At 39.0% G+C, this 144,179-nt stretch overlaps 8 protein-coding genes across 11 annotated transcripts; 4 read left to right on the forward strand and 4 right to left on the reverse strand.

Moving 5' to 3' along the window:
- The first annotated feature begins 4,568 nt into the window (after positions 1-4,568).
- On the forward strand, positions 4,569-21,904 carry LOC124112787 (WD repeat-containing protein 70-like). 2 transcript variants are annotated; one of them, XM_046472931.2, is made up of 17 exons: positions 4,569-4,696; positions 5,395-5,465; positions 5,925-6,014; positions 6,849-7,171; positions 7,822-7,881; positions 8,346-8,479; positions 9,126-9,279; positions 10,052-10,128; positions 10,797-10,977; positions 11,683-11,782; positions 14,492-14,576; positions 15,120-15,258; positions 16,292-16,392; positions 17,189-17,268; positions 18,986-19,102; positions 19,833-20,001; positions 20,742-21,904. In XM_046472931.2, exons 2-17 carry the CDS (start codon positions 5,453-5,455, stop codon positions 20,827-20,829), a joined length of 1,911 nt encoding a protein of 636 aa, XP_046328887.2. In that variant the 5' UTR covers positions 4,569-4,696; positions 5,395-5,452; the 3' UTR covers positions 20,830-21,904. The 2 variants fall into 2 exon arrangements, with proteins under 2 accessions (XP_046328887.2, XP_046328886.2); XM_046472930.2 differs by having other exon boundaries at positions 4,586-4,747.
- A 1,178-nt stretch (positions 21,905-23,082) lies between these two features.
- Positions 23,083-26,209, reverse strand: LOC124112788 (alpha-1,3/1,6-mannosyltransferase ALG2-like). The gene is made up of 3 exons (XM_046472932.2): positions 25,560-26,209; positions 24,787-24,987; positions 23,083-23,667 (listed from the first exon to the last, which is right to left on the reverse strand). Exons 1-3 carry the CDS (start codon positions 26,053-26,055, stop codon positions 23,156-23,158), a joined length of 1,209 nt encoding a protein of 402 aa, XP_046328888.2. The 5' UTR covers positions 26,056-26,209; the 3' UTR covers positions 23,083-23,155.
- A 6,319-nt stretch (positions 26,210-32,528) lies between these two features.
- LOC124112790 (NADH-cytochrome b5 reductase-like) lies at positions 32,529-38,218 on the reverse strand. Of its 2 annotated transcripts, XM_046472934.2 has the most exons (7): positions 38,101-38,217; positions 36,473-37,103; positions 35,408-35,550; positions 34,635-34,722; positions 34,432-34,536; positions 33,159-33,362; positions 32,531-32,933 (listed from the first exon to the last, which is right to left on the reverse strand). In XM_046472934.2, exons 2-7 carry the CDS (start codon positions 36,668-36,670, stop codon positions 32,730-32,732), a joined length of 942 nt encoding a protein of 313 aa, XP_046328890.2. In that variant the 5' UTR covers positions 36,671-37,103; positions 38,101-38,217; the 3' UTR covers positions 32,531-32,729. The 2 variants fall into 2 exon arrangements, with proteins under 2 accessions (XP_046328891.2, XP_046328890.2); XM_046472935.2 differs by lacking the exon at positions 34,432-34,536 and having other exon boundaries at positions 32,529-32,933; positions 38,101-38,218.
- A 17-nt stretch (positions 38,219-38,235) lies between these two features.
- On the forward strand, positions 38,236-52,985 carry LOC124112789 (probable proline--tRNA ligase, mitochondrial). The gene is made up of 13 exons (XM_048399533.1): positions 38,236-38,581; positions 39,448-39,625; positions 40,131-40,204; positions 44,821-44,901; positions 45,410-45,482; positions 46,036-46,143; positions 46,561-46,654; positions 46,937-46,968; positions 47,743-47,825; positions 48,437-48,516; positions 49,487-49,622; positions 50,326-50,505; positions 51,385-52,985. Exons 1-13 carry the CDS (start codon positions 38,414-38,416, stop codon positions 51,502-51,504), a joined length of 1,407 nt encoding a protein of 468 aa, XP_048255490.1. The 5' UTR covers positions 38,236-38,413; the 3' UTR covers positions 51,505-52,985.
- A 2,654-nt stretch (positions 52,986-55,639) lies between these two features.
- On the reverse strand, positions 55,640-66,424 carry LOC124112792 (NAD kinase 2, mitochondrial-like). Its single transcript, XM_046472936.2, has 9 exons — positions 66,050-66,424; positions 64,978-65,066; positions 63,987-64,157; positions 62,429-62,518; positions 61,894-62,127; positions 60,217-60,368; positions 59,529-59,669; positions 57,731-57,770; positions 55,640-57,214 (listed from the first exon to the last, which is right to left on the reverse strand). Exons 1-9 carry the CDS (start codon positions 66,296-66,298, stop codon positions 57,073-57,075), a joined length of 1,308 nt encoding a protein of 435 aa, XP_046328892.1. The 5' UTR covers positions 66,299-66,424; the 3' UTR covers positions 55,640-57,072.
- A 1,448-nt stretch (positions 66,425-67,872) lies between these two features.
- On the forward strand, positions 67,873-86,271 carry LOC124112793 (zinc transporter 7-like). Its single transcript, XM_046472937.2, has 11 exons — positions 67,873-68,031; positions 72,218-72,319; positions 73,080-73,193; positions 74,381-74,468; positions 74,844-74,964; positions 75,378-75,428; positions 75,976-76,176; positions 77,543-77,678; positions 78,340-78,430; positions 79,448-79,597; positions 79,847-86,271. The coding sequence occupies exons 1-11, from the start codon at positions 67,955-67,957 to the stop codon at positions 79,892-79,894; spliced, it is 1,179 nt and encodes a 392-aa protein (XP_046328893.1). The 5' UTR covers positions 67,873-67,954; the 3' UTR covers positions 79,895-86,271.
- Positions 86,272-92,959: 6,688 nt separating this feature from the next.
- LOC124112795 (solute carrier family 17 member 9-like) lies at positions 92,960-132,140 on the reverse strand. Its single transcript, XM_046472939.2, has 11 exons — positions 132,060-132,140; positions 130,723-130,849; positions 126,224-126,443; positions 122,244-122,343; positions 112,757-112,830; positions 110,886-111,051; positions 105,168-105,264; positions 99,221-99,308; positions 97,825-98,031; positions 96,032-96,061; positions 92,960-95,070 (listed from the first exon to the last, which is right to left on the reverse strand). The coding sequence occupies exons 2-11, from the start codon at positions 130,801-130,803 to the stop codon at positions 94,931-94,933; spliced, it is 1,203 nt and encodes a 400-aa protein (XP_046328895.1). The 5' UTR covers positions 130,804-130,849; positions 132,060-132,140; the 3' UTR covers positions 92,960-94,930.
- Positions 132,141-132,366: 226 nt separating this feature from the next.
- Positions 132,367-143,015, forward strand: LOC124112796 (protein LTV1 homolog). 2 transcript variants are annotated; one of them, XM_048399535.1, is made up of 12 exons: positions 132,367-132,475; positions 133,225-133,359; positions 133,980-134,135; positions 134,967-135,072; positions 136,158-136,308; positions 137,090-137,273; positions 137,573-137,700; positions 138,612-138,733; positions 140,690-140,748; positions 141,449-141,643; positions 142,617-142,723; positions 142,851-143,015. In XM_048399535.1, exons 1-12 carry the CDS (start codon positions 132,473-132,475, stop codon positions 142,855-142,857), a joined length of 1,353 nt encoding a protein of 450 aa, XP_048255492.1. In that variant the 5' UTR covers positions 132,367-132,472; the 3' UTR covers positions 142,858-143,015. The 2 variants fall into 2 exon arrangements, with proteins under 2 accessions (XP_048255492.1, XP_048255491.1); XM_048399534.1 differs by having other exon boundaries at positions 142,617-143,015.
- The last annotated feature ends 1,164 nt before the right edge of the window (positions 143,016-144,179 follow it).

Consider the following 144,179-nt stretch of genomic DNA (forward strand, 5'->3'; position numbering starts at 1 on the left):
ACCTAGAAACATAATCGGGGCGAACCGGGATTCGAACCCATAGTAGTAGAAGTAGTAGTAGTAGAAGTAGTAGTAGTAGTAGAATTTCAGCTAGTAGTAGCAGCAGTAGTAGTAGTAGAAGTAGTAGTAGTACTAGTAGTAGTAGAAGAAGTAGTAGTAGTTGTTGTAGTAGTAGTAGAATTTCAGCTAGTAGTAGCAGCAGCAGCAGCAGTAGTAGTAGTAGTAGTAGTAGTAGTAATAATAGTAGTAGTAGTAGTGGTAGTAGTAGTAATAGTAGTAGAAGTAGTAGTCCTAGAAGTAGAAGTAGTAGTTGTTGTAGTTTTTGTAGTAGTAGTAGTAGTAGTAGTAGTAGTGGTAGTAGTAGTAGTACTAAGGTAGTTCAGCTATCGGGACGTGGTGGGAAAGCAAAAGTGATTCTAGCCCAAGACGTTTACCATTTTGGTGTAATTCACAAGCTCTGATATTGTGATCATAATCGAACAAACGATTATTCCTGGCAAGGTTAGGGACACAACTCTCTACGTCGATTTGCAGAGATAGGTCATTCCAACTTCAGATGGGTTATCCGAATAAAGCGAGTGAGTATTGTTTTACACCGCTTTCGGCAATGTTCCATCAACATCACAAAGGGGGACACCAGAAATGAACTTCACACAGTGTACCCATCTGGGGAATAGGACTCCAAAAAAAGAAGTGACTAAACAAATGTTAATATTGGTTACCTTAAATGTTTAGGATGGAAAGACGTACCCTCTTCTCCCTTGTACATCTCGTAGTTCTCCAGCAGTGATCTTTAATGTTGGTTGTAGAGTAAGGGTTTGAATAACTCGGTGCCCACAGTACACAGTTACTTCAATAAATAATAACAAATGTAAATTTACGCTTATATATTCACCAAAAGCGACGTTAGTCAAAATTAATATATTCGTGGAGTGACGATTTATTCTGTCGACACATAACTTTTCAACCAGTTTTGGCTATAAATTCGGTGACGTCGAGCACAATGGATGACTTTATTTACATGGCGTTGATATGACGTCATGTTGACGTGCAGCTTCCAAACAACGAACACAGGGGAACAATATGTGTGATCTAGCCAATCAGCATGAAGTAAAAACAATAATGTTCAAAGGGAATTACTTAAAATACATTGCACCCCTATAAAGTGTATTATACGAGCATGTGCGTCATAATGATTTTACGAGTGAGTGAGTATGGTTTTACGCCGCTTTTAGCAATTTTCCAGCCATATCACGGCGGGTAACACCAGAAATGGGCTTCACACATCATAGCAATGTCGGGAATCGAACCCGGCCTTCGGCGTGACGAGCGAACGCTTTAACCACTAGGCTACCCGACCAAAAGGAGTCAGAATTCTTGTATTTCCTGAGCGAGAGCGAGGATAATTCTTACACGAGTTTCGTAAAATCAGTATGACACACATGCGAGTGTAATACTGTCTATATTATCCTTGATTTCTTAATCCATTTAAGCTCCCCTTGGAGTGCAACGATCACGTTCGCCGTCTAAGATAACCACAATTGTCGAGTGACGTCAACAGCTATGACGTCTTTGCTAGTGTGACGTCATTTCGACATTACGTCACAATAAGATTCGAATGTCGTCCTGATGACGTAATCAATACAGTGGTGCGCTAATATTTGCACTAGTGCACATACGATTTTTTCTTTACTCGGTTATTTCTAACCATATGGTAATAAAAATAGAACACTAAACGAGATCCCGTGTAATATCAATTTTATGAAACGAGTGAATAGTTCTGGTATCTGACGAGCGAAAGCGAATGAATAGATCTGGTATCTGACGAGCGAAAGCGAATGAATAGATCTGGTATCTGACGAGCGAAAGCGGGTGGATAGTTCTGGTATCTGACGTGCGAAAGCGAATGAATAGATCTGGTATCTGGCGAGCGAAAGCGTGTGAATAGTTCTGGTATCTGACGAGCGAAAGCGAGTGAATAGATCTGGTATCTGACGAGCGAAAGCGTGTGATTAGCTCTGGTATCTGACAAGCGAAAGCGGGTAAATAGTTCTGATATCTGACGAGCGAAAGCGAGTGAATAGTTCTGGTATCTGACGAGCGAAAGCGAGTAAATTGTTTTGGTATCTGAAGAGCGAAAGCGAGTGAATAGTTCTGGTATCTGACGAGCGAAAGCGAGTAAGTTACCAGAACTCTTCACGAGTTTCATGTGACTGGTATTACACGGGATCGAGTTAAATTTTATTTATTACTTGCGTTTATAAAAAAAAAAGTTCACTGTCGTTTGCAGACATCTACGCGATCCACAGCTTACTCTAAGCGGGTTTAACAGAATAATACTTCAAACACGTCTATAGTTGATACTTTGGAAGTCGGGGGTCCGTTCCACAAAGATATCGTAGCGCTAAAGTTATCGCAAGTCCTATATTTTAACATAGATTTACGACTGTCGTTGCCCTGCACCACAAAGTTTACGATCACGTCGCAATGTCCTATGATGTAACTTGTGGAATTCGTTTGCAAGATTCGCCGGTAAAACAATGCCATGTGACGTCAGCCTAGCAACAGGGTTGCTGGGGTGATCGAGTGTGCATACTCTCCTTTCAGTGATCTATCATCTCTACACGCAATGTCATTGAAAAAGTCCAGGGATGCTGAGGTTTTTCAATATTTGTTAGTGAAACTTGTTCCCGCAGTACATAAGCAATGTGTAATACAGCTGTATGTTTATAAAACAGGTGACCTCTCTTCACGGGCGAGTAATAAATCATAATATTACCTCTGTGGGTAAATAAGTATCTCATCAGTATGAGATAAACCCGTAGCGCTAAGATCGCGTTGTAAATTGAGATCATGGGCGCTGTTCCACAAAATTATCTTATTGCTTCAACTATCGTTAGTCAAAGTGACAGCCTTCGTGGTCTGGGTGCCGTTGTGCAAAGCGTTCTTAGCGCTTAGGTGATCGTAACTCACATACATTAACACAGACTTACGACAGCTGTAATGCAAAGGTTGTTTTGTACAGCGGGCACCCTGGTACATAGGACACATTTACGATAAGCAGTCTTCATATACCAACACCATACAACGTATTCATTTAAAAACACCAACCACAAAGTCACCTAGTAACTGTTCTCAGCCTAAAGGTGTATACAGGTGACCATCTCATCTGAGGATCCACAACTTTCTGTGCAGTGTTGTGTCACTCAGAAACCCATCGTGGGATCCAAACCCGGAGTCGCCCTGATTATGTGTGTTTTGGGGTTTGTCTACACCCTACCCGTCCGTGCTCGTGCAGTACTGCGGTTTCCCACCCACATCAACCTCACATATGCCATGATAACTTAAATACTGTTGAAAACAGCGTCAAACTAAACTCACTCAGTCACCCAACCTAGGGGCGGTCGGGTAGCCTAGTAGTTAAAGCGTTCGCACGCCATGCCGAAGACCCGGGTTCGATTCCCGACATGGGTACAATGTGTGAAGCCCATTTCTGGTGTCCCCTGCCGTGATATTGCTGGAATATTGCTAAAAGCGGCGTAAAACCTCACTCAGTCACCCAACCTAAAGTATTTACTATCAGTTATAATAGTTCTAAGTAACTATTTGACGAGTGTGTACTCAAGAATCCCTCTTAAAACAACCACTGTCTTCCTGCCTGTCATATCGCACGTTTTTGCACATTATAGATTTGTATGTTTCCATAAACCAAGTATTATTTTTTTTCATATTTCTACTTGCCCTAACTATCTCAAGTGCATCATAAGGGTTGTGGTATCTGCACCGTGACGTCATAGCAGTGTCCAAAAAGACATTCATGCAAACAATTCTTTGTTTTACTTTAAAAATATAAACAAAACGTTCAGTGAGTGAGTTTGGTTTAACGTGGCTTTGAACAGTATTCCAGTTATATCACGGCGTCTCAGCTTAATGAGGGAGGATAGCACAGAGTGATGCAGGTCTCAGACGCCACAGAACCACTTTGGTGAAACCCACAAGCAGGAGTATGGTGCTGACAAACCTAAAAACATAATTGGGGCGAACCGGGATTCGAACCCACGATCATAGGTTTCTGGCATACCCAAGGGATCCAAAACGTATGGGATCAAAAACTTACAAAGATAAAATCAACTGATCCTAAACCATCTAATACTCTATATTACCCACCACTAAAACACTTACTTATGTTCCTCCTTCTTTTCATTCATTTTTCTGTTAAGATTTAAGTCTTATCTCACGTAGAAACCATTAAGTGTTTTCTAATAATGGGCTCTCTGGGTGCGAAATCTGTTCTCCTTGAAGCGCTTCTTAAATCTCAAAAGTAAGTGAGAGTGTGTGTGTGGTTTAGGAAGCAACACAAATCACCGGGGTAAATTTGTTTCTGATACAAGACTGATGGGTTAATTGACTTAATTCTCATATATAAGCAGGATGTTTGTGAAAATATGTGTTAGTGAACGCCGCAACCTGCAACTCTACCAACAAATTTTTCATTACGGCGACTCTCGTGTTCATTTCGTAAAAATAATATTTAGTGGTATGTCAAAAACGTCATGTTAATATTTGCCTCCCTTTCCCTTCTTATTCCAGTTCCGGTTGTAAACAAGTGCACGTTTTTCAGATGAAACCATGTCAATAATGTTCCCGTGAATGCCATGGGAGGTTTCTGCTGCGTAGATTGATTTTCCTGTTCAAGGTCTGTTCTGTGATCGTTCTATTTCACGGATAGGTTTCTTCAAATCAGTATGTAAGTCCAGAGTCCATATCAGTAGCTATATGGTCACTGGTAAGTCGGGACATTTCAAAAACATAAAATTATCAAGTCGTACGATGGTGCTCACAGTTTTGACAACTGGTCTCTGTTGCTAGTCTCCAGAGCTCAGTACCGAGAACCTCTTCAAATTACTACGTAGAACCGGGATAGGAAAACATCTTTTAATAGACTGTGTTATTTGTTGTTAAAAGGGAGATAATGCAATGTGGGTTGTAGTCAATCTCAAGTCTTTATTCTTGTCTAAGGATTGACGTTGTAATTAATTAATGGTCGCGCGCAAATTAGACAGGTCTCTTTGAAGGATAGATCTACTCTAGTCTCAGTAATTGCAAGATTGGTATGCATTCTATTGAGAAAAACAAAGTGGGTTTTGAATGACAGATTTTGATCAAAGTCTGGATTCTGCCATGTTTGCTGATCTCGCATCTCCAATTTTTGTACGACATTTCATTTGTAGATCTCCCGTTTATGATTGTTTATATTACATCTGGTTCAAACTGCAATCAATCACTAACCTGGAACTGGATTTACCATGATTACATAGTGACTCATTATCGTTTGGATCTACTAACATTGCCTACACTTTCAAGCTAAAGTTGAAATGTTCATTTTCATTTCAGTGTTGCACATCATCCTTTGTATAGACTGTGAACCAGATAAAATAACTAAACAAGAACCATGGAGCCCTCAGGTACATTTCACAAAATGTGTTTACCAGTAAATCATTTGTACATATATTCAGGACCATCTCTGTGTTCTAGTGCATAGGGCATTTACCCGTCTACCATTTCACCTCACCTAATCATAATTAAGGTTGAAACTGTGATGTGTGCATATAAGTGGTATTGAAAGCTTTTAATCATCAGTCTTTTACACCCTGTGATGATGCCAGTTCCATTGCTTGTCATGGATTAGAGAGGATGGAGTTGTTACCATGGTAACAGTTTGTGACGTGGATGATGTTGAGTCATCATGCCTGATGTGCTAACTTATTGTATAATTGCTTATGCTATCACCCACTGGCTTGTCTATCAATGCCTATCTGAGTTAGCTTACAGTCTGACTTGATGAAGCTGAAATGTTGGTGTAAAACAACATAAAAACATTCATTCACTGATCCTATTCTCCTGTCTACATCATCTACATGCAGATACACAGAAGAAGGCACGGACATTTGACTTCATGGCCATGTTTGAACAAGCCCGCCAGACTGCTATAGAGAGAACACAGGTTAATGAGGGTAAGACCAGTTATAGACAAGGTTTGAGGAACCTGCCTCATGTTTCTAAATATACAAAATCACTCATTTAAAAATTGTTCTTTGGAGAAAGATATATCACCTATTTAACTTTAGTGATTAGTAACTAATTTGAATCACTTTCCAATTACTAGGGACTTGTGGGGAAGAAAGTAGGTCCCCAGCAACGTATGTTTGTCATACAAGACAAGTAAAAGGATGGAGTGGTCAGGCTCAGTGACTTGTTTGATCACAGGTCATCTCATCGTGGATCCATGTTCATGATGCCAATTTCTGGATTGTCTGTTCCAGGCTTGATTATTTACATACTTCCGTCATCTAGCTGGAATATTGCTGAATGCAGCATTAAACAACGAACAAACAATTGCAATTTGTTAGGGAATGAGATTTTGTCATATTTTAATACTCTACTGGTTTTTTTTAGAAAAAATAATCTCGGGCATTTCTCAGGCAGTTTTCAAAATAAAAATTGAGTAGCAAAAACTATAGACATGGAGCGTTTTCTAAACAATATGGTGTGGCAGGGTGATTTGAGAAAAGTTAAACACTCACGCTGCATGGATTGTTTCCTTGAATGAGATGTCAAAGAGTTACTTCCCTTCCCTGTATTGATTTAGCTGGTAGTCTTTGGGGGTTTATCATATGATGAAATTAATGACTGGATCATCTTACTCCTGAAAAATGCAATTGTCTCTATTTCTGAGCAGGTCCACATGCCGATACCCATCAGCATTCGCATCAGTCTCTCAAAGGATGAGACATGATAAGACAGCTGTTTAATCATATCGATACCATTTTCACTGATATTCCTTCCAGTTGTGACTGAAGAAACTGTAAAAGAAACTACAGAAAAACAAAAAACATCCAAGGATGATTCCAGTGACTCCAGTGACTCTGACAGTGACTCTGATAGCTCCTCCTCCTCCTCCTCTGACAGTGAGGGGAGTACAGACAAACTCAGACAGAAGTTGAAGGGAGGTAACTCTGATGATGATGTTATTGGGCCACCACTTCCACCTGGATTCGCTCAAGGTGGAGGCGAGGATTCAGAGATGGCTGGACCTTCAGTGTCAATGTCAAAGAGAGGAGAATCAGAGGATGAGGATGATGATGATGATGAGGAAGATGAAGAAGAAGAGGTATCTAATCTTACATGGATAGATTATGTTAATCAATTTGATTTCAACTGATAATTCTGATGGGAATTAGTGAAAAGTGCTGTGGATCTTAATATATATCACAAACATTTCAGATAAGACAAATGTAGATGAAAGGTAGCTGCGGTAACTATATCTTTGTGCTGCTCTCTATAAACTATTTTGATACTGACTTACAGGCTGTTCCATAGTGTTTTCCAAGTAGATCCCTATCCAAATTTGCATTACATTTTTATATGCTTCAGCAAAGGGTATGCATCCTGATCTGCTGTCAAATTCACTTCCTAGGACTCTTGCCTTCAAATATGAATGCTTGTATTTGAGATCGTGCAAATAATGTCAGTACATTCATACATGTATTTATCAAGTTGGGTACAGACCAGTAAATATTTTTATCCGCAATGGCCAAAAACCAATACCACATCATGATATGGTTACTGCAGCTAGGTAAAAGAAACCTAAGACCTAGAGTAAGTCTAGGTAAGGAGTCCACTTCGTAATGACAAATGAATTATTTTACTAGTTTGTCACCTGAAACCTGTAATGAGGTATTAACATGATAACACCTGTAGCATGGGGAGTGTTGTCTTTAACCATGTAATCAATAATGTGATGTTTTATTCCATTTGCAGTCACTTGACAAGAAAATTCCATCAAGTCATGAAGTTGTCCTCGATCATGGGGGCAAAACTGTAAGTTACCATGGTTACAGCTACTAAACATTACTGATTATTAGTTTAAGATAATGCTTTGTTTGTCCTTTTTGTAAACTGAAGCAAAATTGACCTTTTTTGAAGGTTTTGCTAGCCACAGCCTGGCATTTATTTCCAACTTCTCTCTTTAAAATTACCCAGCCTAGCTGTGAGCTAAAATCAAGAATAAACAGAGGAGAGTTTTGCATTCAACAGTGAAAACCTAGAATGCCAGCCTGTCATTTAAAAAATGGGTTTCTTTGGGGCAGTATGAAGATTGGTAGGTTAGCAGGTATATATTTATTTTTTTGTCATCCATGCCAATAACCGAAGAAGGACTGAGAGACAGACATGCATATTTGGGGTTGAATTTTAATAAAATATTAAATATTAAAAAATGGTTAAAAACAGGTGTTTTTGTTTGGACAGGTTGCAGTATACAAATGGTTTCATGTCTATTACAGGTGTCGGCGCTGGCATTAGACCCATCAGGGGCCCGTCTAGTTACCGGAGGGTTTGACTTTGATGTCCGATTCTGGGATTTTGCTGGAATGGATGGCTCATTACAGAGTTTCCGAAATTTACGCCCATGTGAATGGTAATGATGTCTGACTCTAATAACCAATGCTGAATTTTTGTTGTTGACAACCAGTGCTTGTATTTTTGTGTCACTAACCAGTAACAAATCAGGGCTATACTATTGTAATTCTTATAGAAGTTGTGTTTCTTTATGATTCAATTAACAATAAAATGCATACCAGTTAAAAGAAAGGCTTAAAAAAATAAAAGAATTGGTTCTCAGGCAATGACTTTTGAAAATATAGTGCGGCCGGCGAGCAGTGTTTTATGTTGTTGGCTTCTTCCAACTAGTATGTAACCAAATAAATAGTTGTGTACCATCAACCTGGGAAAGGGCCTCTCTACATAAACAAGCATATAAACTCCTTTTGCCATGACCATGACACCAGATGCGCAGTAAAGCAGTGAATATGTAAAGGGAAGTAACTGCGTGCTATATTTGATCACATTTTTTAAATATTAGGATTTTTTTTTATAAATGGAAATAAAAACGAAACATGGGGTAGACATTATGATGATAAGGGCAGTGCCTGAGAACCAAGACTATTATTTTTTTTAGCCTAATAATGCTGCCATATTGAAAATGTCGTGATGTACAGTGTGCATGTACAGTCACTCATAGGGTGGATGGTTGTCTGTACACAAACAACTGTGACATATTTCAGCCATCAGATCAAGTCCCTCTCGTACAGCACAACAGGAGATAAGATTCTTGTAGTTGCTGGCAATGCTCAGGCCAAGGTGATCGACCGTGACGGCTTCGAGGTGCTGGAGTGTGTGAAGGGAGACCAGTACATCGTAGACATGGCCAGCACAAAGGTACAGTGAGACAGACAGGGAGCCTGGGGCTGGGTTGTCTTCCAATCTCATTAGGGCAGTCGGGTAGCCTAGTGGTCAAAGCGTTCGCTCGTCACGCCGAAGACCCGGGTTCAATTCCCGACATGGGTACAGTATGTGAAGCCCATTTCTGGTGTCCCCCGCCGTGATATTGCTGGAATATTGCTAAAAGTGGCGTAAAACCATATTCACTCACTCACTCCAATCTCATTAAAATCAGATCTTAGTCCTTTCTCCTGGTAAGCAAAGATCTGAGGACATTCCACTACATGTCACGTCAGAACGACTTTTCACAGACTTTGATTGACCACTGAAATGAATAACAAGAAGTTGAAATTAGCCAGTCAGAAAGCAGCTTTCTCAAGTTGTAAGGCACTATTTCCAAACTGGCGATTTCCATTCCGGACAATGCTCTGATTGGTCGGATTAATGGTCTTTTTGATGTGACCCGTAATGGGATCTCTTCAGATCTTTGTGAGAACTAAAATCTGATTTTAATGAGATTGGGTAGTCATCTCAGGAACAGCAATTTACTGTGCAGAGTATTGCTTAAGCATTGCTAAAGCATTTAAGTATTACTCTTTAATTGCATTAAACAAATAAAGAAGTGAAATCATCAGTCATCTCAAACTGCGCTAATTGGAAAGAAATTGATGTCATTTATGTAAGTGTTTAGAAACCTCTTTTTTCATGTAAAGATGTAATTTTTCGGGAATGTATGTTTTGATTATTCCTGTTACCATGGTTACTGCAGGGACACACAGCCATGCTGAATAGTGGATGCTGGAATCCCAAGATCAAGGAGGAGTTTCTCACATGTTCAAATGATGGGTAAGGATGGTGAAACTACTTGTGGACATAAACACATGATAAAATAAGCACCTGTAGTTTCATTTGGATGCTTATGTTTTTATCTCAAGGAGACATTTAATACATTCATACTCATTGTATGTATGAAGGGCCATAGACGATCCAGTTATCTTACATCGCACAACTGTGCAGAGCTATCTCCTCTCTAGAATCTGCTGGTAATGGGTTTGATATGATTATGATTATTATTGTTAAAATGACTTTGTTGAGTTTGAACAGTATTCCAGGTATGTCACGGTGTGTCAGCTTAATGTGGGAGGAAATCCCAAAGTGATGCAGGTCTCAGACGTTTACCACTTTGGTGAAACTCCAAAGCAAGGGTATGGTGCTGACAAACCTAGAAACCTTAGCGGGGCGAAACAGGATTCAATCCACAATCATAGGTTTATGGCGTGCCCTACTAACACAACTCTGCCTGCTGAATTTCGGCATTCGGGACGACTGAGCCATTTGTGTCCCTTTTATTATTATGACTTCATTTGGCACCATACTCTTGTGGGTTTCACCAAAGTGGTTAATATCTGAGACCAGTGCTGCTTAGGGCCTCCTCTCTCATTGCTGACATTGTAGATAGAACTTAAACACCATTCAAATCAGTGACTTACTCCACTCCATTGTGACTTGTACAGTACGTTGAGGCTGTGGGATTGTAACCAGTCCAAGAGACACAAGGGTATCATCAAACCAAAGTGTAATTCCGGTCGTCGGACAATCCCTACCACCTGCACCTACAGTAACGACGGTATCTACATTGCAGCCGCATGTCAAGATGGCTCTATTCAGCTGTGGGACCACAGGAAACACACATTTGTACGTACATAACATACTGATTGAAGAGTCATTAGTATCATACATGCGGCTCAATATTTTACAGGTGCCATATCCACAGTTTCCTTAATCCACAGTTTCCATAATCCCCCCATCCGTTTCCTTAATCCTCCAGTTTCCATAATTCCACAGCTTCCTTATTCCCCCAGTTTCCTTAATCCCCCAGTTTCCATATTCCCCAAGTTTTCTCAATCCCCCAATTTCCATATTCCCCAAGTTTTCTCAATCCCCCAATTTCCATATTCCCCAAGTTTTCTCAATCCCCCAATTTCCATATTCCCCCATTTTCCATTATCCCACAGGTTGTTAGCTGCAATTACCGTATCCCCTCATTCGTTGATTAATATCACAATTACCGTATCCCCTCATTCGTTGATTAATATCACAATTACCGTATCCCCTCATTCGTTGATTAATATCACAATTACCGTATCCCCTCATTCGTTGATTAATATCACAATTACCGTATCCCCTCATTCGTTGATTAATATCACAGTTTTCCTACATATCACAACTGAAGCTACGGTTGATCAAATTCGAAAAGTCCAGGTTCCATACACTTCAATCTTATTAAGATCAGATCTTTTACTCTTTGTAGGATTTTGGATCTGTAACTTCATCTTTGTAGAAATTAAAATGATTGATTGCTAACTTTCTACATGTCTAATTCCACATTGCATTACACAGGTGAATGTCGCTCTCTACAACAGATCAGCCCACATGAATGGAAGCGATACTTCATGTCTGTGTTTTTCCTACGATGGGACTGTGTTGGCTTCAAGGGGAGGTAAGTGAGTCTGCAGGGTGTTTCTCTCACTGTGGCCTGTGTTGGCAAGTTCCTCACAGCTATAGCCTGCGGAGCTCTCAATACTATCGCTGCCACCAGTCACAGCTCCCCAGCTATGCATGGAGTTTAACTCGCAACCGACTGACTGTTATGTTTTCATACAAGCGATGACTGTTGTGACACCGAATACTCTTCCTTTAGTTAAATTATTTTCTTTATCAGTTTGAATTTCTATTTCATGTCAATTAACATGTAAATGGTAAGGTGAGATTGTAAGGGGGAAATTGGGTGCTTTTCCATTATCACATAAATTTTTGTCACTACATATTGGGTTAGAGGGCAAATTTCAAGATTTTTGTAATGGCCTTGCCACGCTGATAGTAGCGATGTTACCTAGTGTGTCACGAAGGTGTCACACACTGGAAAAGGAGCTTGCTGTGTTGGCTTCAAGGGGAAGTAAGTCAATCTGCAGGGTGTTTCTCTTACGATGGCCTGTGTTGGCTTCAAGGGGAGGCAAGTCAGTCTGCAGGGTGTTTCCTTTTACGATGGCCTGTGTTGGCTTCAAGGGGAGTAAGTCAGTCTGAAGGGTGTTTCCTTTTACGATGGCCTGTGTTGGCTTCAAGGGGAGGTAACTCAGTCTGCAGGGTGTTTCTCTTATGATTGCCCGTGATGGCTTCAAGGGGAGGTAAGTCAGCCTGCAGGGTGTTTCTCTTATGATGGCCCGTGATGGCTTCAAGGGGAGGTAAGTCAGTCTGCAGGGTGTTTCTCTTATGATTGCCCGTGATGGCTTCAAGGGGAGGTAAGTCAGTCTGCAGAGTGTTTCTCTTATGATGGCCTGTGTTGGCTTCAAGGGGAAGTTAAGTCAATCTGCAGGGTGTTTCCTTTTATGATGACCCATGTTGGCTTTAAAGGGGCACTGATCTAACGCAATTCCCCGGACTGGTTGTTGCCTTTGTTATTGTTTTTTCCCCCGTGAGTACCCTGATGATACGCAACGCAACTGAGCGTGACCAGAGACTGGGCTACCGTCTGCAAGGACAGCTAAATAAACTTTGAGGCTGGAGGCAATATTTGTTTTACGCATTTTTGCATAAACACTGATTAGTTAACTGTGATCTATACAGATTTCGACAAAGGGCGCATGTTAATTAATTTCTTCAGCCTAAACAAGCAGACAAAAAGAACAGCGGAGCTCATCGGATGTCGTCATTTGGAAATACTCCAGATGGTTATAGTTTTATACTAAAAAAGTATCCATGCAGTGAAAGCATTTTCGGATTTCGGCTTGCGTCGATAATACGATTACTACTCCCTTGTTGACATCCACGTTTTCTCGTATATCCCTTCACTTGTGTATTTGTCGTTATTCACTGGATGCTCAGTTAATGAATTTATTACAGGTACAATTAGTGGTAGCACCACTTAGATTACCTGACAAAGGTTCCCATTTGGCATTTATTGTGTCTGGGGTAATTATTCAATCTAAATCCAGGTTTGAAGTGAGGTGAAATGTGTGTTATGTAATATGCACGTGGCAGCCCAGCAAGAGATGAATGATCAGTTGATTTTTTTTTTTTTGAATCAACGGAACGTTCCTAGTCATCAAAGGATTAACAGAAAATACGTTGATTGATTAATCACTATTATCTTGCACAGTGGATATGTAAAGAGTGAGTGTTTACATGTCTAGGTTTACTAAAACAAAGGGAATACACTCATACCATGGCGTGAAGTGCCGATGTAAAAACAACATACTGTGTTCAAAGGGTTAACTTATAATGCGTTGATTGATTGATCATTGTTATCTATCTATTGATTAAGACGATCAAAAGGGCCTACGAACATCACAACAGATTATTATGTAGGATTAGAAGCCAAACAACATAGAAATGTACTTTTCTCAACGTAACATTTTCAGTCTCTTGGTGATGACATTAAACATCAAAATGTTTGGAATTCGTTATCATAATAATACAGATGGAAATGTTTTTCAGTCACTTTGTAAAATAACTGAATATTTAGACGTTTAATAAATTTGTTACACATTTGACAGTAAAAAAATATACACACTATAAAAAAAGCAATGCTCAGGTGAAATATGTACTTTGTGTTGCAAGTCAAAATAGTGTAAACGAAAATCGCAAAATTACCAAGCAAGTGACTTATCAAAACTTCGTCACCATTACCGATGCTACCCACAAAGATACCTACATTTCCTTATTATCTCGAAAACTGTATTTCATTTTGTTCATCAATGTGACCATACGCCCTTATTACTACCCATAAAAGCGACAAATGCGCTTACGAATGGCGCAGCAGAGGTCGCGAACTAGTCTAGATTTCTGCTATACATCCGGGTACTCACTGGGAAAAAACAATAACAAAGGCAAAACCAGTCCCGGGGAATTGCGTTAGATCAGTGCCCCTTTAAGGGGAGGTAAGTCAGTCTGCAGGGTGTTTCTCTTATGAATGCCCGTGATGGCTTCAAGGGGAGGTAAGTCAGCCTGCAGGGTGTTTCTCGTACGATGGCCCGTGATGGCTTCAAGGGGAGGTAAGTCAGTCTGCAGAGTTGAACATGTGACAAATAGGTCAGTCTATAAGACCTGCATCAGCTTTCCTCCCAAACTGAGTCAACATGCCATGAAATAACTAAAATTGTGTTCAAACCATGCAAAGCAAACTCCCTCACTCACTCCTGCTTGATGACAGGTGACGACACGCTGAAGCTGTGGGACATCAGAAAATTCAGGGATCCACTTGCAGTCGTCAAGGATCTCGAGAGCGTCTTCCCAATGTAAGTACTTGTTATACTAGGCTTAATGAAATAAAAGAATGGTTCTCAGGCAATGGTTTTTGAAAATATAGTGTGGGTGGGCGATGTCTTTTTTTTTTCTTGGGGTCGGGGGTTGGTTGGGGGGGTCAAACTCAGTATGTAACCAAATAAACAGTTGTGTAACCAAATTAAAAGTTGTGTACAATCAACCTGGGAAAGGGCCTTGTATTTCTTGATGAGTAAAATACTGGAATACAGTATTTGACTACTGTTGGACTTGGAATATTTAAGGATTTTTTTTTTTTAAATTAGAAAATGGAAATAAAAACGAAACGTGCGGCAGACTATGATGATGCGGGCAGGGCCTGAGAACAAAGATTATTATTTATTTTTAGCCATATAATCCTTACATGATGCATGAAACTAAATATAATGCATGACATTTCCATTTGTTTGTTTGTTTGTTGATTGTGAAAAGTAGCAATTCTGTACATTCTGTAAGAATAAATACCTGTAACTGTAAACAATGGTTCATTCATTCATTAATGCTACGATCTTCTACAGGACCGACTGTCTGTTCAGTCCTGATGACCAGATGGTGGTGACTGGGATATCAGTGAGGAAAGGTCAAGGTTCTGGGAAACTCATCTTCTTTGAGCGGAACACACTGAACCGTGTGACTGAGATGGAGATAGGCGATTCAGTAGGTGTTCATGATTTCCTACACGAACATATAGCCTTAGAAATCTTTTATTACACAATACATTTCTCTCATCTAATGTTTCATTTTTCTGATGATGTTTTTCACATGGACTGGAATTTCCACACTGCTAACCTGACAAATAACTATTTTTATTATCCGGATTGGTTTTGAAATTATATTCAGATATCGCACAGTCATGGCGCAGGACTAATGATTTCCATTTACAGGGCATCTAATAAACTACACCCTTGCTCACCAATGCAGGTATCTTATACATGCATATCCAATTTTCCTTGTATTTCATTGAACATGATGAACAACTTTAGCTAGGTCATTCTAAGACATGGACAAATTGACCTGATGTTTTGTTTTGTTGTGATAAATATACCCCTGTTATATATATGTCTTTTGTTGATAAACGATATAAATGTATTTGAAAAGTCTGTTCTTATTTATTTGAAACATATTTTCAGCTTAAGAAATCAATTAATGAAATTACTACTCTGTGTAGATGTATGTTCACATGATCCAAATATTCTGTCTTCAAAATGTACAATAGGCCATTTGGGCCAAATTGTCAGTCCTATACTGTCTTATACTAACTCCGAGTCAACCACTCCTTGTTTTATCCCCTCAATGCCAAGCTCCTTAACGTCTTTTGGTATGACATGGTCAGGGTATCAAACCACTGATTTTTCACTCTCCGTTCTCTATCCACTACACTGGACGCAATAACGTTCCTGATGAAGATATGTGGGCCTTAGCATGCTTAGGAAAATGTTCCAAACAAAAATGCCTTTAATCTGTTTGATTACAATTAATTAATTTCTCAGATGCAATTGTATCTCAATTGCATTTAAAGTGTCTCAAGTAAATCTTGTCCTGTAAGAAAAAGAAACCATATCAGATTTATTATGTTTCTAGGAGCTTCAAAGAAATCTTGATTTTTAAAAAAATACGATTTTTTGAAAATTTGCCTGTCAAAGGCACTTAGTTTTGAATCCTTAGTCAATCCCTGCTTTTCATAATGCAGAGTGTGGTACGAGCTCTGTGGCACCCGAAGCTGAATCAGATGGTGGTTGGATCAGGAGATGGCTTGGTTCGTGTCTACTACGACCCCAAGAAGAGTCACAGGTCAGTTCCAGCCCTGAAATGTTCCTTGTCACTATCGGACATTTGCTTGTAACAGACCTGCAGTCTACCGTGTCCAGTAATCGATTTGCTCCTTTTGAATATGAGTAAGCTTTGACTGCTGTCAGTTTGTCTGTTGTTTACAGTATTCTAAGTGCTAGACAAATTTCAGGCTTTTTAGCTCACCTAACTAAAAGTTAATGATAATTTTGTTACCTTTGGCCTAGCAGTGTACAAGCCTATTCAGTTTGTAAAATCATGTATGCCCCGCTAGTGACACAGGTAACTCGTTGTGATGTCTCTGTTATAGTGCTGATTCCAGGTGTTTTTCAATCCTTAAGCATGAAAAAGTCGATGCTCATGATATTGATCACTGGATTGTCTGGTCCAGACTTGATTATTTACAGACCACTGTCATATAGCTGGAATATTGCTGACAACAAACCAACCAACCAACAAACAATGGATCAGTGTGCACTTGAATTTCATTCTCAGCTCCTTGGGAGTATACAACCAAAGCTGCCTGGGAGGCACTAGGTTAACAGTCACATTACTGTCTCATCCTGCCTGGTACCCATTCAACATACAATAAGCCTTGGCATTAAATAATTTTGGCTGTTGCATTTATGTATTGCTACATTGTTAGAAGGTTAATACTAAATAACAGTCACATTAACATCTCATCCTTCCGGGTACCCATTCATCATACAGTTGGCCTTGGCATTTAATACTTTTGGTTGTTGTTTTCGTGTAATGGTACTCGGTTACTTTGTCACTACATGTGGTTTTTGTGCAACAGGGGTGCCATGTTGTGTGTTGTCAAGCAGAAGCGGAAAGCCAGACAGGTGCAGGTGATGGCATCACAGACCATCATCACACGTAAGTCTGGTTGAAGAAGGTGACTAGAGTACTCACGGAAATGAAAAAAACCTGTTTTTTCGATCTCAGATTTTAAATAAATGCAGTTAATATACAAAATATATAAATATTCAAACAACTCAAATACAGCGTATCAAAGGTTTTTATGTCTTTTTACACGTAAAAGTGTGTAAAATATGAACAAAACAGACTACCGTATTCGACGTAATAAGCGCCCTGCTCTAATAAGCGCCCACGGCGATATTTGTTAATATATTGGCTAGTGAACAATCTCAATTAGCACCCCTTCCAATTGATTAATGTACACAAGACTGATTTATTTGTGTATAATACGCACTCGTATGTTATATGTACCCTTAATTATGGGCAATTAAATTCTGGAAAAATATATTTGTCGTATATAAACATTTCAGGCTGTCGGCATAAACCACAAAATTTACGATCTTTCAACTCAAAATAATATTCTAATAAGAGCCCCCATTTCTAATTTTGAGAGCGCCCTGGGCGCTTATTACGTCGAATACGGTATTGTGAAACTGAGCATAACCAAGTGTTAGTAGATCAAGGTGAATGTCCATGACCTATGACACCTTGACAACAGGTGAAAACAGGTGCTTGAAACCCACTTGCTTGTGATTTGTCAGTGGTTAGTGATTTGTGAGTGGCATTGTGGGATAGTGAATCATCATCAAAATATCAGAACGTAAAAGTAACATATTCCCTTCTCAAACAACAACCTACATGTCATTATTATTATGTACATAAACATAGCTGTTATTTTTATTGTTGTTTTGATAACATTTTTTCCAGGCTAATTTGCATAATGCCTATAGCCTGTTTCTGCCATGTCAATTTGGACTTAGTTTTATTTTTGAATGTTGAAAGTGCCTACAAATTACCTCCTGTAAAGTACAATTTGTATTGAGCACTGAGATAAAACTAGCAAATCCAGACTAGTACTTTTTCAGTTGTTTTGTTATTTCGTATTTACATCTACGTAATGCTTTGTGTCGATTTTTAAATCCAGCAAAACAGGTTTTTTTCATTTCCCTGAGTACTTTAGTAGCTGGTATTGTAGCCAGTGAAACCTGGATGGTATTGGTTAACACTGAAACAGGTTATGATGGAATTAAGATGTCTTAGGTTAAGACGGGACAGGGAAAATATGCAAGACAGGCAGATGGTATTTGATGGGTAAACAATGTTCTATGACCATTTTAGAAATAGTTTTTTTTAAACACATTAAGAAAGATAAACAAGTTCTGACATAGTTTTAAATTGTGTGCAATAAGGTTTTTGAAATCCCGTTAGTCGCTTCTTATGACAAGCATAGTCGCCTTTTACGGCAAGCATGGGTTGCTGAAGACCTATTCTACCCCGGATCTTCATGGGTCTTCAGACATTTAGTTTGATATACATGTATTGCTGTTGGAATTTACATTGTTTTGTCGCCTAAGGTGACGCAATTTGCTGTGCACAGTTGCCTCCCTATGGCCTGCCAGAAACCTATGATTGTGGGTTTGAATTCAAGTTCACAATAATTATGTTTTTAGGTTTGTCAGCACCATACCTGTGCTGAAGTGGTAAATGTCTGACACTTGCATGACTTCAAGCTCTCCTCCCACATTAAACTTACATGCTGTGATATAACTGGAATACTGTTGAAAGCGGCGTCAAACACAACTAACTCTCTATTGTGATTTTTTCCATGTTCCAGCGTATGCACTGCCCATGTTCCGTCAAGGTAAACCCACCAGCACACGCAAACAGGAGGAGAAAGTCAGGAAGGACCCCATGAAGAGCAAGAGGCCAGATTTGCCTGTCAGTGGACCAGGTGAGTTAACCAGTTGTTTTAGGTAAGGAGAGCGTATTTGTGGACCAGGTGAGTTAACCAGTGGTTTTTAGGTAAGGAGAGCACATTTATGGACCAGGTGAGTTAACCAGTGGTTTTAGGTAAGGAGAGAGTATTTGTGGACCAGGTGAGTTAACAAGTATGGAGTGGACCAGCAATTTAGCTAATGTAAGCATTTTAGTGGATATGGCGAACGATTGAGATAAAGAGAGTATATTAGTGGACCAAATGTGAAAGCAAGCGTAGAAGAGGACCATGCGAGTTAACTAGCGAGATAAAGAGAACATATTAGCAGATCAGGTGATTTAATAACTGAGTTAAAGAGAGCATGGAAGATGACCAGGTGAGTGCATGTTTGTGGACCCACTGATCGGACGAATGTGGAAGTGAACCAGTTGAGTTACAGGAAATGTTAACTTAAAGTTAAAGTGAGTTAAAGAAAGCATGTTAGTGGACGAGACATGTGTGGACTAGGTTGGTTGAGGAGAGCAGGATAGTTGTCAGTTTGGGTTGGGGGCATGTCATAAGAAAATCAGGTAGATTGAGGTGCTGTTGGATAGATTATTGAACAAGGTGACATTTGGGTGGGTTTCAGTGATCCAGTGTCGGTTGGGGTCCTGGATGAGGCAAATGCATTATGTTGTCGTAGGTGAAGGAGTCAGTGCGTGGTATCATACATTTTCCAGTGACTCCCACCTATCATATATTACAGGTACCGGTGGTCGAGTTGGAGCAAAAGGAGCTACTCTATCTCAGTATGTGGTTCAAACTCTCATCAAGCGCAAGCCGGACAAGTATGAGAATGATCCTCGTGGCGCCATCTTGAGGCATGCAAAGGAGGCGGAGGAGCATCCCTACTGGGTGGATCCGGCATATAAGAAGTGAGTAGCTGTGCAACTGAGCTTGGTTGTAAAGACTGAGCAGATGAATAGCACTGATGAACTTTGTGGGTTTTTTTTCTATGAACTTTCGAAAGTAAATACATTCTTGGCCTTGTTATACCAAGGTTCCGTCCGTCAGTCTGTCCATCCAAAAACTTTGTCCGCGCGATTTCTCTTAAACTATTCAGTGGATTCATCTCAAACTTAGTACATATAATCTGTCATATGGAGGGGTGCAGTCAAAAGATTAAAATTGTTTTTATTAATTTTCCATTTTCTTAATGAATTTTTCAAACCCTAACCCTATCCATTATTTAATTTGAAACTACTGACACACTAGGCGGGTCGGGGGTATTAGTTAGCCATGCCCACTTTTGCCCTTGTTTCACAGTAATTTTACTGGTACGATCATAGCAAATCAGTGTATGGGAGTTACGGTCGACTTAGTGCCAAGACTGTTTTGTGGATTATAGCCCTGGTATTTCTAGATGTTGTTATTGGCAGACAATTGAAATTGCTGTACTGAATCAGGAAAATATATCTGCATTCAACTCACTGGCAATTTATTATTTTTTTTATCTAAAATGGTACAAATAGAAGAAACTATATAATCAAGTGCATAATATAATTTCATATCTACATGAAACTTTAGTTGACTACAAGCCCATTCTATGCAATTTGCTGTCAGTAATATTTGTATGAGATATTGATGTGTGTAAAATAGTGTTTCTTGTTTGCAGGACCCAGCCTAACAAGGTGTTCCAGGAACCTGAGACGGAGAAGAAAGATGACGATACCCCACATTGGAAGAAGCAGAAGATAAGCTAGAGAGCAGCCCCAACCTCAGCTGGAGGCCCTGTGTATCTCACACTGTTGTCAGGACGACTAGTGTGAGCATCCATCTGCACATTTTCCCGAGGCAAGAGAGTTAACTGTCTTTAAAAGTCCAATTTCCACCCTTGCCGAACTAGGCTGGAATTAATGGGCTTGATCGTTGCGCAACCAGTGGCTATTACCAGTTATGTCCCTTCTAAGCCTCTCCTATAGACCAATCAGATTCCACCTCTTGTATCACTTGCATTTGCTTCAAACAAAACAGTGGCTCCCAGTCAAGACGATCTGATCGATAATCAATGTCTTTATTGTGCTAAAACAAGTCTTGCATCGCGAAATGCATCAAATCATGTGAGCACCTTGATTAAAAACATGAAAAGATTTGGAAAATATCTGTTGACAACAATTTGGCAGTGCACATGCTTTGCAAATCCTGCAAATGACCGAAATCTTAACAACAGTTAACAAACCGGATTTCGATTTCGTTACGCGATTTTGATTGGACTATGCATAGACTTGTTAGCCCAGCCAAAATGAAACTCCATAATACCAGCCTAGATCAGCAAGGGTGGGAACTTGACTTTTATAGTCAGTTAACTCACTTGCCTCGGGAAGATGCCATCTGAATTGTGGATGAGACATTGTTGTCCTCATTCTGCACGGAGTGGAAATGAGCAGCTAGAAAGCACCAAACCACTTCCTGGTCAAGACATCTCTCAGACTGAAGTGACCTGCATCATCTACATCTGGAGGAGTGTATTTTAACCTGTGAATAAACAGCGAGTTCCTCATGAGCCAAATGATGAATCAGTCAATGAAGAATTTAGAAGAAAACGGTGGCAATTTAGATGAGAAAACACACGACAGTCTACAGATGGAGGGTGAATCAAACCCTGACAAAATTACCTTCCCTTGCAAAGTTTAAGCAGGAGTCATTCCCTTGGTCTGTTTAGCTGTCCTTCGTCAGGCAGTTAATATCCGACCTCGGGCTTCTCCAAATAATGCCTCCAATAATATGTTACCCTTAAAGGAACTACATGCCTCCATTGCTGTTGTTTTGTGTTCACTTGTCATGTCTTACTAAAGTTTGTTAGGGTACATCATGTTTCTGGTTTCAGGATGATATTGGCTGCATGACAATGTACATCGTGTAGTTGATATGTGTGATTGCAGCTACACCTAGGACATTATAAAGAATTGAGAGATAGTAGAAATAGGCAACATTCCTTTTGAAACTATTGATTAGTATTTTAAGATCAGATCCAGATATTCATCCATTGTATATAAATTCACAAGACACTTGTAAATATTGAATATGTAATAAATATTCATGATTCACTTAGTGTATTTAGTGGTGTGATGTTTTCCTTTTCAAAACAGTCCCTTCCACTTCATTGAAGATTTACCAGTGGTGCATAGTATGAGAAATGATTCACACCCCTGCAACCTATGCTTGTCGTAACCCGTGGGGATTCCGGGTTAGAATGGGTCCCCAGCAACCTATGCTTGTCGTAACCCGTGGGGAGTCCGGGTTAGAATGGGTCCCCAGCAACCTATGCTTGTCGTAACCCGTGGTGATTGCGGGTTAGAATGGGTCCCCAGCAACCTATGCTTGATGTAACCTGTGGTGATTGCGGGTTAGAATGGGTCCCCAGCAACCTATGCTTGATGTAACCTGTGGTGATTGCGGGTTAGAATGGGTCCCCAGCAACCTATGCTTGATGTAACCTGTGGTGATTCCGGGTTAGAATGGGTCCCCAGCAACCTATGCTTGATGTAACCTGTGGTAATTGCGGGTTAGAATGGGTCCCCAGCAACCTATGCTTGGTGCAACCTGTGGTGATTCCGGGTTAGAATGGGTCCCCAGCAACCTATGCTTGGTGCAACCTGTGGTGATTCCGGGTTAGAATGGGTCCCCAGCAACCTATGCTTGGTGCAACCTGTGGTGATTCCGGGTTAGAGTGCAGACAGAAGATGTGTCATGAAGCCATAACGATCATGATCATTGGTACCTGACATGGCCAAAGTGTAAACACTAAACTGTGGGTTATGGTGCTGTAATGCCCTAGATTCAAGGGGATGAGAAATACATACAAATAAAATAAGATCACCAAATCTTTCAACATTCCTGATATATTGTTTTCTTTGATAACCTGTAAACTGAACATCAACATTATCAAATGACCCTGAAGCATTTTGCAAATACAAATAATTATTCACTTACCTGAATAACAAAGAAACAGGTCATGATTTTCAGTGTTTATTTGGTTCTGTCACATAACTTACATTCAAGAAGGAAGGCACTCTTTCACGTATTGACTCAAGGCTTTCCTGAGAGAAGACCTGTAACAATACCATGTAATTTCTCAGTAAATTGTTCAAAGGAGAATTTTGCGAGCACTCTTTCTTTCCCAGCATTGCCCATTTTCCTACTGAGGCCAGAATCCTTCACAAACTTGTCCATTGCTTCACTAAAACTATCTGGAATAGGTTGACAAAGAAAGCCAGTTTTCTGGTCCTCGACCGTCTCTAGGGGCCCTCCACTCTTCACTGCAATCACCGGACACTTCATGTACATGGCTTCAATAGGTACAATACCAAAGTGTTCCTTGTCAGGTGTGTACAGGAGACATGAACAGTGAGTCAGCAGTGTTCTCTTCTGGGCGTCACTGAAAGAACGCAGGAATGTGATGTTGTCGGTCAGTTTCAGTTTCTCCGACAGCTGCCGAAGCTCCAGATAGTGTTCTACATTTTCAGTTACCCTTTCATCATACCCTCCTGCCATTATCAAGTGAATGTCTTTCACATCAGGGTGACGCTCAGTCAGCTGACCTGCACAAAACAAAGGACTTGATGATTAAATGCTGTACACTAATCTCTACTGAAAACTAAGGGACCGGTCATTTATTACAGAGGGGTGGGGGATTGGTCAGGGTTTCCTGACGCACTAAAGTACTTAAAATAATCACCCTCTCCCTAAGCTTGTCATATTTTTAGACGATTTACCCATGTCTTTGTACGTTTTGTTCATGACCCTCCCCAAAAAGACCCCCCCCCCAAGGCACTTTAATATATTTTATTAAATGTCCAATCATACACAACTCTCTCAGAATACCCTGTATGTGTATTCTTTTAATGACCCTCCCCTATAGACTGTCATAATAACTGGGATAATGTAGTAGCCATCCTCCTGATTTATTGTGACCCCATAATAAATGACTGGTCCCTAACTGTGAACATGTGAATGCAATGATTAAAAAAATCATGTAATAATGTCAAATTACTGTATATCCTGCTGTTCTTTATCATGAACATGAGGAGTGAGAAGAGATTTTTTTTGCAGAAGCTCGGTATCATGTCTTACCAGTGGCCAAATACTATCATTACAAAAGGACTGTCAATACTTAGCACCTGTTGTACCAAACAAGTCCTGTTCCAAAAGCAAATAAAGTGTTTCGATTTTCGATAGTCTACGCGAATAATGATTATCTTAACACCATGATCTGATTGTGGAACATATTCTTGATCTCCATTCATGATGAACATACTACACTACAACAACTAGAGGTGTCACAATATGCCGACCTCATGAATTGTTACAAATCATGACACGAGAGTATCTCAATACTTATTTGCATCTCACATGGCATGTTAATTTAAGATTGTTCTAATGGTAGCATCCAATCAGATTTGATCTTTTTTCGTGCTAGGTGCTAAGGGTAATTATCACAACTTGATATTGTGCAAGTTTATTAACATAAATAGTGCTTTTGAATTTGATAAACCAAGATCATTCATTTGAGAAGCATACATATATAAGTAAGGTGGATTAGATTTCATAGAGATGAGCTAGTGATGGAAATACCTTCCAAGTTGCTTCAGATGACTTGATGAAATTACAACAATTATTGAAGTCATGTTTCATGATGCTGCTATACATGCTATACTAACCAAAAGCTTCTATTGCTAAACCAAGATTCTTCTTCCTCTCATATCTGTTGATTGACAGAAATATCAACTTTTTGTTTTGGGGCATCAGCTCCTTGGTAGGTGGCTCCACCGGCTTGTTGAATGCAGTAAAGTCTGGGATAGGGTACAACACCTCTGGCTTCATGTGGCTCAGTGAGCTGAAAGTATCCCTGAACACGCCAGCTGTCAGAAAGAGAGTTGGAAATTAGTGTACATCTGTCAGTGACTGCATTCAGTCTGTTGCTTATTGATAATAACATCAGTTGATCCCTAGCCATCAACAATGTATTTTTGGACGGTCAAGTTAATGAGAATCTAAACAATAAGATTGCTAATCCAAAATGACATAAATATGTGTCTTAAACTGCAATATCAATTGAAGGATCTACTTTGAGAGCATGAGCTGTATATGACTCAATTACTGTAGTAAATATTTTCATTCAAATTTGCTCAGAAAATATAACCATTGCTAAAGTATTTTTCCTAGCTCTTGAAGACAAAATCATTTAAAGATATTTGTCTGCTGTATGTCATTTATACAGTAGTAATCATGGTGATACACATCATTGTCATGCTGTCTTGCCCTTACAATTTGCTTACAAAATAATATGTGGCGTACTTAAGCAAATGCTGAGGGATGCAACTCTGCACAATAATATGTGGTACGAAACACATGTTAGACGACAGGTCCACCCATGCTCCCACACACTTGGAAGTAACACCATAACACTTATCATCATCATGTCATACATTACCTGTGAATTTACTGTTGACGAGAACACAGTGCGCCATCCCCGTTGTCCTCTCCTCTAGCCAATCAATTGGTGTCCGATACAGCTTCTTCAGCAAACTCTTCCGCTGCGTCAGTAGCATGTCAGGGAAATGACAGTAGAAAAGAACTTTGGCACTGCTGAATCTTAACACTGGCATACATGCGGAAATTTGATCACAAAAAATGAGATCAAAAGTTAGAGAACTAAAAACAACCAGGTATATTGCCGCATAGATCATTCTGAGATAGGCACACAGGGCATAACACTTCCCAAATATACTCCGTGGAAGCCAGTCACCAGCAGTGATCACCTCAAAAGTTCCATCTTTAGTTTCTTGAAAGCAATGTCCTGGGTCATGATGTGCTGTAACAAATTTGACGTCCATACCTTTTGATTTCAGGGCCAGGGCAGCATCGATCACTGCTCTTTCGGCTCCCCCTATTCCCAGATCGGGATGGAGAAAAATTACTTTTGACATGCTTTGGGGTCTCCAGTATTTTATACACGATGTGAGATAGGTTAAAATCTAATATAATGGTGTATAGAGAGCATGTTGCGTCAGTTCACGTCGTCATCAGATTTACCGGAAGTTGACACCAAGTTGACCTCAAAACTACGAAGAGCTATTTTTTTTACCGTTTAACCATAATCAAAGTATGGATAAACGACTACTGCGGTTTGTTCATCATACCAAGCTGTCGTTTATGAGTTAATATAGTACGCGTGTGAAACCGATATGGTTATTTTTCTGAAACACACATTCAAGAACTTGGAGTGTGTGTAAATTGATGTATCTGTATAAACTGAATTGCTGTTCGGCCATTTGCGGGCCTGATGTTAGCTCACCTGAATAATGGAGTCTTAAAATTATTATAGAATATATAGAGACTGAAAGTTACGGGAGCTTATGTCGTGGCCCGTTGTTTGTTGTCCTTCCGTCGTAACGTTTTGCATTCTTTGCTCTGAAAGTACAAAGTCTGACGAAGCTGAAAGTTTGCACACATTGCTTCCCGGTCGTCCGACTCAAGGAATGTAGTTTGCCCTTGTACGAAGTTGAAATGTTAAATGTTTTGACAGAAACGAACTTGGTTCTTTTCTGAAATTGAATCCAATCAAGCAATCCTTTCAGTTTTTGACAATCCACATGGCATTAAATTCAATTGTCTCAAATATTTTCTGTGAATACAAAGGAAGTCCTTCCTTGATTGTGTTAAGGATTATGGGTAATCTTTGAGACACGGATTTGGTGATACATTTGCTTGGCCCAGCAATATATCTCTCTTTGTACGGATTTTTATGGAGCTGTGGAATCCAGTACAAAAGAGGAATGGACATGTCTTCGGGTTTCAGAGTCAAGCCAAAAGTTGTTAATACTTATGCATGATTTTGGCAGACAGAGGGCATACACTTTTATGCAATATATAGACGCGATTACTAAACACTGACTAGTTACCCTTGATTTATGAAGATTTCGATATTACAATGGGCGCATGTTAATGTATTTCTTCAACCTTAACAAACTCACAAAAAGAATGGGGGAGGCTCATCGAGTGCCGTTAGTTGGAGTTAGTAAGTAACAGAAATAGGCTTCACATCTTGTACCCAGGTGGAGAATCGAACCAGGGTCTTCGGCGCAATGAGCGAACGCTTTATCCTATGGGCTACCCCACCGACCCCCGTAGTTTGGAAAAACCCATGATAAAAAAGACTTGTCTTTCGTGAAAGCATCTTCAGATTTCTGATTGTGTATGTAATAAGATGACAGATTGATTTGGATCCCATTTCTGATATCATTTCTGTATTTTAGCTTGATATTTACATCTATCAGTCCATCTTCCCGAGGCAAAGGAGTTTCTGGACTTTTATAGTCAGTTATTTCTCTTGCCTCGGGACCATGCTCTATAATATCAAAAATATACGTTTGATTTATTTGAGACGTAAAAATGAAACCCAATTTTTCCATTGCATGGTTATTTTATACTATCGACTATCGGATGTAAATTTTAGAAAACCTACTCATTAAACTAAATGGGTATGATCTCTTATGTACATTTTAGTATAGTCTCTCAGATTACCTGACAAAGACTATGCAAAATAACTCAATAAGCACCTGTCGACTGTCCTGCTATGACCAACGTTTATCTCTGCGTGTTTTCTCCCATGTGTGTGTGTGTGTGTGTGTGTGTGTGTGTGTGTGTGTGTGTGTGTTATTCGAATGGTGGTGTTTAGGATAGCAATCGGTGGTTCTCATGTGTCATTTCTCATTTATTCAATCTATTAAGATTAAAGGCTAATCCAGGTCTCATTGCATTACAAGTTATGTAATAGGCACGAGGCAGTGCACCAAAAGAGGGATGATCAGTCGAGTTGCAAAATGCAAAGGATTAACCGATAATATGTTGATTGATTAATAATTGTTCTTACACAGGGGATTTGTTAATATAGTAAGTGTTAATATATGTATTTTTGCACACGAGATACACCCATCTGTGGGCGTGTAGTACCTATGCATTTGGTAAAGGATTAACAGATGATACGTTGATTGATCAGTGTTATCTAACTCAATTGATTTGTTTAACAAACCTGGAAATCGTGAAAATAGTTGAACGTCTTTATTTATATGCATGCACAACGTTTCAGGGCGTTCATTCACGTGGTGAAAGGGCATGAAGTAACCCTGAAACATTGTGTATCAATAATATGAAAAAGTTGTTATTCATAGTCATTCTCAATGTCAAGTGTGGTTCTATTTATTTGTTTATTAAATATATTCAGAACATCACATTTTGGAAATGATTTTCAAATCTTATTCATAAGAACACCATGGCGTAGATATCAGAATAATCTGGCTGAACGAAACTACACAACATTAATTTTGTGGACGAAGAGACCATAATTTGTACTTAATACACCACATTGCACAACGATCTTGGAGGAAGATACTACCCTTTCCTTCGACCCCCTTCTAGTTCCATCATTATGTTTTACACGTTATACAACACACTACACACCATTTAAGAAAGAAGCGACGTCGTTTTCTTTGTTGATATTCTCTAGTTCCAGGAATATATGTTCATATTTTATACAACACACTATAAAATTGTGGACGAAGATAATTTGTTATCACCTTTTTATAGGAATTTGTCGGTATACCCTTCTGGTTCCATGGATATGTTTTACACTTTGTACAAGACACTACAGATCATTTGCAATTGAAAAACAGTTTTTGCTTGAGACATTTCTTGGTATCCTGTTCTAGTTCAGTGACTATGTTGTACACTTTTTATAACACGCTACATCATTCGCGATTGAAGATTCCTCATTTCTTGATATATTTGTTGGTATCCTCTTCTAGTTCCATGAATATTTTTTATACTTTTTACAACACACTATACACACCATTTGAGAATGAAGCTACGATGTTTTCTTGGAAGATGTGTTGGTATTCTCTTCTAGTTCCAGGAATATATTTTTACATTGTACATCACACTTCACACCATTTAAGAATGAAGCGACGTCGTGTTTTTAGATTTGTTGGCATCTTCTTCAACTTCCAAGAATATATACTTTGTACAATATACAACACACTACAGAACAATTGTGGGAGCAGATACAACCTTTTCCTGGGTCATTTGAGGTATCCTCTTCCAGTTCATATGAATATATCTTTTACAATACACAACAGTATTTGCGGTTGGAGATACCGCTTTTTCCTAACACATTTTTTGGTATTTTTTGGTGAATGACCCTGGATATGAACCAGTGTGAAACCTTGCCATGTGGGCTGCCATTACCACTGTGTTACTACTGAGAAGGGGCATTTCATTGTCATGTATTGTAAATATTGAAAAGCCTATGGTGTATAATTACTTAAAATATTACTGTAATATGAAGACAAACTGGGTTCTTGTTCTTTCAAAGTGTTCCGTTTGCTTCACACAAAGTTCGACAGTTATTTGTAAAAAAGTTACATCAAGTTAAGCTAATGAATAAGTCTCTCGCTCTCGCTCTTTCTCCTTTGTACTTACTTGCGGCTAAATATAGAATACTAAACGAGCTACCGTGTAATACCAATTTTATGAAACGAGTGAATAGTTCAGGTATCTGACGAGCGAAAGCGAGTCAGATACCACAACTATTCACGAGTTTCATAAAATTGGTTTTACACGGGAGCGAGTTTAGTATTTTATTTATTACTTGACATGTATTACGTTTTTAGAATAATACTGTTGAGTATGATTAGGCTGACACCTACATGATCCACGGCATAACCCAATTGAGTTTAACAAATAATACTTCAAACACGTCAAAAGTTGAAACGTATGAATTTAATACCATACAACGGCCTATCTTTAGAACTAAGGCGTCCGTTCCACAAAATTATCGTTGCGCTAAGGTTATCGCAACTCACATACTTTAACTTAGACTAACGACTGTCGTTGCGCTACAATCATGACAATACGATCGCCTTGTGGTACGGGGCCTTGCACCTCAAAGTTTACCATGACGTAATTTTTGGAATTTTGTTGCAAGATCCATCGGCGAAACAATGCAATGTGACGTCAGCCTAGCAACAACGTTGCTGGGGTCATCGAGTGTGCACAAGCTCCTCTCAGTGATCTATCATCTCCACTCGCAATGTCGTTGAATAAGCCAAGGGATGTTAAGAGCTTTCAATATTTGTTCGTGAAACGTGTTCCGAGAGTACATAAGCACGCGTTTTGTATTACACAATGTGTAATACAGCTGTATGTTTATTAAACGGGTGATCTCTGCACGGGCAAGTAATAAATATAGAATTCTAAACGAGCTCCCGTGTAATACCAATTTTATGAAACGAGTGAATAGTTGTGGTATCTGACGAGCGAAAGCGAGTCAGATACCACAACTATTCACGAGTTTCATAAAATTGGTTTTACACGGGAGCGAGTTTAGTATTTTATTTATTACTTGCCATTTATAACGTTTTTAGAATTATACTGTTGAGTGTGAATAGGCTGACACCTACACGATCCATGGCATAATCCAATTGAGTTTAACACAATAATACTTCAAACACGTCAAAAGTTGAAACGTATGAATTTCATACCATACAACGGCCAACCTTAAGAATTCAGGCGTCCGTTCCACAAAATTATAGTAGCGTTAAGGTTATCGCAACTCACATACTTTTTACTTAGACCAACGACTGTCGTGCTACAGTACGATCGCCCTATTGTGGAACGGGGCCTTGCAGCTCAAAGTTTACAATGACGTCACAATACCCGATGACGTAATTTGTGGAATTTTGTTGCAAGATCCTTCGGCGAAACAATGCCATATGACGTCAGCCTAGCAACAAGGTTGCTGGGGTCATCGAGTGTGCATAAGCTCCTCTCAGTGATCTATCATCTCCACACGCAATGTCGTTGAATAAGCCAAGGGATGTTGAGAGCTTTCAATATTTGTTCGTGAAACGTGTTCGGAGAGTACATAAGCACGCGTTTTGGTATTACACAATGTGTAATACAGCTGTATGTTTATTAAACGGGTGATCTCTTCACGGGCAAGTAAATACAGAATACTAAACGAGCTCCCGTGTAATACCAATTTTATGAAACGAGTGAATAGTTGTGGTATCAGACGAGCGAAAGCATGGGTTGCTAAAGACCTATTCTAATCGGTATTCTTCAAGGGTCCTTTGCCATTCTCTTAGAAGTTTTAGTACACGCGTGTACCACCACGATCACCAACCCTTCATTGCGGCTTTTCGTAAATGACTGGCATAAAATAAAACATTTGGTAGATTGTTTACTGTTTACCTGAAGGATAAGTTGGATTGGGAGAAAAGAGGATCAAACTGTTCTGGTCCCTTAACTACACTCATCTCTGCCCCTCGGTGATTCCCAGGCAACCTGTGGTTGTCGAAAGAGTAGACTAAATGGATCTGGTGGCTAGGCTCAGGGATGAAGTTGATTGCCTGTCATTCTAGCCGGAACGTGTGGACCGTGGCTCATAATATCAATCACTGGTTTGTCTCGTCAAGTCTCGGTTGTTTACTCAACTCACGGGGCAGAAATGTGTCCTATAGCCATTGTGCTCTCCGCAGGTTCTCGGCTGACATATAAACAGCTGCATACTTAAGGCATTCCTCTCGCTGTAAACTAAACTTTCATCCACTTTGTCAACAAATACTCACGATCTTTGAGCATGTGTTTACATGTATTTAGATTTACACTGGTACCTAATTTGCTTCTGTTCTGTTTAGAATTCTATGTTTAATAAATAGGTAACTCATGAATTCATTATACAAAATAATTTATTCACAAGTTGCAAAAATAAATACTTGAAATGACAATTTATAACAATTATATATTATGTACGTCACACACCTTATCAACAAATTTTTAAGGTCTTCAAATAATGTGTGGCAACAGAAGAACTTCAAAGGACATCTGGCTATTCAGTGTCACTTAGGAGATAAACATACTGTGTTTTCAATGTAGAGCTAGGTTACCTGTAGATTTAACCCCGCTAAATTGAATTTGGAACCGAACGCGCAGTCACCATTATGACGTCATGCCGCTCATTGTGACGCAAAAGATATGACGTTACAGTCATATATAGAAAAGCGCCAAAATTCCAAGCTCTCTGTTGTCTCCAAAACGTAAATACATTCCCTTTGTTGATTTCTGTCGTGTTTTTCTGCACAAAATGTATTGCCACACATCCTTTGTATATTGTATTAACCGCATCTGTGCATTTTGTAACCTGTAATTGCAGTTACATGTATAATTATTTAAATACGCCTACCGACAATGACTGAAAATAGTACCATTCTACGAATATTAGCTTCCGCTGTGAAGCGGCCGTCAAACCAGCTGTTTCAATCAGAGGGGGTTTATTGTGATTTAATAGCCTCTGATTGACCAATCAGAATCGAGTAAATTCCAAATTCATGGTAGAATCTATATTAGCTCAGCTGGATCACATAAAGGGAGCAGTCTGAGTGGATATTATTTACAGGCTGCCTGGGGTAGACATGAATATATTAGAGTTCCTAATGCTAACTTGGTTACTAAGCTGTTTGTTAGTATGCAATATCAGTTGGAAAGAACATACACTGGAGAAACTAGTATTAACTAACACAATCTTAACTTAATAATTAACTTTTTAAAATCTGAAGTATTTGTCCTCAGACAGTCCCAAAGTGTTTAGATGGTCAATCATGTCTGCCTCAAATGTCTTAGTCCCACAGATTAGCACTAGAAGATTCTCCTTCCTGTCACCTAGCTCAGTGTCCAGAAGTGTGGCAGTCACTCTCCCAGCATGCACTTGGTCTCCATATCTATAACAACTGGACGATTCATCTGTTTCCTGAAAGGCACACGTGACACACTAATGTAAATTCTTATTGGCAAGTATACTACATAATATATATATTAACAAAATAAACGTATTCTATACCAAAATAAGAAAAAAACTTTAAAAAAACAGCACTCACAATCAGCAATATTCCAGCTATATTACAGAGGACTGTACATAATACAGTCAGCACCAGAAAAACTAGACCTAGGATAGCTAGCACAAGCTACTATTCACCTGACTGAGAGCGTATGTCACTGAGAAGTTCCAGAAGGAGGACCAAGTGTCTAGTTCAGCCTTCATCAAGATATCAGCGTAGGTGCGGCACCCATAGATCAGCCTCACTCTGGTCTCCTCATCCTCATCTCCCACAATTCCCTGTATGACCTGTGACATCGGGGCTATACCCGTGCCCGCTGCTAGAAGGTACAATGTTTGATACTGAAAAGACAGTAAAATTGAATTACATAAATAAACAACATAAACATGAAAAGGGAACAGGAAAAGAACAAACTTGATCAACATGGCAGTAAATTAATGGTGAGCAGTATTTCAGTCAAGTCACAGCATGTCAACTTAATGTGGGAGGAGAGCCGAAAGTCATGGAGGTCTCAGACAATTACCATTTTCTAAATCTCATTGAAATCAGATCTTAGTTCTCGCTACCGCTAAACAAAGATCCGAGGACATCCCATCACGGGTCATGTCAGAACGACCTTTCATCTGACCAATCAGAGCATCGCTTATCAGATCATGAAAGTGACAGTTGGAATGTGATTTTTGATCGTGCAACCTCGATAAAAAACACACACAGGGTATTCTGAACGATAGTTATGGGCTTTATGTCTATATTCATACAATCTAGACCATTTAATAGCCATTCCAGAATGTTCTTTTATTCAGTTTTTAATTTTGCAATCGAGTATATGTAAAAATATGTTTCGAAGCGTAGTCGCCTGTTTGAAACTTGTGCCGTAAAGCTGATTAAGCTGCCTTCTGATTGGCTATTGTCGACTTAGTCATTCCATTGGTCGGTCAAAGTTCGCGCAAGGTCTGTCTGACATGACCCGTAATGGGATATCCTCAGATGTTTGTTTAGCTGTAGCAAGAACTAAGATCTGATTTTAATGAGATTGCCATTTTCTTAAATCCAAGCAGGGCTGACAAACCTTGACACACAATCACAGTCAATAGTAGAGAAAGACTGAATAGATGTAGAATAAACAATACTACTACTAAATAGCAATAATGATTGTACATTATATCTAATTATTTTGTCATGCCAGCTCTCAGTAATCGTTAGTATGGTAAGTTTGTTCAATATTGTTTCCTCAAAGCCACAATTCAAGTTCGGTAGTATAATTCAAATTTGATTTTTGTAGTATTACCAACAACAGAAAAGAGAACAAAAATGTTTATGGGGTCTAACAATATTTGAAAATCACTGCAGAAATGACTTAAACATGTTGAAAGTGTTTTTGTAAAATGTAACTTTAAGAAACATACAAACCTGGTTCCGCTTGTAGGAGAAACTACCAAATGGACCTCGAATGTCAACATATTCTCCTTCCTTCCATCTTTTAACTATCTGGGACATCTGACCCTCAGGATACGTCTGCAGCAAGCATCATACATGTATGTCCATAATGGTATATTTTTGGGACAGTTTATTAACCATAATACAAGTGTACTTTAGATAGATCACATCCTCACCTTAATCAAAACATCAAAATAACCCTTGATCTCAACATCAGATATAGGTGTGTACTGTCGGGTTACAGGTGTGGAATCCAGATATCCCCTGGAAAAATATTAAGATGAGATTACTGATACTCTTAACACTTAGAAGTGAGTTTACACTTTAGAGCTCGTTTTACATTTTCCAATAACCTACTATCTTATTGCAATACAGGCTTAGGAAAAGGGCGCCATCGGCAGCCATTCAGTGGAAATGTGGATGGAGTGAGTGGGTGAGTGAATTACATCAGGATTAATGATCCTCACTGTTGGGGTACAATGACACACAATCAGCCTTGTGACACATTATAAACACTTGCTAAAAATAATAATTTGTTATTCTGTACGTGTAGAGATAAAAAATTCCTATATAGCCCTGTAAATAATCAACATAATGCTAAATATGAACAAGGCTGATCCATTCAATTATTAATATTGTCCATCTTCAACATGGTAACCATGGTAACCTTAACAAATGTAAACATTTCTTCGGCAGCGAATTTTTAACTTAAAATCGATATTCATAAATTTGTATTCATACAGCACTGACATTAAAAATCTATGGATACATATCAATATCGCAATATACGATGACATCCCTGAAAGACACTCAAGCATCAAGGCTTTCCTCCCAAATTAAGCTGACACGCCCTGATATAACTGGAAGACAGTTCAAGGCGGAGTTAAACCCAACTCACTCACTCACTCACTCCTACAGACCTATCCCGACATTGTTTGAGATGTCCTACCTGATAATGATATGTTGACCTATACACAGACCCAATGATTTTTCTCTCGGCAGCTTCATCCGGTATCTAGCAGAGTCCTTGGTTTCCATGGTGATAAATATGATTTTAACTCTTCTGTATCTGTCTTTGGATAACACTGGTTCCTGCAGAAAAAGGTATCAGTTTTCTATGATAAGTTATAATACCAAGGCCAGACAATTTGTTTTCTTGTTTGATGAACATGTCTACAAGAGAAATTTAACTGCCGTTTTCCCTTGAAAATATCTTCTTTTTTTACAAAACTTCTATTTCAAGAGCTTCTTGTGGAAATTCAACCATTAATAAACTCTCAAAAAATGTTTGAGTCATCATTATTTTTTTCTCATGCCTCTTAGCATATTGCCTGAGAAAATATGTTAATCAACAAATTGTACGGGTCTGGCCCAAATGTTTCATGATGAGTGAGTTTGGGCATAACTTTGTATACTATTTTAGTGTAAGAAACAATTGTGACAGTTGTGTTTGCAAATCATTTTGTGTCAACATCATGCAGGAAGAAAGCAGAAAGGGATGCAAGCCATGATATCATAATGGTGATTGATACCATCAACCAGTAGAACCCTCTTTGTTTGTTGTTTAAAGCCGCACTCAGCAATATTCCAGTATAAATCAATGAGCATGTTATGGTGACATCATAATTGGTGCAAATCTGAGATTTGAAATCACATCCATTGAGTTCTAAATAATTGAGTCTTGATGAGACAAACCAGTGGTTGATATTGTGAGCAACATACAACAAACTCAGGGTAAGATGACATGCAATCAAGTCACTGAGTCTGACCACCACATCCATCACCTCATTTGACATGCATACCGGAGGCCAATTCTAACCCAGAATCTGCATGGGTTGTGACATGAAATAATACTCCTGATGTTAACTTTTTAAGACATAAAATATTACCATAGATGTTAAGATGCTTAAGTATTTTATAGACAAAGAATATCAAATTTTGGTTTGGTTTCTCAACAAAGAAATTGTTTTTTAAACATCAAAGATTATACTTTGTAACTCTGTTTGCATAGTACCTCATCTGCCTCATCTTCCGAGTCAGACACATTTTCATGTTTGTTGTCTTTCTGCTGCAGTCGAAGGCATTCCTTTTCCCAGATCTTCACTTCTTCATCATAGATATCCAACACACATGGCACACACCCATTACCACAACAATCAGAGTCCAGGGGTTTGATAGGCTTCTCAGGCCAATCTGTACATTTAGCCATCATCAGCTTTCACACTAATAAGCAAACAAGATATTAAAGTGTCTGAATTCCCAGCTGTCACCAGGCAGAGACTTGTGAGTAGTATTTGTTCCAGAATAATCCATTTTATATTTTATGACTTTCATATGTTCATACTGTGATACAATAAAAAAAAAGACAAGTTGATCATGTTGATAGATTATGAGGCATTGTGAACAAATATTTCAGTCTTCTGTTTTTTTGACTGCGTGTGGTTTAGTACTTTCATAAGGCATTCCATACATAAGGCATGTCCACCATGAAAAGCCTTCTTTAACATGGCATTTGGAGGTGGAACTGGCATTTCTTGTATCGTAGTTATTGTTGTTGTCACTGATCCTGTCATTCATTCCATTATCTATTACTTCTTCCACAACCTGTTCTAACTTTCTCTTTACTTGCTTTGACTTAGTAAGCCCTGAAACATGAAAACAGTATCACAGGTTCTGCAGCTTTTGTTTTTTTCTCAAATAATGATAATTCGAGTTCTCAAATGGAAGAAAAACATGACATGATTCAAAGGGTTATAGCGAAAACGGCACCTCAGCAAGACGTCACCGATTGGCGAAAACGGCACCTCGACTCAACAAAAACGGCTACTGTGGCCTGGCGAAAACGGCACCTTATTTTTTCTTTTACCTTGTTCAAATAAGTGCTATTAAACTTATATGGTAACTTGCAAACACCAATAATTGTGAGATGCTAAAACAAGTGTACATTAGAAATTAGCCTCTACTCCAACTATAATCCAACTTAGCTTATACGCAACACAACTTATTGTGAAAACATGACATGCTTTGAAGAAAAATAATAGAAATTAAACTCAAGTCGTCTCTTACAAACACAAATAATTGTGAAATTGTGAAATAAAACAAGTAAGAAATTAAACCCCTAATCCAATTTACTCACCGACTGATTGGGAGGCGCAGTTAACTTAATGTGAATACACTATAAGCTTTGAAGTTTTAAGTACCTTTACTCAATTTAAACTGAAACTGTATTTCGAGGCCTAACATGGTGCTGTCAGATCACAATTATTCACAATGGCCTTTCGATGTGTTGCATGAGAGAAGAATGTCAGGAAACAACAACATGCTGTGATAACTGTGACCATGTAAATAAACCCTATATATTACTACAAAAATCGTTCATATCCTTATTGAAAATAGAGGTGCCGTTTTCGCCCGACACATAGTAGCCGTTTTCGCCAAATGCGGTGCCATTTTCGCCAGAGAAATCGGTGACGTTTTGCTGGGGTGCCGTTTTAGCCTGCACCCGATTCAAATCGTAGCAAGATTTGTAGCAAAATAACCAGCTGATGAGCGGATGTACTGAAGTTACAATGTACATTTTAAATACGTTTCCCTTTTCTCCAGAAGTAACAATGGCTGTTTATACTTCTAGATCATTCTTACCACTGCACATATGCTGACTTTCTTCATTCATCCTCAATTGATTTACATCGTTTTAATGACATAAAAGTGCATAACCTTCAGGCTGCCAGTTAGAGTTACCCCCCTTTAGACATCTTTTGTCCATGAAAGTAATAAAAGTGTCCACTTCCGTATTTAAGAAAATGCTAACATGTGCGATACCAAATACTGTTAATCTTGCAGAATAGTCAATGCATTTTTTGTGTTGTTATGTAGATAAACTCTGATGTTATTCTAGAAATTCTGCATTCTGCAGACTTTATCGTAACTGCTGTCGAGGACGAGGAGTGTAGAAATGGCTCATCTTAGTCGTGAACTCATTTTGTGTAAAATGATTTCGTCTGCTTCATCCATTAGACAGACCAGACGATGTCTCCACAATAGAAGATACGTCACAAAGATGTTCCAGAATTTTGGAAAAGTTCAGCCAGCTGTGACAGAGTTTACATGTTCAAGTCAGAAGGTTATTTTTTGTCTCAATGTTTCAGTAAAGACCCAAGACGACACATATCATTCATGATGTATTAATTAATACAGATAATTAAATTGATACATTTTACACATTTTGGTCATCCCTTCATACACTGTTCGAGAAAAAAATATGTTGAGAAGTAAAATGTTGTCTCTGCTCCATGTTAGTAATGGTAATAAATAAAAAAACAAATGACACCAGTTTAATTTCAAATAGTGAGATACTAGTACAATGAATGTGTGAGATAATCATATAAATTTATAATGCAATTGAAAGTTGCTATTCTGACATGGAGTCGACGACTTTTAAGAAAGTAAGTGATGAAAATGGGAAAAACCCTTAGCCTGCTGCATTAGCCCCACACTGCTTTTCCTATTATAATAATTTTGAGAAGCAGTAACTAGGCGCAGATGAATATCTACAGTTTGTTAAAAAGTCATTATGTCTATAATGTTTACAGCAAAAGCATGTGTTCAGTGCACAATTCGATGGAGAATACATAATGTCTGTACAACCACTACATCAATACACAAAATTTAACTCTATGGTTCTTTTGGTATGGTGAAATGTATGCATGTATATAACATAATGTGACATTATGATAATGTTTGTAATGTATGAACATTGTATGTGACAATCTGAAACACATGTGAATGTAAACAAATATCTGTTGACTGTGTACATATTGTTGGGGAAATAAAAACTTTAAAAAAAAAATTATACAAACTTAATAAATCCAGATTGCAAACGAAAATGTGTATTTAGGGAATCATAAGGATTATTCATTTATTGTGTGTAAATCGAGAAGGATTTTAATTCCATCATTAATGAAATTAATTTTATGTCTTCTGTTTCAGCTGATGTTGTACAATGAAGTCATACAATCATGTCATTCTGGTTCTTACCACATGCTTCCCCTGGGATTGAGAGCACTGGAGAAACTCATCAAGATCATAGACCAGGAGATGCAAGTTATTGGTGGTCAGAAGATTGCAATGCCAACCTTAGCCACTGCTGTAGTATGGAAGAAATCAGGTTGTTAAATGGTTAATGTCATCATGGTCATATATGTTTTGGGTACCAGACAATCAATACCCATAGAGATATGTACCCATAAAAAATGTCTAACCTCCACCTAAAATTCTTGCATGATCTGCACCTGATTTGGAGCATTCCTACTCTATGTGGCTGACAAATTTGGAGAACCCTAACACAAATCTGGAGGACCCGTACATACATTTGAAGGACCTGTACCCATTTAGTTTAATATTTGTTGCATTTGTTTTGAACGGTATTAAAGCTAGATGAGTCGGTATGAATGCACGAGTCCACCAAAATATACAAGGTATGGCTCTCTGTAGGTACTGTTTGTCCAGTTTTCTATGTTTTGATTTTTATTAATGTCAGTGCTTGGAATCTAAGCTTTTGTTACATTGAAGGAATGTGATGATCATCTTGTAGAAAGTTCAATAAACTTAATAAACAATCTGGTGATCAGTCAGTGATCTTTTAGCTATGATCTTTTTCATTTATCTCCCAGGTCGATGGAAAGAGGCTGGTGCCGAGTTATTCAAACTGAAAGATAGACACAGTATTGAATATTGCCTGGGCCCAGTAAGTATATACAATGTTTAGAAGTGTGTGTGGTATGTCGTCAAACAATGTTGTAATACTGTGATCTAGCACGTTGGGGACAAAGTTGAGTACTAGAGGGTGTGTATAATTAGCTTGATTATGTATGTGAGAGTTTGTATAAGAAGCTGATCATTATTAACAAATGTTTGTAAGACATGATGATCATATAATATTGATGAGTTAATCTGTACTAATGAACTGATTAATTGCAAGTGTTCAGAAACGTTTGTGTGAAGAAGAATCCATTAATTAATCAAATGTACATGAAATATAAGTACACTCATTGATATACAGTGAATCTGGTGTTCCATACTTCAAAGACTGATAATGATAAGCATTTTGATGACATGCTATTTCTGGAAAATATAGGTAAAATATTCTTATTAACAAATTATTATTAAAATGATTGATGTTGAATTCACACTGATTCCAAACACCACAACACAGTTACAGTCTGAGTCAATCTGAGTAAAGGGGTGATACTTTACATGGCAAGTGAAGTCAACATAGCAACTTTTCGATTTTAAATACTTTAGGGCATACTTAATCACAAATGCTTGACCAAAATTAAATTTGAAACTAAAAAATACTGTAAAAAAGACGATAAGATAAGATAACCCAAACAACAAATATCCTCCAGTAAGGGCATTCCCCTTCCTGGAGGTTAAGACGGGTTCCCGCTGCTTGATGCGCTGCACAATTTCAATGATCGGGTCGGCACCCAATCTGCCTGGTGGTTTATTAGGGGTCTTCCTACTTGTCTCACACCTATTTTCTTGGGTACAAATTCACCTGAGTGTGGTGATGGGTAAGACAAGTCATTGGTGAATATCTCAAGAAATATATCAAAAGGCTACAAATGGAATTACAGACACGAAACAGTTTTCCACTGAATCAAAGATTGTAGGACAAAAGCTCTCATTAACATAATCCCTTTGGGCAAAACCCCCTTGGCCAAAGACCCCTGGGACACTTAGGACAAAGGCCCTTATTTGACAAATGGGTCGAAAGCCCCTTCATGAGCTATCAGCTATTATTTATGATGATTTATTATGATGGATGGATTTGCCTGTCTCCCTACCAACGAGGCCAGCTTAGGCATGCAGTACCTTCAAGACAACACCCCAGCAGGCCTAGAACACCTACTTTGATTCTACAGTAGAACACGGATAGAGCGAACAAACGGATACAACAAACTGTTAAAAAAACTCAATTTATCTCCTATATGTTATATTATAATTTACGTACATAACGAACTCTCTACAGTGAACTAACGGATATAGCGAACTGATATCTGATCTCCGACAAGCCCATCTACCACTAATTAGTGACGCGTATAGCGAACTGAGAAATCTCACTCAGTGTCAAGTGTCACTGACAATTCAACCTTATTAAACTTGCATTATGTTAATCCTACATGTCCATGTAATTTGGACCAATCTTGTCTGTAAAACAAACATTGATCCTACAATTGGATCAAAATGTTTTAAAGTTGTATGATTGGGTACTTTTTAACTGAATCACCGGTAGATGCGGGAGGAAACGTGTATAAATGTGTATGTTTGTATTGTGTTTTGCTTTAGTAGAGATGACGGACGTTTCCGAGCGAAAACGTATATAACGAACAATGTATGTAACGAACTGGTTCCTCCGGTCCCTTGTTGTTCGATATATCCATGTTCTACTGTACTTATGTGTCAGAAGAATTCAACCACCTGCTGGGGGCACGGGTGGCCCAGTCCTCTAAGGCGCCGCGATTCGCTGTGCAGAGTTGCGTCCCTTGGGCACGCCAGAAACCTATGATTGTGGGTTCGAATCCCGGTTCGCCCCGATTATGTTTCTAGGTTTGTCAGCACCATAACCGTGCTCGTGGGTTTCACCGAAGTGGTAAACGTCTGAGACCTGCATCACTTCGGGCTTTCCTCCCACATTAAGCTGACACGCAGTGATATAACTGTAATACTGTTAAAAGTGGCGTTAAACCCAACTCACTCACTCACTCAACCACCTGCTGTAAACCTAGATGAGCCTCCACCACCCAATGAAAATGAGACGAGTAGCCCCTCTCTTTCTACCACCCATGTGGAATGTCCATGACGCCGCACTGAGATGTGACAGCAAGATGAACAACATCTGTTAGTCATGGAATTCTGACTTTAAGCAGCTAGTAGGTCACAAACATCCCTCTGTTTGGACTGCTATACAGGGGTTCCATCGAGATCAGGCAGTGGTAGCAACACTGCTTCAACAGCACGCCAGGAGCATAAGGCCAGCCAAGAGACTCAAGAAGTCAAGAGATGTCAGACAGCTCTGACTGCAGAACCTGTGTGTTGAGAGACGTGATTGAAAGATCAGTGTTGTAGAGTTTCTGCACAGTGTAGGACATAGCATTAGGTTAAATGAAGACATTCCAACTAAGACACTCCCAGTATAAGCTATTTGCTGTGGGGGGGCATGGGTAGCCCAGTCGTCTAAAGCGCCGCGATTCGCTGTGCAGAGTTGCGTCCCTTGGGCACACCAGAAACCTATGATTGTGGGTTAGAATCCCAGTTCGCCGCAATTATGTTTCCAGGTTTGCCAGCACCATACCCGTGCTCGTGGGTTTCACCGAAGTGGTAAACGTCTGAGACCTGCATCAGTTCGGGCTTTCCTCCCACATTAAGCTGACATGCCGTGATATTACTGGAATAATTTGAAAAGCGGCGTCAAACCCAACTCACTCACTCACTATGTGCTGTGTGTTAAAAGACACCCAGAATAACACGCTGTTGTGTGTAGTAAAATAATAAAATATTGAAAAAACACACATATCTTCTGTTTCTTTACTAATGGAACTTATAGGGGCTTTTGTCCTAGGGGGTTGGGGGTTATGTCCAGGGATCTTTTGTCCAAGGGGGTTTTCACCATGAGGGCTTTTGTCCATACACCGTGTCAATCGGCAGGTTGATTTACAGTTTACTCCCAATTCTAAGAGAGTGATCAGCACTTGGTCTTTGCCAAATAGATGTTCACAGACGTCAACTTTCATTCAACCAACCATCATTAACACCAAAGGAGACTTTGTCATGAAGCAGAATTATATGTTGCTGAACAGAGGAACGATGCCTCAAATCATCTTGAGGGCTGCATCCAACTATGTACAAATTCATTGAGAGAGGTTGAGCAGGATAATACTTTATCATCCAAAACTGGCTCCCACAGGAGATATCGCTTGGGTGAGATCAAGCGATATCTACAGTGTACATATCGCTGCAATGAAATTGCATCACAATGCTTTGAAGACCATTGTGACGTCATTGGTTACCATGATGTCAAAATCAAATGACATCACTAATGGCTCTGCTACTGAAGCTGTTAGCAGTACTTTTTACACTTAAGACACTGCTTATTACTCTCTACAAACTGAAAAAGTTGGAAGAATGATGTTGGATGATAAATAAAATCTCACCATCATGCCTTTTGATATCACATATCAACACGAGTTTATATATTTGATATCAAAAGACTTAAGGGTGAGATTCTCTATGCAATCACAATCCAGGTAGTTTGATACCACCCAAGTATTGAGTTTTATGCCCTTGAGAGAGAGAAGGGACAACTTCTTGCCAACCAGAATCCAGTGAATGATTATCACAATGCTGTTTCACATTTGGACTGTTAATTATGTAAAATATTAAATTGGCCAAATAAGACAATATTTAATACAGTGATCATTCAACAAATGTTTATTATATATTTTGACGTAAAAGGATGCTGGATGTATATGGATACTGTTTAAACAAACATGATGGAGATTATCCCTTGAGCAGCTAGTGGACAAGTAGGTAGTCACCGTTTATGGTACCCAAACAGGATGTGAGTCATAAAAAGCTCACTACAGACATTAATTGTTATTTTAATTATTCACAATGTCAGGATTATAGGTCGTTTTTAGATTGACCACTTCCTGATGTATCCATAAGCTGCCAAGCTTCACATTTGTCATGCATAGTGCCCTGTTGCACCGGTAGCCCTAGGCCATGCCCCAAGTAGTGTTGTTTGGGAATGTGTGATTTAAGCACTGTGATTTGAGTGTGTAATTTAAAGATTTTACTTGGACATTAAAATACTTTCTACGAATATCATGATATGTCTTCTCTCTGGAATTGACTTAATATATCTGGGACAATTGATATTCGCAACAAAATCGCAATCATATTTTTCATTTTACTTTCCCTTTTAATAATAGTAACTTAACTTCAAAAAGAAAGTTTGTCATGGCATGACAGATTGATTATAATAATATGAAAGAATCGGGTGGTCCTTTGTTTGAGTGGTATAGTTGTGTTTATTGCATGAGTGATTGATAAATGATCTTATCATCGGGGCGGTCGGGTAGCCCAGTGGTTAAAGCATTCGCTCGTCACGCCGAAGACCCGGGTTCGATTCCCGACATGGGTACAATGTGTGAAGCCCATTTCTGGCGTCCCCCGTCGTGATATTGCTGGAATATTGCTAAAAGCGGCGTAAAACCATACTCACTCACTCACTCTTATCATAGTATTTGATTTGTTTTGTTACTAATACATGTATATCCAATACGCTTTCAATTACAGACTCATGAGGAGCTGGTCACAGGTCTGTTTTCCTCCGTGTCCCCTGTGTCGTACAGACGATTACCGCTTTTACTGTATCAGGTAAACATTTAGCATGGTTCATGACAGACAGGACACTTTCATAAACAGGCTGCCCAAACAATTACTTGCTGTAACTCCAACCTAAACAATGATCTGGCAACAGTTGGCCCAGGAGTCTAAGGCAATTGTGACCTTTGGGATTGTCAGGATCAGATGATTTGGGGTTAGAACTCCAGATTTGCCGTGATTATTCTTCTTGGTGTGTCAGCACCATACCCATGTTAATGGCTTCCACAAAGTGCATCACTTTGGGCTTTCCTCCTGCATCAAGTTGACATAATATATATATATTTCCATTCCCCAGGTTGATGGTACACAACTTGTACACAACTGTTTATTTGGTTACATACTAGTTTGAACAAGCACCCCCCCCCCCCCCTCAAAAACAACAACAAAACCAACCAACCAACCAACAACAACAAAACCCACCTGCACTATTCTTTCAAAAATTATTGTCTGAGTACCAATTCTTTTACTTTTTTAAGCCTAACAATTTTCTCTTTTTTAGATTACAAGAAAGTTTCGAGATGAGATGGCTCCAAAGTATGGATTACTAAGAGGAAGAGAATTTGAAATGAAAGGTATTTGTACTGCTTCTGTCATTTATTCTTCATTTTGATTCCTAATATCTTATTTGGGGCAGTGGGGTAGCCTAGTGGTTAAAGTGTTTGCTCGTCACACTGAAGACCCGGGTTTGATTCCCGACATGGGTACAATGTGTGAAGCCCATTTCTGGTGTCCACATCATGCTTGACACACAGTAGTGGGCACAGATGGCCCTGTTATCTTTGGTGCTGCAATTCGCTGTAAACCTATGATAGTGGGTTCGAATCCCGGTTCGCCCTGATTATTTGTCTAGGTTTGTCAGCATCATAGTCATTGTTCTAGGGTTTCACCGAAGTGGTAAACATTTGAGACCTGTATCACTTCAGACTTTCCTCCCACATTAAGTCGACACGCTGTGATATAACTAGAATACTGTTCAATGCGGTGTTAAAAACAAATCACTCACTTGACACACGGGAAAGAGAAAAAAACAGAAATTAAATTATGAATAATTTGCTCACAACCAAATGACTTTTAGTGTCATAATTTTTATGACATTATTTTGCACTCAAACATGTTTTGTTTCAGATATGTACACCTTTGATGCTACAGAGGAATGTGCCAGGGAAACCTACTCCTCTGTGTGTCAGGCTTATTGTAAACTATTTGACAGGCTTGGCGTTAAATATGTCAAAGGTGAGGACATGTTTCATTCATTTGGGATTACTTTGAACTTTTTGAATGATGTTGACTTAATTATCATGCAAAAATATCAAAGAGGTGAACTAAAAATAAAAAAATAAAATAATAATAATAATAATAATAATAATAATAATAATAATAATTCATTTATATGGCGCTGAACTCCATGCATAAGCATGCTCTAAGCACGTAGACATTTATTACCCTGGTCAATGGATCAATGTGCACACAACAATCATTCTCAGCTCCCTGGGGAGTATGAAGCTAAGTTCATGATTTTCTTTCTTTTGTGTTTGAGATATTTTTGGCTTTTTCTACAGTTTTACAGTTTTGGGTTTGATGAAACTCCTTTCTGTAGTTGGTATACACTGGTAATGGTTGGTATCCATGACTCTTGTTGCTTCCTGACAGCTGCTGGAGACACTGGAAACATCGGGGGGACGATGTCACATGAGTTTCATCTGCCCGCAGAAGTAGGGGAGGACACACTACTTGTGTGTGACAGGTAAGATTCAGTGTGTGACAGGTAGGCTATATATAGTGTGTGTTCTTAACGTCACAAATTGTTTTGGGTTTTATTCTTTGCTTTGAAATTCACCAAAAGAGTATTATCTAACTGTTTTTTGGCGACATTATTGGGAATAAATAGATCCCAAATTTGTAATAATTGGTGAGGTTTTAGCAAAACCATAAGTCAAAATTCACAGATATTGGCACCTGAATAATGACCTCTCTGGACTACTGTGGATAAATTGTTTGAATTGTATTTTCAATTTTGTTTTTACAGATGTGGATTTTCTTCAAATATTGAACTCTTAGGTAAAGTATTATATGTTTGTATTGTTGTTTATATACATCAGCTACTGGGTGGTGGGGTAGCCTAGTGGTTAAAGCGTTGACCTGACACTCTGAAGCTCCAATCTTGATTCCCGACATGGGTGCAATGTGTGAAGCCCATTTCTGTTGTTCCCGCCATGATATTGCTGGAATATTGCTAAAAGCGGCGTTAAACCATACTCACTCACTCACTCACTCACTCTTGTCAGTTCAATAGCATTGGCATAGTGCTGACACCATGAAACAGGAGAGTTGGGTGCACAGCCAGTTTGAGTAGGCCACTGAGCCACCCTTCTCATCATCAATGTGTTTTGATATGTTTTTACCATTGGCCACGTTAACCATATAGGATTATTGTGATTATGCAATACAGTCGAGTCTCGTTAATCCGACACTCGTTAATCTGACAATCGGCTTTATCTGACACTAATGATTGGAACCGATTAAATCAGTGCTATTTAGACCCGTTAATCCGACAGTCTCGCACTCCATCTCCGACACAACTAATTTGCAACAAATAACCGAAATCACTCATTAATCAGTCTTGTTAATCCGACACAGTGATCAGCGTAGGTCATTTTGCCCGCGAGTACACAGCCCGTGTCAAACTTGCGAATCCATTCCAGACTATGTTTTTAACGAAAGTTGAAACTACTTTATTTCTTTTATCCGACATACTCGATAATCCGACATAATCATATGCAACCAACCATGTCGGATTAACGGGACTTGACTGTAGTTTGCTTATGTTTTCAGAGAATGATGCAAAGAGTGATTTCAAAAAATTCTGTCCCAACAAAGAGAATGACTGTGATATGAAGAAATCGCATGGCATAGAGGTGTGTACACGATGCATAGAGACTTGATTCATGCACAGGCATAGCATGTATCAGTTGATAGTTAACAAAATTCAAGCCTTGGTCTCGAAAATAAGTTTGTTTTTTCATCTTGAGGAGTCCATATGTGTCTTGCTTTATATATAACAAATGAATATAGTGAAATACACATGCATACTAGCGGACTGATGAAGATTTGGGTTAGAACAGGTCTTCAGCAACCATTGCTTGTTGAAAGAGGCGACTAACGGGATCGAGTGGTCAGGCTCGCTGCCATGTTTGGGGTAGTCAGCGATCCCAATTGCGTGGATCGATTCTCATGATGTCAATGATTGGATTGTCTGGTCCAGACTCGATTATTTACAGACCGCCGTCATATAGCTGGAATATTGCTGTGTGTGGCGTTAAACAACAAACAGCATACTACCGATATGGCTTCTGTCACAGTCTCACAGGTGTGTCTCAGAAACATGTTGAGCCATGTACTTTCAGGATGTTTTTGTTAAAGAAACAGTTATGACATATTTGTGTTTGGAATCGGTTTTGGTTGATTATCGAGACTGGTTATCCTCTGGAGTTTTATATTCATATTGTCTGTGTCTTTTCATTTGTAGGTAGGGCATGCCTTTCTCCTGGGAACCAAATACTCCTCTGTGTTTGGTGCAAACTGTCAGACCGAGATGGGCCAAGTGGAGTAGGTTATTAATAACACAGTAACGAGTACTGAAGTCATACAGGCGCTGTAGCCAATATATACAACTCAACTTTAGATAGGGATGGTCACATATGTATATATATTCTATTAGATATACACCTGACTACTCAAAAGAAGTTTCAGATTAACTGTAGCAATATGAGTAGCAGCTTTACACTTGAAGTATGATTGATCTTATAGACTAAGATGTTAGAGTTAATTACAAAATGTGTACATCAGGCTGATTTAGAAAAAGAAAACTTTAGGGTTGTGGGAGTTTTTCTGTTTGTTTGTTTGTTTGTTTGTTGTTTAATGCTGCTCTCAGCAATATTTAAGCTACATGACAGCAGCCTGAAAATAACTCTGGACTAGACAATCCAGTGATTGATATTGTGAAGAAAGAACCACATCATCGAGTACAGTGACACGCACTGAGCCAAGCGACATGGCCCTCACTAACTGATCCATTTTGTCGCATTGGTTGCTGGGGGCCTATTCATACCTGGAAGTCCCATGACAGGCGTTAGGGAAGTACTGCACTTTACCAAATGCTCTGTTTAGTATTTCAACTGGAACTGCATATCTCAAATGAGGTCTATGTTTTTTTGTAATTAATATTATTTATTTAATAGTTTCCGTTACAGAATTGATCAGGCATTGTGGGTAATGCCTGACCAGGGTATGACAAAGAAATTCAAAGACTTTGTTGAAACAGAGGCAGTATCTTCAACTAGGTTATATAGGGTATTGGTAATGATAACAAGACAATTTCTAAAGAATTATGGTAATTAGGACTCAGAACTTTATTAAAACATTGACAAACACACGCATTCACATTCATACCATGTTTGCGCAGATAAGTTTGAAATGAGTTCATCAGTTTTACTTGTGACCTTGAAATATGTCGGATAGATCAGGATGTCCAAGGTGACAGGTGACTGGGATGGATGTTTCTCTGCCGTTGTTTCAGACCAGCGCAGATGGGATGCTATGGGTTGGGAGTCACCAGAATCTTACAAGGCTGTGTAGAAGTGTTGTCATCCTCGAAACAGATTCACTGGCCTGGTCTTATAGCACCATACCAAGTCTGCATCATCCCACAAAAGGTAGACAATCCGAGATGAATGTGGGACATATATTACCGAGTGCCTCAAAAGAAATTGACAAGTTTTATAATGGGTCTGCTTTTGTATCTGGCTGTAGTCTTTTATCAGAACTTTAATATACATATATATATATATATACAAGGCATTTTTTCAGCTGCTGTTGGGGGTGTGGGTGTTGACATCCCGTTAGCATATATATCTTAGAAGGCATTTTTTCAGCTGCTGTTGGGGGTGTGGGTGTTGACATCCTGTTAGCATATATATCTTAGAAGGCATTTTTTCAGCTGCTGTTGGGGGCTTGGGTGTTGACATCCCGTTAGCATATATATCTTAGAAGGCATTTTTTCAGCTGCTGTTGGGGGTATGGGTGTTGACATCCCGTTAGCATATATATCTTAGGAGGCATTTTTTCAGCTGTTGTTGGGGGTGTGGGTGTTGACATCCCGTTAGAATATATATCTTAGAAGGCATTTTTTCAGCTGCTGTTGGGGGTATGGGTGTTGACATCCCGTTAGCATATATATCTTAGAAGGCATTTTTTCAGCTGCTGTTGGGGGTGTGGGTGTTGACATCCTGTTAGCATATATATCTTAGAAGGCATTTTTTCAGCTGCTGTTGGGGGTATGGGTGTTGACATCCCGTTAGGCCTGCCAGACACCTGATTGAGGGTTTATGATTGATGCTATGATGTACTTTCACTCAGGAAGGGTACGAGGCAGACACCTTCTTCAGACTCGCCAATGAATTGAGTGACCAACTCACCTCTATGGCCAACTTGTCAGGGGAGGTAGTCATAGATGACCGCACGCAGATGACCATAGGGAAACGCCTGTATGAGGCGCGGAGACTGGGCTACCCCTACATCGTGGTCATAGGGAGGAAGGTACGAACGTAGTGAATAACTCATGACACAAAACATGTCATGCTGTCATTGCCAAGTGCCCAGTGGAGATACGAGTTAGAAAAGGTCTTCAGCCACCCATGCTTGTTGTAAGAGGTGACGGGGGCATGGGTGGCCCAGTTGTCTAAGGCGCCGTGATTTGCTGTGCAGAGTTGCGTCCCTTGGGCACGCCAGAAACCTATGATTGTGGGTTCAAATCCCGGTTCGCCCCGATTATGTTTCTAGGTTTGTCAGCACCATACCCGTACTTGTGGGTTTCACCGAAGTGGTAAACGTCTGAGACCTGCATCACTTCGGGCTTTCCTCCCACATTAAGCTGACACGCTGCGATATAACTGTAATACTGTTAAAAGCAGCGTTAAACCCAACTCACTCACTGTAAAAGGTGACTGACGGGATTGGGTGGTCAGACTAGGCAACTTGGTAACTTGGTTGATGCATGTCATGGTATCCCACTTGTGTCACTGGATTGTCTGATCCAGACTCGATTATTTTCAGACCGGCGTCATATAGAAGGAATATTGCAGTCAGTGACAGGCAATCAGATAAATTTCTACATTATGGAATAAAATAATTAAAATCAATAATTTGTAAGCCCCCCCCCATATAGTTTCACTTTTTAGCAGCATGTTTCTTTTATTTTTTAATTTTACATCTTTCTGACTTCCATTCAAGAAGTGTTTGGTAACTCTATTTTCCTTTTTTTGGTAAGCCAAGTAAAAAACAAATAATGTCCTTATTCAACCAACTTCATGGAACCCCGAAACTTATTTATTAAACATGTTAAAGTAATGTTTTCCGACCATACCAACACACTCTAGTACAAGGCAGACTAAAGCAAATCCAACATTCTCCTTGCAGGCCCTGGAGGCTGAGGCTCAGTACGAAGTAATCCACACACAGGACACGGAGCCAGTCTTCCTGTCACGTGACCAGCTACAGCATCGTCTGGCATCAGCAGACACTGTCTCACTATCATGAAGTGCGTGACTCAGTAGTAGATATGCTATGATCCAATTGGCGAGAAGAGAAAAGTTATCATACTGTGCCTGCTCAGGTATTACCACAGTACAGGCAGGCAGTAGTAGCAGTCCTGCAAGACAAAGGAGCATTGTCTCAGCAAGTCTGTGATTCTGCAAATCCTGGCAGCAGTACAAAGTGGCGCAGGGGGGCCCCTGGCACTGTAATTAGAGATTATGTTTATGGCCAGAGCTTTAAGACAGAGCATTTCTATCTCTCCTTGGAGTTGAACAATTTATTTATTTTTCCACAATTTGTTTTGAGATCACACCTAGCATGTCCCACCAACAGTTTTTTAAAACAATGTTTTCACAGTAATTTTGGAACAATTTTTTTGGGGTAGGGTTGGGTGGTATATATAATCCTAAGCCCCCTTAGAATACGTTAGACTATCTTACTCCATTCAAGATCCAGGTTACAATGGGTCTTCAGCATACCATGCTTATTGTAAGAGGAAACTATGCTTGTCATATGCATCCAAGTTACGTAGATCGATGCTCATGATGTCAACCACTGGATTGTCTTGTGCAGGCACGATTATTTACAGACCGCCATCATAATGGAATATTGCTGGAATATTGCGGCATTAAACATCAAAGAAACGAAACAAACAAGCAAAGTATTCCTTAGACCCCTGACACCATCTCAGATCACTGGGTCACGTGAGGAGAGGATACAGTGTTGAGAAATGAACTCCCTTGTGGTGTGTCCATGAGTACAACAGAAGTCAGGCGGATGTTAGATTCATATTTATTCTGGAGTACGAGGTATTGTACAGCTGCTAACACTTATGTTCCAGAAGACGCTTGGTGGGGGTCAGTTACTCTATCTGATGTACTTTGTAAAAAACAGATTGTATTGAATATATATTTTACATAAATACGTTAGCACTTTCAATGCCAGTTGCTTCTCTACTGTCACAGAAACCATCAGAATATATTAGGAATAAAAAAATAAAAGAATGGGTTCTCAGGCAATGGCTTTTGAAAATATAGTGCGGGCGGGCAGTAGTCTTTTTTTTGGTTGTCGAAGCTAGTACATGTATGTAACCAAATTTTGTGGAATATTTAAAGATTTATTTTTTTTAAATGGAAATAAAAACAAATGTGCACAGACTTTATGATAGTGTGGGCACTGCCTGAGAACCAAGACTATTATTTTCTTTAGCCTTACCAAAGAATAATCCCACATCACGCAAGTCAAAATCTTGATTACTGAACACATAGCAAAACAATATTAACTAGGTTGTACTCCTTTCACAACCTATTAACACGATAATGGCACAGCAGCAGTAAGTAATTTGAGACATGAAATGCACGTGTAAAATAAATGAATTTCAGTCACAGTCTCGACCTCTGATTGCTCTACTGTTCTATCCAACACTTGTTCAATGGAATGCACTCATGCCGCATGATTTTTTCAATCTCATGAATATCAACACTTCAACACAGATCAAAACATTCCTAAAAAGCAAATAATACAAACCAGTGTATTTTCAATAAATATAAAGAGAAAATAATAAATTTGTATTAACATAATACTTGCTGTGTTAGGAAATAATGCATGGTGCATTTGGAAACAAATATGAAGGTTCAACAAAGCTCCTCCATCAGCTGAACACCTGACTTCAAGGACTAATACATTAACTAATTGTTTCAAGTGAAACTTAAATATCTTAGCATTACCTAACAACACAGTATCTAGGAATATATATAACTGAAGCTTGGTTTAAAAGATTCTTGAAATTTGAAACTTTCAGTGGCAATCTGGCTTGGAAATAGCACACACTCCCTTGAAACGAAGTCTTAGTTTTCAAGCACCAAGGACACATATATTACAAACATTGGGAAGGCTATTAGTTTTAATTCGATACTAAAGTGCTTGAACTTCAGACACAGTTTTGTGTCATTGAAAAGAACAAGAAATGTGTTAAAAACTCCAAAGACGAAAAAATATTAATTGGATGAACAAGGCACAAAATACGAAAAAAGGAGACTAGTTTCGTTCACATGATGAAATTACATAATGACTTTTGACAATGATTGTTGGCACAATGATTTGCAATAGGAAGTTGTAACTATGGTAACTGTTAGGTGCAACCATGATTGTTACTTTACTGCCCAACAAAGGACGAGGTATTAGTCTATATGATAATGCCCATGGCATATGCAATATTTAAGATATGAGGAAAACGTTTAAAAACCGTTATGAAAGTTATCAGATGTGTTCACACAACAATTGCATGTTTGGGATTTATACACCAGTAGTTGAACAGTTAAGGCTAAAATGGCTGATATTTACAGGTGTTCAGGAAGCATTTATCAGATATTTGAACACAGCTCACTGTCTCTGGAGATGAAGATTAAGACAGTTCAAACATATGGTCCAAACCTTGCAAGTTTAGGACAGAAACAAAAGCTTGTTGTCAGCCATTTCAACGTCTTGATAATTTTCATACCAGTATTACCAGTGATTACTAACTTTTCTGCAACTCTAAAATTTGACATTCCCTGTGGGTCAAAATGAGCCCTGATCCTACCATTGATCAATCTAGTTCCCCATTCGGTTTCGCTTAACCTTAGGCGTCTGTTTCAATATGAATAATGTTCACATTCTATTTTTGTTGGTTCCAAACAAGCCTGAAAATATTCTTTAGTACTGACATTGACTATTAACAACACAAGTTATTAACATGTTAAAGACTCTTAACAGTTATGGTTTAAATAAAATAAAGTTAAGTACCTCTTTAAAAAAAATAAAACATTCGATTCAAACAAATCATCATAAAATGTTCAAAACAAACGCCATAAAACAAGAGTTGAACGGTTGTTGATATGAAAAAGATTTCTACATGAAGTAAGTAGCAAGGGGAATAGTATGAGAGATGCATCACATATATATATGGAGTGAATTGGCAGTTTAGATATTCAGGTAGGAAGGAGGTACACATAGATGTGATATCAGATTGAAAGGAATCATATTTATATTGATATGTTGATATTATTAACACACCATTTAGCAACTCAATATTTGAAGCAGTGCACAGTTGTCAGTGAATGAACTTGTTTACATCACCTTTATGAAACAAATATAAATATTGACTGGATACAAATGATACCTCAACTTCTACTGGTGGACAAAGATTACTCTCACCAAGATTGTTATTCATGATAAATTTGATGATTAGAAGTATATGGCTTCAGTAACTTGTCAATCCTGGGTACACAACAGCTTGTCCCTTCGAAGTGTAATTTGTTATGCTGGTCGGGGTAAATGTGAAAGTCACAAAAGTGACAGTATCAGTGACAGAAATTAACAATATCCTGCGAGTTCTGATGACTTGACATTGTCAGGATTGTCATTATTTTGAACTCCTACCAGGTTCCTTATAAAATGGTTCTTAAAAGCCAAGATGTTTTTTGGCAAATAACCCAAGAATTTACCACTGCATTGTTCAGAACCCCAAATATGCTAGGAAACTGTTAAATATTAAATTAAGGCTTATTAAACTTCCAACAAAGACCAATATAGCAATGGAAGAACTCTTTGAATCGTCATTTAACCATCAAGAAGCATGTTATTTTTTATATTTGATTCCTACGACCTAACTAATCCTTCAATGAAACGATGCATTTATAAAAAATGGGTTCCGCAACCTAATGATGATTTTGACCAGGGCCTGCTTGCACAGATCTTCAGGTGAGCGGCTTCAGCAAAGGGGGCTTTGTGCAAGCAGGCCCAGCCTCTTTGGTTTACAACGAAATCCCTGAACAAGCCAATAAAGGCCTGGAGGCAGTTTTGTGCTGAGAAACCATGAATTATCATCAGAATGAATCTTGAATTTGAACCCATGACAAGACAAGCCTGGCGTGCCTATGGGGCACAACTCTACAGCACCTAGAGTAACTTAGGCTACTGGGTGGGTTTGTTGTTTTACGCCGCACTCAGCAATGTTACAGCTATATGACAGCGGTCTGTAAATAATCAAGTCTGGGCCAGACAGTGAGTGAGTATGGTTTTACGCCGCTTTTAGCAATATTCCAGCAATATCACGGCGGGGGACACCAGAAATGGGCTTCACACATTGTACCCATGTCGGGAATCGAACCCGGGTCTTCGGCGTGACGAGCGGACGCTTTAACCACTGGGCTACCCGACCGCCCCTCTGGGCCAGACAATCCAGTGATTGACATTATAGGCTACTGGGTCCAACATGTCTTACCAAAAAACAGAGGTAAATTATTCAATTGTAAAACATCATATATTTCTTTTAATGTATCACAAGTCATGGTGCCACCCATCATTTGATTTGACTCCAAATAATGCAAGAACCAGTGCCTGCTCCTTGCATACAGCAGTTGGTACAATCAGTAGACACTACCACGTACATGTACCTGAGGAAATACTGGTAATCCCATTCTTCATATGATCTACATTCACATGATTTTGACGAAAAATGGCACATACATTCAATATGAACTGACACTTTCAAAGTGCTGGTAGTTATGACCTGATATAAATAATGTTGCACCAGTGCGACTAATCTACTTCCTTTGGTCAAGCTTGTAAACATTAGCGGTAACAAACAAATCTGATTTAAGTGAGATTGGTGACTGATGGGGTAAAATCATGAAGACATGGACTATAAATTCAAGGTAAAGTTACCGGTATAATATTTGGCAATTTTCACATAAACAAACCACTTTGGCAATTGTTTTACCCACTCACCCCAACAATACAAAATACAGGTGCCAAATAGCTGGCATCAACATACATATACGAACATAAGGCTTAAAAAAATAAAAGAATTGGTTCTCAGGCAATGGCTTTTGAAAATATAGTGCGTGCGGGCAGTGTTTTTTTGTTTTTGGTTGTTCAAGCTAGTATGTAACCAAATTTTGAGGAATATTTAAAGATTTCTTTTGTTGAAAATGGAAAAAAACAACAACGTGCGGACTTTATGATGATGTGGGCAGTGCCTGAGAACCAAGACTATTATTTTTTTAAGCCTAATATAACCATTAACAAACACTGAAAATATGCTGTTGGTAAAAGTGCCTACATCATAATCTGCCCTAAACGTACATCTGTCAGTCCCCTACTACACTGCAATGGTACACAGCAAATATTACAGCCATTATCAGATCCACAGCAAACCTGATCATACAATAATATTCAAAAGAATAGAACACGTATTCTCGTGGCTGAAGGAAAAATCTTCATCAACTTTTATCTGGCTGTTATTCCAACAGGTCTTGCCACTGAGAATTCATTTGATTGTGAACTTTATCAGTTTATAGTTTGATGAAGGATACAAGCTTCTCACTCACAGATGTATGCATCTATTTCTGTAACCATGGTAACTTGCACATTTCTTCCAATCACACATCACAGGTGAATCTACAGCACACCAAACCTGATAGTATTCAATCCTCATTTGGGGTTGATGAAGAAAACAGGACCTATATTGGCATATTTCAAGGCTTGGAATAGACTGGATGCCTTTTCACAGAGGTCATAGAGGTCTGACTAGTCCACGTGAAACATGACTGTTCGCAGGGCATCATCATCACAGATCTCCAGTGTAGCGGTAGCGCCATCGTTAAACCGGAAGGATGAACCCCCATCAACCACCAGACAGGCATCCCACATCCGAGACCGAATTACAACTCTGACAAGGAAGAATGGATGAATGAATAAATATTGCCTTACGCCGTGACAGCTATATTACAGCTATTCGCGGCTGACAAGGAAGAGGATGGCATAAATTCATTCCTGCCAATTGATGTGGTAATTAAGTTATCAAGGCAAAATCTTGATTTGCAGACATAGATTTTTCTAATAACCAAGTTGTGCAATTGTGAGTTGGGTATAACATCATTTTTAACACAATTCCATTTATATCACAGCATGTCAGTTTGATGTGGAAAGAAAGCCTAAAGTGATGCAAGTAATTACCACTTTGGTCAAAACCCATGAGCTGACAAACCTAGAAACATAATCGGGGCGAACAGGGATTCGAACACACGTTCATAGGTTTCTGGTGCATTCAAGGGACGCAACTCTGCACAGCAACTAAGCCACTGGTGCCCTCCTCAATACATTGTCTAACTTGTATAATATATTTAATATACATATATGATGGTGAAATACTCTTTGATGATTAACTTCTCTTTAATATACATACTTGTCAGCAAATCCTCTTGGGTTATTTGTTTTAAATACATCTGAAAGTAGAGAAGAAGCAATGATAAACATGATGAATATAAAACACTACAAGCTTTTTGAGGGTCGCATTCAATGTCTATCACAGCTGGACACGACCATCAAGAAACCCTACACTTACCATGTTTACATTCAGGAAATAGTGCCATACTGTAGTTTCTGCCAAGATGATGCTTACAGTGCAAAGAAATGCATTTTGAGAGTATGTACCAATTGCATAGGTCAAATGAATATCAAAATTTAATATTTCCGCAAAAAGAAGAACATGTATATTGAGCCTGACCACTAACTACACATTAAACCAATATCCCTACATTTTTAACTAAAATGCCAGAGCAATGGCCATAAATAGTTTTTTCATTGAGGCTGCTATGGTGTCCATATTGAAAATCAGATGTACAAATTTGGGTGTCCACCTTGATGTGAACAAACATGTTCAATGGTCAAATTAAGGTAAAATATAAAATATTGCAAAAATGGGGAGTGTTTTGAGCCCAAATACTAACTGCACTTGTAACAATTTCATTACATTTTGAGTACTGGCCATAGACAGGATTTTCAATCTCATTAAAATCTGAACTAAGTTCTCGCTGCCGCTAAACAAAGATCTGAGGACATCCCATTACGGGTCACGTCAGAACGACCTTTTGCGAACTTTGACCGACCCTGAAACGACTAACAAGAAGTCGACATCAGCCAATTTAGAAAGCAGCTTTCTTGGACTTTACGGCACTCATTTCAACCAGGCAACTTCCATTTCAGACTACGCTTGAAAAATATGTTGACACAGTTCTTGATTAAAATTTTGAAAACTGAACAAATGAACATTCCGGAATGTCTAATATATGGCTGAGATTGTAACGCAGTGCTTCCCACGTCCTGTGCAACGCCGAGAGATAATTTTGACTTAATCAGTCGTACAGGCCGTAACTTTTGTTTGGAATACCCAGTGTGAACGTTTTCGGGGTTGCATGATTAGAAAACACATTCCGACTGTCACTTTCATGATCTGGTAAGCAACGATTTGATTGGTTGGATAAAAGGTCGTTCTGACGTGACCTGTAATGGGATGTCCTCAGATCTTTGTTGAGCGATAGATAAGATCTGATTTTAATGAGATTGCAGGTTTTCAATATGGCTGCATTGCCATGTAGGTACAAGCATGTGAAATGTCAGCTTCTTTGGTCAAGTGGTTTCTGAGAAGTTTACAGACTTTGCTACTGCCCGATAGCTAGTTTTGGCCAGGTGTGTTTCTGCACTAACTGTTGCTGTAGCTTTGCAACTGACATCAGTTCTAGAAAATTGAATTAAACTAAAAACATCCCCCGACCTACCGTATTCGACGTAATAAGCGCCCAGGGCACTCTCAAAATTAGAAATAGGGAGCTCTTATTAGGATATTATTTTGAGTTGAAAGATCGTAAATTTCGTGGTTTATGCTGACAGCCTGAAATGTTTATATACGACAGATATATTTTTCCAGGATTTAATTGCCCATAATTAAGGGTGCATATAATACACGAGTGCGTATTATACACAAATGAATAAGTCTTGTGTACATTAATCAATTGGAAGGGATGCTAACTGAGATTGTTCACTAGCCAATATATTTGCAAATATCGCCGTGGGTGCTTATTAGAGCTGGGCGCTTATTACGTCGAATACGGTAAATCTATTTGGACCATGTTACCTGACACACAAATATATTGAGGGGGCTATACAAACACTCTGCTGGTGAGAGAGCAGCAAGATGGAAGTACCGTTTACTACAGGGTCTCTGATGCTGTAAGCCATCCGCGGTTCACTTGGGTCAAAGGTGAGAGAAGAGTTGAATGAGTCCTTGATCTTCTCGAGGAGTGAGCTGTCGTCTACAGGGAACTTGTGTTCGGTGTATTTGTTGGCTAGAGAAACAAACGTACTGTCTCACATCACACATTGTTTATAAGTTTATAGTATGTCTAAAATTGCACATTGTACAAGAGTCAGACAAAACACTCATGATCACATGCTAACCATATTAGTCTAAAATATAGAAATCCTCTCAAGATATTGCTGGAATGGCTACAAGCAGCATAAAACCATATTCATTTACTCATGTAATATATGGATATTCAAATAATATTTGAAATATGCAAAGCCTTGAGAATATCTGAGAATTTTTAAATTTGGAGGTCATCTTACATGTTTGTTTGTTGTTTAACGCCTCAATGAACAATATTGCAGCTATATGACAGCAGTCTGTAAACAATCGAGTCTAGACCAGACAATCAAGTGATTGACATCATGAACATCGATCTATGCATTTTGGATATGATGACATGCATCAACCAAGTAAGCAAGCTTGAACACCTGATCCTGTTAGTCGCCTCTTATGACAAGCGTGGGTTGCTGAAGACAATTTCTAACCCAGGATTGTCATGGGTCTAGAGTTCATCTAGGGACACTGACCTATATCTAGTATCTCCTTGACCCCCTCCACGGGGAGATAGTTTATGTGGAAGAACCAGGAACTCGACCCAGTGCCCGTAGACACTGTGACTCCAGAACTCTTCTGCTTCTCTGAGATTCCCTTGCCCACAGACAGCTCGTAATAAGACACTCTGAAATAGACATGTCAAACATAATCACAAATTATTCTGTGAACAGTCAGTCCGAATATGAACATTGAACAATTTCCCACCATATCATTGTAGCTTGCAGAAAGTGTAACCAATACACTTCACTTAGAAATGCCAGTGTTGAAGACCTCCACACCGAACCTGCCTGAGAGATAGTAGAGAGTTGTTTGTGCTTATCTCTTAACAAGTTCATCTAATAAATGGTTTTAGTCTCCAACCACACAATTTCCATTGTCAATACTTCTGTCTTGTATACACTACATTCCTTTTTTTATCACCTTAAAGCCTAGCGCCAGGCAGGGTAACAACTAGTTTCATCTTTATACATCTTTTGGCATGATGCGGCCCGAGGATCGAGGCACCAACCTATCGCTCTCCGGTGTGACGCTGTATCCATTAAGCCCTGGAGTTGGTTATTTAAGCGGGAGGGAAGCCATCTTCCCGAGGCAAGAGAGTTAACTGGCTATAAAAGTCCAGTTTCCACGCTTGCCGAACTAGGCTGGAATTACTGGGCTCGATCGTAGCGCCACAAGTGGCTATTACCAGTTATGTCCCCTTGCTTTTGTTTCACACAAAATGGTGGCGCCCAGTCAGGACGATCTCATCAATAATCCAGATCTATATTGTGATCAAATGGGTCTTACATCGCGAAATGCATCAAATCACGAGAGCACCTTGATTAAAAACATGAAAAGATTTGGAAAATATCTGCTGACAATGAGTTGGCGGTGTACATGCTTTGCAAATCCTGCAATCAACCGAAACCTGCACGACAGTTTGCGAACCGGATTTCGATTTCGGTGCGCAATTTTGATTGGACTTTGCATAGACTCGTTAGTCCAGCCAAAATGTAACTCCATAATACCAGCCTAGTTTGGCAAGGGTGGAACTGGACTTTTATAGCCAGTTAACTCTCTTGCCTCGGGAAGATGGAGGGAAGCCAGCATCTTCACAAAATACTTCACATCGCTTAATAATGTCATGCATTGCCTCAATATCAGGCAATAGTAGTGTTTGCACACTGTTCATACACAGAGGAGGGTTAATTTGACGTTCATCTCCGTTTCATTAGCTAACCAACCAGACACATATCACTAATACATGACACAGCAGCAGTGTGTACTCATGGCTGATGGAACAACATGGTGTACACAAAACCAGAAAAGTACAACAATGGCAATCTGTGCCTGATGATGCTACAAACATAACATCATTACAATCTATATGTAATCCATCATCAATTTCTTGTTTTTCACCAATGACCAATCAATGCCTAAATTTACGAACTGAAGATTCCTCCTTGGGCCTGTGGTTAAGCCATGATGTTACAAACATCTCAGGCGCTCCAAGGAAGAAAAGGGTCCGGCATTTTGAGAGCTAATGTTTCATAATGTTCAATCTAAGATTGGTTGATCTCCTGAAAAAACATACTGATGTTTTGAAAGCTGAGAAATCATTACGTTTCAACACGGAAAGGATGTGAACATATTGGTATTTACAGACCCACCTTGCTGACAGTTTTTCTGCAATAAACACTTCATTGAGGGCAAGCACTGGCAGAACGCGCTGTGCTGGAATGTTTCTCACAGAACAAATAGGGTGCCGGACTTGTTCGTTCTCTTGAATGTGTTCCGTAAATCGATGTTCAACAAACTGCAGTTGTTGATCATGAAGCTCTATTGCTTCATCGTTGTTATGGCAACCTGACATGGTGATTCTTATTCTATGACGCCATTTCCACCTAAATAAGAAAAGTAAGTAGACGTCATATGTCAGTATCATGATGTTAGCACGTGTGCATATTCTTCATCACAGCAAATAATTAAAAAGAAATATTGTTAATACAATTGTTGTTCAACAAAAAGGAAAGTCAAATATTAAATGTCAAAAAAATTCTTTGAAGAGACAATACACTTAACACATGCTTAACTGGGGTAATTTTCTAATTTTTTCACGATCACTAAAACATACTTCCGATTAAGATATTTTCCTAGCAATTGATGTTGATTACGATGGAGTAACATGATAATAAGTTGCGATACCTGAAATTCCCATCCAGCAATCTCTTCAAAGCAGAATGGAAGTTCTTCCCACAGTAGCCAGTTTTAGGTAGACAAAGATGGCCTTCCGATCTGAACAGGTAGCATAACTATCTCAGCAAAGCATATAAAATGACACACTTTTTCTACAAGTCATTTCTTTTATTCTTGACAGATTTCATGAAACAAAGTGGGCAAGTGAATGTTGTTTTATGCCACAGCCATAATAAAGTGATATCTTATTCTTCGAAGGCTTTCATGATAATGGTTATCAATTCCAATTTCTTGAGCAACTACAACATGTACAACCTCCAGCTCCTGTCCCTCCATCATGAGTTCTATGTGTCAGTAGGATGTTACAAGGTGAATGGACTTCAAGATTGAAGGTCAAGGTGTGTTCACGATCCTGTACACACCGCTGTTGACACATGTGACAAATTCATCGTTACAAGTTCACAAGCTATAGAGACTACAGTTCAGTTGAATACATCTGTGTGGCACTAAGATCGACACTGTGTCAACCTTCGACTCTCAGTATGATAACTCAACGCTGGAATTGGGTCTACCTTCGACTCTCAGTATGATAACTCCACGCTGGAATTGGGTCTACCTTCGACTCTCAGTATGATAACTCAACGCTGGAATTGGGTCTACCTTCGACTCTCAGTATGATAACTCCACGCTGGAATTGGGTCAACCTTCAACTCTCAGTATGATAACTCAACGCTGGAATTGGATCTACCTTCGACTCTCAGTATGATAACTCCACGCTGGAATTGGGTCTACCTTCGACTCTCAGTATGATAACTCAACGCTGGAATTGGGTCAACCTTGGACTCTCAGTATGATAACTCCACGCTGGAATTGGGTCAACCTTCGACTCTCAGTATGATAACTCAACGCTGGAATTGGGTCAACCTTGGACTCTCAGTATGATAACTCAACGCTGGAATTGGGTCAACCTTCGACTCTCAGTATGATAACTCAACGCTGGAATTGGGTCAACCTTCGACACTCAGTATGATAACTCATCGCTGGAATTGGGTCAACCTTCGACTCTCAGTATGATAACTCAACGCTGGAATTGGGTCAACCTTCGACTCTCAGTATGATAACTCATACTCATGTCCCTATCAGAGACAAGGGTCGATTGACAAGTTCTGAGCCTCACATAGAAGCTGATCACCGTATGCTCAAGTTTTGTCCTTTTTTTCAAAGGTCACAGATCCCTGATTGTTTTAGTGACCTGTCAAGGCGAAACAATTTTCTCAATTTACTCAAATTGTAGCGCTTATATTGCACACCCCTAGACAGCAGCCTGTCAATAATTCAGTCTGGACCAGAAAATCAAGTGATCAGTATTGTGAACAAAGATCTACACCATCAGAGTACGATAAAACACAATCAACCAAGTTACTACGCCTGACCTCCAGATCCAATAAGTCGGCTCTTATGACTGGGGAGCAATTCTAACCTGGCACACACCCCCCCCCCCCCCCCCCCCCCCTCAGGGTTACAAGCCACCTGAGATAACAAGCACCACAATGATAACCCGTCTCACCTGTCTGGGTCTGTGTTGATCCCAATGACAGGTTTACTTTTGTCATTCACTTTACTGGCAGCCAACAGGAATGTCCCGTCTCCTCCCGCTGTGAATATGACATCGGCCCAGTCGATCAGCTTCGTATCAAACTGTAGTCGACTAACAATTCTGGTCTCTATGTTAGCTCCTCTGTAAAAAGAATTTCAGAAAGAGTGTGAGTGAATGTTGTTTTACGCAGCAGTCTGCAATATTCAAGCAGTGTTTTGGCAGACTACTAATCTGGTCTGGGTGTTTGACAGAATGATTAATGACGCACAAGCTCATGTCACACATTATGACCACCTGCTCCTCAGTAGTCAGCACTTGGAGAGAGGAAGGTTCACGGGTTGGTGGTTCGATCCCCAGCCACATCATACCATTAAAGATGGTACTTGTTGTTACCCTGTCTGGCCCTCAGCATTAAGGGGATAAAACCAGGATTAGTCAACCCAGAGTCCATATACTGTGTCTGTGTGTGGTATCCCTGTTAAACTGTGGAATAGTATCTCAGTGGGCAAGCACTATAAAACCGGCATTAGTCTGGACTAGTATAAGCAGCCACACACAGACAAGTGCATGCTTGTTGCTATTGAATGCAATAAATCTTTAATGTAATGTTAAACCCCATGTCACCTCGCCTGACGGAGACAACTCTATGACAGCATATAGAATACTGATAGTCTATTCTGATCTGAAGTCACCACAGGAATTTAGAAAGGTAAAACAGGGATTTATTATTGACTTAACTTTCAAATAGGATACATAGAATATTACAAACAATTATAATTATAACTGAAATATTTGCAAGATGGTAGAAATAAAGGTCCATTTAGAATCATAAATGAAAATGTGATATGTTTGTCAACAATAACATGAAATGTCTAATAACTGAATAATACTATGATAAAGAACCATGTTGGATATAACTTTATAATCATGATAATTATGGTCTGTGTAACCAAACACTTACTCTAAATTTTTCTTGATAACTTCCAGTCCTGCTAGATGTGTGTTATGTCGATCCAGAAGTCCTTGATAGTCTGAGTTTTTCGACTCGAGCTAAAATGTTCATAATAATTGAGCATATGTTAAGGCAAACATGGAAAATATTGCTATCAACACAGTTTCTGATAATGGCACTTAACATTATTAACAATGAGTATTAACAATAATGAGTAAATGTTGTATGAATTTGAAAATCTTAATGCATTTATCTGTCTCAAGGCTTTAATGTTTGTTTGTATGTTTGTTGTTTAACGCCCCACTCAGCAATATTCCAGCTATATGACGGCGGTCTGTAAATAATCGAGTCTGGACCAGACAATCCAGTAATTGACATCATGAGCATCGATCCACGCCATTGGGATATGTTGACATGCATTAACCAAGTCAAAGACTATGCTTGTCGAAAGAGGCGACTAACGGGATCAGGTGATCAGGCTCATGGACTTGGTTGATGCATGTCATTGATCCCAATTGCGTGGATCGATGCTCATGATATCAATCACTGGATTTTCATTGATCAAGCTAGTTATCAATCTTCTGTTCATATTCTCTGAAGTGATACAATGTTGTTTTTGACTGCGCTTAGCCGAATACTGGAAATATGTAATGTCAGCAACTGGTCAAGGAAAATGTAGGGAATTAACTCTCGACATTCAAGCATTGTGTAAGCTTGTTTCACAAACTACAGAAATCCTCTAATGAGCATCGGTGCATGTGTCATGCATCCTGACCACTGCCAGGAGAAAATCAGCAGGGCGACCCAATGCATTACACTCGTGATCATTAATGATAATCTACTACTGAGGCCTGTCCCTCGGTATAAGGTCTCTGCATGACACTAACATTAGCATGATTACTGTACTTGTAAACTTAGTTGCTAGCACATGATAGAATTTAGTTACTATTTATTCAAGTCCATTTTGGTCTTTAGGTGTATTTCTAATATCATATCACAAGGTGCAAATCAGCATATCACCTATGAAATAGAAACATGTCAGTTCAACCTGTCAGTTATCACAATTCACATGAATACTTACATATTTCTTCAGTTCCGTCTCTGACAAGCCGCTGCATCGTCTTTTCTCAAACTCATATCTGGTTATCCGTGTCAAGACTGCAGCCTTACGCGGAGTGAAAACGGGTCTGTCATCAGAACCGAGATCAGTGCTCAACGAACGTAAACAGAACAGTCTTGATGCCCACGCCTTCCCGGCTTCTGTCAGTCGCAAAGGCATCCGATGCATGTGGCAAAACAATCTCGTGACATGCAAACACTGAACGTTCATTGTAGAAAATATGCACTGTATTTGTTGAATGATGAAAGACTCTGATAGGCTTCAGTATTAGGGCGTATCATAACAACTTTATCGCTTTTCTACTTGAAGGTCTTGGCAGGTCCCCTGAATGGCGGCCATGATACTATAACACGCAAAGCTATCATTCTTTTGGTATTTTGTAATAACTAAACTCCTGAAATATTAAATTCCTCCGACTATTCATATATTACCTTTTATGATAATCCGAACCAAAAGAAAAATCTGCGGTACGATATATCCGAAACTTGGGCAACGTCAAACCATGAAAAGTATTAGGCTATTTACAACAGCAGTTGTTCCCCTTGCAATCAGCGGCAACTCCAAACAGCGCAATATCTCATGATTTAGTACACGCTAAAAGAATCATAACGTCGTAAGGAGTATGAGTTTATCCAAACGTATTAGTCAAAGATTATTCAGGTTGATATTACCTACTATTTTCGTTTCCACTTATTAAATATTATGAATGAACATGGCTCCTTAGCACACCGCGGAGGCTTTGAGGATTAGCTATTTAAAAGATACACATTAAAAAATTCAACGTGAAACGTGACAAATGTTTTGTTGTGTTTATTTCTTTCCCGTTAAACGTTTTTATTTAATAACTTAAGATGATTATCATTTAAACCAAAATTGTGAAATAAAAGCCGAATTCGTTTAACATACGATACACATACAACAACAGTGTTTCAGTGTTATGCGGGCATAACTTATAAGTTCAGTTGTCAGTCAGTGATAGTAGACTACTGGTGAAGTATTTTATTTGTAGATTCGTAATATTATGGAATGTTTCTTGGTTATTTATTTTATCAATATTTTAGACAATTCTGCTTATCGGGTGGTTTTAAAAATATGGACAAGAAGGGGAGTAAAAATATTTCACAGAGTATAGAAATCCTGATAAAATTACTTGAAATGACGCGTGTGTGTTGTTTGTTTATCAAATGGTAGTGTCGAAAGGCAATGCGCACGTACGTATTGTGTACTTATTAAGGAAATAATTTCATAAGGGAGCATTTCTTAGAACATTTTATTGTCCCCAGCTGTAGCAAACAAACTATTTTTTTTACTGAGAACCATCAAACTATCTATTCATTTTTACTATCAACACAAACATTTTGACTTTTTGGGTATTTCCCATAAAACAAACAAATAATGTTTTTTACCACTTAACAGCTAGACTATTCATTTTGGGGATAATTCTGAACAAACTATTCATTTACCCATGTATATTTAGATATCGTAATTACCGGGGTATTACCATGGATTATATAGGATGCGTACAAAACATCAAATAATAATAATAATAATAAAACAGCAACAAAACAATCCTAATCTATTAGCAGTGAATGTATCGTTCCAATATATTTGTGTAAGTACAAAATAATTATTTGGGAATATATTAGTGATTAATTCAGAGTATATATGTGCATTTACAGTTAGCTGGCCTAATACACACCAACGGCTGATTATCTAACAGAAGCTCGTAAGCTGCCATCTAATTAACGATGGGTGGCTAGGTTACTAGTATCTATAGTCCTTCAGCCACGACAGTAGTGGCGAATCATGTGGAGTTCACACTAGACTGTGTTGCCGGTAGATTACGACCGTTTTGTACGATTCAACATGTTGCCACTTCACGTAGATGACAAACAGTTCCGACCTGGTTGGAAACTAAAAGAATCTATCCTGGGATGGCTTCGGTGAGATTGATATTTATGGACCGTATGCTAAGACGTGGCATTGCTCTCAAGTATCTGTCAAATGATTGAACGAGTATTGCAGGAAGTGGGCCGTTTGAACTCCATTTGTTTTTCTTTTGCAAACTTCATATTTGATTTATTCCTCTTGGATTTCATTTTGCTCTAACTGTTATTGTTTTCAACATGTTCATGGTCAATTACGCTCAATGTTGAATCAGTTTACAGAGTAAACAAACATACTTATGGAAGTGTGAGGGTCCATATGTGTGTCCAGTGTTGGTTGATTGAAGCCAAGTTATGAAACATACTTTTACATAGTGTTTTCTGATATTAATATAAATATTTGTTATGTCAATTTTATAAATAGTTTAACATGTTACTGTTACTTCTGTATTTTTTACACTGTAAAACTTCATACGTTGTTTGTAAACACAATCTTTTCATACCTTGTTTGGTATACTGGTCATGAATTGTCACTCAAGTTTGAAGTTATTACTCCTAGTATATGCTTAATGATTCTTGTTTAATGTTCGCTACCTGAATATCTATTGAATGTCAATGCACATGATGCAGTTTGATGACATTTGATTAATCTACATGATCTATGCATTGGTTTACTGTTAACATGGTTAACATGTGCATCATGTGTTACTTTTAAAACTGAGAAATGTTAGAGAAATTTACTTAGTGAGAAGTGAAAAATTTGTATTATCCTTTAGCATGTTCAGACATATTGAACATGTCAAAGGGAAGACACTGACTGCTGATAATGCCTGAAACTCATTTGATCATTATGATAATTCAGTATTCATGTTTGGGTCCTGTGTTGAAAGTGTAATAGGATAACCCAAGCACACTCCTGAATCTATAGAAATTGTTGGTTTGGCATGACAAACCTAAATCATGTGTCAATCTCTGTGCTGGCTTCTTTCATGTCAATCTGACCATGCTGACAGCTGTCCATGTCAAACATCTTTGAAGTAGTCTACTACTAACTGACTGACTTGACTGATGATTTTCAATATATTCTACCATATTTATTCTGTAATAAGTACATTGGAAATAATACACATTGTTATGAGTAGCCTAGTTGTAAAGCATTTGTTAAGTATGCCAAAGACCTGGTTTCAAGTCTTTGCCTGGGTACAATATACATGTGAAGCAACTTCCTGGTGTTCCCTGCCATCCTATGGTTGGAATGGGAACTAGTCAACTTGTTCACACTCACAGAGAGATTCGTTCACAAATCTTAACTAACCCATTCTTAAAACAATTGTTGACCCTACACAGATTGGCTGACCCTTGCTGTGTGAATCTGTTAACATGCTGTGTGAGTCTCTGTTAACATGCTGTGTTAGTCTCTGTTAACATGCTGTGTGAGTCTCTGTTAACATGCTGTGTGAATCTCTGTTAACATGCTGTGTGAGTCCCTGTGAACATGCTGTGTGAGTCTCTGTTAACATGCTGTGTGAGTCTCTGTGAACATGCTCTGTGAGTCCCTGTGAACATGCTGTGTGAGTCCCTGTGAACATGCTGTGTGAATCTCTGTGAACATGCTCTGTGAATCTCTGTTAACATGCTGTGTGAATCTCTGTGAACATGCTATGTGAGTCCCTGTGAACATGCTGTGTGAGTCTCTGTGAACATGCTGTGTGAGTCTCTGTTAACATGCTGTGTGAGTCCCTGTGAACATGCTGTGTGAGTCTGTTAACATGCTGTGTGAGTCTCTGTGAACATGCTGTGTGAGTCTCTGTGAACATGCTGTGTGAGTCCCTGTGAACATGCTGTGTGAATCTCTGTGAACATGCTCTGTGAATCTCTGTGAACATGCTGTGTGAATCTCTGTTAACATGCTGTGTGAGTCCCTGTGAACATGCTGTGTGAGTCTGTTAACATGCTGTGTGAGTCTCTGTTAACATGCTGTGTGAGTCTCTGTTAACATGCTGTGTGAGTCTCTGTGAACATGCTGTGTGAGTCCCTGTGAACATGCTGTGTGAGTCTCTGTGAACATGCTGTGTGAGTTTCTGTTAACATGCTGTGTGAGTGTCTGTGAACATGCTCTGTGAGTCTCTGTTAACATGCTGTGTGAGTCCCTGTTAACATGCTGTGTGAATCTCTGTGAACATGCTGTGTGAATCTCTGTTAACATGCTGTGTGAGTCCCTGTGAACATGCTGTGTGAGTCTGTTAACATGCTGTGTGAGTCTCTGTTAACATGCTGTGTGAGTCTCTGTTAACATGCTGTGTGAGTCTCTGTTAACATGCTGTGTGAGTCCCTGTGAACATGCTGTGTGAGTCTCTGTGAACATGCTGTGTGAGTCCCTGTGAACATGCTGTGTGAGTCTCTGTTAACATGCTGTGTGAGTCCCTGTTAACATGCTGTGTGAATCTCTGTTAACATGCTGTGTGAGTCTCTGTTAACATGCTGTGTGAGTCTCTGTTAACATGCTGTGTGAGTCCCTGTGAACATGCTGTGTGAGTCTCTGTGAACATGCTATGTGAGTCTCTGTTAACATGCTGTGTGAGTCTCTGTGAACATGCTCTGTGAGTGTCTGTTAACATGCTGTGTGAGTCTCTGTGAACATGCTGTGTGAATGTCTGTTAACATGCTGTGTGAGCCTCTGTGAACATGCTCTGTGAGTTTCTGTTAACATGCTGTGTGAGTCTCTCTTCAAATGTTTTTAATTTGCTTTATTTCGTAAGTTTAGGCCATCAGTCCATAGTTACATTTGTATTACAATGGATGTGATGTACTCAGATGTTATTGTTCTGACAATAATCATGATAATGTACTACGAAGTGAGTGAGTGAGTGAGTATGGTTTTACGCCGCTTTAGCAATATTCCAACAATATCACGGCGGGGGACACCAGAAATGGGCTTCACACATTGTACCCATGTCGGGAATCGAACCCGGGTCTTCGGCGTGACGAGCGAACGCTTTAACCACTAGGCCACCCACTACTACGAAGTGACATCACTTGATACATATAGATAGCTAGGTGTTTAATTAATTTACAGTCAGTTGTAGGCATATTGATATTAAAGTTTTGTTTGGTCGGATATTCACAATATTTCTGTGGCAAGTGATCCACCTGTAACTTGTTATAACCAGGCAAACTAACAAAAAATGATGCTGTGTGAGTCTGTTAACGTGGTGTGTCAGTCTCTGTTAACATGCGTTATTCAACATGAGCAGTACACATGGTACATGTATTTCACTGACTGGAAGCCATCTGCAGTAACACAGCTGTTCAGCTGTTGGGACAGACTGGCATGCGGGAGACACATTGATTGTATTTGAGTCAATACTAATCAAGTTTACTGCAATAAACACCCTTATTTAATGAAACTAATCCATGGGTCATTGCAGACTAGTGGTTATTGTACAATAAATAGACTGTGTGGAAAATAAAGTAGTGTTTTAGTCACAACTAGCAGACGAGTCATGCTGGTGTCAGTGTCTGCATGGTCTAGCCCTGGTTCATATGTAACAGTTTGATACATACCTGTATAATTCAAGCCTGACTTGTGAATCTCAACCCTGAATCATTTGTTTTTAAATTTAAGAGAACGAAGATGGGATATTGTCGGGCAGAAATATATGGGTTAGAGGGTACTGTAAATGTTATTGTTACGCTTTTATAGCCACCTGGGAAATATTAAAGAATCTGTGTTAGTTGGTTGTTGGACAGTTTAGGGTATTATTCAGTCATGGTAATGTAACATATACATAGAGATATCTGGTTGTAAATCAATGTATTGTATCATGGGCCTCGGATCAGGATACAACACCGTATCATTACACCACTACTTACCAGATTGCATGTCGCCATGCCTCAGTGGTTATGGTGGTGAGAATTGTTGCTCATGTTTTCCCTCACCAGTTTGTCTAATCCAAACTCGATTATTGAAACAGCTGCAAACAGGAAAATTGCTGCACTGTTACGATGTTGTATCATTTGTTACCTTATCAGATTTACAGCGTTAGAAATTGGCGCTAGTCCTATAGTCCTTGCCAAACTGCCCAATAGTAAAGGTATCATAAGCACTAGAAGAAATTTGCCCTTTTCAAGGGTTTTGCTATATGTTATCATTATAAGGACAAGTGGACGAAAACTGTTAGTTTCTAACCCTGATTTATGATATGATGAATACAAAATGTTGACATTGAGTTCCCTGTTTCAGGTTGATATTCTCTGAGAAGACGTCTCGTCGATTGTTTGGATTCCTGGTACTTAATCTGTCCTTTGCATTTGTGGAACTTTTTTATGGAGTATGGACAAACAGGTATGGATAATAATTTCTACATGGATGTGTTTCTATCCATTGTCCACCATGGTGCCAATGTTTGAAATAAGTGCCTGTCCTAAAATAGGCCCGTTGCAGGTAGATCTCGTTTCAAATTTGTATGGCCTACAGTAAAGAAAAACACTGACCATGTTCACTCTGTACGGATAATACTTGAAAGAGGAAATGACGAATTCGTATAATGTTTACAACTGCTTCCAACTTCTGATATATAGATATTCCTGAACATTCACCATCCTCTGTTGGTTATGTCACGAAGAGAGAATGGAAAAGTGTGTATTCGGCAAAAATGATACGCAAGAGGATCCTGGTGTAATATTTTCATGAACAGACCCTTTCAAGATCTTTCTTTGACATAAATGATTCAACGCTGACAGGGAGGAAGTGCACAAATACCATCAACTACACCTGTGTCGAAATGAAACAGGCAGTTGGACATGCAGTTCGAGATGTCGTGGGTACAGAACTTGTTGCACGACTGCACGTGGTGAACGAATCAGTCGGAGATACGAAATGACCGTGGGATATTTATGTTGATAGCGGTTACAGCTTTTTGGCTGAAATTGTTTGTAGGCAATAATACATGATCAGAACAACAGAGTGACGTCACAAGAATGATTTATTCTGTTACGATTCCCCCTTATCAATGTTTCTTGTCCAGCAACATGTTACCATGAAAACCAGATTTGCATGTTTGTAACCGAAAACTAAAGTTGATATATTTCTTTGTCTCCTACAGCCTTGGTCTCATCTCGGACTCATTCCACATGTTTTTTGACTGCACAGCTCTTTTGGCTGGTCTCATTGCATCGGTAATCTCACGATGGCGCTCAACAGAGGCATTCTCATATGGGTAACTATTATGCTTTGTGATCAATGATTTAAAATTATCACATATATTTTGGTCAATGTAGAAATTAACCTGGAACTCTATGACATTGAGATTGATAATACACATGTTGTATGAGTCTTCAGCAACCCATGCTGGAGGTGAGTATGCTTGTCGTAAGGGGTGACTAACATGATCCACATTTCCCAAAGCAAGGGAGTTAACTGACTACAAAAGTCCAGTTTCCACCCTTGCTAAACTAGGCTGGAATTATGGAGTTATATTTTGGCTGGACTGACGAGTCAATGCATAGTCCAATCAAAATTGCATAACAGAATCAACATCCAGTTCTTAAAATGCTGTGCAGATTCTGGTCGATTGCAGGATTTGTAAAGCATGTGTACCGTCAACTGAGAGTCAACAGATATTTCGTCCTAGTTTGGCGAGGGTGGAAACTGGACTTTTACAGTCAGCTAACTTCCTTGCTTTGGGAAGATGAACGGGATTAGGTGGTCAGTCTCGCTGACTTTGTTGATGCATGTCATCATTTCCCAATTGCTTGGTTAGATGCTTATGATCAGATGATGTCAATCACTGGATTGTCTGGTCCAGACTCAGTTACATTTAGACCACCGTCATATAGCTGGAATATTGCTGAGTGCAGCGTTAAAAACAAACAACCAACAATACGAGAAATGTTATTGTTGTTATTATGTTTTTTGGGTTTTTTTGGCATGTAATACTATTAATATGTTTAAGCTTGCATGGACTGTTCGAAAAGAGTTGTCATTTTAGGGATAGATGTGTGATTCTGTCATCACTTGTAAACCAGACTTGATTCATGATAACTCATTCCTTCATAGCTCCCAGAAGGCCCACACAGTGTGCTGCATCATTGTAGACCACAGTGATTTCGCTGCAAATGTATATCCCCAACCATTAACCCTTCAACCCCATTACGATACTTGGTTAGAAATGGTCCCCAGCAACCTATAAATGTCATGAGGTGACTAAAAGATTCAAGTGTTTGGGCTCGGTGACTTTGTTGATTACGTGTCACCACACCCCAATATCATAGATAGTTGCTCATAATGTCAGTCACTGTTTGTTCTGGCCAAGACATGATTATTTACAGGCCAACGTCATGTCGCTGGAGTATTGCTGAGTGCAGTATTAAGCAACAAGCTCATTCTTCAGTCCTGTTGTTTCAGATATGTGCGGGCTGAGGTGATGGCTGGCTTTGTGAATGGCCTCTTCCTCCTCTTCATTGCTTTCTTCATCATGTCCGAGGCTGTAGAGGTAGGTTTTCCCCAGCTCTGTAAGGTGTTAAAGATGTTAGGATAAGATTTTTGTCAAAACTTGCCTATGTATTCCAGGGACCCTAATCATAGGTGGAAGAAACAATCATATAAGTCATTTTGGAAATAAAATATATAGTAGCTAATAATCAATGGTCAATTGAATAAAAAGTTATTTAATTTTTTTTAATAATAATCAATGGTCAGATTGGTCAGATGAATTTCAAACTTATTGCTAATATAATCATTCAACAATGATATTCATTCAGAAAACTGGCGTGTTACAAAAATGTTGTATAAGATTGGACTTTGATATAGGTGAGCTTCTGTACCTTTTGTTAGCTGTGGTTTGATGGTGTTTCCTCCTTCTCTCCAGCGTGCTGTGGAGCCACCCGAAGTGAAGCATGAGAGACTGTTCGTTGTATCTGTACTTGGGTTTTTAGTCAACTTAGTTGGTATATTTGCCTTCCAACACGGACACTCTCATGGAGGAGGAGGTAGGTTGTTTACAAATGTCCCTAATGCTGAGGTTAAATTCATGTTATGAGTAGACAGTCCTTCCATGAGCAGGCATTGACATGATTGGAACTATCCACAAGTTTTCAGTAAAAAGGAACCTTATATTTTTCTAGTTAGGTCATTTGATTGGCATTAAATTATGTTTGTTAATACTATTTACATTCTCTTACTATGGCTTAAAATAATAAGAGAATTGGTTTTCAGGCAATGGTTTTCAAAGATATAGTGCAAGCAGGCAGTGTCCTTCTTTTAAAAAAAATGGAAATAATAACAAAACATGTGGCAAACTTTATGACTTTGCGGGCGGTGCCTAAGAACCAGAACTATTATTTTTTTTAGCCTAAGTGTTTTGTGTATGTCATCTGTCACATGATTGGGGTCTCATTTTCAGGTCACGGTCACTCGCACTCGATTGGTGGTCACGGACACAGTCATGGCCTGGGTAAGGATATCCCAACCATTCCTGTTGATAGGTTATCATGGTTATTACTTATTATGTTTGAACTTGTCACTGGCTCAGAAATGTCATATCTAAGTAAATAATAGTCGGTGCCAGAGTTATTGAGTAGGAGGTGTCCCTCAGAACCTGCATTTGTTGTGCGTTGCTGTGCAGTTGCCTCCCTTATCTATGCTGATACTGAGTTTGAGTCCCAGAGTTGTCTCCCTTACCTATATCAACCAATGCTTGTTGTAAGAATCGACTAGCAGATTTGGGTGGTCAGGTTCTTTGACTTAGTTGATGCATGTCATCATATCCCAAATACGTAGATCAATACTCATGATGTCAATCACTGGATTGTCTGGTCCAGACTTGATTATTAAGAGACTGCTATCATGTAGCTGTTGCTGTGTACAGCTTTAAGCAGCAAATAAAGAAATGACATGCCATGATACAGCTAAAGGACTGTACAAAGTTGATGTTAAACCCAACTCACTCACTAACTCACTAGGTGAGAACCTGTATTTAAGGTTGGTTATTTCTTTTCAAGGTTTGCAAGAGAAGGAGGAGGATCATGGTCACAGTCACAAAGGTCATGGTCACAGTCATGAAGGTCATGGCCACAGTCACGAAAGTCATGGCCACAGTCATGACGACCATGGCCATAGCCATGGGGATAAAGGTGATGAAGGACATGGCCACAACCATGCAGGAACCAAGCCTCAATCTTCCCAAAGTCAGATCATGGAGGGTATGTACATCAGGGTTAGAAACGCCTTGCTTTAGAGAGCCTTAGGCACGGTTGTACAGAGATGCAAACCATTACGATATTGGTGTAATAGTTATGATTTTGAGCCTACAGTTACTCTATTACGCTTGTCTTTCCTAAAATTTTGATTTTTGTGATTTCTTTTTATGGATTATATTACTTCAGAACTCAAATGGGGCGGTGGGGCACCCTAGTGGTTAAATTGTTTGCCCGTCACGCCGAAGACTCGGGTTCGGTTCCCGACATGGGTACAATGTGTGAAGCCCATTTCTGGTGCGATATTGCTGGAATATTGCTAAAAGCGGCGTAAAACCACACTCACTCACTCACTCACTCACTCAGAACTAGAAACACCACATTGTCTTTCTGAAAGTTAATTAGTGTCTCAGCATCATATGATGAGGCTTGGACCACATGTTTCACTTCCATCTAGGCCTGCCGAAAATATGGAGTCGCAAACCCATACAGAAGATTTTCAAAGGTGTTAACATTAGTTTTTTCACATGAAATTACCCCACTGATTAAGCTTCAATTCGGTTGGCATCAATTTGGTCTAGTGGTTGAGCGTCCGCCCGGAGAGCGGAAGGTCTGGGGTTCGATCCCCGGCCGCGTCATACGAAAAGACGTTCAAAGATGGTACTTGTTGTTACCATGTCTGGCGCTCGGCATTAAGGGGTTAAAACAAGGACTGGTCGGCTCGGAGTCAGTATACTGTGTCTGAGTGGTAATCACGTGAAACTGCGGCATGGTATCTCAGTGGGCTAGCACTATAACTCGGCATCAGTCCAGTCTAGTACAAGCAGCCATACACACACACACGTGCATGCACGTCGCTATATAAGTGCAATAATCTTGGATGCGCCGTTGAACCCAATTTCACCTCACCTCACCTCTGGTATATAATCGTTAATGCATGTTAAGGTAAGTAACAAAAATACCTTCACATTGCAATAAATCTACAGTGTACTTAAAAGCAACTAAACAACATAAACATGCTTAATGGTTGAAACTATTATAAGCCATGAGATTTCAAAGTTGACAAATCTCAATAAAAAGAGCAAACTTTCGAAGTTACTAATCCATTCTGTTGATGACAGACAATTTAAAGAAAGTTGTGGAACTACTCTTATTCACTTCTGCTGTAAGCAATACGCAATCTGTCATTCAATGGGAATTTATATATAAGTAAATTGATATATATATAACACCCTATCTTTGTTTTCACTTTTGTGTCATGCATGGCTTCATTTTGGCGATAGACTAAATATATGCTGATACTTGACAGTTAAATGGGAATTTATATATAAATAGTTTTATATATAGGCTAATGTACTGTTGTTTGTTTCAGGTGTGTTTTTGCATATATTAGCTGACACATTAGGCAGTGTTGGAGTTATAATCTCGTCTGCGTTGATACACTTCTTCGGCTGGATGGTAGCAGACCCTATTTGTTCCATGTTCATCGCTATCCTCATTGGAATCAGGTAACCATCCATACAGACCTGGATCGAAGTATTGATGATGTCTTGGCACAAGCTGAAAGAACAAAATCAATAGGGATTAGTTTGTCTTTGTGACCTTAGACCATTATAGACCAGCAAACTTTGTGATGAGACTTTAATAAAAATGAAACCAAGAATGAACTGTACTTGTCGGGGACTGGTCATTTATTATAGGGGGGGTCATGAAAAAACGACACAGTAAAGAAGGGGGGTTGCCAAAAGTTACCTAAACTATCGGGCTGGGTGGACATGAAAACATGGCAATATTTGTTCAAATAAAAAAATTCTGAATTTGAACATTATTTAGAGACTGGTCATTTATTATTAGGTTGGGTGGGTGGTGGAAGGGTGTGTGTGTAATGAAAACAGCATTACATGTATTTGTGGTGGGGGGGGGGGGGGGGGGGGGGGGGGGGCTTAAAATATGTTACATAAGATGGGGGAAGGTCAGCAAAAATGATACAGCCCAAAGACCCTTCTCCTCCTCCTCCTCCCATTTTAAAAGACTGTGATAATTTAGTTGTGTGGGAATTATTATTACCTGATATTTGCAAGTATACAGATATGGCCAGGTGGGCTTAAAAGGTCTTCATTCACATGCCATTGCCTTATAATGTGACATTTCTGATTCCTCTGTTTTCAGTGTGTTGCCTCTACTCCGAGATTCAATAGGTGTTTTAATGCAGCGCACACCACGGCAATTGGACCATGTTCTGCCAGGCTGCTATAACAGGGTGAGTGGACATCGATCAGGGTTAAACAATCATCTTGTCATTGCCCTTATGCTATAGGGGGTACAGGTGGCCCAGTTGTCCAAGGTACCACAATTCACTGTGCAGAGTTCCGTCCCTTAGGCATGTTAGGTATGACAGGAGCCTATTATTGTTGGTTTGAATCACAGATTTGCCCTGATTATGTTTCTAGGTTTGTCACCACCATACTCATGCCTGTGGGTTTTATCCCAGTTGTAATAATCTAAGGCATCCCTTCAGGCTTTCCTCCCACATGAGCTAGTCTGTCATATTGTAACAGAAATACTGCTAAAAAATAAGCATTGGGGCGGTTGGGTAGCCTGTGGTTAAAGCGTTCACTTGTCACCCCGAAGGCCCTGGGTTTGATTCCCCACATTGGTACAATGTGTACACCCCATTTCTGGTTTCCACTGTTGTAATAATGCTGGAATATTACTAATAGGGGCGTAAAACCAAACTCACTCACTCAAATCAGCATTAAACAAAAGCAAGTCGTCCCTTTCCAATTTCCTTTTTTAAGGTATCTCGACATTTGATTGGTGGGAAAAATGTTCACGAAAATCAAGGGTGGGTAATTTGCGATTGCAAGAACCACAGGAATGGATCCAGGGTTTGTGTGAGTTTACCGAAATGCTGGCCCTGGAGATAGAGAGGATGGGCAGTATATAGAAACAGACAAAATGTCAATTATAAACCTGATGCACGACAACATATATAACCATAGCAGATTTCTGATATGGTGCATGATGTTACCTTTTGTAAAGTAGAAACATCTTTTGTTTTTACCTGAAATCATCAAATAGTGATCAGGTCGGTTGGTCAGGTCAAATGTTTGAGTTAACTCATTAAGCTCAAAGGACTGTCCAGCCCCAGATACAGTAAGTAGTTAACAGTGTGAATGAAGAAGACATTGTGTCATTGACCGTTAAGTAATGAGATGCATGTATGTAGATGTGTGTGAATGTGTATAACCGTGTTGTGTTGTGTTGTGTTGTGTAGGTGAGTCAGCTGGAGGGGGTGTACAGTCTACAGGAGCCTCACTTCTGGACCCTCTGCACCGACGTCTATATTGGCACCGTCAAACTGGAGGTTGCTACAAATGCTGATGCCAAATATATCCTAAGTCAGACGCACAATATATTTACACAGGTAAGTCACACCATATGCTATTTCCATGCTCTCACTTTTCCACCCACCCACCCACCCACTCACTCACTCACTCACTCACTCACTCACTCACTCACTCACTCACTCACTCACTCACTCACTCACTCAGGCCTAAATTGCAACCCTTAGTTGTTTGTATGAGGGAAACTTCCTGAGGGAAAATTATTGTATATAAATGATTGTGACTTGATGTTGACGTTGTGAAATAACACACAAATTTTGACTTTTCAGATTGGTGTGCGGCAATTATATGTACAGATTGACTATGCTCCAATGTGAAGAGACAGACCAGTTATACTGGACCAATGAAGGGAAGCTTCTTCAAGAGGATGGTGCTAGTTACCACACAGCTAATCTGACTCAAATATTATTTGGCAAGCCTCTGCTGGCTAACAGCTTTGGTGTTGTATAATTATCAGTGAAGCTGTTTGCCATGTCATATTTTGGGGCTGCTTCTGTTTGCTTGTGAGCATGACTTGTGAGACTGAGTGTGAGTGTGTGGTTTCGTGTACGTGTCTAATGTGTCGACCATGTAGGTTCGAGCATCTGTGGCGTACTGTCGCGTAACATGAATGTTCTCTGATCTATTTGTTTTTAATGCACATGAACAGTCATTCTCTTTTTGTTTTTATTTCTGTTGGCTATTAATTGTTTTAGATTCCTAAAAGTGTATTGAGCCAAAACATATTTTGTCTCTCATTGTCATCAGTCAAAAGTAGTGGCCCTGTTCAGTGATGACGCCTCAAGCAATATTCACTCACTCACTCACTCACCTGCTCTCGTTTACCTCTTGACACTAGCCCCAGATGTATTGGAACTTTTGTTAATAAATTGATTGAGAGGAACAAACTTTTTCAGATTATTTGCATACAAATTCATTAAATATGTTAATTGCATACATATTAAATTCAGAATGAGATGGTTGTCGTAAGAGGCGACTAACGGGATCGGGTGGTCAGGCTTGCTGACCTGGTTGATGCATGTCATTGTATCCCAATTGCGTGGATTAATGCTCATGATGTCAATCACTGGATTGTCTTGTCCAGACTCGATTATTAATATTTACAGACTGCCGTCATATGGCTGGAATATTGCTGAGTGTGGCGTTAAACAACAAACAAACAAACAAACAAACAAAACAAACAGTGAGATGGTATTCTTTCTTTTAACTGTAATCATGTATATTCTATCAAATTTCTCTGTTCTCATTCAGGGAAGGAAAGCTGTGGTTTATGATTGTATTGTGGCTGTGATTGAGTGAAATATTGCTTAGCTCTGTATTCATAGCACTTCATCATGTTCATGGTGATTACATCGTTAAGACATTAAAATATTGCAATTTGGCAATGATTAAGACAGGAATTGTCTGTTGTGTGTGATAAGATTGAAGAATGAATATGTGGGACTTACCATATTTCATCAATTAAACGTCTGGCCTCGATTGTACGTTGGGTAAGTTTTATGTATGGAATGCTCCCCATTATTATCTTTGCAACTGTCCAGCCCCAGATACAGTAAGAGTGTCTGAAAGAAATATAGGCCCGGGCGTTTAATGGAGGAAATATGGTATACAGAAACCCTACTGCTTCTAGTAGTGTCAGCTATTATGACCAGCTTTCTCTAAGGCCAATGATGTACATATTTTGCAGACTCAGCTACGCCGGGATGATGATTATGAGTGTGAATTGTGTGGGTATAATTTCATCATTCCGAGTGACATATTTAATGTGCTTCCATACAAGCACCTCATCCAGTGAAAACTCATGGTAATGAACTCATTACTTGTTGAATCATTGTAGGTTCCTGTTGTAAAATGTTCAGTTAGCTTTGATAAATATAGCCCAAGATTATGTGTCATGAAATTTGGAAAATATGAAATTGATATATTCTAATAAATGTTCTTTTGTCAGGCTGTTGCAAAAGAAAGTCAATCAAGGTATGACAAAGTCTGTATAGAGGAAATATCTTGATTTAAGTCCGCTGGCCATCTGTTTGATATGAACAGTATTAACTTAGAGATGTCAAGATGGGACCATGCCTGATCATCAGGAAATATGTATATGATAGGCCTGTCATATTTTTCTTAACAATAAATGTTTAATGCACATAAAATCAGTGGTTAGGGATGGTGCAATTTGTTGGATGACTTGGAAATATTTGTATAGAGGTTTCTACACATGGAAACAATCAGTGATGTTAGGATTGAAAATTTGGTAAACAAAATGATATTATCGCTAAATCAAGTGAGTGAATGTTGTTTTACGCAGTAGTAGGGTTGGGTTGGGTGGGTCTTGAGTAGGACCCGGGTACCCACAGGACTACCCGGTCCCGTGGTTAGTCACATGATATATTGTTTAATGACGAAAACTTATTGTAGCTCAGTGGTTACACTACAAGTCACTAATGTTCACATTTCTTTCTGATGATGCAGACAATCCTTTTGACTTGTAAATGTTTGAGTAAAGATAAAGCTTCAGTAAACATCAGTGAACGCGTGATCTGATTGTTTGATACATGTATCTAAATAGTTTTAGCCAGGGCTGCGGTAAAACTATTACCAATCAGATGTTTTGTTCTCTACTCATGAGACTTGCAGTGGGTACCCGGGTAGGGTCGGGAAATAGAGGGGTCAGGTACCCGGGTAGTAAATTTGGACTTGTCCCAGCCCTACACAGCGGTACAGCTACATCATGACAGCCTGTAGTTTTGTCAACCAGACAAAAAAATACCAGTTGGGGTTCAGGGTTAGTATAGGTCCCTTGCTTTCTATGCTAGTGGCAAAGGCGACCAAGCGGATGGGGTGGTCAGGCTCGGTGACCTGGTTGATAGCATTTGTTCGTACCCTGACGGTATTGATCGCTGCTCACAATATCGATCACTGAACTTTCTGTTCAGGCTTGATTTTTTGCAGGCCGCCATCACATAGCTGGAATATTGCTGAGTGTGGCGTTAAATAACAAACATGCTCAAAGAGCCACTCAAACCTGTGGTTGATAGCACGAGCAATGATCTATGCTGTCAGGTCAAGATGACCACTATCATCCAGGCCACCCTGTAAACCCAAGATCCCCTGGACGGTCAACTCCTATGACAAGCTATGGGAACGTGAATCTGCCCTTAAGTCATGCCTCGATTATCCAGCAATTCATTCTGTGATTCAACTACATAATGGAATGGAGGTATAATAATAAGCTGGATAATGGGGGTTGCCGGAATTCCCACAAGGACTTTGCAAGAGTGTTGATGATGATAGATTCCCGCATGGAACAGCTGACTGGTCAGATCTGAGTGAAATATACATGACATGTTTGATGTACTTAACACTTGTTATCCAAGCCCCACCAGTGATCATTGTCACCCATCATGCATTGCCAAATACCAAATAGGATGTATTTTGCATCTTGCGCCCAAATAATATTGTGAGGATGTTTTTTGAAAACATGTTAGTTATAGGAAGATAGAAGGAATGTCATGGAAGGAGCTATTTTATCAGTCCCTTTAGGATTCAAGAATAAAGTTCCATTTCTTTTTCCCCTTTTATTTAAACAAATACATGTAAAGTTGGTGGCAGTGGAAAATTATGTAAGTGTGATCATTGTACTGGCAGTAATAGATATGTTGCTTGTAGATCGCATAGATAGCTTGTTTGCTAGCGGTTCAGGTTGGTGGTTTGTATTCTATATTGCACAGTAGGTTGCAGTAAGTTGCAGTAGGTTGCAGTTTTTATACTTACCAGCACTTAGTAACATACAATGCAATTTTTTTAAATGAGTATATTTCTTCGAATACCCTACCTCTATTACACCATAGCCTTAAATTCCTGTGTAGGCCGGAAATCACACGATAAAATCTTATCAATGTTCATCTGATGGCCTATTCACTGCCAACATATCTAATAGTTTTGAGGAAAACCCTATCCTTTGCAGGAAGTGCAACTGCACATGCACAAGGTGGGAAAGCATCACTTCTTTCCTGTGTGTGTCAACACTAGAATTAAGATAACAACTACAACATGAGCTATTTGTGTTCTGGCAGGAAGTAGTTCTAACAGTCATCCAAGTCTGAAGAAGATGAGGCCAATAGCAGTGTTTTATGTGTATGTTTTGTTTTGCGAATCATGTTTTGGATTTAGATAGGGTCACATGATATTACTAAGTATTGTCAGATTGGTTTAACCCTTGCCAGTAGACTTCATGAACCAAGTAAGGAGAGAAATAAGAGTTTCTCAGTGACTAGTAACAATGACAAATCCCTCAAGGACACAACAATATATATTCTTTTTTTCCCCTAAAGATTTAGTTGTGAGTTTTCTGATCGTAGTCAAGAAATACTGTAAGGTAATGAAGCTCCACCCTGCCAAACAGTTGCAGGTGGGAGACACAATCAACACTACTGAAGCTCAGGAGAAAGTAACAATATGTAAACTGAGTAATATGTAATCATTGGTTTCAGTTCATGAGATATTACCATGTAGCTTGAGATTAATGTAGTTTTTTAAACTCTGATGCAGTTGTTGAAAGAAAGGAATTTGTCATTGTTATGAAAATGGGAGTGAAATATTGTTCTCCCCATTATTAGCTTGTAACGAGATTTGAAGAACTAATAATCAACTTGTGGCTTGAAGTATATTACTGAATGTGTAGTTAGATGTGTCATCTTATTAACCTGGAAGCAAGGTGTTTAATGTGCAAAATATGTACAATGATTAAATAGTGCAATATTACTGCTGCCATTCATTGGATAATGACCAGAACAGGCAGAGTATCACAGACCACTAACATGCATGCTTTGGTATTAGATGTCATAGGTTGACAATAGTTACACTGTGGTATCTTGTCCATTTGTCATGGACCCTGTGCAGATATAGATTGCTGCCTTAGTTGTAGAGCAAAAGGTTTCTAAACTGAGCAAAAAAAGTTAGGGATCATGAATATTTTTTTAGATATTTTCATTAAATTGTGTGCAGTTTTCACTACAAAAAGATTGCCCAGTGATATTCATGATCCCTAAGTTTTTTGTTCAGTGTTTGTCACTAGTCACGATGTGGAGATGAAACAATCAATCAGCAAAGTGCTTTTGTGTGTCTCCGAGATGAGAATATTTACTGAAGATTCTTACCATGCACATACAGTATACATATATAGTGTTCTGAAAGGTTCTTTGCAACAAGATCATTGCTTTTATTATGTTTGTATTTAATGACAGTATTCTCTAAGCTGGTCGATTCATTCAAAAAGGAAAATTTGATAAAAGTTAAAACACATTTATCATTTCAACTCTTCATCCTAACTTCCATAAATTTAACATTTTGATGTCATCGCTAAACTCTTAACATTGTTACTATTTTAGCAACACATTTGTATTATGAAAGAAATGTATGGTTAACTGTAATTCCGCTTGTCCTACTGAAATAATTTTTTTATTGAACATTTCAACTCCATATAATATTTTCATTTTGATTTTGGCGACAATATCCTGCGTTTCCTCAAACATTTTTCAACAATAGATATCTAATTTGTTGGAAAAAGGTCTGAAACATTTTACAATATTTCACTGATTTGTGTACGTTGATACAATGATATGCCATCGGCCAAAACATCGGTGTGCAAATAAGACCAGTAACTTGTGCAGTTTATGCTGCTAGAAATCTGTTGAACTTACAATTATTGTTTTGTACATGATATTTACATTTCAGTTGAAAACTAGTCTCTCTTTTTTTAGTTTTGTAATATAATGTATAATAGTATATTGGTTATGTTGTACATTTTAATTTTATGTTTCAATATTGTTATTGTTGTTATGTAGAACTATGTTTATGCACAGTAAGATACATTGGCTTAAGAAAAATGCTCTTGCCAAGTTATTTCTGTCACAAACTCTTAACAAATCTGTCCTATAGTCCTGTTGCACACTATAAAGAAGACCATTGTGTTAGCCATAAATATTGCAAAGATATTTTCTTCAACATATTTTTGTACCTATATCAAGAGGTTATTTTAAGGAATTAACCTAAAGTCAGGCCTATTGACATTTATTTATTATTTTGACTATATTGACCTACAAAATCAAGAGAGACAAAAACAATTCTATTTAAGACTGTTGGATGTTCATTGAAAGGCCTGGATTGAAGCTCACAGTATTGCTCAACATCAGTTGTAAGGGAAATACTACACTGATCAAACTATCAGTGTCACCTGCATTGCATTTCAGTGTTACGTTTTTAGCATATCGAATACTCATTTCAAATGTTGGATGGTAATGTGACATGTACAAGGACAATGTGAGAGCGGGCATTCGTAATACTCACAAGTGACTTTCCAAATTATTTCTTTTTCCAACAAATTAACAGATTAACTAAAAACTATAGAAATGTAAAGAGATTCTAGTATTGGCTGGGTGGTCAGATGACATCTTCCGTTGACGACATTTAGGGTCAGAATTTGTTCTGAATTATGAGTTTTGAGTTATCCTGTGGTAATTGTTACCGGAGACTATCTTCCATACACCTGATCGTCATATTGTTGTGAGAGTATTTATGCCGTTGTATGCTGTTTTTGGTGAAGGACTTGTTTTGTGAGGAGTGAATGAAATGATGATGAAAGTACATACATGCATGAATACCTGAACTGGGGAAAGGAATAAAATCTTTTGAAGAAGTTGTAGTGTTCTTTAATTCCTTCATATTTATTGGCCCATGAAGATCCAGGGTAGCAACCCATGCTTGCTGTAAAAGGCAACTATGCTTGGCGTAAGAAGCGACTCACAGGATCGGGTGGTCAGGCTCGCTGACTTGGTTGATGCATGTCATCAATCCCAATTGCGTGGATATTAATCACTGGATTGTCTGGTCAAGACTTGATTATTTCCAGACAGCCGTCATATAGCTAGAATATTGCTGAGTATGGCGTTAAAAACCAACCAACCAACCAAAATCATATTGATTGTTTTGTGGAGTACGAGAGCATGAGTGAATTGGGTCCCAGTTATCACAGCATGTCACCTCAATATGAAACGTAAATTCAAAGCCTGAAGTGATGCAGGTCTCACATGATTCAAGCTTTGGTGAAAACCCGAACACGGTGGAAACATCGGGATGAACTGGGATTCGAACGGGGTTTCTTGTGTGCCCATGGGCCGCAACTCTGCACAGTGAATTGCTTCCCCTTAGACGACTGAGCCACACATGCCCTCACAGACGCAGGAATGTTAGTGGGGGATGATGTGACGTGTAAATGTTCCCTACACTGAAGTGATGAAGGTCCTGCCATCAATACACCCTGGTAGGGCTGGGACGTGTAACCCGGTTACTCGTGGTTAGTCACATGATGTATTGTTTGAGACAAAATGCATGACAGGTCACAAATGATCACATTTCTGACATATAATTTTGAATAAAGATAATACTTCAGTCAACTTCAGTTATGCATGACCAGATCGTTTTATACATGTATCTAAATACTTTTTGCCAGGGCTCTGGTCAAACAATTCCCTATAGGACATATTTACCAATCTCTTGACACCTACAGCGGGTACCAAGGTAGGGTTGGGTACCCGGGTTGTACATCTGGACTCGTCCCAGCCCTACACCCTTGGTTTGTAAGAACTATGTTCCTTCATCACTGATGCATTGTGGTGCAGTTGCTATTTTTAACCAATGAACCAAACAACGGCCTGGTTCCTTGAGAGCATTCAGTCTACGCTGCACAAACATGTCTTGCTTGACACATTGCTTCAATACCAGGCTATGTTATCACAAAGTTTGGGCACTGAGTTGGGCTCATTTGACTTCTGTGAATTATACAAGACCTCAGTTCATTAGCTGACTAAAAAAAACCAATACAAGTCCAAGACGTATTTTGCGGTAAAAAATACCAACATTCTCCAGCTTTAATTACATAATTCCCACAAGAACATTAAAAAGTGAGAATTATTTATTTCAAATTTTGTTTTATTGTAGGATTTATATTATTTTGTTTGAATCCAATGTTAAATGTTTAGGCATCATTCGAGAGCACAGTTTTATGGAAAAGCTTGAAAATTAGTGTGTTGAATGAAAAAAAAGGCAAAATCCGCGATTTTTCTGCAACTCGTGGTTAGTTATAGTTTCTGCAAATATTCACGGAATCACAGAATTCATCTGGGACAGCAATACACTGCAAAGCAGCCAATGTATAATACATGGGTGATGGCGAAATCCATGAAGTATTGACAGTGGAGAACAGCTTTCTACATTGATTCCGTCACTGCTTGCGTGGGTTAGTCAGTACACACTGCTGTTCCCTATAGCCTGGTGAACTGATGCATGAGTGTACAACAGACTGTTAAGCCCTTCTTATGTTTTATTTCGTCTTCCAGTGGGTATCATAAATAAAGCAAGTACACACCATATCTAAAGGTAACATTCGTGCAGTGCACACCAAGTATGTACACGTTACTATACACTACCTGTAATACAGTATAACCTGAAAACTATAACTATACTGATGGAAGAAAAAAAGGGAACAGTAAAGCTACAGAAAGTATACAGCTATATAAACCGGTATATGTACATTCATATTAACAAAATGACATCAAGCATGGTCATCTTCAGGTACAGGTTGTCATGGCAACAAATGCTTCCTGTGGCTAAGTTCCTTTATTTATTTCCATCAGTATATGTCCATAACTATTAAGGCTTTTCATCTATATTCCATAACTAACTTTATCTATACTTAGAATGGCAAGACAAGAAATTGAGATTTCATTAGCTATATTACATGTAATGCAAGTGATTAGTGCAAAAATACACTAATATAATACTCCAGTGATTACCCCGCGGTTCAACTGAATCCGCTATCGTGAAGGGCGTTGTCGCCACAGTTATATCATTGTGCCCACACCCAAACACATCTTATTCATCTTGTATTACATCTATGTACTTTGTGATTTCATTAACAATAACAGTATAATAATCAAGAGTCCAAACAATGATTTGTGTATGACTTAAATTGTCATCACCCTCTTTGAAAGAACTGAAAAAAACCAAAATACTGCTGGAGGATAGAAGGTAAACAAAAATAAAAAAATAAAATAAACAATAACATCATGAAGTCATTGAAAGGCATTTAGAAGTGATACAAAAAGGAAGAGAATTTATGGATGTCAACTTCTTTATTATGAGGAACACCACGTTTCTGAGTACCAGTATATACTTACTCCATCTTCTGGTGAATGATAATGAAGAAGTAAGCATATACTCCGAAACGTTGTGTCCGTCATAAGAAAGAAGTTGACATCCATAAATTCTCTTCCTTAATAACATCATGGTTATTGTGTCAATACAAGCAATGTAATGTTCACCTGAAGTAATAGTGAACAGAGAATTATGTAGACTTCGACCTGTTGGAGCACAGAATAAAAGCCCTCGTATAATAAATAGTTGCACCATAATGAAGATATATATTCCTCCCAGATATATCGACATTTTCTATATCATTAACAAACTTTGGGCTTAAAAATTGATTTTGTAAGTCCCAATGTATGCAAGTGAGTGAGTGAGTTGGGTTTAACGCCGCTTTTAACAGTATTCCAGTTATATCACGGCGTGTTAGCTTAATGTGGGAGGAAAGCCCGAAGTGACGTTTACCACTTCAGTGAAACCAAGGAGCACAGGTATGGTGCTGAAAAACCTAGAAACATAATCGGGGCGAACTGGTGATTCGAACCCACAATCATAGGTTTCTGGCGTGCCCAAGGGACGCAACTCTGCACAGCGAATCGCGGCCCCTTTGACGACTGGGACACCCGTGCCCCCCAATGTATGCTAGAGTTCACCAATCCTGATATACACATTGAACTAAAATGCCAGTTACCATGATCCATTGGCATTAATGGTCCCTTTCATCAACCAATGACCAAGTCCTATATCATAACACAGGCTAAGATTGTTTTGTGCAAGCAAGTCCAGAAATATTGGTAACATCTTGTGAGTGTCCACTGGTGAATATAAGAAATAACTGAAATGTAAAGGAATGATGTGCTTAGGGCGATAAATATATGGGACATCCTCACTGGATGAAGATGACACATGACCTTCCTCCTCTTTGAAACATCCCATGCTCCTAAGACGAGGTGGTGCAGGACATGATATGATCTGAATCGTGATACCTGGCCCACAATACCATGTGTCATTAGTGATTGAGTTGGGTTTAATGCCGTGTTCCAGTTATATCACAGCGTGTCAGTTTAAAGCAGGAGTAAAGCCCGAAGTGATGCAGGTCTTAGACGTTTAACACTTTGATGAAACCCACAAGCCTAGGTTTCTGGCTTGCTTAAAGGACGTAACTATCCACAGCAAACTGCGGCGCCTTAGACGACTGGGCCATCCGTGTGTGTCATGAAACACTACACACAGTAAATAACACACTCGCACAGTGTCACCTTGATCACGACATGCAGGATGCGTAAGTGAACATATTGACCGTAATCTTTAACTTATTCCTTCAAGGCTAATGAATATATTCCATTCACAATATGAACTTTCAAATCTCAAAATGCATGTTTTCTATTTGATAATGGAAGAAGACTTCCTGAATACATCATATATCACTCTTACAAGATATCAGATGACATACAAAATAAAATTGCAAATATAATGTTAGTGAAAAATAGATTAATTTGTATATATTGCAACAAAAATGCATCTACATAATTAGATAATACTATGACAATAAATTTAAGTAAATGAGAAATAATTTGATTTCATTACGATAAGCTAAAAACAATGTTCATAAAATATTCTGTTACAAAATATATCATATTCATTTGTTCCATCCTTTTAAGTACAATTAAAGTCTAGATCCCAGCGAAACATTTGGTGAAGAGAATGGCCGTCTTGTATGCAGCAAGCCAAGCAGGTTGTAATGCCCAATCTGTGTTTGGTTTTGGTTTGATCACATGCATTTTAGGGTTAAAACTAGAAAAGATATTAGTAAGTGGCTTGAAATGCACTTTGAGAACCAGTCCATGGTGTTCACCTGCAGCTGCGACTGCTAAGATCAGTGAACAGTTCAACCCGATACACCACACCTGATGGTCCTGTCACTCTGAGCAAAAGCTACATTAAAGTTGTCATCCATCATATTCCTTGTCTTTGTTAACAGATTAAGTTGTTATCCATCATATTCCTTGTCCTTGCTAACAGATTAAGTTGTTATCCATCATATTCCTTGTCATTGCTAACAGATTACGTTATTATCCATCATATTCCTTGTCATTGCTAACAGATTAAGTTATTATCCATCATATTCCTTGTCATTGCTTTACAGATTAAGTTGTTATCCATAATATTCCTTGTCATTGCTAACAGATTAAGTTATTATCCATCATATTCCTTGTCATTGCTAACAGATTAAGTTTTTATCCATAATATTCCTTGTCATTGCTAACAGATTAAGTTATTATCCATAATATTCCTTGTCATTGCTTAACAGATTAAGTTTTTATCCATAATATTCCTTGTCATTGCTAACAGATTAAGTTATTATCCATAATATTCCTTGTCATTGCTAACAGATTAAGTTATTATCCATCATATTCCTTGTCATTGCTAACAGATTAAGTTATTATCCATCATATTCCTTGTCATTGCTTTACAGATTAAGTTTTTATCCATAATATTCCTTGTCATTGCTAACAGATTAAGTTGTCATCCATAATATTCCTTGTCATTGCTTAACAGATTAAGTTGTCATCCATCATATTCCTTGTCATTGCTTTACAGATTAAGTTGTTATCCAGAACATCCCTTGTCACTGCTTAACAGATTACATTTTCCAATTTGCTAAATTTACATGAAACAAACAATTTATGAATTTTGTTCTTAAAGAGAATAATTAAAAATTATTCATGGCTAGCACACCTTCCCACCCTCAAACTAAAAAAATCTTCCTGACACCGAATCTATCTCATGATAATTGTTTGGTGGGTCTAATATTTATATATAAAATCATATATATACAAATTGTAACTTTGACATATATACCATCAATCATACTAAACAGAGAAAGTCAAAATGACCCTTTCAAAGATATCCATAATCAAACAATGCCCCATTGCGAGTCACAACTCTATTAACTGTCTAACCAAATATGCTAATTATAAGATTACAAAACTTTCAAACATACAAATAACACATTTGTTCCCTACATAACAGGAGCTGTTGCACAAAGCAATACGACGGTCGTAAGTCAATGTTAAAGAAAGCAAGCTTTGTGCAACTGGGCCCCTGGTAGTATATATCACATTAAAGTTAGTTGGTTAAATGCTGTTTAAAAAGAATTTCAGTTATATTACATATGTTGATATTCCAACAAAAAAACTATATACCAAACACATCTGTATAAACCATATTGTAGACAGGCAGTTAAAATATTGTCCAAGATACTCAAGATTTAACACAAAGTGAAACAGTTTGAATAATAACCACAATTATCACCAATGACTAAGTTCCACATAGTGGAAAGCTAAGGTTTTCTTACTCCAATCCCAAACCAACCTTTATTCCATAACATTTTCCCATAAAGCTTCAAGAAAGAAGGAAATGTTTTTTTGGGCATTGGCATATCACTTTATTTCCTGCGGCATTTGAGTCAGATTTTGTTACCCACAAAATGAACACAAACGGCACAGATATTGTATTAAAGAGCTGAATTCAATGTGCGCCAACTTGTGTTTGTTGGTATTATAAGTTGGAAATAAAAAAAAGTGTTGTACTTCAATTTTTTTCCGATAAATTATTTGTAAAAGTTGATAAAAAAAAGTGTTGTACTTCAAATTTTTTTCAATAAATTATTTGTAAAAGTTGTACCTCTTTACTTTCGAGAAAAATTGGCCATAATTTTTTTTTACTGATTTAGCCTTAATGTTATTCTACTGAAGCTAGAAATAGATAAGTGATATTGCCCTACTCCTCCAATGGTAAAAATACCCTAAGCGGTCACCAGGTAGACACGATTTTATGGATAACAACTTCTTTAATACTGTAAAAAGCAACGTTTCGATATAGATCCTTATACCGTTGTCAAGCAAGACTGAATAAGGGACATAGTATATTTTCCTATGAACCGCATCATCCTCCCATTCATGGGATAAGCCTCCCACATCATCAGCCGCCTCCTCAAACAGCAAACCAACATCGACACCCACTTCACAACATCAACTGGGACAACGTCCAAGTCCTCTCCAACTCCATGATTTCACTAAAAGAAAACTAACAGAAGCAGTCCACATTCGTCACCACAAGCCATCAATCAACAGAGATCAAGGCTTTTTCATCCCATCCGCCTACTACGAACTCATCAAGCAATAATCACTTATCCTGTTTAATTGGCTTCATGTCCCATTGGCTTCCCCCAATCTGTTCTCTGTCCATCGTGTTGTGACAGTATTATCCCTTTGTTGTCAACACGTTACCTATGTTATCCCACTCATATATGCAATTGTTGCTACTGTTATTCCTCCACCTACTATATATATTCTGTACTATGTCCCTCATTCAGTCTTGCTTGATAACGGTATAAGGATCTATGCCAAAACGTCGCCTTTTACAGTAATAAAGAAGTTGTTATCCATAAAATTGTGTCTACCTTGTCACCCGTCAACTTCTAAGTAATACCTACCAAACAACTTATACAATTTAAAGGGTCACGTCTACTCATTTAAATAGCATCAAGATTATCTCACTAGAAAAAGACAAATGAATTTTCATGGCATATACGACCATTCCAGGTGTATGAGATTCCTATGATTTAGCTGTCGTGATGTTGATGTGGATATTGTCAAATGCAATTTACAGATATTGCTTAAATCGGGAAAACATTGTTTCGTAGAATGGCATGTAAGAAATGGAAATGTTCATAACACTCCCAAATACTCCCTTGTCATGATACAACAAAACTCAAAATTAACTCAGATTCAACAATCAGTCTTACACCCTTATTATTAAAAATACTTGAAAAATGAGTTGCATCATTACACCATGATAGCATACTGACAATGTTCGAATTCATGAAAGCTTTCAAATGTATCCATCATATCACATTTATAACACATTTATATACATATTTCATACACAAAGATCATCAATGACTGTATTTTCCTAATACACCTCTTCAAAGTTAAAACTTTTGTTAGATCTGATGCAGACAGGAATGACTTGGATCTTGGTAGTCCAAGTTCTACTCATGAACTGAGGCTCTCAGTTTAAGCAGAGACCATATAATAGATGGTTTATTATATGGTCTCTGGTTTAATATGTACATGGCTTCATGGTATATGCGGTTGCGTTCATCAGTTATACACACTTATCAATAATGTACAAATCAAATATATAATATTGAGTTTGACTTTCATTCTCACTTTGCAAAATGTACACATACAGAATTATGGCCTCTCGTATTACCAGTCATACATAGCTGTTACACACACTCCATTACATAACTACCATTCACACACAACTATCATCACTTACAGTAGCATGTAACAAGAGTTGCCTCCCTCCTCACAAGACTGTCTCAAGCTCCCCACAGCAATGGCCCATTCGCGGAGCTCTCTGTACTATCGCTGCCACCAGTGAAAGCTCCCCACTGTGATAGGTGGCTACAACCATGCTTGGAGTTGAACTCTCACCCGTCCGACCGTTATGTTAACAAACAAGTGATGACTGCCGTTACGCCTTATATTATTACCCCTGCTAAATTATTTTCTTTGTCAATTTGAATTTCTGTTTCATTTCAACAAGCATGTAATTGATACTGTAAGAATGTAAGGGGGAAGTTGGTTGATTTTCAATTCTTTGGCAATCTCAAACAAATCTGATCAAACAAACAAAAAGGTAAATTCATCTGGTAAATATGGTCAGTTGTTAACCTTTTCAAAATTCACTATGATGGCATTCCCAAAGACAAAAAAGTATAAACGTTACTACATTTGGGGTTAGAGGGTAAATTTCCAGATTCTTGTAATGGCTGAGCCCACACTGGTGGCAGTGATGTTACGGAGAGTGTAACGAATGCATCATGCCCTGGGAAGGAGCCTGTCTGTTGTTTGTTCCAAATACAGATTATGGGCTAGAGGACATCAAAGCCATGAGTTTTGCGCAGAGTTCCCTCCCTTGGCATGGGGCATGGTCTCCAGTGGCTAGTAATCTGGTCAAACTTGACCAGCAAGGACTGTGTTTATGTGAGAACAGTTATCTCCCTTGTATAGAAGAACCTATTCAGAACAGTTATCTCCCCTTGTTCAATGTTGGTTGCGGTCTCCATGAGCTGGGCATGTCTATATGATTTTCTTTCCTGTACCAAAGAGGGTGTAGACTATCAGTCCGAATATACAGACCAAAGCAGTTTGATTGAACACAGCACTCCAGCTCTTTGTCACTTCTAGAATATGACCCGCCATATATACTCCTATGAAACCTGAAATTACAAACAATATATAATGGAAAACTTGTGGGTAGAAGGTCTGGGACAGCAATGACACATCTCTTTGGTCTGGTTGTTGTTTACGCCAGCCATATGGCAGAGGCTCATCCATCTGGATCTGACTTCAAGATCAGAATTGTTGAAAGAAAACCAGCTTAAGGAATAAAACTAGCTCAATTGTAATTATTTTAGTGAGTGAGGCAAGAGTTGTGCTACAGCGATATTATAGCATGTCGGAACGATGATTTTCAATACCGGATGAGCCAGATATGCCAGTGGTTAAAAGCATGAGTACACAGTCACACAATCCGCCAGGTTAAACACTGCATCATCTGCGAACTTTCATCTCTAGTGCTAAATCCAAGTAAAATTCTTTTCAGTCCAGTGAGTGAGCGAATGAGTGAGTATGATTTTGCGCCACTTTTAGCAATATTCCAGCAATATCACGGCGGAGGACAACAGAAATGGGCTTCACAAGTTGTACCACAGGAGTCCGTATCTAAAAATAGACGCCCTCATGCATATTCATGACCATCTCCACACGCGAGCCGTGTGGAGATGGTCATGAATATGCATGAGGGTGTCTATTTTTAGATACGGACTCCTGTGGTTGTACCCATGTGGGGAATCGGACCCGGGCCTTCAGCGTGATGGACGGACACTTAAACCAAAAGGCTACCCCACTGTCCCTGTTTGGTCTAGCAAGTTCAGCACATTATAACACTAAAATCTGAAGAAAAGATGCCAAGAGCAAAGTTCAGCTGGTAGACTTAATTTTTTTTTGGCTCAGACTGCACCAGCTGTTTCTTACTGCAAGCATGGCTGCTTGGGACATATTGCAGAATCCAAACAGGATATAATCATGGATGGTATGCAATGGCAATGGATTCTAAAATATCAGATTTTACACTTGTCAGAACTGTTGCCAGGGTTACTTAGAGATAAAGTTTCTTACCTGGAATGGCTCCCGCCATGTTCATTATACCTGTAAAAGAAGAGTGTTATATTCATATTGATTTGTTACTGGGAAGAAGGTCAACCTTGAGGGCACAACACAGAGACTTGAACAGCATCTCAATTAGGGCTGGCTAAAAAGATTGATAATTGGAATTATTGTCCATGAGAAGAAATATTAAGGATAATTGATATGAAATTGTTGTCATCAATTTACCAAAACAGACTTGTTATTGTCAATAATGTCAACTGTCGAAGACGGAAAGCAACTTTTTTTTATTATATCTCAAATGTCCACAAAGTAATCTATGCACTGCTCACCTGTGGCGTGAAATATGTTGATTTCTTTGCACATTTGTTTTAAGTTACTTCTTTGATATACATATATCAATAATTACCGTATTCGACGTAATAAGCGCCCCGCTCTAATAAGCGCCCCGCTCTAATAAGTGCCCACGGCGTTATTTGCTAAGATATTGGCAAGTGAACAATCCCAGTTAGCACCCCTTCTGATTGATCAATGAACACAAGAATTATTTATTCGTGTGTAATACGCACTCGTTTGTTAGATGCACCCTTAATTATGGGCAATTAAATTCTCGAAAATATATCTATATTGTATAATACACACAGATTCTATTTTTATATCATTTCAGGCTGACCACAAAATTTAAAATCTTTCAACCTCGTTTTTAATCTCACCAAAATTATATTCTAATAAGAGCCCCCTATTTCTAATTTTGAGAGCGCCCTGTGCGCTTATTATGTCGAATACGGTAATTGATATTTAGTTAGCGATTATCGAACTCTATAATCTATTACGATAGCCAGCCTTAATCTCAATACAGACATTCAGTTACAGCTCGGTACAGTTATGGGTTCTGAGTACATGAGCACTGATCGAGATACGCATACACATTTGTCTAATCTGAAGAAAGAGGAACCAGCATGGCTGGCTACTGATACACATCATAGCGATTGATAATCACTAACAAAATATCGATCAATTATTGATAAATAATAGAGAAGGAACTTAAAGGAAATATGCAAGAAAGTTCTGACAGAAATCAACATATTTCATGCCACTGGTGTGCAGTGACACATTTATGTACGGTTTACTTTGTAGACATTTCAGACATAACAAAAACAGTTGCTTCCCGTCTTCGACAATTGACAGTATTGACAATGACAAGTCTGTTTTGGTAAATATTAACTTTAATTATTCACAATAGTCTATGTAAGTTATTATCGATGACAACAGTTTTATATCGATAATCCCTTATATTTCTGCGGCGATAATTCTGATTATCGATCTTTTCAGCCAGCCCTAGTCACCAGCTAACCATGTAAAATGTACAGTAACCCATTTTTAACAAATATGTTTGACTTACTTGCCTTAGAAGAGTACTTACTGTGTCGGGTGTTCCATTTGAATGAACTATGCATTGTCAAACAATAGGCATCACTGCATATGATCTACTGCTTTTTTATATGCTTCTAGATATTCTTATTGCTGATAACCACCCTAACAAATTAAACTAATTTTATGTCTTGAAATAAACTGCTAAGTATAGAAAAATTCAGAAATAGCCAAAAACAAACATACTGTAACAGAGCCAGACACTGATGTTTTGTTAGAAATACATATTTGTTCTTTCTAAGTCAGTCTCAATAAAATCAACTAAAAAATATATGACTGTATTAAAAAAATATTTTCGAAACTAGTCAAAACTGCAAATAAAGGGCAAGGTAATCAAAAGCTGCAGGTAGCGAGGAACAAGAGAGGGCACCTACCAAAAACTGATCCTGCATGTTTTGGAGCGATGTCCTGTGGATTGACGAGGATGCCGCTGTTGTGGAAGCCGCAGCAGCAGACAGAGAGGGCCATGCAGGTGAGTGCCGCCTCATATGAAGTGGTGTAGGTGATGATGACGAGGAACAGTGCTGTGCCGCCCAGGGCGATGAACTGCATCAGTTTCCTCACAAACGTCACGGAGTACCCTGTAGACACAGTGAGTGACTGATTGGGTTTCATGCTGCTTTAAACAGTATATCTTTTATATCATGTGTCAGCTCAAAAGATGAGGAGAAATTTCTGAATTGATGACAGTCTCTTATGTGTACAGTTTTAGTAAAACCAACAAGCATCAATTTTAGTGCTGACAAACCAAGAAACATAATCAGGGCAAATCTAGCATTTACAGCATTTACATTTTCTGTCAGTTTATTCAGTTCAAATTTGTAGCAAAACCGAAGCATTGAGAACTGGTTCAGAATTGTAGCCCTCAAATCATACAAATGCTAACAGTCAATGAGGTCTCCCATTTGATTCTTATTTGTCTACCCCCCCCCCCCCCCCCCCTACTATTTACTTGTCTCGGGCTAGCAGACAAGCATGAATTTCTGAGGCTGCCCATGCCATCTGGCTTTGCTGACACACATTCAACCAAGTAACTGAGTGAGTGAGTGAGTGAGTGAGTTGGGTTTAAAGCCGCTTTTAACAGTATTCCAGTTACATCACGGCGTGTCAGTTTAATGTGGGAGGAAAGCCTGAAGTGGTGCAGGTCTCAGACGTTTACCACTTCGGTGAAACCCACGAGCACGGGTATGGTGCTGACAAACCTAGAAACATAACCGGGGCGAACCGGGATTTCGAACCCACAATCATAGGTTTCTGGCGTGCCTAAGGGACGCAACTCTGCACAGCGAATCGCGGCGCCTTAGACGACTGGGCCACCCGTGCCCCCCACCGAGTAACTGAGCCTGACCATCTAGGCCCCATCCCACAAAGCTATCTTAGCACTATGATGATCATAAGCCTTTGTTAAAGTATGGGAGTTATGATCAGCTTAGAGCTAAGATCCCTTTGTGGAACAGTGCCCTGATCAAGTGTATCTGCCTCAAGCATGATCACATTGTGTGAAGAGATGCAGCACCTCAGAGATGACACACATGTGGTAACTCGGTGGTGAAATGTCTGCCTCAGAGTTGCATGACACCGGTTCCATCTAAATAGAATGTATCCAGTTGAAGAATGGGTACCAGAAAGGACCAACTGGTGATTGACTGATGACATTTAAAATGGTCTTAAATAACCAGACTGTAACAGGTGCTTGTTTGGAGCAACTGTACTCATCACTATAACCACCATCATCATCATAACCATTGCTTACTGATGCCAGACACTCACCTGAGGAAATCATCTTGTCTGCCAGGTAGCCACTGAATATAGAGCTTGGAATTGTCACTACCCAGGGCACAACATTGAACACCCAACCCTGAAACACAAACTGCCATTAATACACAGGGACATAGATGTAACATACAAGTCAAAGTAATAATTATAATATATATTTTTGTCTTAGAGCAACAATTTCAAACATCATGGACAAAGAATCACAGAAATTAATTCTTCAGCATATCATGATGTAAACTGGTTTTGCATTTCTCGAACTCATTCTGTAGACATGCAGATGCCCCTTTTAATTCTTATTCAAGGATACAGAAACTTTAGCAGCAGTTAGCACATCATATCCTTGTGATCACGCTTGGTTAAAATTAAAATTAAAATTAAAATTAAAATTAAAATTAAAATTAAAATTAAAATTAAAAAAACCCCAAAACTTACAATTACATTTCAAAAACTAGGGCACGTCAATGTACATTGAGTGAGTGAGTATGGTTTACGTCGCTTTTAGCAATATTTCAGCAATATCATGGCGGGGGACACCAGAAATGGGCTTCACACAATGTACCCATGTCGGGAATCGAACCCGGGTCTTTGGCGTGACTAGCGAATGCTTTAACCACTTAGCTATCTCCATCACACATCTGAGTGGAACGAAACTCTCGCCCTAATTAACTTCCATAGCCAAGTACGATACATGAAAAAAATACCAATCAATGTCACTACACATACTTACTACTACACATCAACTTTTACAATTATATATGCAGATAGGGCTATTTATGACATTGTATAAAATGCAAATTCAAAATGGCTGCCTAGACGGCCATGTTGAAAATTTTAAATTCAGTGAGCAGGTATAACAGGCAAAATTTCAACTTGTGGTTTCAAAGAAGATATCAATAAAGTTTATGGTACACAATCTGCTACGACATTTGCTTGCAAGAACCTTTGGTTCAAATAAGCTAGAAATCCAGGAGAATCAGAAAACAATATAATTCAAAGTACAGTCTGCATGCATGATTAACACCCATAACCAGCCAACAGACACAGTCAGGGCTACTGGCTTACTGTGGTGCAAGAAGTAACTACAGCTGCATGATCACAAGCGGGAGGAGACAGTTATCAGGCTGCATTCAAGGTAAGCAGAAAGAAACTGTATGGACTCTAGCAATGAAGTAACTGATCATGAGGATGAGATGCTTAGTTGCATTCCAATGGGGTGATAATTGATTCTCACAAACTGCATGTCGTAAAAGGCAACTTGTGGATCGGGTATTCAGGCTCCATGACTTAGTTGATTGCATGTCATAGTGACCTGTGAAGATCCGGGGTAGAATAGATCTTCAGCAACCCATGCTTGCTGTAAAAGCAACTATGCTTTTCGTAAAAGCCGACTCACGGGATAGGTTGGTCAGGCTCGCTGACTTGGTTCATGCATGTCATCTTATCATGATTGCGTGGATCGATGCTTATGAATTCAATCACTGGATTGTCAAGTCCAGACTCGATTATTAATAGACCGCCATCATGTAGCTGGAATATTGCTGAGTGCGGTGTTAAACAACAAACAAACAAACAAAGCGTGTCATCATACCCCAATGGTGATGGATGATGCTCATAATATCAATCACTGGTTCTTTTGGGCCACACTTGATAATTTACATGTTGCTCACATATAGTTGGAATAGTGCAAGGAGGATCAAACCAAATAGCTGAATAAAATATGACTAACACAAAATTGAGACGACAACTTAACAATGCTTAGCACACTTAGGTAGTCTTTACACAGAATTTGAACAATCAAAAACATTGAAGAGCATGTTGGTCTATTGTACTATCATTTTTGGAAAATGATTATTCTGATTCATCAATCACGAAAAAATTCCATAATATATGAGCAACTGCCATTTCTGACTTGACCATTGTTGCTGATTTGAAAACATTTGATTACAGGTATCTATTATTCATATGGTAATCCATTTCCCATATCAACTGACTTGAAGGCTTAAGTGTAAAGTTTGTTGAGTAACCTGTAATGCTGTGTCATATGACATCCCCAAAACTCTTACACAACTACAAAAAAGAGACCTCATATCTTGACAAGAACCATAGTGAGTGAGTAAGCATGGTTATATGCTGCTTTTAACAATATTGTGGGGACACCAGAAATGGGCTTCAAGCATTGTACCAATGTGGGGAATCAAACCTGGGTCTTTGGCGTGACAAGCAAAAGCTTAAACCACTAGGCTACCCCACCGTCCTGACAAGAACCATGAAATGAATTAATGAATACAAATTCATTTTGTAAATTTCAAAGACTACAACTGAATTTGACATACAAGCAAAGGGGTTGAAAATTGAATCCTCAATTTAACCCTGCAACATTGAGTTAACCCATGCCGCTTACCCACTTGTAGAAGCATGCAATACAGGCAGCAGGAGGGGAGACTAGTCTTCATAAACCTTCAGGATCATTCCAAGCCAGGGACACAGTAATATACCTAGTGACATTGATAAGGTCACTGTAGATCGTTTTTTTATCAAAATGTACCCTGGGTACAAAATGGTATTTCGAGTTGTACCTAGATTTTCGTTTCCATATTGTTTTGTACCCAGACCATGTTTTGGAAATCTTGCAATAGTCTATGTCGTAAATGTATCCAGAACTGGTTTACAGCATTCAACAACATGGCCGCTCCTGCTTCCGCCATAATTCCCAAATAACTTTTTGTGTATTTACATTGTATACCAATGTTATCCCGAGTTGATTCCGTTAGAAAGAGACTTGAGATTAAGTCCATCAACGTCCTTGTGCAGAGAGTTATCTCCCCTTAAACCATACAGTGGGTAGATGTCATCCTGCTAAATGAGAACAAAAAACTGGATACACTTAGATATGGACTGGGTACAAAATGATATGGCAATTAAAGTCTAGGTACAAACTCAATATAAATCGTCTTGTACACTGGGAACATTTCGACAGTAAACCAATCGAGAGGGACCCTATCAGACAGCCCTAGTGACAGTGTGAGAAGATACGAGTAGGAAGCAACTCCACAAACACCCTCTTCTATTACACTTTGGTTCTCACCTTGCCTGATGGAAAATTGTCATGGAAGTAAGTTGGTGCCCAGAATAGAAGGATTTGAAATGACAGTGAATGGCAAAAGTGTCCAACTAACAAAGCCCTGAAATAATACAAACGTACGGCTTACTGTTAGAACACTGATAGAAAAGTCCTTGGATTCCCTGGTATTTTAGTTCCATGCTGTTTCTGAGTCAGTGTCGCTTATCTAACTTATCAAGAATAATATGAACCAACCTATTGTTTTTTTGTGAACAGCAAATGAAATTTTACCATGGTTACAGCTGGTTACATGGGTATTTGTCGTTGACTACAGCTAGTCTACTGGCTCCTCGCTGTTCAAAGAATGGGGTTTGTGCAAATAGCTTCTGAAGGTGAGAACCTTGTCTAGGATGAGTGAGTTTGGGTTTAATGCTGTTTTGATAACTACCAAGTTCATATTTAAAAATATAACATAGTGTAAGTTTACTGTGGGAGGAAATCCTATATTGATGCATACTCTATATCTCCAGGGCGAGCACTTCGGTAAGCCTACATTATCCCCTTGATCCATTCCCGTGATTCTCACAATCTTAAATTACCCGCCCTTGATTGCCATTTGGCAATTTGATTTGCTACGCTACTAAGTCAAATGTACCAATCAGAATGCGAGCTACAAACCAGCCTCAATGTTGGGTTGGCCAGTCCCATTGATTATAATCAAGTTTGCAAAAAATTAAACATTGAAAAACTGACTGACACGCAAAAAAACACCTCCAAAATCTTTTTGATGAAAAGGATGTGTTCATGTCCATTAAAACTGGCGGTGGCTTTGGTTTCTAGGTAATACAAGTTACCTCCTTTATCCTGTCCCTTATGCTGACGTTTGATTGGTCGGTAAAATGTTAATGAAAATCAAGGCCAGGTAATGTGCGATGGCAAGGACCGTGGGAATGGATCCAGTTAGTGTAGGTTTACCAAAATGCAAGCCTGGAGATATAGAGGATGATGCTGATGCTGGTGGTAACTGTTTACCAATGTGATGAGAGGTTGGATGGGGACAGCCAGGGATCATATACATGTATAGAACCTATTTCATGTGGATCCTGGCACTGTCCAGGGATGCAACTCTGCAAAGTGAATGTTAGTGGCTTGGACCCCTGGGCTTTAAATAGCATACAATGTGACCTTGTAGGTCTTTGGTTGGATAATCCATCACAAGTCGCACATTTCCATTCAATCACTCAGGCAAAACTAAGTCTAAAAGGGTTAGTCAGTTTAGCAGGGGAAACAAGTTTTACTAAAGTTTGTATGTTATTTAATCAGCAATATTCCAGCTATATGATGGAGGCCAGTAAACACTCAAGTCAGCACCAGACATTCCAGTGGTTGCTATTGTGAGCAACGATCCACGCCACCGGGGTACGATGATGTGCAATCAACCAAGTCACAGAGGCTGAACACCCAATCCATTTGGTCGCCTCTTACGACCAGCATAGGTTGCTGGGGATCAGGGTGCTGTTGTACAAACATACCTTAACATAGACTTACGACACTCGTAGCGCTTAGCTGTTTCGTACAACAGCACCCAGGTTTACTCAGGATCTTACTAAAGTTTATCATTATTTTGTCCAAAATTGGGATTTTATATAAATTCTGATTTTTTTTCAAATTCAAGAGTACATGTATTGTAGCAATATATTTTCAGATTGCATCTAATGCAAAAATATGAAACTTAGCATTAAAACCTCTTCTTCTATACTGGTCTTGTTATCAGCAAAATACAGGTTACTTCTACATGCTCTACACAGCCACAGAATTACTTACATGTTTTAAATTTTAACATGAATTGGGAATTTTTTAATTCCAATTTGGGTATTCTTAATTGTTAATGAGATTTGCTGCAGACTTGGGGCTGAATATCGGCCTCTGAGCAGGTCTAGAATCCCTATTGCCAGACATACTGAGTGGTCAAAGCCTATCAATGAAAAAAGTCGGAAGACAAAATATTCATGGAATCCAAGGATGCAATGATATCTGGTCAGCTTCCCAAATCCTTACCTTCGCAGAAGGGAAATTATCATGGAAGTAAGTTGGCATCCAAAATAAAAGGATTTGAAATATCAGTGCTGAAGAAAAATGCCCTGCCAACATTGCCCTGAAACCAAAACAAACGTCAGAACAATGGTCGCAGCTACAAAGGGAGGTAATGTCGTCAGCCATGACAGGTTAGAGTACAACATGCATGCAGACAGCACGTTGAATGATCTACAGTAAACCAGGCAGGAAGGAATTAGTCCCATGATCTTGTATTCCATGTACCAACAACATCACACTTCAACATCTGTCTAAGTATTTCTATGAATTTCAACATTAATCAGTTGTGACGTGCGCGGAGACATCTGTCGGTCATGTGAAGTTGTGGCACATACAAAACAAAACATTGAGAAGCCAACTACACAACTGATCCCCTTAACACAGACAGCTGGTTTTAATGGTTTCGGCAAGGGTAAATAAAAAGAATTCCTGTGAAATCGCAAACAGAATTCTAACTCACTTCTGATATTTTTTTAAAAAGAAACAAGGTGATATGTGGCCTTATGGACCAATCAAGATAATAGGAAGGGATGGTAGGTGACATTTTCTCACATGTCTCAAACCTTTCACCTTCATTTATTTGTACTGAACCAGAGCTAGAGATATCTAAAATGTACTGAGATAAAAAAAAGTAAAGTTTTGCAAGAATACTGTCCTTCCTAAATCTGAGTAAACCTCAGTTGCAATTCTCTGTACCGCAAGTCTTGAACCATTCCCTGTCTGTGTTCAGGTGGTCGGTCAAGCACTGGGCAGGACACTGAATAACAGTTGGTGGACAAAACTCACCTTGGCTGTGGGGAAATTTTCATGAAAATATGTGGGCAGCCACGACAAGAGGATGTAAAATGCATTGTTTTCACAAAAGTGGCCTACAATTAATGACCTGGAAGTAAGAAGTAAAGATACAGATCAACCAAAGTATGAACATGGAATATTACCCACAGGCACATGGATATTGGTGAAATTAGTCTCAGTAATTCTCAATGAGTGCTTAATGTTCGGCTTAATGTTGATTGACAAAGTGTTTCCAAATTTGTTTGTCCCATTGTTTTCAAGCAGCCCAGAGCAATGTGACATCATACAAACACAATGCCTAAAATATCTGAACATGATGTCACCCATTTATTGTGACATTGTTTCAACAATAGACTAACTGTGTTGAGGTCTTCCAAACTTGAGATCAGGGGACCCCAATTTTTCCATGTTTTCTCAGAAAAGAGGCTATGGGTAACCTACTTGCAACTTTGAATTATAGATTATCTATCTATTGTGAATTAATATTGAAAGTTCTTAGCCAAGGCTTGGAAGTTGGAACTTGAAACATTGATTCACTTGGGACAAATAATGCATGATTTCTCGAAGCTCAAGGGGTTATTCTCCGAACGTCAAGGAATGAGGACTATGGTTGGTTATTTTGATATCTACAGGTTGGTGATACATGGTACTGAATAATGAAAGAAATTTCAAAAAGTCTCACAATTAATGTGAAAGATGACGGCAGACAGAATTTTGGTAAAACCAACAAAAGTTCATGTATGTATACCCAACAAAATATTTATAGGAGGAAAATATTAATAACATTTGTGAAAACATGGTGAATATGATAAAATCACCATTATTACCAATATTTACATGAATTATATTCCGTTTCAAGGAATGTTGAGTTGAAATTCAGGTTTGATTGTCTGCCAACTGAAATCTGTCACATACAGATGATACATGAATTATTTTACTTACTTCTGATCATTTTACTTTAGGATATTTGTAGTAAATATTTTCACAAAAACCTCCCAACAAGTTCATTGTGCCAGATGGAGTTAATAAAAAAAATGAAGTTGTGCGATGGTAAACTTGGTAATAAAAAACAACAACGTTTGGAAAGAAAATGAAAGGGACTAGTCTACAGTGAAGAGTCACCCCAGTGCATCTCAAACCTTGGAATATCAGTGGAAGTAAAACATGATTTATGACTATTATATATACCGTATTCCACGTAATAAGCGCCCCGCTCTAATAAGCGCCCACAGCGATATTTGCTAACATATTGGCAAGTGAACAATCCCAATTGGAACCCCTTCCAATTGATCAATGTACACAAGACATTTTTTCGCGAATAATACGCACTCGTGTGTTATATGCACCCTTAATTATGGGCAATAAAATTCTGGAAAAATATGTCTGTTGTACATAAACATTTCAGGCTGTCAGCATAAACCACGAAATTTATCTTTCAACTCTGTTTTTTTTCAGCAAAATAAAATTCTAATAAGAACCCCCTAATTCTAATTTTGAGAGCGCCCTAGGCGCTTATTACGTCGAATATGGTAATACAAGACAGATATGTATCCATAGTCCAGACAGTGCTCATATAGGACACTGGGGAATAACGAAGTCTCATCATTTCAAAACATATATTTATTCAAACATGTTAAAGTTGATATATTTTGAGTTAACAATTTTGAGTCATTCTTGTTATTTCACGATAATGAGGTCTGACTGAAATCCCATAATTTTCAGGTCTCTTTTCGTTAGTAAATCAATATGGTCTTCCAGAATATGCTGTTGAAAATATTAAAACTCTTTTGTGTGTCGATACTAAGCATCCTGAGTGAAACTTGTGCCATTGATTTTACCAGCACAACAAAGTGTCGGGTGCATGTTACTGAAATTGTTGACAGTCATCTTTTTTCCAGGAAGTGTTAAACATGTTAAAAGGGACAATGGTGTTAAAGCTGTAAAGTTAGAGAAGGTGGTATAGAAAACCATGATGGATTACATGATGGAATGCTTTGTGAGAATGTACAACATAAAAAGAAAATAAAAACACATGATTATTCAAAATAACAACTTCAGTTAACATTGATAACATTTCACAGAGCTAAGTGTTAACTTTTCAAAACATGTAAGCACTACTGTTCCTTTTACCAATAGAATCAAATAATGTCAATTCAGTGGCAATGACATAAACCTATTTTCTTTCTCATGTTTTTTTCTGAACATTTTGATGTACACCTTTCCAATCATCTGACTTTAGTTGGTAGATGTTTGGAAACAAGTGAGGATTTTCCCACCTTTGCACATAGCAGAGTTGGATGCTGCTTGGTGCTATCTGGGAACAACTAGTGATGAATAGTTGACAGTGAAGAGGACTTCTGTTGAAACTTTGAAAATTCAGTTGTAGTGTGATTGCAGCCAAAATACAGGATTTATGGCAATGATATAATAGAGGTAGAGGATTGGTAAGCATTGTTATATTTGTATCCCTGTTTGAAATAGAAAATCCTTGCAAGTTTCACTTCTTGAGTAAAACCCCATGGCCAAAAACATTATCTGGAGCCCTGGCCTCTTGACAAAATTGACCTGACATGATTAATCATTTGAAGATTTCTTTTGAGATGGCTGTTACATAGGCACAACCATAAATCAACTTATGTAACAACTGAAGTTCAGCAATTGTCCTTTGTCTGGCAGATCAGAGATAATATCAATAATGATGAATGTTAAGGCTGCAACGATACAGGAAGGTCACGATACGATACGCATCTCGATATTCTGGTCACGAAACGATACCTATCTCGATACGCAATGATAAAAAAACAAGACTTAAAGCATGTCAAGATTGAAACCTTTCATGATTTTGGAGCAGTCAAAATTATTTTATAATAACAAGACTACTGAAGTTGTTCAGCTTCAAAGTGGAACTTTCTCTAACTTTCCTTCAACACCAGAAAATAATTAATGTACAACTTCAAAGAATTTTGATGCAATGGTCGAAGAAATTGTATCTGAAATTATTATTTTATCAGGAATAATATATTCCAATATTGTGTTACCTTAGTTGCAGCTTTTACTATGGATATATTTAAAATTATAAGAACCACAAGTGCAGCATTTTGGTACTGGTGATTGCTGTTGCAGGATATTTTTACGTATGGAACAATTTGACCAGTCACCCTAGGGACTTCCCGTGCTACATGTATTTCGATTGTGAAAACGTTATGTTGACATATATTAGCCAAATTGCCACAAATATGACTTTTAACGAGTCAAAGAATGGCATTTTTAATATATATGTATCCATTCTCTAGCAACTTAAGTTCGTTTCAATGCGTCAAAAGCGGTAATCTGACCCTGGTTGCTGTATCTCTTCACACACGATTTCACATAACTTAATGAAAACAATATTAAAGGAAATTTTGAATAAGATTAATAAAATATATTGCAAACACAAGTCCAGATATACAATGAACATGTTTTAATAACAAGATAATATAATAATGGTATTGAATTGCGTACTTCAATCGGATTTGCAGACTTGTATTTTCGGTGTTATGTGCTTGCGGTGATCAGCTGATAATGTTTTATGAGATGGTGAAAAACATCTGTCGGTGTAAGAACTGAGCTTATAAAAAATGTAAGTACGTTTTTGGGAGCCATGCGTTAAAGCGCGCTTTAACCAAGTTAGCGGTTTATTGAAAGGCACAATAGCGAGGAAAAGCTGTACTTGGGATTTGGGTTTCGTATCGTGGCGTATTGATAAATGGGCCCACGTTTATCGTATATCGTATCGTGGGTCAAGTATCGCAATGCATCGGAATATCGGTGTATCGTTTCACCCTTAATGAATGTCTTGGTCTGAATGTCAGCAAGTAACCCGAGGCATTCAACACACGGTGGGGCGTATTTTGATTTAGACTATCGGTATTTTGATTTTGCAAGGACATTTCTTAGGGTTTTATGTGTTGTATACCGCTCAAAAGAAGTTCAAGAACACCTGATGGTATGACAGATTAACTAGAAACAAATTGGGTGTTCTTTAGCTTCTCTTGAGTAGTAGTGCCTAATAGATTTCGTATATTAAAATATTTGAAAGAAACTTTCTTCACATAGCTTCTATCAATCAATTGTTGCTTCAAACTAATTATGTTAACCAAGGTGTTGATAATAACTCCCACAAAAATATTAATTCCAGCACAAAACATACATGATAGACTTCATCAGATGTTAGGCCACAGGTTGATAAGGCCACAATAAATTAATTATTAGATTTTCAACCAAACAAATCTGAAATGTCAGGCATGAGGCTTTTTATTTTGTATTTTATGTTCTTTAAACCATCTGTGTAGAGCAACTGTTAATGGATATCAGTGTTGTATATTTCATCAAGTAAAGTTAACTTGAGTGAGTATGGTTTTACACCACTTTAAGTAATATTCCAGAGTTATCACGGCGGCAGACACCAGAATTGGGCTTCACACATTGTACCCATGTGGGGAATCGAACCCGGGTCTTTGGTGTGATGAGCAAAAGCTTAACCACTAGGCTACCCTACCGCCTCTCATCAAGTAAGGAAACAAGGCAACACATGAATTGCTTTTCTTCATTTGTACATGCTGTAGGTACTTGGGGAACAATGAATGGTGTGCAGCAGAGAGTTTGGCATCTTCCCGAGGCAAGGGAGTTACCTGACTTTAGAAGTCCAGTTTCCATGTTTACTGAACTAGTCTGGAATTTCTAAGTTATGTTTTGGCTGGACTGACGTGTCTGCATAGTCGTAACGAAATGAGCATCCAGTTCATAAACTGCTGTGCAGATTTCAGTCGATTGCAGGATTTGCAAAACATGTGTAACGTTAACTGGGTGTCAACAGGAATTTTCCAAAACTTTTCATTTTTTCGATCAAGCTGCTCAAGTAATTTGATGCATTTTGCAAGATAAGACCCGTTTTGTAATAATATTTATCTTTATAATCGAACAGATCATCTAGAGTGGATGTCGCCATATTGTTTGAAGCAATAGCCAGTGATATGATCGGTGGAATCTGATTGGTCAGCATGAGGGACACAGAAGGGACATAACTCGAAATACCAACTGGTACCATCGAGCCACTAAATTCCAACCTAGTTCGGCGAGGGTGGAAACTGGACTTTAAATGTCCGTTAACTCCCTTGCCTCAGGAAGATGGGTGTTTGGTGTTTGGGCAAGGAGACGAAAATCTAATCATCAATTCATTTATGGCCTGGCTAGAGATCAACACATCAGACTGAGTCAAATATACAGGATTCCTATGCTCAGGGAAATCTGTGTTCTTTCTAAACACTATCAACAATTCAATAATCATCATGATCATAAGAAGGATGTTTTAAAGATATTTTATGTTTGTTGTTTCATAGATTTAATGTGAAAATAGATCCATGCAAGTTGTGTCTACACTATGGTATATATACTACTCAAAGAGGTTAATGAACACGAGATTCCATTAGTACTATAGTTAATCTGTCATGGCATGAAATATTAACTGTAGTCATATGAATGAATCGGGTGTTCTTTAATTTCTTTTGAGTAGTACATTAATAGCCAGTGCCACTTAATTAATATTACATAAATATCAAACATGAGTGCTTGCTAAAGTTTGTTCTTTTGATGGTCAGAAACAGTAATCTAAGCAATGGGCAATCCAATTTTTCTAAAATGTTATTTGAGTAGGTTACAGATGCTACTTACCAGAAGGCAGCTTTTGTAAATAAAGTGATCCATGGAACCCCATGTGCTTCTCTTGTTTTGTCTGGGTACCCGGACCCATCATGTGAATGTAAGTTGATATACTTCTTCCTATGACGGTTTACAAGACAGTATCTCATCAGCAACATCCAGCCCAGACCACACAAACCTATCAAATACATACAGAGTTAGACAATAAGACTATGAGCATTTTTGTGGTACATGAATCTGTAGCTATCTATTAAGAATTGATATTTGCAGATGAAGTTATGTGTGAACATATGCAAAGCAAGGTATTGTCAAAGCCAAAAGAATCCCTACCAAAGCAATTTCACCTGTTATGAAAGAATAACAATGAAATTCCATTCTGAGAGCATCAGGCCAACACTTTGGATGACAAATGTTCCTCTATACGCTATATAACCCTCTCAATTACAGTCAGTGACTTTACACACTGGTCTGAAGCTGAAGCCTAGGACAATTCAGGCTAGGAAGCTCAGCTAATGATAATCTATATGACAACACAATATCATTAAATTCAGAGTGAGTGAGTGAGTATGCTTTTACGCCGCTTTTAGCAATATTCCAGCAATATCACGGCGGGGGACACCAGAAATGGGCATTAAATTCAGATCTTAGTGCTCACTAAGTCTACACAAAGATCTGAGGACATCCCATTACAGGTAACATAAGAACAACCTTTTGCTAACGTTGACCGACCACAGAGATGACTGACAAGAAGTCAACATCAGCCAATCAGAGGGCTGTTTTCTCAAGCTTCACGGCACTAGTAGACATCCATTCCAGACTACGCTTTGAAAAATATTGAACAAAAATTTGAAAACTGAACCAAAGAAAATCCTGGAATGTCTAATAGATGGCCCAGGGGCTATTGAAAGTCTCTTCTGTTTCAAATGTTTATCCCAAAGAAGCGAGAGAAAGATGATTAAGATGGAATCAGTCGTGCAGCCTGTAACTGTGGGAATACCCTGTGTTACCCTTGTCAAGGTTGCATGATTAGAAAACACACTGACCTTTGGGATCTTTGTTTAGAGGTAGCGAGAACTAAGATCAGATTTCAATGAGATTGTTTGATAACACTATACGCTACTGAAAATGATGATAAGAGACATAATATGGCTAATATATTCAATAGCTTTTGGTACAGACTACCATACAAACATGGTGAAAGAGTAATAGGGCTATTGGAGCTGCTAACAGCCACTACAATGTCCATACTCTATCCCAGAGTGGAGGTCGGCAGTTATACCAAGCTGTAAATTTCTCAGCCTGGGAACAATTGTTTTCACTTGAGCAGTGTGTCAAGAAAGAACATTTTGATATCTACGTAACAAATGTTTTAATCAGCAGGCCACTTGCCAATTACCGTATTTGACGTAATAAGCGCCCCGCTCTAACAAGCGCCCATGGCGATATTTGCTAATATATTGGCTAGCGAACAATCCCAATTAGCAACCCTTCCGATTGATCAATGTTCACTTATTTATTCGAGTATAATACACACTTGTGTGTTATGCAACCTTATTATGGGCAATTAAATTCTGGAAAATATATCTGTCGTGTATAATATGCACAGACTTTTCTTTTGTATCATTTCAGGCTTTCAGCATAAACCATGAAACCATGGTTTTTTTCATCAAAATTATATTCTAATAAGAGCGGCCTATTTCTAATTTTGAGAGCGCCCTTGGTGGTTATTACGTCAAATACGATATATTTAATAAAAGACATTCAGCAGCATATTGTCCCATTCTGTATGGTGGTGTTAGTGGGTGTTCTGGTATGTTATCCAATAGGCCTTTCAACTTAGTTTCTAACCCTGAATAATCGTGAGTAGCAAATGGACTACTTACCAATAAAATAGAACGGCATTTGCCAGCCATATCGGTCTAATAGGAGAGACCCCACACTGCCTGTCAAAAGAGTGCTAAAACACAACAAGTGAGTGAGTGAGTGAGTGAGTTTGAGCCCTGTTGAAGCTCAGATCTAAAGACAATTATTATAGCACCATATATCATCTGTATATAGCAAACAATGCATAAATGCTTACTGTATGAGAACATATATATTACATTATTTTGATGTACGCACTGATTCTTCTCAATGATTTATAGGATCAGTTACACAGATTGCAAACACGTCTCATGTACTGAAATTATACGAGGTGTGCGAGTTACTTGGATAAAATTTAATCAAAACACTTTAATGTTCTAAAAAAACCAAAAGAAACAACAAAACACAAGACGTTTTCGTTTGAATATGAATCATGATCTTAAATATGGTTAGCTAGTTGTAGTTTTTGCAGCAACTTGTTTTACAGTCAGTATGTGCAAGATGGCTTATATATACCATTTAGTTTACTAATAAAACTGAAATGCATTGGCGGAACTGCAATTTACAGTCACCCAGCTTATCAAGGTATGTTAAGGTACAATGTATGATCATTGACACGTGAAATATACATATAATCAATCAGCTGTTCACTGTTTATATAGGACATGTAACATATGTCTGCCAGCATACAGCTTTATCTGGCAGAGGTTACTGGGGTAAATAATACTGCTATTATCATTACTTTCATCATGTATTAATCTTTAATTAAAGTGTGTAAATAATTTATATATGCATCTCTGCATTCTGATTAACCATTTGTTAACAATTTCAGCAACAATAATAATAGCAATCATCAACCAAATTGAACGTCAACATGTTTGTCGGCTTTCTGAAAAAGAAAACAGCTTTATCAACAATCTACAACATAAACAGATTTCAGACATTTTGTCAAAAGTAAAGAATTTCATTTTTGAAATCACAGCAAACTTGACTGACATTTTCATGTTACAGTTGTGTCAATATTTGTTAATGGAGAAACAGTATGAAATCTGTTTTTGTCATGCTAGCTGATAGAAACAGGCAGTTACATAGATGGAGAAAACTTGGTAGTCTCTGGTTGTTTCTAGTTCTGGTGACTCGAGTGAGTGAGTGAGTGAGTGAGTGAGTGAGTGAGTGAGTGAGGTTTAACACCACTTTGAACAGTATTTCAGTTATATCATGGCATGTCAGCTTGATGTGGGGGAAAGCCAGTAGTGATGCTGGGTTTAACAAGGGCGTGATGCTCAGGGATTTATCTAGGATTAACTTCCTTGGGAGGCAAATTGGGAAATTATTAAATCTTTGAAAGGCATTTAGAAGTGATACACATAAGGAAGAGTATTTATGGATGTCAGCTTTTCTATTATGAGGAACACCACGTTTCGGAGTAGATGCTGACTCTTTCATCAGGTGTTCCCCATAATAAAGAAGTTGACATCCATAAATTTGCTTCCTTATGGGAAAATATTGTTTGTTCATTCAAAATTAGGACTTACTTCAAAAGAGTGAGTGAGTATGGTTTTACGCCGCTTTTAGCAATATTCCAGCAATATCACGGCGGGGACACCAGAAATGGGCTTCACACATTGTACCCATGTCGGGAATCGAACCTGGGTCTTCGGCGTGACGAGCGAACGCTTAAACCACTAGGCTACCCGACCGCCCCTTACTTCAAAAGAACATTTACATTGTCCTGTACAGTGACATTGCATTCAATTCAATAATGTGAAATTAAGCATTCAAGGCCCTTCCTCTATACCGATCCTGTTAGAAGCAAAATTCAAGCCATCACAATGTAAGTAATAACCATATTTACATGAATGGGAAATTAATTCCAATTTGGGAATTTTTACTGACATTTGCTTCAGATATTGGCCTCTGAGCAGGTTAAGATAAACCAATGGGTGCTGACAAACCAAGAAACATACTCAGGGTGAATCCGGGTTTCAACCCTATCATCATTGGATTCTGGCATACCTAAGGGATGCAACTCTGCAAAGTGAAGATGTTTGGATTACCTGTGCACCAGAAAGAGGACTGTTCTATTACCATTATTATTTCCTTGAAATCATTTGTAACAGACATTGCATATACATCATGTTTCAGCATAGATTAATTTAAACTATACCACTAAATAAAAAGATAACGACCAGCTGATTCTTCCTGTCATGTCATGACATATTATCATACCATAGTAACGTGAAAGAATCAAGTGGTCCTTAATTTCTTTTTAGAAGTACATTTCATTCACAATTCATTGCTAATGAAACTTTGGACACAGTTTTCTCCATCTATGGAACCTGAGAAGAGAAGACCCTTACCCAAAATGGGATCCCGCTGCTATAAAGCTATATGTGAGAGATCGTTCCTGCTCCACAACCTTCCTTGATATTAAACTTGTCATTCCTGGGTAATGGAACCCTGCCAGAGAGATTAGGCCATAGTAGACAGGGGTAGACAGACTGGGCAAATCCAACTAGTCGGGAGCTCATTTTTGACGATTGTTACAATAAAAGAGCTAGATCTTGGTTGAAAACAACTAGTCCTTCTGGACTTTCACAAGTCTAGGACTAGTCGCCATGTCTCTGCCTGGTAGAGTGTTGGTCTATTACCTCAGCAAGATAAGCTCAGTTATGGCTGTCATGTTGGAATTGATGTTAGACACGTGGAAATGTGGCAAGGAAAACACCAGGCACTTGCCAGCTCACCTAAAGCAACCTTCCTCAAAAGTACAGTTTGCCTATATTAAACTATGATGGTGATGTCAGGCTATTGTTGTAGCAGTTGATACTGAGCCAGATATTCACTGGCCATTCTGAGTTGTAGTTTAACAAGAAAAACTGATGCAACTATAGGTCATTACATAAAGAATGTGGAGAATGTATATATCAACCATTACATGGTTGAAGTCAGAGAAATTACTCGAATCTGTCTATTTCTGAAGTAGAACCAACATATTCTTATGATTTCTTTATTACTTATTTTATTATATTTATTGGTAGAGGGCAGAAAATAGAGCTGATGTCCCTACAGTGGCCAGGATGCTCAAACATGCAGTGATCACATCGGCTAATTATCAATCTTAGTTTTACAGTTTAAACTTTATCATGTTATCTATTATGTATACTTTATATCTATGATATTTCTTATTAATGACATTTAAATGGTATTTATAAATTTGAACATCAGATGAAATCTGTATGTGGCTTGTCAGACAGACAGCTGAAATGTGGCTCAGCATGAACTACATTAAAGGCTGCAATTGTTGTTTTATTTAAATCATCAGTGAAGATTTGAAGACGACAGTGCATAATGATTAGTATGAAACACTGTGTGTTATGACGAGTATCATATCCCACTCCATATACTGCAATATACACTGACTCTCATACCCGGCTGACCCGTGAAGATCCAGGGTAGAATAGGTCTTCAGCAACCCTTGCTTGCTGTAAAAGGCGACTATGCTTGTCGTAAAAGGCAACTAACGGGATCGGGGGGTCAGTCTTGCTGACTTGGTTGATGCATGTCATCGATCCCAATTGCGTGTTTGGTGTCACTTGAACATGCATAAACCCAATCTCATTAAACTCAGATCTTAGTACTCGCTGCCGCTGAACAAAGATCTGAGGGCATCCCATTACGGGTCATGTCAGACTGACCTTGCGGGAACTTTGACCGACCAATGAAATGACTGACAAGAAGTCGACATTAGCCAATCAGAAGGCAGCTTTCTCGTGCTTTACGGCACTAATTTCAAATTAGCGACAACACTTTCAAACATATTTTGACAAATTCTCATAAAAAATTTGAAACAAGAATAAAAGAACATTCTGGAATGCCTAATAGATGGTCTAGATTGTATGGATTCAGCCGTTAAGCCCGTAACTATCATTCTGAATACCCCGTGTTAAAGTTTTCGAGGTTGCATGATAAGAAATCACATTCCGACTGTCACTTTGGTAAGCGACGCTCTGATTGGTCGGATGAAAGGTTGTTCTGACGTGACCCCTAATGGGATGTCCTCAGATCTTTGTTTAGCGATAGCGAGAACTTAGATCTGATTTTAATGAGATTGGCATAAACCTGCACTTCTTCAACATAGAAACAGTTAAATTTCTTGATGCAACTTAAGCTGATAGTAGCATGAATCTTTGTTCTCAAAATGATGGATCATGAGATGCTATTTTAAGGAGAGAAAAAAGTGAAAATATTATGCATTTTAATCCAGTAAAAATATGAAAAAAACCAGAAGTTGATTTTTTCATAATCCCGTTTAGAATTTTCAGTGTGAGTATGTTGAGTGAAGGTCCGCATCAAAACATCCTGACATATTATCAATAAAACATATTGATCAGTGTGTCGACCGTCTGTGCGAGTGAGTGAAATGCAACAACAAAATGTCGATAACCTGGCTGGCATAACAAAAACCTCACACAAGGCAACATATTCAGTTAACTTTCTAAAGTACAGAACACAAAATCTGAACCATCTTGTTTATTCTCGTCTATATCCCATATATTAACCAGGAACTGCATACAAAAATATGTAACCCAAGAAAAAAGTCCTGTCTGGTGAAAGAGTCATAATTGTTAATGTCTCCTTAAACATTGTATCTATACCATAAAGTGCCAGGCTAATGATTGATCATATCGTCCAGCCTATAACATATCATAATGCACTGTGCATCTGTGGACGAGTTCAGTCTTCTCCCATGAAATACTATCAGCTGAAAGATGAGTACCCCGTATCAAAGGTCATGTTCCTCAACTGACAAAAAGATGGTGTGAATGTTTTAAAATTCAAGCTATTGCAATATTTTAGTTTGAGTGTAGTTAACATGGTTAACAACTTGTGCCATCTGCCAGTGACATTAGCAACTGTATTTCATTATCTGATGGTACATGAACACAATATTATTTGTGTTTCTTTAGTTAAACGTGACATTTGCTTCTTCAAACTCAGGCCCCATCCATTTTCAGACAAAGAAAGTCATCTGTACCGACTAAGCAAACGTGTGAACAAAAACCCAACTACACATGTATCTAAATATCAATATCAATTCAGTAAAACAAATTGTTCATATTTTGTACATTTTTATTATCAAATTAATATTAAAAAGGCAAATAAATTTGCATTTGCATTAATTATTATCTATGTAAGCCGAAAAGAGTAGTAATAGAGCCACAAGGCTCTGTAGCTCACCTAACTAATAAAGAAATAATTTTATGACACTTCACCCTTACTTTGGTAACAACATTTACAGTGAGTTACAGAAAACATTATTCCAGAAAAAAAGAGAGTACAAATAGTGATGCCCTGAACAAACTTAGATCTTCTTATATTCATTAGACTCCCACAAAGCTAAAGCCCTTGCCCTGTGGTTCTTCAGAATCAGATTTTAATACTTTTTGTAAAATTTAATTTTATATAAAAACATTTTTTTTATATTTTACAATAAAATCACATTGACTTGAAATAAATATGATGTTTTCATTAGGAGGAACCTGCATGCCAAAGTTCAGCTTCATCAGTCAAACAGTAGCGGAGGAGGAATTATCAAAGAGCATGGTAAATGTGTAAGGTCAGTGTCTTGTTTACTGGGGGTCACAGGATTGTAGTAGTCTGTCATGTGAAAGGGAACCCTCTTGAAGTTTGTTTGTTTGTTGTTTAACGCGGCACTCAGCAATATTCCAGCCATATGACGGGGGTCAGTAAATAATCAAGTCTGGACCAGACAATCCAGTGATTGACATCATGAGCATTGATCCACGCAATTGGATACGATGACATGCATCAACCAAGTCAGCGAGCCTGACCACCTGATCCTGTTAGTCGCCTCTTACGACAAGCACAGTCGCCTTTTACGGCAAGCATGGTTTGCTGAAGACCTATTCTACCCGGGGTCTTCACTATTGAAGTGCTTATGGCTGAAGCAATGCGGCAATTGTGGCTTTGGCCAGCCATGGATAACTGACACCCTAGTGAAATCTGTGGACTGTTTGGATCTGTTTGAACTTGTTTTGCTACTGCCTCCTATATTCTATATAGGTGTACATGGTGTAGGGTGTCAAAACATTGCTTGGACCAATCCATCCTACCGACAGTTTTTCCTTATGTTGCTCATGTTGCTTGTGTTGCTTGAACCATTTTTTGGTTTGGGTTCCATAGTAAACATATGCGAAGGCCTACTTTTTGTTATTGCTCCTCAATGTATTCAGATAATTTGATGAAACATGGTGGCAGACTTGTGTGTGGTTGTATCTAAGATATTATTTTCCAATTTTGCACGTAATTAGAAGCTGTTTGCCCTATCAACATTTTAGCTTTGGTGATACCATCTGTTATGCTGTAAACATGGTAAAGGTTGAACCAAGGTCAAAATATACAAGTATTTGTCACAAAGTGACGAAATGTCCCCCGCCTGTATATACACCATAGTACCAAATATGAAGACAATCCAGCGATTAGTTCTCGAGATATTGCTGCAACACCGTTTTCCAACTCCAAAAACAGATTTGCCTGCTGTGACCTTGAAAATGGGGTCAAGGTCACCAAAACCGACTGGTGTATGCGGTGTCTGTATATACACCATAGTTCCAAATATGAAGACAATCCAGCGATTAGTTCTTGAGATATCGCGGCAACACCGTTTTCTAACTCCAAAAGCAGATTTGCCTGCTGTGACCTTGAAAATGGGGTCAAGGTCACCAAAACCGACTGGTGTCTGCAGAATTTGTATATACACCATAGTTCCAAATATGAAGACAATCCAGTGTTTAGTTCTTGAGATATCGCGGCAACAAACAGGTGGGACATACGGACGGACGTACGGACGTACGTACGGACGGTCGTGAATACTATATCCCCCGCTTCGCGCTTTCGCGCGGCAGGGGACAATAATATAGCCAAAATGGAACATACATGTTAGGCCCCACTACCAACTGCAGCTATGCTAAATTTCAATACATTTTAAAGAAAATGGCCGATAAATAGCCACTAATGGGTACCTAAATAAAGTTGCTGAGGTGGCCATTTTTAACATCGGATCAAAATCCTGTGAGCACTTGTTACAGACACAATACATGTAGCTTCATTCATGTGATGTTTCAGATTCAAATCAAAAGCCTTGTAAAAAAAAATATATACCGTATTCGACGTAATAAGCGCCCAGGGCGCTCTCAAAATTAGAAATAGGGGGCTCTTATTAGAATATTTATTTGGTGAGAGAAAAGACAGAGTTGAAAGATTGTAAATTTTGTGGTTTATGCTGACAGCCTGAAATGATATAAAAGAAGAATGTGTGTGTATTATACACGATAGATATATTTTCGAGAATTTAATTGCCCATAATTAAGGGTGCATACAACACACGAGTGTGTATTATACACGAATAAATAAGTCTTGTGTACATTAATCAATCGGAAGGGTGCTAATTGGGATTGTTCACTAGCCAATATATTAGCAAATATCGCCATGGGCGCTTATTAGAGCGGGGCGCTTATTATGACGAATATGGTATATATATAAAAATGCCCAAACCTTTATTATATGTTCTTACGAAAACCACACACCCATGGGGAGCCCCAGCAGCCTATGCCGGTCACGAGGAGTCGCCTAAATTGATTGGGTGGTCTGGCCTGGTGACTTGGCTGATTGTGTGACTTTGTGCCCTGATGGTGTGGATCATTGCTCACAATATCAAACACTGGAATCAGCTGTTTCTAGAGAAACCATAGCTCGGGTCATTCATACAAAGTTTCAGTTACAAAGGCCTTGTAGTTTCAGAGATGTTCAAAATGCAAACGTTAATAATGGATCGGTAGATGGACAATGAACGACTCACAACTAAGCTCCCCTGACTGTCAGCCAGGTGAGCTAAAAATCTTTCACTGTTACTATGAACCATGCTGTATGTTGACGCTGTGGAAACAACTGTCTTCATCACCAAGCCGTGCATCAACAGCTGCATCAACAGCTGTTGATAGGTAATGTCTATATTGTATCTGCAATTATTATCTTGTTACGATCAGACACAACAGCTGCTTTTGTGAGACAAGCTCACATTCCACTGCAGTACACAATGCAACTAGAGACTGTAGACACATAGAATATGGGCTCTAAAATAGGGGTTTCAATTCAAGAATTTAATCCTCAACTGATATGAAAAAGCATTTATAACAAAGCTTTAAATACATAGTTTTCCTTAAAAAATATTGCGTATTGAGTGAGTGAGTTGGGTTTAACGCTGCTTTTAACATTATTCCAGTTATATCACGGCATGTCAGCTTAATGGCATGTCAGCTGGGAATGTACAGGGTAAAGATGTAGGCAATATGTATCTATCTTGTTAATAAAGGCGATGTAAGTTTTTCTACTTTGTTGTAAAAATCGGGTGTTCTTTAACGTCTTTTGAGGAGTATATATTGTTTGAGACCTTTAGGCACCTGCAGAAAGGTTATCAGCACAATATTACTACACATGGACATAAACTACAGATAAACTTAATATTCTTCCCTCGGACTGAGAATTAACATCGTTTCACTCACAGCTGAGTGTATCTTTACATAAGCACAAAGTCTGATATCGGACCATGTTTCAAAGTATACTGCTATTGTAATCTTTCCATGTTGTAGAGCGTTTTCTTTTTCAGAATACATAAAAAAATTATGAAATAACTACATGCCTTTAACAGCAACCATTAACAGAGTAAAACATCCACAAATCTTGCATGTGTGAACTTATCAGCATTGCATTTGTTGATAAAGAATTGGTGCAAACTACTCCGTCACCAACCATCAGGTTCAATAGCTGCAATAAACTAATACAGCAAATAATTGACCTGATTTGACTTGTTGTCAAGAGATAATGCGGGGCTAATTTCAGTAAGGATAATTGTGCAGAATTCTCAAACTTAACAAGGATACAGATTTAGATCATATATTGATCATATACTATGTACAGACAGGTTTGGGCGCTCTCCATACATACTGACGTAAATACAACCAAGCGCCTCTTCAAAATCAATCCTTAAATCACCACTCCAAACTCTGAACATTCTCCTCAGAATGTTTAATAATCAAAACATCAATAACATGTGTGAATGTTAAACTTGTCAAATAAATCATTAAAATTAAGAGGTCCCAGAGTCCTTGAGGTTTCTGGTTAAAGTATTAACACTGTGATCAAACGTGACTGAGGACCTTTGTGATATTTTAAGCTATTGCAATAATACATCTTCAGTTTCGACCACTGTCAGAATGTTGCCACACCAATTCGGTTTTCCAGCAGTTTGAGGATTGATGATGTCTAGCTTGTCTATGATGGCGAGGACCCATTGAGCGTGAGTCTGGATGCGAGCCAGGTACTAGTCTACTAACCGAAGACGAGGACCCAAAGAGTGTGAGTGTGGATGCGAGCCAGTTACTAGTCTACTAGTCTACTAGCCAAAGCAGCAACCCTCGTACTCACCCCCCGTATGTACCAGCGACCACGAGAGAGAGGTATCCGGACCGCTCAGACTTGGCCACGTACTGACAGGTCATACTGGTGGTAGCTGGCATGTGTACACCTTGCATAACAACAGGTCAACACACCACAGCATCAATACAGGCCATGAGGGCAATGATAGAAGCATGAGGAAGTGAAATGGGGAGATTAATACAACTTGATCTAACCAGGGTGCCGTTGTACAAAACAACCTCAGCAATGTCAATGTTAAGGTACGGGAGTTAAAATCGCTATGATCGCTTTGTACAACGGCACCCTGGTGTTTTATTAGTTCCAAAACTAACAAGGCCATTGATGAAGCATGAATGTAAACGATGAAGGGAACATGCATAGCCATTTTAAATGAGGCTTGGTGTTTGGTAGTGAGGCGGGCAGGAATGAATATCTAATAATTCATAATTTCATAAGGTTTTAAATTGGTATAATAGAATGCTTTCATCTTCAAGCATGACAAGGTAGTATATGAAATTTGCACTAGCCTGCTAGTTCACAGCTAGAAAAAATAAAAACAAAAAAAAACTGACTGAACAAAGGCATAAATTGCCTGTTACGCTGCTAAAATAAATCTCAAAAACTTGGTCAGACATTAGTTCACTACTACACAAAATTGACCTACTACAGAGTTGCCAGCTACCTAATCAGCCTTAGAAATTCATTTTTAAAAGTTCTAGTCCAGAGTCCATAGGACTAGTGTAAACCTTTTTTCTCTGGTCCTCAGAGTATGTAGCCAGTCCTGCTTGAACAAGACAGAAATGTTTACCATGTTTACATTTTCGGTCAGCTTTATTCAGGACCAATTTGTAACAAACTGCAATGAAGTATTAAAAACCGGATCAGAAAAAATAGCCCTTAAATGCTACTAGTCAATAAGAACTACTCTCATTGAGTTTTTACTTGCCTTCAGCACAATTAAGTAGACTTTGTCCGGCAGACTAGAGCAAATTTCAAGGCTGCCTAATGGTAAAAGTGGTAGTCCATTAGCATGATTAGGAAATCTTAAGTCTTTCCTGAACTTTCAGGTCTTGGACTAGAAGACTTATGTTAATTTGGAAACCCTGCCAGAAACTACAGGCTACCTCGTCACAAGACTTTCACAACAGATTTCCTTTGTATACCCCATGTTGCTCATATACAGTGAAACCTCATTAGACTGGACCCTAATAATCTGGAAAACCCCACCTACCAAACATTTACTGTTGGGAACCGTTACATAGTGACATTACCATGTACCCATGACTCATGAATACAGACATTCATTAATCAGGAAGATTTCCCATCACACCATATTGTCACAAGCAAGATCAGAAAAATCAACTAAAAAGCTTCTAGTTTAAAAAGATACAGTAAGGGTTAGTAAATGTTTCTGACATACAGCCTGAGTTCGAAGTTATGACGGTCCCAGGGTGGTTGAGGTTTGCTCCGATAGAAATTTAAATTTAAGTATTCGATAAATATTTAACATTTAACATTAGGGTTAAGACAAGGACTCCTTAACGTCCATGCTTAATTTTGAACACTGTTGAAAGACATAAGGACATGAAAGACTTTGCTCATACAATTTCGATTCAGGTCTTGAAATTGATGCCATGGTAGCAAGAAGCAAACATTCCACCTGAGACTGGTCAGCTACCTGAGAAATATATGGCAGAATATTTCAGCTATTGATCCATTTATCTGACTGACCTAAACAGTATATTGCCTTCAAGTCAACCAGTCCTTGTTTTAGCCCCTTAATGCCGAATGCCAGGCAGGGTAACAACAATTATATGTATCATCTTTTAATATCTTTTTGTATGACGCGCCTGGGGATCGAACCCCTGACCTTCCGCTGCTCTGGGCAGATGCTCTATTTAACAGACCATGGAGACATTAGTGAATGAGTGAGATTTTACGCCGCTTTATATTCCAGCAATATTCCAGCAATATCACGGCGGGGGACACCAGAAATGGGCTTCACACATTGTACCCATGTCGGGAATCGAACCCGGGTCTTCGGCGTGATGAGCGAACGCTTTAACCACTAGGCTACCTGACCGCCCCATTAGTGAATGAAGAGACTACTAAATGGCATCACTTGACTTAATGAAACATGAATTTGGTATATTTGGATTTTGCTGTCATGGATTTAGAAACTACCTGAAATGAAATTAGTACTAGTAGCAAAAATGGTTTTCAAAACAGTTCATTTCTCATTTCTCTAGCTCTGCAAAATTAAGTTATTAACTGTACCAAATCTGAAACCTCTTATAATATATGATAATTTATTGCAATTTATGATAAGAAAGAAACAAAACGTCAGCACATATGTTGTATTTGCTGAGTGATTTCCTGTTTGATGAAGCATGGCATCAAACCTCAGTGCTGCAGCAAAATATTTCTATTGTGATGCAAATGTGTCTGAATTCTTGATCACTCTGCCTGACAATGAGTGAGTGAGTATGGTTTTACGCCGCTTTTAGCAATATTCCAGCAATATCACGGCGGGGGACACCAGAAATGGGCTTCACACATTGTACCCATGTCCGGAATCGAACCCGGGTCTTTGGCGTGACGAGCGAACGCTTTAACAACTAGCCTACCCGACCGCCCCTGCCTGACAATGATTATTGACTGCATCTGCACCCAGGTATAACAGCACAAGCTGTCATTGTCCGTCAGGTTTCATTAGCATCACTGACATCCCTTTTCATTATTCAAGATGGTTAAAGAAAGAAATGAACTTTCTATAACCAATCTCACAACAGGGATTTATCTAGGGTTCCAAACTAATTGCCCTTGGCAGGCAAATTGAAAAAAAATCGATATTTTGTTCAAGTTCTTATTGTCCTAAATAAAGAGGTATTTTAACTTTGAATTTTCACATTGTATTCAAAGCAATACTTTTAGATTAAGCATTAAGGACTCTTCCTCTATATTATCCTGTTATTTGTGAACTACAAGTCATCTTACAAAGCCATAAACAGCATGAATTGGGAAATGTTTAATTCCAATTTAAATTTTTGACTGACATTAGCTGCAGACTTAGGGCTGAATATTGGCCTCTCAGCAGGTGTAGATAAATCCCAGCATAACCATGTTAAGTTAAATTTAACAGCTAAATAAATTCATAACCATTGCATATTTGACCTTTTAGCTTTTGCAGTAATAGATGGGTAAGAGGTGACAGAGTGAAAGCTGTTCTGTGAGGAACATTATTTAGAATATCACATAGTGATGTGCACTGTTATTGATCTTATACATTGGAAGACAACAAACTGTTTTGCATGAGGAAGATAATAACCCAACAGTGTGAGTATCTGTCTGTGCCACTGGAGACTAATTATGTAATAGTTAATCTAATTAGCATTAACAAATGTACATAATGATACACTACTAATGTGTTTATGATAATCTGAAATAAACACGTCATATCATATATGATAATGTATGGCATATCAAATAAACATTTTCTCAACAAAAGATTATGGAAATCTACATTTGCTTAAAGCAAAGTTACAGATTAACTGTTTGGTTCGTTGTTTAACGCCGCACTCAGCAATATTCCAGCTCTATGGCGGCGGTCTGTAAATAATCAAGTCAGGACCAGACAATCCAGTGATTGACATCATGAGCATCGATCTACGCAATTTGGATACGATGACATATATCAACCAATTCAGCAAGCCTGACCAACCAATCCTATTAGTAACTTCTAACGACAAGCATAGTCGCCTCTTACGACAAGCATGGTTCTCTGATGGTGCTGATGATACGGATGATGAGATCAGTTGTAGATAATAATCAGTTAACTGAATACTATCATTGAGACCACCTCATGCTATCAAAATGAACTCAATAAAGAAATTCAGCATCAATCTCCAAATGACCAAAGTCTGGATAGTCAGACTTGCCATTTTAAAACAAAATCACAAAACATATATCACAGAACAGTGTGAGCTTACCTTGGCAAACTCCTAACAGGACTCTGGACAACACAACGATGTAGAGAGACATGTGTTTGTCTGTTGACAGGTATGCAACTTGTGGCGTCCAGAATGTGATGAGTGACCACAGACATGCTGCTATGGGTAGGACAATGTCCCCACCAATGCGGTCACTCAGGTACCCACCCAGAAACTGTGTCATGGTGTACCCCCAGAAAAAGGCCGACAAGACAGTGCCCTGAAAAAGAAATATATAAACCACTAGAGATATACAACCATGAACACATCAAGCAACATCCCTGATGAAAACATATATTTTGGATAATTTTAAACGCCATTATCATGGTTTTCATTATTATGGGGGGGGGGATGGGTTACCAGTCATCAAAGGTGCCAAACTATTCACTATGCTGGGTTGTGTCCCTTTTGTGTGCCATGATCCTATGATTGTGGGTTCAAACCTCAGATTCAACCTATTAATATTCTATGACTGTGAGGACCATACCCCGGACAACCTATGCTTGTGGGTTCCACTAAGGTGGTAAACATGGTAAATGCCAAACACTTGCATCACTTCAGACTTTTCTTTTACATTAAGCTGACAAGACACAAAACATGGATATTGTTCAAAGTGGCTCATTCACTCATTAAAATATAACGTAGCTAATGTGTGTGATAAAAGCAGTGCGCGAAAAGTATGGGTAATATTGGCCTTATGACTAGCCCCACGCTTGCCGTTCCTCCACTGAATCAAAGTAGCTAATGTGTGTGATAAAAGCGGTGTGCGAAAAGTATGGGTAATATTGGCCTTATGACTAGCCCCACGCTTGCCGTTCCTCCACTGAATCAAAGTAGCTAATGTGTGTGATAAAAGCGGTGTGCGAAAAGTATGGGTAATATTGGCCTTATGACTAGCCCCACGCTTGCCGTTCCTCCACTGAATCAAAGTAGCTAATGTGTGTGATAAAAGCAGTGTGCGAAAAGTATGGGTAATATTGGCCTTATGACTAGCCCCACGCTTGCCGTTCCTCCACTGAATCAAAGTAGCTAATGTGTGTGATAAAAGCAGTGCGCGAAAAGTATGGGTAATATTGGCCTTATGACTAGCCCCACGCTTGCCGTTCTTCCACTGAATCAAAGTAGCTAATGTGTGTGATAAAAGCAGTGCGCGAAAAGTATGGGTAATATTGGCCTTATGACTAGCCCCACGCTTGCCGTTCCTCCACTGAATCAAAGTAGCTAATGTGTGTGATAAAAGCAGTGTGCGAAAAGTATGGGTAATATTGGCCTTATGACTAGCCCCACGCTTGCCGTTCCTCCACTGAATCAAAGTAGCTAATGTGTGCGATTTAAGCAGTGTGCGAAAAGTATGGGTAATATTGGCCTTATGACTAGCCCCACGCTTGCCGCTCCTCCCCTGAATCAAAGTAGCTAATGTGTGTGATAAAAGCAGTGTGCGAAAAGTATGGGTAATATTGGCCTTATGACTAGCCCCACGCTTGCCGTTCCTCCACTGAATCAAAGTAGCTAATGTGTGTGATAAAAGCAGTGCGCGAAAAGTATGGGTAATATTGGCCTTATGACTAGCCCCACGCTTGCTGTTCTTCCACTGAATCAAAGTAGCTAATGTGTGTGATAAAAGCAGTGCGCGAAAAGTATGGGTAATATTGGCCTTATGACTAGCCCCACGCTTGCCGTTCCTCCACTGAATCAAAGTAGCTAATGTGTGTGATAAAAGCAGTGTGCGAAAAGTATGGGTAATATTGGCCTTATGACTAGCCCCACGCTTGCCGTTCCTCCACTGAATCAAAGTAGCTAATGTGTGCGATTTAAGCAGTGTGCGAAAAATATGGGTAATATTGGCCTTATGACTAGCCCCACGCTTGCCGTTCCTCCCCTGAATCAAAGTAGCTAATGTGTGTGATAAAAGCAGTGTGCGAAAAGTATGGGTAATATTGGCCTTATGACTAGCCCCACGCTTGCCGTTCCTCCACTGAATCAAAGTTGCTAATGTGTGTGATAAAAGCAGTGCGCGAAAAGTATGGGTAATATTGGCCTTATGACTAGCCCCACGCTTGCCGTTCCTCCCCTGAATCAAAGTAGCTAATGTGTGTGATAAAAGCAGTGTGCGAAAAGTATGGGTAATATTGGCCTTATGACTAGCCCCACGCTTGCCGTTCCTCCACTGAATCAAAGTAGCTAATGTGTGTGATAAAAGCAGTGCGCGAAAAGTATGGGTAATATTGGCCTTATGACTAGCCCCACGCTTGCCGCTCCTCCACTGAATCAAACAACACTTGGATGAGACATGATTGGCGACAATGAACTTTTACAATAGTATTCATATTATTGGGATCAGTAAAAGCACTATTGCAATAATTATTCTACGATGCCTGTAAAGCTGTAACAAAACACTGAAGCATGACAAGACATGTATTCCGATAGGGTGGTGATATAATACACCTTTCAAAGAGGTAATACTGGAAAGTTTTAAGAATCATTTGTACAAACAAAAACTTTGTAAACTGACATTGATGTACATGATGTAGATGTCATAATATCTTAAAAATATAAATAAAACTCATATGATATTTTGTTCAGCAGAAAACCTTTATTAATCAAAAACTGTTAGCATGATTACACCATGTACACTTCTAACTTTACATTATGTCTTTTATTAGTTTCACAAAAAATGACCAGATGAAACCAGGCCAAACAATTCCAGAAACTGAACCGAACCTGTGTACATTTTCTTTCCATAAACCTAAAAATACGGTAGAAACTAACATGTTTTGTCCACTAGTCCTTATAATGATAACATAGAGCAAAACCCTTAAAATGGCAAATTTCTACTTGTCCTTACGATACCATAACTATTGGGCAGTTTGGCAAGGACTACAGGACAAGTGCAAATTTCTAACGCTGCTAAAATACTAACCCTGCTAACTGTGACAAATAATTACAAATACATGGAACAACTTTCAGTATTGTAGAGCACAATAAACACATGACAAGGCATGTTTCTTTTATCTGATGAGAAAATAACTTCAATCATTTTCAAAAGCAGCATATTGACTGCCATTGTCGCATTCTTGTAAAACATTTTGATAAAAATCATCTCACAGCTGTTGTGAAAATTGCTATTGATCATAACTCTGCTATGCAACACCACAGTGTCTTTGTTAGAATGCTTGTCCACTCACACTGGAGTAAACCAGATCTATTACATGGAGCAGTGAATTTGATGACTGAATATTGATTTGTTTTCATCAAAAGCATGACATGAATACCAAGATGGCATATTTCTACTAGTTCTTATACCATGTATACCTTAACTATTGGACCCGTGAAGATCCGGGGCAGAATAGGTCTTCAGCAACCCATGCTTGCCGTAAAAGGCGACTATGCTTGTCGTAAAAGGCGACTAACAGGATTGGGTGGTCAGGCTCGCTGACTTGGTTGATGCATGTCATCGTATCTCAATTGCGTGGATCGATGCTCATGATATTAATCACTGGATTGTCTGGTCCAGACTCGATTATTTACAGAACGCCGTCATATAGCTTGAATATTGCTGAGTGCGGCGTAAAACAACAATCCAACCAACCAACCTTAACTATTGATCATCTTGGCAAGGACTATAGGACGAGTTCCAATTTCTATCGCTGCAAAAGCATGATATGAATACCAAGATGGAAAATATAACATGTTCCTAATATAATAATCATGAAAATAGAATCACTTATGATTTTGATATGATACAGCAGCTCACGTTACTGTTTTGTATAAATTGTTTCATCAGATATCGCAGTTCACTGAATATTTTGTGAATCGTTACATCCCTAGATGGCAGATATTAGCTGTTATAATGTAGCATGATATAGATGCAAACTATTGATTTCTGTATGGGTTACGCTGCTTTTAGCAATATTCCAGCAATATCACGGCGGAAATGGGCTTCACACATTGTACCATGTGGGGAATCGAACCCGGGGCTTTGATGTGATGAGCGAACGCTTTAACTACTAGGCTACCCCACCGCCCACGAAACATGAAGAAAATGGCTCAGTTTAACCATATAATCCTTGCACCAGTGCAGCTTTATGTAACATGCTACATCACTAATCCCTGTGTCGTGTATAATTTTGTCATGTTTTCTTGATGTCATCAAACTGGGTACTGCAAGATTATGAATATATGTTCCTCTAATGTTTTACAGCATTAAGTCATTAATTTATATAAACTCATGACACAGTCATCAGAGATTTGCGATTTTATTTATTTAGACTAGTTTATCATCTATGTTTCAACTTTGATAAATTGATGGGACCAGGGTGCACCCTGATTTTGTCTAACTAGGTTTTCATGTCAACATGCATCTTGTGCATGTTAAATATAGTTCCTTAAAGCCAGCCCTGGAACTAATTTTATAGTCTATTCAATCATCTTAAGACTCATCATTGTTTATTTATCAGATGTGTATTAAAAAGTCAGAAGGATTATCAAAGTAAACTCACTGCTTCTGTCTTGTCCCAAGACATCTCCTCTGAAACTGCAACTACCGCCATTGGCATGATTGTACGAGATGCGTATAACATGGATGTCCCAGCAAATAAGGCCAAGGCCCATTGCCTTTTTTCTTGTCTGTAACAAAGCATTGCATAGACATAGTAAATATTGATTCATGAAACATGAAATACAGCGAATACAAATATACATATTGTATGAATACTAGTGTCCCATCACCTGTTTTCATGGGAACACTATTTTCACGATTTTCGAGGTATTTTGATATCACACTACATGTATCTCACAACACAACAGTGTGAAAGATATTAGGAAAGATATATCTAGGACATCAGACAGCAATGTGGGTGGACATAAATACTATCAGATTTGACATTACCCATTTATCATGTTTACAAACAAGTTAAATTTTGGGTGTCGTGCCTGGTTAGCAAAAATCCAATTTTCAAGTATCCAAGTATCAGTAAAGCGAAAACCCAAGTTGGGGTATTTGTCCTACATAAGCGAGAAATGAGTAATTGCTATAAAAACACCGGATTACTGTAGTGTAGATTAGCGCCCGTGCTACTAGCGTTTGTGCAACTATACTATACTTCAGCATCTAATAAATTACTACTGTGATTACGGTATACGCATTTCTGTGTTTTTCTTGTAATTTGAGAGTCCCGGTACAGCAATATCCCGTGTTTACTGTAGCTTGACCAGTCTTACTGTAGCCTCACGAGAGCGAAGAGATTTTAGAGTTGATTATGGCTAGGTTTCGCTCTTCCGGCCCAGAACCAAATTTTGGGGGTTTGAGGGCGAAATCATGATGGTGCATAGAGACACCAAATAAATCCTGAAAAGTCCTCCAGGAAAAGTGTACTAGCTCTGAAATTTGAGGTTTTGAAAGACCAAAAATGGTTGTTGCTTTACTCAGCATTGTTAGTCAGTGAGTACTGCTCTCTCAGAATGCCAGTTCACCTGGCCATATACACCGGTAGGCCTATATATATATGTGGTCTTTGAATACACGTAGCGACTAGTCTACGTGTTACGGTAGCTTCTACATAAATTATGTTTACAGGTTCGTTGTCTCCTTGTAATCATATAAGAAATCAGTGATCACGGTGCCCTCAAATAGGTAAAGATCAATTAACGCAGTGAATCGGAACGACTTGTTAACAGACTTCTGATCTTCCGAGACTCCCAACCACATCTAGTATGATCTAGGCCCTAACAGTTTGCACCGCAACTTCTCTGAACTTTGACTGCCGAGAATGTGACAACAGTCTGGATCAGATTAGCTTATACACACAATCATGAGCTTTAGTGATTTTTACTGTACCTATTCCAGAATACTCCACCAGGAACCTTTTTGTCTTTGATCGAAATTGTGATGTCTGGTTTGTAAACGTCATCTTCGGTTTTCGCCATGTTTTGAAAGGTTGACTTAAAAAATAAGATGTCGGAATACAATAATTAAAATAAATATGTTCTTTGAGACATACACATGTCATCGAATTTCTTTCTTTCCAATGAATATGACTGTCCAAAATTATATGTTATGTTTGATATATAGACAATATTCTTTGGATGTTTCAGCACATTGGCACTCTTATTTCGTTTTAACTTTGTGTTTTACTTTTAAGGCATCTGTTTGTTGCAACTTCCGGTTGGAAAGCACGTTGCGTTGTTATTCATTACTGAAGTTGGATATGTGCTTAAACTGATTGGATTTGTTGTTAATTTCATGTCCAGATGGTGAGGGTGGACTTATTGTTTAAGCATTACAGACTGTGAATTTCGTTTGACAAAATGGTATATTTTGATACGATAAATCCAAATACGTGAGTTATTTGCAATCACCAGCTGATCACACAGAATATAGGGCATGTACATATTTCTGAATGAAGAGTTCAGTTGTTCACAGATTCGTTGTCTCCTAGCAATCCTGTTTGTACTTAACGTGTCTCAGAACGTCTAATAAACGTGACACAGAGACAGTTGTTCTGTCGCAGCATTTTGATGAAAATATCTTTCCTATTGGGAATCGTAGAGATGTGTGTACTTTCTGATATTAATATGAGTATTGACGTACATATGTGGGTTTTACCCAGCTCACTTTATTGAGTCAACAAAATCAGTTTCCTGGGTGCAGTTTATATTTAGCTAATTGGCTGAGGCTGGTGGCTGTGGCTCCATCTTCTCAGATCTCCCTTCAGGCCACTTCGATCCTTCGGGTTAGTTGTGTTAGAGATAGGGTAAGTTAAAAATTACCCCCAACTCTATCCTTAGCCCTTGGAACCCCTTTCCAAACCCACCCTTTTATGATCACTAGGGTTAGTTATGCCTCTCCGATCAAAAACCCCTTTAGGAACCTTGTTTTTTATGTAATTTCAGGGACATCCATACATTATTTTTATCAAGTTTAGACTTTTGCATGTGCATCATCATGATCATATGACTTGTCTTTGTCAACTATTTTCTCATAAATTTGTCATCTGTTTTAGCCTCACAGAAAGAAGAAGAAGTTTATTGATAAGAAGAATGCACAAACATTCCGCTTAGTTCACAGAAGTCAGAAGGATCCCTTACAGGCCAGCGATGATGTTGGACAACGTGTCCTCCTGCCTGTTGAGGATAAGGTATGAAGGGACCACAATCTCATTAAAATCAGATCTTAGTGCTTGTAACCGCAACACAAAGATCTGATTACAGATCAATTACTGGTCACATCAGACCGACCTTTTGTGAACCGCCTAATGAAATCTCACAAGATTTGAATGTGGTCATAATCATGATCATATTCATAACTTCTTTAGCATGTTTAGCCTTCCAACTTTGTGAGCTTGTATAAAATATCCCCATCTATATTATCAATGGATCTGTGAAATATGTGAAAGGGAGATAAATTTGGACTGTTTGATTGTCATGGTCTTATTGATCGTGTTGATGGGTTTTTCATGTTTATTGCTCAATGAACATATGCTTTGAGGAAGACATAGGAGAAAAATACTGCATGACAACCATGTCAACATCATTATATACTATTCCACTTTTGATACAGATATTTGTAATTCTCCATGATACACAAAACTTCTAATATCATGAATATGTCAACATGGTCAAGTGTATATTTAAATAGAATGACATGTCTAATTATCCCTATCAAAAGTTGTGAAGTGTGTGTGCATGGAGTAAGTAACTCCTGACATGGCAAATATAAATCAGTTCTTTTCATTATATATATGATGTTTTGATACAGGAAGCAGAGAAACGTAAGAATACTCAACGTGAGTTTGGTGTGTTCTTTGAAGACGATTATGACTACCTTCAACATCTCAAAGATGCAGATGAAACAGTGGAATTTGAACCTGTGGAAAGTGTCCGTGTTCCCAAGTCTTCGCAAGGAGTTAAACAGGTTTGTTCACCTCACCATTCTATGGAGACATGATAGAGGGCTTATATTGTTTAACAGTTGTGTTGAAAATTATTTCTGAAATTTTATTACAATGGAAGATGGATACTAAAGTTTAAGAAATAATTTTCAATGTATAATTTATGTAATTGTTCAGAAATGTTCAGTTGCTGCAATTCACTATTTAGACTTGTGCCTCTTAGGTGATTGTGGGTTCAATTCCCGGTTCACTTTGATTATGTTTCTAGGTTTGTCAGCACCATGCCCATTCACCAAAGTGGCAGACATCCAATACCTGCATCACACTTACTTATAAACTTGTCAGCTCTCAAGTTGTGTTATTAACATGGTTAACATGTCCCAATCTGCTGTACAAACATTGATGACTTTTGTCTTGGATATTTACTACAAAAAATGTTCTTAAAGGTAAAGAATATCCTAGCTTTGATGCCACACTGTCCTTTCACAACAAACACAATATTGTACACCATGGACAGTTGTACACATATGAAACTGCTAAATGATGTTAAAACATTTCTTACAGTATAATATTCAACTCAGTGCATGCATATGGAATGTAACCATGGTAACTGGTGAGAAAGTGTAGGCAGGAAGTTTTGTTGTTTCATCTCACACAACATGCACAATGTTCAAGATGATTTTCCTTTATAAAACATGGTTTTACATCATTTAACATTGTGAAGAATCGAATAATATGTGAAAGGATAGACATGTGTCAATCAATAATAATTCAGATATTGTACTTGCTGTTGAGTGTTGTTGATATCGATTTAAATATGGTGTATGTTTATTATCCGTATCCTCATCTTTAAGTCTGACGCGACAGCAAGGGATTCCAAACTGAAGCTACCGTCAACTGTCTTTGCCTCTCAAGTAGAGACGGAGGTCGGTCTCCTCAACAAGGCAGCTCCTGTCTCAGGTGATCCTAACCTTACATTGTCTACCGGGGTACGTCAAGGTGTCCATGGGGACCCAGGGAACGATAGGTCCCAAGTATGCCATGCAGCAGTAGAAACTTACATTTTTAGTCCACTAGTCCTTATAATGTCAGCATATAGCAAACCCCTTAAAAATGGCTAATTTCTGCTCGTCCTTACGATACGTTATCTACTAGGCAGTTTGGCAAGGACTACAGGACTAGTGCGAATTTCTAACGCTGCCATGCATGTATAAGAGCTGACTGAAGACAAACATGGGGCGGTCGGGTAGCCTCATGGTTGAAACGTTCACTCGTCACGCCGAAGTAACGGGTACGATTCCCGACATGGGTACAATGTGTGAAGCCCATTTCTGGTGTCCCCCGCCGTGATATTGCTGGAATATTGCTAAAAGCGGCGTAAAATGAAACTCACTCACTCACTGAAGACAAACGTGGTCTCGCTCGGTCAAAGGATTACTTCCCTTCCTGTATTGTCATCTTTTGAAGTAATTCATCTTCAAGTATTTGAAGTCATTAATGAGATAAGTTGACCTGTTAAAAGATCAGTTGATATAAAACAAAAACATTTCTCTAAGTTTTATTTATAGGATAAATGGTTCTAATTGAAACTCCTCCTGTTGCCCAGTTATCAGTCTTGTTCAGTGTCTAGTCATTAATTACACTTCTTATTAAAATATGAACACTTCTCAGCGGTAGAAACTAACATTTTTAGTCCACTAGTCCTTATAATGATGACATATAGTAAAACCCTTAAAAATGACAAATTCTACTAGTCCTTATGATACCTTAACTATTGGGCAGTTTGGCAAGGACTACAGGACGAATGCCAATTTCTAATGCTGCTTCTTTGATATCCTGAATATTCATGTATAGTAGATTACAGATAATGTGTAATGCTGTTTGCAACGTCAGCCACTAGTCCAAAGCATGAGTCTAGTAAAATTTCTTCTGGTCTAGTAAAACACATTATACTGGTCCACAAGCTAAGACTAAACTTTACTGAAAATTATGCCTAAAGTAAAGTTTTTGGCACAGACTTCTAATATGAAGGTGATTGGTTTCAGGTCCACGATTAGACTGGGATCCAGACATTGTTGCAGGCTTGGATGAAGACTTTGATTTTGATGACCCTGAGAATGTCTTGGATGATGACTTTGTCCTGAAGGCCAATGATGCTGTTGGAGAAGGGGGGCATGGGGAGGGGGAAGGGGAATGGTAAGGACAGGAGGATTCATACTCTTTCATTAATGCAAAACACACTGTTGAGGTCAAATTAATTTTGTATGTAGATCTAATGTCTCCGTAGTTTTGGACGAGAGCCATTATTGTTGTTATGATAATGGTTGGGGTTCTGTGAAATAGGCCTGTCCATGTTGAAGCCCTATGTTTGGATGAATTTGCTGTAGCAGTGTTATAGAATGCTTACTCGCTCAGAGCTCTAGATAACACGCGTATGTGTGTAGAATACGCCATAATATTTTACCATTACGAATCTCCAGAAATGACATCATGACAGAACAATGTTTTGTCGTGAAATAAACCATGCCTCTTTCTTCATCCTGCTTTGCGATTTATTGCGTAGCAATCTTTTATCATGTTTATATGTATAGAATACGGCAATAAATTTTACCATTCCGCAATTTGAGGTGGTTGCATACAAATATGCACGAGAAACTAAGCATGGGCCCAGTCTTCAAAGGTGTTGCAATTTGCTGTGCAGAGTTGCGTCCCTTAGGCCCCAGGTTCCCCTTGTTCATGTCTCCCAATTTGCCAACGTCATAACCGTGGTTGTGGGTTTCACCAGAGTGACTGAACTTGCATCACGTTGAGCTTACCTATCTAGCTGACATGCTGTGATATAACTGAACATGCTGAAATACTGTTTAACAAGTTCAAGGCGGTATTTAACCAAACTCGCTACAAGACACAGTGATATAGCTGAGTGGGGCGTAAAACAATTTTGCTCAACATGTTCACTCACATCCTTGTTTTCCAGGACTGATGATGAAGACGCAGCATCAGATGCAGCAGATTTCTCTGACGAGGCCATGGACCAGCTTGGCGATGGTGACATGTTTGAGAACGAGGAGACAAAATCCCGTTTCACTCAGTACTCCATGACCTCCTCTGTCATTCGCAGAACAGAGGGACTTACGCTGCTCGATGATAGATTCGAAAAGGTGGAGTACCTTAGCAGTAGTTGGATTTAAATTTAACCCTTTTTTAACCATGCATGATTTGATAGTAATTATCGTTTGATTTTGACATATTATAAGAATGTCTGGTCATGTAAGATATTCTTTTTAAGCTGAATCTCATGTACTCTTTTATCATGTTTTTTTGGTAGCCTAGTGATTAAGGCATGTTCTTTTGAAGCGGATTGTTTGAATACTGGCTAAAAGTAGTTTAAAACTATCCCAACTCACTCACTGCTGTGCCAACCAGTAGGTGCTCATGGTGTACAGTCTATCTGTTCCAGCTGTTCGAGGAGTATGATGAGAGCGAGATTGGAGCACTGGACCATGAGGACATCGATGGCCGAGTTGAACCCAGCAGTCAGATACTGGACAGTGTTCTAGATGAGTTTGAGAAGGAGCAGGCTAAAGTGTGAGTAGGCAGACGTGGCCTTGTTAACATGGTGTGTTAGGTGGGGAGGCTAAAGTGTGAGTGGAGATGTGGCCTAGTTAACATGGTGTGTTAAGTAGGGAGGCTAATGTGTGAATTGGGAGACTTGGTTGTATGAACATGGTGTGACAAGTGGGGAGGCTAAATGGGAGTCAGGGAGACTTGGTTGTATGTACATGGTGTGTCAAGTGGGGAGGCTAATGTGTGAATGGGGAGACTTGGTTGTATGTACATGGTGTGTCAAGTGGGGAGGCTAATGTGTGAATGGGGAGACTTGGTTGTATGAACATGGTGTGACAAGTGGGGAGGCTAAATGGGAGTATTGAGACGTGGCTTTGTTAACGTATGTTAAGTGGGGAGGCTAAAGTGTGAGTAGGGAGATGTGGCCTTGTTAACACGGTGTGTTAGGTGGGGAGGCAAAAGTGTGAGTATTGAGAAGTGGCCTTGTTAACATGGTGTGTTAGGTGACGAGGCTAAAGTGTGGGTGGAGATGTGGCCTAGTTAACATGGTGTGTTAAGTGGTGAGGCTAAAGTGTGAGTGGGGAGATGTGGCCTTGTCAACATGGTGTGTTAGGTGGGGGGGCTAAAGTGTGAGTGGGGAGACGTGGCCTAGTTAACATGGTGTGTTAAGTGGGGAGGCTAAATGGGAGTCAGGGAGACTTGGTCGTATGAACATGGTGTGACAAGTTGGGAGGCTGATCTCAGCTTTGGATAAATGTAGAGATTGGAGTATGTGCCTGAAGCAGATATATTCAAGTAAAACCAAAGGGCAAAAAATAATACTATTTCACTTCTTAATATTCTTATCTTGCCCAGAATCTCATGCCCAGTACTTAATGTTTTGTTACCATCTTATCATGCTTATTATTAGATTTCTGTTTTTGTTCTTGCAGACAATTGTCGGATGTAGTTGGGAATAATGTAACTGCTGATTCTGAGAGTGATGATGACACAGAGCTGGTGAAGATGGTCATCGAGGAGCCTGGGGAGAAGTGGGACTGTGAATCTATACTTAGTGAGTCATGCAGACAGAGCATCATCTTTGTGGGGATGTAGGAGCACCTGCTTCTTATTGCAGGGGATGTAGGAGCACCTGCTTCTTATTGTGGGGATTCTAGGAGCACCTGCTTCTTTGTGGGGATGTAGGAGCACCTGCTTCTTTATGTAAGATTGTAGGAGCACCTGCTTCTTTATGTGGGATTCTATGAGCACCTGCTTCTTATTGCAGGGGATTGTAGGAGCACCTGCTTCTTATTGTGGGGATTTTAGGAGCACCTGCTTCTCTTTGTGGGGATTGTCGGAACATCTGCTTCTTTGTGGGGATTGTAGGAGCACCTGCTTCTTTTTGTGGGGATTCTAGGAGCACCTGCTTCTTTATGGGGATTGTAGGAGCACCTGCTTGTTTTTGTGGGGATTCTAGGAGCAATTGCTTCTTTGTGGGGATTGTAGGAGCACCTGCTCCTTTTTGTGGGGTATTCTAGGAGCACCTGCTTCTCTTATGGGGATTCTAGGAGCACATACTACTCTCTCTGGTGATTTTAGAAGCTGCTATTGCTCTGTGTGTCGATTGTCCTAGTCATTTGAGCACCTGTGCCCTTTTTGATCAAACGTGCAGATAGGTGCACTTTTCGAGTTACGCCATCATCATGATCATTGGCTGACGTCATGACATTTTTCAAATTACCTCCCCTTTTGACCTAACGTATCCTTGGTAACGTTGTTCTATCAGTCCTGTCAGTCAAGATGGTGTATCCACATCTATTATTGATTTGTGAAATAGTTTCGTTAAGGGAAAAATATGGCAAGCATCCTTGTGCTATAACTATACTGGTTCAGGGAAAACTTTGGTGTACTCTATTGTATCACCACTGGCACTGTTTCCTTTGTTCTCAACAGTTCAGTAACCACCGATACACCAGCGAGGGGAGTCATGTAATTATATGAGACCTATACCTCTTATTACTGGTCCATCAAGCATATCCTGTACCACCTGGGGGAGTAGCCAAGTGCTACTCACACACATGTTGCAAGGCATACCCATGGCCTTTATTATGACAAATGTCAGCAAGAATCGAAAATTAATTTCACTAAATATACCTAAAAATATCTCATGATGCACCAGTCAAGTCATTCAGTAAATGTAACTTACTCTTCATATGGGGGTAGAACAAACTTTATTACCTAATTAGAGAGCTTCTTCCCGCGGCAAGGGCGTTAACTGACTATAAAAGTCCTGTTTCCACCCTTGCTCCACTAGGCTGGAATTTGCAGGCTTGATCGTTGCGCCACCAGTAGCTATTGGAGTTATATCCCTTCTATGTCCCTCCTATTGACCAATCAGATTTCACCTCTCATATCACTTGCAATTGCTTCAAACAAAATGGCAGCGCCCAGTCAAAACCATTTGATCGATAGTCAAAATCTTTGTTATAATAAAACGGGCCTTACCTCGCGAAATGCATCAAACTACAAGAGCACCGTGATATTAAAATCATGAAAAGATTTGCATAATATCTGTTGACGCCCAGTTGACGGTACACATGATTTGCAAACCCTTCAGTCGACCGAAATGTGCACGTCGAAATCCATGTTGTTTACGAACCAGATGTCAAGTTATTTACAGGATTTTGATTGGACTATGCAAAGAATCGTTAGTCCAACCAAAATGTAACTCCGAATTTCCAACCTAGTTTGGCAAGTGTGGAACCTGGACCTCTTATTGTCAGTTAACGCCCTTGCCTTGGGAAGATGATTAGAGCGAATCTGCAAATCTATATAAATATCAAAATATCTTGTGATACACTCGTCAAGTCACTCAATGAATGCTACTTACACTACACATGGGGGTAGAGAGAACTGTATCAACTAATTAAAGGGGGGCTGCACCTCTATGTCCCGAGACAAGAGTAAGGGTCACTCCTGTCCTGCAGATTTGTCGTTGTTTGTGAATCTCTATACCTCTTTACTTCAGGCACCTACTCCAATCTCTACAATCATCCCAAGTTGATATCAGAACCAAGAAGTCAAAATGTAAGTAGATGGTTGTTGGCCTGTTTACACGGCATGATCCATACTGGTAGACTGAAGTCAGTGATACTGATAGACACAGCACAGGAGCATGGATAGAGGATACTCATTAACTGAAGTGGGGAATTTCTGCTAGCATTCTGCTGTAAGCATGGTAACAAAGATTCAAAAGTGTGTAAGGCTAATAATATAATAGTCTTGGTTCTCAGGCACTGCCCGCATCATCATAAAGTTCGCAGCATGTTTCATTTCCATTTTTTTTTAAAAACTAAAAAAATCTTCATCTCAAGAACAACATGATTTTGCCGAATTTATTGCAAACAAAATTTGGTTACATTTGAGCTTGAACAAAAACAAAACAAAACACACTGCCCTCCATCACAATATTTTCAAAAGCCATTGTCTAAGAACCATTTCTTGTATTTTATTAAGCCTAATTATTCTTTTTTTAAGTGAAGTTTGCAATATATGTGTTAGCATGAGTAATAATAGGGAAGCAAATAACAAGGCTACAAGAACATGATGAATTTAAATGGTTATGCTATTTGAAGCAACAATTCAGATTCTAATACAGGGCATGTTCGGTATTGAAAGTTATGCATTTAACATGTTTGCTTGTGAGGCCCTCAATGAAACAAATCCCTAAAGCCTTTGTTATGAATCTCAGAATTTTGCCACAGGGATGTAGTGATATTGTTTTCAGAATAAGAACATCAAGTTAACCTCCAAGCTGGGGATTCCCCTTGATGGTCTGGAGCAGCCCGGCCTGACGCAGAAGCAGATAGAGAAGGAGATGCATGCCTCGCAGAAGGCCGACCGGGCCAGCACGTACAGGCCTCGGGGAGAGACGCCAGATGAAAAGAAGTCTCGGAAAATGGCCATCAAAGATGAGAGGAAGGTCAGTGTACATACATTGCTGGCTTGATAAAGGAGAATCCAGGTGTGCAGGGCTTAGATGTATACCAGCCTAGCTGCTTTAATCTTATATCTGTGCTGCTCCCTTTAAACATGAGCATCGATCTATGCGATTGAGATACGATGACATGAAACCAAGTCACCGAGCTTGGCCACCTGATCCCGTAAACCGCCTCTTACAACAAGCGTGGGTTGCTGCAGAATAATAATAACCACTTTGGTCTTCACTTTGGTGAAGGCCAAGAGCCCAAGAATCATAATCAGGGCAGATTAATGATTTGAGGCAAGGGGGCCATGACACATCTGAAGGAACCAGCTTTGTAAGGGAAATTTCAGCAGAATCGACCAACTGGCTATTTCAGCCTTAACCGGACAGCCTGTGTGGTGTGTGATTGGGTCTTATGCAGGCATCTTCATGTAACAAGTTCTTTTCAGGGGGGGGCACAGGTGGCCCAGTCGTCTTAGGCGCTGCGATTCGCTGTGCAGAGTTGCATCCCTTGGGCACGCCAGAAACCTATGATTGTGGGTTCGAATCCCAGTTTACCCCGATTATTGTTTCTCGGTTTGTCAGTTTGTGGGTTTCACTGAAATGGTAAATGTCTGAGACCTGCATCACATCGGGCTTTCCTCCCACATTAAGTTGACACGCCTTGATATGACTGGAATAATGTTAAAAGCGGCGTTAAAACTCACTCACTCACTCACTCACTCACTCACTCACACTCACTCACTCACTCACTCACTCACTCACTCACTCACTCACTCACTCACTCACTCAGGCTGCTGTGCTACGGCTGAACTTGTGACCACTGTGGCATTTAACAACGAACGAAATGCTAGAGGGTTGAATCTTTTTTCATCATGTTCATAGGGTGAGATTCTTTTATATAGGTTTTGAAGATGGACTTCAGCATGAATGTGCTGCTCTGTTAATATTATTGTATGTTTTGCTTCAGGAAAGACGAGAGGAGAAGAAAGCTAACAAGGTGGCCTTTGGTAAGGAGAAGATACGCCAGGATAAGGAACAGCACAACCTGAGACAGAACTTACAGGGTGTGAAGATGCTTTAGCCCTGGTTGGGTGATGGAGCTCTCTGACTACATAACATTCATGGGGTGAAGAGGCTTTAGCCCTGGTTGGAATGTAGCTCTTGACTCTCTGACTGTACATAACATATGGTGGGTGAAGAGGCTTTAGCCCTGGTTGGGACAGAGCTCTTGACTCTCTGACTGCACATAACATAAAATGGGTGCAGAGGCTTTAGCCCTGGTTGGAATGTAGCTCTCGACTCTCTGAGTCAGGGGGTGAAGATGCTATGACCCAGGTTGGAATAGAGCACTGGATTTACTGACTCTTGCTACAGACCCAAAAGGGGGTGAAGTTTCTTTAACCAAGGATGGAACAGAGCCCTTGACTCTCTGACCTGTACAGATCCTACACAATCGTCAGGGGGTGAAGATGCTATGACCCAGAGTGGAACAGAGTACTGGATTCACTGACTCTTGCTACAGAACCCACAGGAGGTGAAGATGCTTTAACCAAGGATGGAACAGTGCTCTTGACTCTCTGACTGTACATAACATTCATGGGGTGCAGATGCTTTAGCCCTGGTTGGAATGTAGCTCTTGACTCTCTGACCGTACAGATCCTACACAATCTTCAGGGGTTGAAGATGCTCTGACCCGGATGGAGCAGAGCTCTGGACTCACTGACACAACAAAACCCTGGTTCCCTGTTGTATAAGCAGCTGTCTAACTGTCTTGAAGGACAGATCGTTGCTAATCATTCAGCACTGCTAGTGTCTGTTGGATCTAAAATTTCTCTTGTGTTGAACAATATTTGACCATGTAAAGGATGTTCATCAAATTAGATATTTTGAAAGTTCAGACTACATATCAAATTACATTAATAATTTATTTGAAGATATCAATCAATGCTTCCCTCTGACAGTCCCGATCCTTTCTTTGTCACTACAGGGGCACAGGTGGCCCAGTTGTCTAAGGCGCCGCGATTCGCTGTGCAGAGTTGCGTCCTTTGGGCACGCCAGAAACCTATGATTGTGGGTTCGAATCCCGGTTTGCCCCAATTATGTTTCTAGGTTTGTCAGCACCATACCCGTGCTCTTGGGTTTCGCCGAAGTGGTAAACGTCTTAGACCTGCATCACTTCGGGCTTTCCTCCCACATTAAGCTGACACGACATGATATAACTTGAATAATGTTAAAAGCGGCGTTAAACCCAACTCACTCACTCACTGACTCAGGCTGTCCTGATAAGGCAGAAATAGCCAGTTGGTCGAATCTGCTGAAATTTGCCTTACAAAGCTGGTTCCTTCAGATGTGTCATGGCCCCCTTGGTTCAAATCATTAATCTGCCCTGATTATGATTCTTGGGCTCTTGGCCTTCACCAAAGTGGAGACCAAAGTGGTTATAATTGATCTGCAGCAACCCACGCTTGTTGTAAGATGCGGTTTACGGGATCAGGTGGCCAAGCTCGGTGACATGTCATCATATCCCAAT

This window comes from Haliotis rufescens, unplaced genomic scaffold, assembly GCF_023055435.1.
Source record: "Haliotis rufescens isolate VD_foot unplaced genomic scaffold, xgHalRufe1.0.p SCAF_2, whole genome shotgun sequence".
In the NCBI taxonomy this organism is placed as follows: domain Eukaryota; kingdom Metazoa; phylum Mollusca; class Gastropoda; order Lepetellida; family Haliotidae; genus Haliotis; species Haliotis rufescens.

Excerpts from the sequence above, each read along its gene's own strand:
- LOC124112789 (XM_048399533.1), top strand. The coding sequence starts at position 38,414 with ATGGCTCATCTTAGTCGTGAACTCATTTTGTGTAAAATGATTTCGTCT. Across the intron at positions 38,582-39,447 it reads TTACATGTTCAAGTCAGAAG|CTGATGTTGTACAATGAAGT; the intron begins GTTATTTTTTGT and ends CTTCTGTTTCAG. Across the intron at positions 46,144-46,560 it reads TGGCGTTAAATATGTCAAAG|CTGCTGGAGACACTGGAAAC; the intron begins GTGAGGACATGT and ends GCTTCCTGACAG.
- LOC124112787 (XM_046472931.2), top strand. Across the intron at positions 7,172-7,821 it reads AGGAAGATGAAGAAGAAGAG|TCACTTGACAAGAAAATTCC; the intron begins GTATCTAATCTT and ends TTCCATTTGCAG. Across the intron at positions 10,129-10,796 it reads CTCACATGTTCAAATGATGG|TACGTTGAGGCTGTGGGATT; the intron begins GTAAGGATGGTG and ends TGACTTGTACAG.
- LOC124112790 (XM_046472934.2), bottom strand. The coding sequence starts at position 36,670 with ATGATGGCTAAATGTACAGATTGGCCTGAGAAGCCTATCAAACCCCTG. Across the intron at positions 35,551-36,472 it reads CGGAAGATGAGGCAGATGAG|GAACCAGTGTTATCCAAAGA; the intron begins GTACTATGCAAA and ends CTTTTTCTGCAG. Across the intron at positions 32,934-33,158 it reads TGACATACGCTCTCAGTCAG|GAAACAGATGAATCGTCCAG; the intron begins GTGAATAGTAGC and ends TGTGCCTTTCAG.
- LOC124112788 (XM_046472932.2), bottom strand. The coding sequence starts at position 26,055 with ATGTCAAAAGTAATTTTTCTCCATCCCGATCTGGGAATAGGGGGAGCC. Across the intron at positions 24,988-25,559 it reads CGTCAACAGTAAATTCACAG|CTGGCGTGTTCAGGGATACT; the intron begins GTAATGTATGAC and ends TCTTTCTGACAG. Across the intron at positions 23,668-24,786 it reads TTTAGCAATAGAAGCTTTTG|GTCAGCTGACTGAGCGTCAC; the intron begins GTTAGTATAGCA and ends TGTTTTGTGCAG.
- LOC124112793 (XM_046472937.2), top strand. The coding sequence starts at position 67,955 with ATGTTGCCACTTCACGTAGATGACAAACAGTTCCGACCTGGTTGGAAA. Across the intron at positions 73,194-74,380 it reads ACAGAGGCATTCTCATATGG|ATATGTGCGGGCTGAGGTGA; the intron begins GTAACTATTATG and ends CTGTTGTTTCAG. Across the intron at positions 75,429-75,975 it reads CGGACACAGTCATGGCCTGG|GTTTGCAAGAGAAGGAGGAG; the intron begins GTAAGGATATCC and ends TTTCTTTTCAAG.
- LOC124112795 (XM_046472939.2), bottom strand. The coding sequence starts at position 130,803 with ATGTTATACGCATCTCGTACAATCATGCCAATGGCGGTAGTTGCAGTT. Across the intron at positions 98,032-99,220 it reads AGACAAGATGATTTCCTCAG|GGTACTCCGTGACGTTTGTG; the intron begins GTGAGTGTCTGG and ends CTGTGTCTACAG. Across the intron at positions 96,062-97,824 it reads ACATGCAGGATCAGTTTTTG|GTATAATGAACATGGCGGGA; the intron begins GTAGGTGCCCTC and ends CTTCTTTTACAG.
- LOC124112792 (XM_046472936.2), bottom strand. The coding sequence starts at position 66,298 with ATGAACGTTCAGTGTTTGCATGTCACGAGATTGTTTTGCCACATGCAT. Across the intron at positions 62,519-63,986 it reads ATCAACACAGACCCAGACAG|ATCGGAAGGCCATCTTTGTC; the intron begins GTGAGACGGGTT and ends CTACCTGTTCAG. Across the intron at positions 59,670-60,216 it reads CAAGGAGATACTAGATATAG|CCAACAAATACACCGAACAC; the intron begins GTCAGTGTCCCT and ends TTGTTTCTCTAG.
- LOC124112796 (XM_048399534.1), top strand. Across the intron at positions 140,749-141,448 it reads CAGAACCAAGAAGTCAAAAT|AATAAGAACATCAAGTTAAC; the intron begins GTAAGTAGATGG and ends TATTGTTTTCAG. Across the intron at positions 141,644-142,616 it reads CCATCAAAGATGAGAGGAAG|GAAAGACGAGAGGAGAAGAA; the intron begins GTCAGTGTACAT and ends GTTTTGCTTCAG.